This window comes from Halichoerus grypus, chromosome 9 (genome assembly GCF_964656455.1).
Source record: "Halichoerus grypus chromosome 9, mHalGry1.hap1.1, whole genome shotgun sequence".
Classification (NCBI taxonomy): Eukaryota; Metazoa; Chordata; class Mammalia; order Carnivora; family Phocidae; genus Halichoerus; species Halichoerus grypus.
This window is the reverse complement of record NC_135720.1, coordinates 113,617,757-113,761,935: the sequence shown is the minus strand read 5'-3', so window position 1 is coordinate 113,761,935 and position 144,179 is coordinate 113,617,757. Positions and strand designations below refer to the sequence as shown.

The window sequence follows — 144,179 nt, the reverse complement described above, 5'->3', positions numbered from 1 at the left end:
GTCACTTCTTCCTGGACTTTTCTCTGACCCACCGCGATGGCATATTCTCTCTTGCACTGGGGTTTCTGAGCCCCGGCCCCAGTGAGGTATGCTGTGACAGCCCGCAAGACCAGCCCCAGCAGGAGCCTTTGCTGAGCGAACATCTGGATGAACCAGTAACATCCTTTGTCTGTTGTTCAGATGGATATGAGCTGAGTTTCTTCTTCTTGGGATTACTCCCCATCCTTCAAGCCCCATCTCAAGAGCAATCATCTCCACAAAGCTTTCTCGTGTTCCCTCCAGCCCTCGCAGACCCCCCATTTCCCATTTCTTTGTGCTCTCATGTCTCCCAGTGGTTCTTTTCTCCCTAAGCTTCTAACTCGTCTAGGGCAGGGACCCTGGAGCTGTGGCAGGATGGGAACCTGCACACAGATTATGAGCCCTCTCCTGGGGTGCTCCTGCCCACCGCTCACCCATCACCCGTCCGAGAGGACAGTGCCCAATGGGGGCAGGGCCCATTTACTGGCGAGGTGCCAACGAGCCAGCTCAGGCCCCCTCTGGGCCTCCCTCACTTCCTCTGTGGAGTAGAGATAATACTCGCCCTGCTGACCTTGTGGACAGGGCACTGTGATGAGTGAATGTCAGCTGACAATGGGAGTTGGGAGTACTTTGGAAAGGGCAGTCGGTCTTGGTCGGTTGGTTGGTCACCTTCCTAGCTTTCTTCCTGTCCCCATCTCTCTGTTCCCCCATCGTCCCACTTGGGTCCTCCTAGGAGCTGCAGCCTTGGGGGTGATGGCAGGGTCAAGGCTGGGCTTCATGCCAGCCACAGAGAGATGGGGCGGCCCCTGCCCAGTTGACACAAGGCCCTGCTCTCTGTCCCAGGCTCCAGCTCTGAGAAGGTGGGGAGAACTCGGGGGAGGACTGCCCTGCTGAAGTGTGAAAAGCCTGGGGCTGGTCACCCAGATGGGACCACAGGGGCGGATGGGCAGGAAGCCTGGTCTGCGGGGCCCCACAGACCATGCAGTCCTCATGGCACAGAGGAAGACCCTGAGACCAGAGAGGCCAGGGAACAGACCCAAGGACACACAGCAGGGCTGGGATAGGAGTCCAGCCTCCAACCCATGCTCCTATGTGGTGTGTGCTAGCTCATCTAATCTTAGTAAGTCCAGCACCTGAGGGCCCTGTTGGCCTTCTCCTCCACAGTTGAGGAACAGAGGCTCCTTAGATCTCGCCAAAGTCAAGGCTAGAAAGTAGCAGAGGCAGGATTCAGGCCGGTCTGTTGGTGTCTTTCCAGGATACCATGCCGCAGCCAAATGGTGGACAAGGGGACCAGGACTAGCTTGGGGTGGCAGCTGTGTCCTCAGGGACCACATAACTAGGCATTTCTACCAACTGGCACATGGAGGGTGCCACTTGGGTCCAGGGGTGGCCGTTGGGCCCCCCTGAGCCATGACATGTTTTTCTGTTCAGACCAGCATGCATTTCTCGGGCACCTACTCTATGCCAGGCCCTGACTGGGGGCAGGATGGCCAGAAACAGTCTGTCCTCAAGGAGCTCATGGACTGGTGGCTGCAGCAACTTGGCGTCTCTGTCTCAGAGGGCCCCGATGCCCCCCAGCATCCCTCCGAAGGCTAGCCATCTGGGGGATTACTGGTTTCTCAAACACCTATTACCTGCAGTCAGCTGTGGTGCGTGACCCTCTCCGTTCCAGGAGCCAGAGGCCTTCCCTGCTTGGGGCGTGCTTCCCCAGGCCCTGGGCTTCCTCACCAATGCCATTTCCTGTTCTTCTTCAGACTGGCCCCTTGGAAAGAGACCCAGGCCCCTAGGGGGAAGCTGGGTAGACAGGCAAATCTTCCGTGTCTAAGGCTTGCTTGTATACTGCCCTCTTCCCTGTGGCTTCACACACCCACCCCCATTACCCACTCACACCCGGGATACCATCAGAGGAGGCCTCATCCCTGCCCAGGGCCCCAGCACAGCCCTCAGGGGCCCCAGAGTTTCCCTGTGAACTGAGCCAGAGTGGGCTCTCGCCAGAGATGGCCTCCAAGCCTGAGGAACCTGGCAGGCCTCTCTGGGGGCAGACACACATACACACAGCATCCTCCCTACTGGCTCATCCCTGTGATGGTAGAGCAGGGTGGTGTCCCAAGGGACACCCTCGATCTTGGCCTGGTCTCTGCCCCATTAATCCATTCACTCTACACACACGTGGCCTCCGGGCCTGCACTGGGCCAGGCACGGGTCACTGGAATACAGCAGCGGGTTTCACCGGGTTCACATTCTAGCGGGAAAGACAGAGTCACCAGTAAAAGTAATAAATGAGGGGGCGCCTGGGTGGCTCAGTTGGTTAAGCGACTGCCTTCGGCTCAGGTCATGATCTTGGAGTCCCAGGATCGAGTCCCACATCAGGCTCCCTGCTCAGCAGGGAGTCTGCTTCTCCCTCTGACCCTCCTCCCTCTCATGCTCTCTGTCTGTCATTCTCTCTCTCGCAAATAAATAAAATCTTAAAAAAAAAAAAAACTCATAAATGAGTACATTATATAGTACTCCAGAAGGTGACGAACGCCACGAAAAATAGGGCCAAGGATGTCAGGAGTGCTGGGTGGGGCATGGGGAGCAGCATTAAATTCAGTGGTTGGGGCGGATCCCCTTGAGAAGGTGGGATTTGAGCAAACACATGAAGAGAGAAAGGCATGAGCGCCGCGATTACCTGTAGGCATTCCAGGCCCCAAAGCTTGAGCAAAGGCCCTGAGGTGGGCTTGTGCTCAGTATGCTTGTGGAGCCGGCAGGGGGCCGGTATGGTTGGGGCAGAAAGAGAAAGCAGTGGAGGGAGATGAGGCCTGGGAGGCGGTGTGGATGGAGCCAGACTTCAGGGCTTCGAAGCCCCGGCCCCTTCATTTCCTGGGTCCTCCCTGCCAACCACCCCACTTACCTGAGCTCACCGTGACCTAGCTGCCATGCCCACGGCTGTACAGCGTTAATTTATTTAATCGCCTTAACGGCCCTCTCATGAGCATGCCTACTTTAACCTCAGGGAGGGAACTGAGGCACAGAGAGGGAAGCAGCCTACAGGGTGAGGCGTGGGGCCAGGATCTGGAGCATGCCCCGCTCTCAGCCACCGCCGGGCCCCTCCCTGCTCGGGTGCAGTGCGTCAGGCGTCCCTCGGGCCCGCGCCAGAGTGCCAGGTGCACCCCCGGCCCGCCGTCGTGGGGGGTGGAGATGGAGGGGCCGCGTCACTGCCCACACCTAGAGCCGCCTTTCCCCCCATTAGCGCAGAGCCAGCAGGGCCTTACAAAACCGCAGTCCCAGATAAGAGCACAATCGGAACCTGTTTTGCTCGGCTGCCGGCCGTGGGGCTGGGCGGCGGGCGGTGGGAGGCAGGGGGAGGCAGGGGGAGGCTGTTGGCAGCGCCGGGGCCCTGCTATCAGCAGCCCTGCCCACCCCCTTCCCCATTAGCCCCTTTGAAATTTACCCACCTTATCGGGTGCAGGCTTGCCGAGGGCCAGCTCAAATGCCTTTGTCAGGCTGCGGAAGGCTGCCTTCCGCCTGGCCCGGCCTCGGCCCGAGACCATGTGGGGGGACCCGGGTAGGAAGGAGGACCTGGCTATCAGACACCGAGGGGGGCTCCTCGCGCAGACCGCCTGGAGGGCGGTCCCCTCCCCTTCCCTCCCCTCCCCGCGCCGACTCCCCTGCCCTCACCACGCGCCCCTGCACCGAGCCCGCAGGACCCTGCGCCCGCATCCTTTCCTCCAGACTTCTCAGTGGTTCTCCTCCTCCTCCTGGCCCTCCTCAGCACCCCGTGCCTGACCCCCCAGGCACACCCTCAGCAAATGTTTATTGAGCACCTACTAGGCCAGGCGTTGGGGCGCAGCGGGGCAGACAGACCAATCTCACTCTCCTATGGAGCTGACGTTCGCAGGCTGGGAGAGATGATAAATAAACACAAATAAGTAGGACACAGAGTGTGTCAGAAGGTGGTAATTGCTGCTATGGGGCAAAAGTAAAGCAGAGACACGGGGATGTGTTGGGGCAATTTTAGGTGTGTGCGTGTGAGGGGGCTGTGGGGTCAGGGGAAAGCCTGTCTGGAACGGGGACGCTTGACTCAAGATCTGAAGGATTCTCCCTTGCTCCCTCTCTATGGGATTAGAACCACAAACAAGGAAGGGCAGCGCCAGGAGGATAGAGATCAACCAGTCCTACAGACTCCTTTTTTTACTGAGGCTCAGAGAGGGCAGTGAAGGGCTCAAGGTCACACAGCACAACAGCAGCAAAACCCAGCAAGAGTTGGAGCCCAGGCAGGACGCTTCCCCCTATTCTAGCCTCCCCTCGCTGGGGCACCGCCAGAACCCTGGGCAGGACAGTATGGCCATTGCTGGGCAGCTCTGGGGAGTGGGCTAAGCCTGCGAGGGCAGATGTTCACGGCGGTTGACTCTGCTTTTTGCAGCCTAGGACCTGCCAGGTCTTCTCGGAGGATGAGTCTTGCCCCCTGCCCAGAGTCATGGTCCTCCTGCCCCCTCACCCAGCCCGTGTACTCCCCGTCGGTCTGTGGATGCCTAAGTGCACCAGTTGTCTGACCTCAAGGGCGTGTTCTTCTAGGAGACGCTCCTTCCTACCACCCTACCCCCTCACTCCCAACACAGACCTGCTCTCCTGCCAAGGGGAAGGGGTGAGTGGCCTGGAAGGGGGGAGGGAGCAGTGGCTGCATCTGCGGGCAGGTAGCATGTGGGGTCCTGGGGCCCGAATGCGGATGCGCAGACTTGTGCCAGACGGGCTCTGAGGAGACAGGCGACAGAACAGATGCTGAAGGTGGCTCACGCTAGCAGGCTGCTGGGTGGGCCATCCCTGGTGGGTCCTGGGCTTGCGGGGCTTCAGAGGCCCTCAGGGCACAGTTTGGATTGGGCTGAAGAAGCCCAAGGCAGCTGGGTTGCTGGGGAAGAGCGCTGAGTCTGGAGACCAAGTTCAAATTCCAGCTCTGCTGTATTCTCACTGTGTGACCTTGGGCCAGTCACTTTCCCTCCGGGCCTTTTTCTTTTCTCAGTAAAAGGGGAATAAGGCTGGGGCGCCTGGGTGGCTCAGTCATTAAGCGTCCGCCTTCGGCTCAGGTCATGATCCCAGGGTCCTGGGATCGAGCCCCACATCGGGCTCCCTGCTCGGCGGGAAGCCTGCTTCTCCCTCTCCCACTCTCCCTGCTTGTGTTCCCTCTCTCGCTGTGTCTCTCTCTGTCAAATAAATAAATAAAATCTTTAAAAAGGGGGGGGGAACAAGGCTTTGTTTTCAAAGGGATGTCATAAGGAGCAAATGAGAAGACAGGAAGTAGGAGTGCCTGGCATGAGGGTGGCCTGTCCTCAGTGAGCTCTCTTCCCTGCAGGGACTTCGTTGTCACTCAGCTAGATAATGGCCAGGGTGTAGGGAGCACTCAGCATGTGCCAAGTACTGCAGAGGCTTTTTTTTTTTTTTTAAAGACCCACATTAATTGGATTTACCATAATCCTGGGTTTACAACACATACTCATCATGCATGCATGGCCCTCTCTTAATTTTTAATCGTACAATGAACACTGTGAACCCACCGCCAACCCAGGACCAAGGTTATTACGAACAGTGCTACATGTATTAACTCACTTATTTCTCACATCAGTCCTATTGTTTAGCTCTGAATTGTCCCCATTTTACAGATGAGGAAACTGAGGCACAATTGAGGGCTTAGGGCACCTGCTCCACTGGGCAATGCTGGAGATGCATTGGGGGTATTCTTCCAGTTGACTTCCTTTTCTGCGTTCCAGGAAGGCAGAGCTCTGGACAATGATGTCATCACAGGACCCCTGCCCTAGTCCTGCCAGGCTGGCTAGCTCAGCTGAGGGGATTACAGCCACAGGCCAGCTTCCTCCCCCTGCAGGGCCCCATCTGCCATGGGGCGGGGGGAGCTGTGAGGAGCAGCCTTCCTGGTCTGGGGGCTCCCTGCTTACCTGGGGCTCTCCTGGCCCCTTCTTGGCCCCCAGGCGTCCCCCTAGCCCAGCTCAATGACACAAAAGCCTGGTGCTCCTAACCCCTCTCCTATCCTCTGTCTCGGTGGTGCCCAAGAATGAATGAAAGAAATTAAGTGAATGAATGAATGGGGATGCTAGAAGAGGGAGAGGGGTATTACAAAGAAAAATGGAGGTGGGAGGGGTGGGAAGTGGGCAAGGTGGGACTCAGCATTGAAAGTTGCCCCTTTCTCAGCTGCCTCACTCGGGGAACCCCGGGGAACCCCTTCGGTAGTGTGGATTGGACCTTCCCATCCTACTGCCTCTGCCCTGACCTGAGTCCTGCTCCCTCCCCCATGGTGACTTCCCAGATGCCACGATAGTCCCAGAGTTCCCAGGAACCTCTCAAAGCTAACACAGCTGAAGTTGCTCCAGGGAGCTGGGGTGTGGGCGGGACACCTGGGCTGGGCCGTGGCAGCCCTGGGAAATGCTTGGGGCCCTCACCTGCTGCCAGGAATGGCCAGGCCCCGACAGAGGCTTGGGGAGGGTTTGGCAGAATCAGGGGTAGGCTGAGATTGGGAACTTTTTCAGCAGTGTCTAGATGCACTGCTGGGTGCAGGAGCTTCCATCCTCACATGCGTGGGTCCTGACCTATATGGGGAATGGGTCACTCTTGCGAATCTACTAAAAGCTATGGACTCCCCACCTCTGAAAACACACACACACACACACACACACACACACACACTTACACACACACCAATTCCAGGGGCTCACAGACCCTCTGAAGCCTCTCCATGAACCCCAGATTAAGAGTCCCCGTTGTGGATGGAGGGTAATATGCCGGCAGGACTGCCTGATTCATGGCCAGCTCACAGCAAAACATGTGGCATATAATAAGTGCTTGATATGTGTTTGTTTCCACAAATCAACGGACATCAACTTGTTGGATGAAGGAAAAGGGAGCTGCGGGGACACACACACTGGATCAGAGTCAGAGTTGGGGAAAGGGAAGGAAAGTGGGGGTGGTGGAGGCTGTTACTCCGCTGCTTACAATCCTCCCATGGCTTCCCATGGCCCTCAGAGAAAGTGGAAAGCTTATGGGGGGCCTGGGAAGCTCTGCTGGATCTGTCCCAGTTGCTCATCTCGCTTCTGCTTGCAACCACACGTGCAGACTCAGCCCTAGGCGCTGCCAGGAGCTCTCCCTAAACATCTGCTTATTCCAGCATTTACTGAACATCTGTTGCATGCCACCCTGTTTTAGACACTTGGGGTACAACAGTGAACAAAACAGGCCTTGCCCTTGTGAGGCTGACAGTGGCTCTCGCTTCCCGACTTGCTACACGCACTTGTACTTTCCAGAATCTATGAGCATCATCTCCTCTAAGAATCATTCCCTGATCCCACCATTCTGAGATGACAGCACATATCCCACCTTACCAAATAGTCCTTCTCCGGCTCTCTCCTGCGCTGGGAGAGCAGTCCTTCGAGACAGGGCTTTGTCTAATTTGCCCGGCACAGAGCTGTGCATGGAGTAAAGGGATGGATGCATGGATGCATGGATGGATGGATGGATGGATGGATGGATGCATGCATGGATGGATGGATGGATGCATGGATGGATGGATGGATGGATGCATGGATGCATGGATGGACGGATGGACGGATGGATGCATGGATGGATGCATGGATGCATGGATGCATGGATGGATGCATGGATGCATGGATGGATGCATGGATGGATGGATGGATGGATGCATGGATGCATGGATGCATGGATGGATGGATGGATGGATGCATGGATGCATGGATGCATGGATGGATGGATGGATGGATGGATGCATGGATGGATGGATGCATGGATGGATGGATGGATGGATGCATGGATGGATGGATGGATGCATGGATGGATGCATGGATGGATGCATGGATGCATGGATGGATGGATGGATGGATGGATGGATGCATGCATGGATGGATGGATGCATGGATGCATGGATGCATGGATGGATGGATGGATGGATGGATGGATGCACGGATGCATGGATGGATGGATGGATGGATGCATGGATGCATGGATGGATGGATGGATGGATGCATGGATGGATGCATGGATGCATGGATGGATGGATGGATGCATGGATGGATGGATGCATGGATGCATGGATGCATGGATGGATGGATGGACAGATGGATGCATGGATGGATGCATGGGTGCATGGATGGATGCATGGATGGATGCATGGATACATGGATGGATGGATGGTTCTGTTGGGACTGGAGCTATCAACCAGGAAGTGAGAGGGGAACGGGGGCAGGGCAGGGGTAGGCCTGGGAATGTCCCTGGGGAGGACAGAGGGTGTGGGGAGGCTGCAGGGCTGGGTTCCCTCCTCTTGGTTCCCGTGTGGACAACAATGGCCATAGCCGTGTGGTAAGGAAGGTCAGGGGAGGGGTGACAGAGAATAGGATTTGTTTCCTCATCTGGGGTTTCCAGCCACTTTCACCACTCTCACCGCACCCTGGGGCTCCAGTCACAGGCACCCTTCCTCTGAAGGGACTTAAGCCCTGCCTAGCAGGGAGGGTTGGAGGACGGGTGGGCAGTGCAAGACCACCTGTGTGGGGCCTCTGGGGGAGGGGGACATTGAGCTCTTACCTTCCTGGGTGGGGACCTTCGTGTCACCAGCTCCAGGAGGGGCTGAGACTCAGGGCTCTAAGTCAGAACTCAAGACAGCCCCAGAGAGAATATGGGGGCTGCCGAGTCACACAGTGGGCCAGGGCTTGACTCACGGCCTCTGCTGTCTTCATGCTCGGCCCGGGCCTACCCAAGCTCTGCCAAGCCAATGTGGGGCTTCTTTGAGGATCGCCCCCCAATGGAGGGGCAAGCCAGGCCTGCCTCTGAGGGTCCCAACCCAGTAAAGGGGCCAGGCCTATCCCCGGGACACCAGGGGCCAGCAGAAACAGGACAGAGGCCTTGGGGGGAGGGGATCTATCCCTCTCCTTCCCACCATCCCAGCACCGTGACTGCCTCCCCACTTCCTTCAACACGAAGGCTGCCCCTCTCCCTTGGCTGCCATCCTGGAGGAGGGGGAAGGAGAGAGGGAGAGAGCAGAGAGGCTGGGGAGGGGTCCAGTCCCCCCGTGTGCGAGGACTGTAAAATGGGAGGGGTGTGGTGTGAACGCAGCCTGCCTCTGCTTCGCAGAACCATGGATCTCAGAGCTAGAAGGAGCCTCCGGCTGACCTAGTCTAATGATTCGTTTTTTTAGGGAATGCAGCAGAGGCCCAGAGAGGAAAGGGACTCGCTGAAGGTCACACAGCACTGTAACTGCTCAGCTTATGGAGTGTTTGCTCTGGTACCAGGCATTCTCCCCTGCTCTTTACACATATTAACTCTTGCCTGAATCCTTCCAGCAACCTTATGAGGCAGGTGCACTATTACAATCCCCATTTTACAGACGGAGAAACTGAGGTACAGAGAGGTCAAGGAGGTTGCCTGGAGTCAACAGGTTGAGCAGCAGGGCTGATCTTTGAGCCCAGGCAGCCTGGCTCCAGTGCTTCGTGCAGAATCCCATGCTTTGTTGCCTCTTGCTATAGTTACCAAGTAGGAGTCTCGGTCTGTCCTTGGCTTTTGCCTGCTGTGTGGCTTCAATTCAGTCTCTCACAGTCTCTGTGCATGGACACTAATAAATATACTAATAACGTTACTATTTGCATTTATTGGACACTTTCTATGACCTAAGCCCTGTGAACAAATCCCTTTTCTACATAACGTCATTCATTGTCACAATAATCCTATGGGGTAGGTATCATAATCTCCATTTGCAGACGAGGAAGCTGAGGCCCAGAGAAGTGAATTAACTTGCCAGGACACACAGCCAGTAGGAAACAGCAGGATGCAAAGCCAGCCAAGCCCACGCTGATCATGACCCTGTCCTGCCTGTACTCGGGCTGGGCAGGACGAGGGGTCTCCGTCAGTCCCAGGAAGGTCGTTCAGTCCAGCCCCTCCGTCCACCTTTGGAGGCCTCTGGCCGTGTGTGCCCTTCGCTGGACGCAGCAGCCCTCCCGCCCCGCTGATGACCCTTGCCCCCTCCTGCCACCTGACGCCACGCCTGCGTCACTGCATCCCCGCGCCCAGGCTGGGACGCGGTTGGCAGCAGCTGCAGGAAGCAGGACTCCCCCAGCATCTCAGGTGTCACTCATAAGCCCTCTCCCTGCTCTGCTCGCTCCTTCTGTACTCAGCCCCAGCTGTGTGCCCGGGGGAGGGGGGGCACCTTGCCCTCGGGGAGCTGAGACTGGGGGCCCAGCGTGAACAGGAAGGACTCCCGGAGCAGGAAGGGGGTTCTGGGTTCTGAGAGGCTGGGCAGGGGCGGCAGCGGCGGGCGAGGCCTTGAGGGAGGAGCTTGGCCTTGGGGGGCGGGGAAGGGACACTCGCTGACCACCAGAGGTTCTGCCGCGCTGGGTGCCTCTCACACGGGAGGCACAGACAGGAGTGGGGGAGCGGCCGGACAACTGAGAGGCTCCCCGGGGTCTCAGCGTGGACTCGTGGGTGGCGGTGAGGAGGAATCTTGCTAACTCCAAGCGGAGAACGCCTGTGAGTGGGGCCTTGGGTCACCGCTGGGTCCTCACAACAGCAGGGCTGTCTCCCGATTCCCATTTCAGAGTTAGACAAGCTGAGGCAGGGCAGGGGTGAGGCGACCTGCCTGTAGCTGAGCAGGAGCCAGGGCCTGCCTAACCACGCGTCTCAGAGCCTGAGGCCGGAGTGGGTGGGACGTCTGGGGGCTGGAGGGGAGCTGAGGCTGGAGACTGTCTTCACAGCCCCAAAGCAGTTGGACCAAGGGCCTGGACCAGGGAGCTCCAAACCCAGCCCTACCTCTGACTTGCTGTGCAACCTCCACAAGTTCCTTTCCCTCTCTGGGCTTTGTCCTGGTCTTCTGAAAGCCAAGAGGCTGGATTAAACAGTTTGTCACTAGGTCCCTTGTGGGCTCTCCCTATCGTTGTGGGGAGGGACTCCCAATCTTCCCCTCACTGAAATTATTCTCTGTCACCATCCCCAGTACTGTCACATTGATTGGGAAGGCTTTTTACATACGTTGTTTCATTTCATCTCCACACACCCTTGTGAGGAAGCTTTCATTTCCGGTTTACGGATGAAGAAACTGACCCCCGGAGAAGGGAAGTGGGCAGAATGAGGAGCCGAAATCTCCATGCCCCTGCCTCTCCTCCCAGGTCAGGTGGTCACCTGGCCCAGTGGAGACCTGGACTGCCTTGTCCCCTTGTCCTCCAGCCCAACAGAGCTGGGGGAGGCCGGTTTCAGGAAGGGGTGCCTCTCACTCGGCCTGAGGCTGCTCAGGCCTCAGCTGGGACCCTGGGGGCCGCTCCAGCACCATCTCTCCATGGGCCGGTCTTTCCACGTGCAAGGGCTGGCTGTGGGCATCCTGGTGGGTTGCAATGGCTCTTCCTCTGCACTGCTCCATCTGGGAGCTTCCCTGGGTGCCCTCTGGGAGGAGGAGGCCCCGTTCTCACTAGGTGGACAAGAGTCACAATGAGACCATGCACAGACCCTCGAAATTCTCAGCACTTGACACATTTTAACTGTTGAAGCTGCACATCGACCCTAGGAGGTGGGCACAATCATCAAGCCCATTTTACAGATGAGGGAACTGAGGCAGAGGAGGGGCTCCATTACCTCCCGAGGAGCACAGCTGGCAAGTGCAGAGTGAGGATTTAAATAAACCCTGGCGGCTTGGCCGGAGAACCACCATGCTCTACCCCCTCCCAACGTACACGAAACAAAGGAAAACAATAGTGGACAGGCAATCTGTAATTACCAATTTAACTGTACAGGACAGACTCTCTGTGCCGGAGAGAAGCTGAGTGGGGAGGCAGATCAAAGTTTCCAAGAAGAAAGCCTGAGTCCTGGTGACTGAGGTGTTGGAACGGGTGGGTCAGGGTCCAGGCATGGGTCCTTCTGGTAAAGGTATTTGATCCATTCGAGACCTGGGTCTCCATCCCATAGGTGCCAGGCACTTTGCCCAGACCACCTCCCTGTCCCCACACCCCCTCCGACACTTCCATTGCACAGATGGGTGAACTAGGCCTGAGCTCTGTCCAGCAGGGCCCTCTGATTCGCAGAGGCTGGAGGGTGTCAGCTGAAGGGATGAGTTTCTGGGGGCTCAGGAGGAGGGGCTCTGGACCCTGAACCTCAGCTCTCCAGGCTTCTTCCCAGCCCACCTGGCGAAGGGTCCCCCCTCCTCCCCTTTCCTCCCCACTGTGCTCCGCTATGGTAGGTAGGGGCTAGGCAGATGGGAGGCCAGCGTCTTTCAGCCTTCACAGCCAGCCCAGGAAGGGGGTGCCCAGGAAGGGGGCCACTATCACAGAGGGAAACATTTAGAGCTCCTCGAGTTTCAGTCTTGCCCAAGGTCACAACCGCTGATTGGAAGTGGGTCAGTTTGCCTCTCTTGAGAAGGGGGAGGAAAGGCAGAGAACAGAGAGAAGAAAGGAGAGGGTAAGAGGGTGAGGAAGGGAAACGGGAGGGGCGGGCTCGGGTGTCCTGAGCCCAGTTCTCACAGCTCCCTGCCCCAGCCTCAGTCTCCCTGGTTGGCTTCCCTCCCCCTTCCCAGAATGGACAGACCCTGGCCTTGGCCGCAGGCATGAGGCATGGTGGGAGGGGACGAGCTGGTGAGGGTTTCAGTGGGGTGTGGCCTCTGGGGAGGGGCCGGGGAGGGGCTGTTTGTTCCCGGGTTCGGGGATGGCTTTATAGTGCCATCTGGAAGATGTGGCACGGGCGGGCCTAGCTGGCACAGGGCCAGGGCGGGGAAGGGGTCACTGGGGCACAGTGGGGAGCTGCCCCCCAGCTGTTGCCTGGCACCGAGAGGAGGGTGGAGGCCCCTGGTGAGCATGAGCCCAGCGTAGTCTGACAAAGATTCGGTCCCCATTTCATGAGTGGGGACACTGAGGCCGAGCAGATCCGTGAACTGCCCAAGGTCACACATAGCCAGTTATGAATGATATTGGAGCCCATGTGCTACCCACGTACCCGCCCCTCAGCACTGCCACACGGACGCTGGGCACCAATAGCAAGACTGGAATCGGAGGACTTGGTCCAGATGCTCTTAAACCTGGGGCAAGGGTCTCTACCTCCTTAGGGCTCAGTTTCCTGTAAAATGGGGGTAACATATACCTTCTTGGGTGGGTCAATGGGAGAAACAGCTGAGATAGTATTTGTGAACACTGTCTCTGAGCCTCAGTGTTCTCATGTGTCAGGTGGGGGGCAGATAGCATTCTCTACAGAGGGTCCATGGCAGGCTCCAGGAAGCCCCTGTATGAGAAAATGCATCACATGTACATAGAGTATAATGACTGAATAACAGCATGGACCCCGTAAGCAGTATCAGTCCTTAGCTCCTCTGTGAGGAGTTTCTTTGGTCCTCCTAAAGGGCCTCAGAGACATCACGGTGAGAGATAAGGTCTCCCGCAGCAGAACTTGCAGAAAGAGACAACTGGGGGTCATTAGCCCATTCTTACTCCTTCCCTAGCACCCCGAGGCTGCTTTCTCCATGGAGAAGTGTGCTCGGGGCTTAGGAGTTCTGCCCTTGGTGGTGAAAGTTACTTCCCTCATATGGCTAGTTTGGGGGTAGGGCTGGTTCCCTTCCAAGCCCAGTGAGAGGCCAGGAGGGTCTGCCTGGGGATGTGAGTATCTGAGGGGAGGGAAGCCCTGTCTCTTTTGTCAGGTGTCCACCATTCAACTACACACACGGGACCCAAGGCACTAGAGAGGACCACTTAGGAGACCCACTAGGACAAGTCTTGGACCCTCCGCATTTGCTAGGTGTCTAGACCCAGCCGCTCATCTGAACAGCCTCAACTATTGATGTAGGACCTCCTACCCCCCTGTGATTCTTTTTGTCCCTTCTCCAGGCTTGGGCCAGCCCCTGGACTGAGGGTCCTAGCACCTGACACCTGCCCTGGGCCCTTCCATCTGGAGCTGTGTTCTATCACCTGCCTCTCAAGGGTCTACAGCCTTTGGATTCTGGGCCACTCTCCTGAGGGCTACCCACATTTATCACACACACTTACTGAGTGCCAACCGTGTGCCTGGTGCTCCTTGATCACCTGGTTAATCACTATCTACTATCTTTCCCTGGTTTATCTTCTTGGTACTTAGAAGGGCCTGAAAAGACCTTCTTTAGGCTTTGGTCTGTGTGATGCTATCTCTCCCCATCAGAATGTCAGCTCTTGGAGGCAAGGACTAGATCTGGCTTGTCCACTACTGTCTCCAGTTCTGGTCCCTGTTGAGCAGCGGAGTGGGGAGGCCCTGAACTTCCTCTCTGATGGACAGCATAGGCTGGTGTTCTGTGTTCTTACAAGTAATTCCACTCTCCCCCCACCTTTCACTCAAGTAACCCTGGGGGTGTGGTTCTGTTACTGGCAACCCTAACAGGTTCAGAAAATGTGCTGTGGGCTCCTTACCAGAGAATAGAAGGGTTGGGGTGAGGAGATGGGGTCCCACAGGTGGAGGGCACACCATGGCTTTATTAAGGCAGAGATGGAAGAGTACAGGGCAACAGTGCTAGTTGCCTCCCTAATATCCACTCTCTCCTTCTTTCTTACTAATGGAATCCCAATTTTCCTGGCTAGAATACTGCCTGCATTCCTTGCAGACAGAAAGAATAGTCAACCAAGTTCTGGCTAATGGGATATACATGAAGTTGTTAGGTAGGGATTCCAGGACAGATCCTTAGAAAGGCGACTGATTCAGTCTTTCCTCCTTTCTGCCTGGAACTGGGATGTGATGGCTGGAGCTGGTGGCTACATTGTGACCATGAAGAGGCCTTGAGGATGGAAGCCAGCCCTGTAATTGCCTTTGGACTTTACATTTAATGAGAGAAAATAAATCCCTATCTTGTTGAAGCCACTGTCTTTCAGGACTATGTTACTTGCAGCAGAATGCAATTCCTAAATCACTTAAGAGGGTCTGTCAATATCTCCTTCTTTGCCATCTCCTTTGTCTAGATGGTCTTGGGTGACCATTTTCCTTAAGAGGGTCTTTGAGAAGCAAAAGGGGAAGTGAAGGGAAGGGGAAAAGGGCCTAGATGTGGAGCCAATCCTGGGAGGCGGTGATCAGGGGGTACCCAGGAGAGAGGTCCTCTAGAGATGAGCCATGCCTGGGAGTGTCCAGGGAGGCTGGAGTCTGAAGGCACCCTAATCTCAGTTCTCATCCACTGTTCCCCTCAAAAATAAATGTGCAGATAAGTGTATGACATCCAAGTCACAAACAAATCTCCAGTAATACCACCCCATTCTCGCAAATACACAGAGCCAATATATGAAAGTGCTTTAATATCCAGGAACTATACCAGGGTCTCCCTTATGGCAGCCCTGCCCACTGCATCTAGAAGGGTCAGGGCCATGGACTGAGGCTGTGGCCAGCTCAGGAGTGAGGGCGGCCAGGTCAGAGGCATTGCTGTGACCAGACCTGGGGGTGACCACAGACACTCCTCTGCTGTTTAGGGCAGGCCCTCGAGGACGGAGTGCTCAGGTGGACACGGCGGCTCATGATCTCGTATCATGTGGGTGAAGAGACAGAGCCCAGGGACAGGGGACTGGTTCCATCAGTCCCACAGACCTAAAGGTTGGGGCAAGGCAAAATGCCAGAATCTCGTTTCACAAAATCCACCACTGTCCTCTAAAATCCAACAGGCACCTGTGTCTTTTCCCCTTTCTCGGCTGTTCTCCTTTTCTGGAAGGCTCTTTTCCCAGACATCACAATGATCACTCCCTCGGCTGCTTCACGTCTTTCTTCAAACATCACCCTCTCGGTGGTGACCTCCCTGACCTCCTATTTAAAGCACTTCACCTTTCCCCCTTCACTACCCCCCTTCCGTGTCTCCATATCCTTTCTCATCATCCAACACACCACCTATTTCACACTGTTCAGCCGCACGATGCTGGGTACTTTCGGTCTGTCTCACTGCTGCATCCTCAGCACAGAGGACAGGGCTGGGCCCAAGGTAGGGAAGTGCTCGATAGTGCTGTATTAACAGAGTGAATACAAGGAGGAAAGTCCAGCCTCACCAGCAGTGCTTCCACAGATGGAGGGCACAGTGAAAACGCTTGGATGGCTCCTTCTAGTGCAGAAGTGTCCTCCCACGCGCCCCCACGGGCCCAGTGGGCCCCCCCAGGGGCTGCAGCCCCTGAGCGCACGGCACAGCACAGAGCTTGCCGGTCCTTCGTGAGCCAAGACGCGCCCTTTTAAGGGTCGATTGAAAACAAAGCTTAAATTGTCTCGGCTGCTTTCCTCATGGAAAAAACAAAATAGGCCCTTCCACCTCTTTTGAGATCAGGGCTCTCTGTGACTGTGAGGGTGTGCGCGTGCGTGTTATTGGGTACTGATGCAGTGTGGCCGTCTGGAGTCAGCCTCCAGTCTGGCTGCTTCTTAGTGTGTGACTGTGGGTCTGAGCCTCAGTCTCTCGCCTCCTAAATGGGAATAATAATGGTGCTGACCCTACCAGAATCCTGGCTCTTCCTGTGCGGACCGTCGATTGGGAAGGCACACGGGGGAGCCTGCTGGGGCCCTGGACGTGTTCCAGACCTTGACCTGGGTGATGGTGACGCAGGGTGTTGATAGGAAAGAGTTCACCAAGCTGCACCCATAAGTTTTGTGTTCTTTACGTCTGTAAAGTATAGAACAGTAACAGGATAGCAGTGAGGCTGGAATAGAAAAATTAAATAAAAACTAGTGAAAAACACCAGCTATTATTATGAAGTATGAACAAGTGCATAGGGTGCGAAGTTCCTGTGGGCACGTGGTGGTGTGATGGTACGTCTGGCTATGGGCTGAGGGAATGAGTGGGCTCCTGTGTCAGTATGTGGGTGCCCATGTGTGGTGTGAGCATGCGTTCCTGCATGAGGGGAGCACAGCCGCGCACTGGATTATGCGCTTGTGAGTCTGTTCCTGAGCACGCAGGTGTGGAGACCTCTGTTCCTTGGGCCCCAAAGCTGAGCCCATGGGACTGGGACGCAGCTGTGCTCCTCACCCCAGGTAAGGTGGGGCCTGGCTGGCACAGGGCCTGCTCCCCCATACCCACCTTGTGCGGGGGGAGGCAGGCGACTGAAGTCCTGGCCAAGGGCTCCCAGCCCCCCTTCCCTTCCCATAGCTGTAACTTCTCAAAGATGCAAATTCCTCCTCAGTTCATGCAAATGAGTCCTGAGAGCCAAGGCTGCCGTCCCTCGGGCCCAACCACTGCCACTCTGATTGGACCCCACCGGATGCCTGGCTGCCCGGCTCGAGGATCCGAGCCAGCTGCAGTTGGTTCCTGTTTCCCAGCCACTGATTCTTTCTCTCCCCTGGGGGACCTTGGCTCTCCCTGCTGGCTCAGGTGTCCTGGAGAGAGCCTGGGCTGGGAGTGGCCACACTGGCGGTGGGACTCTGGGGAAGGCAGTGCCCTCCCCGACTGGGCTCTCAGGCTCTTCCTGCTCTCGTATTTGGGGATGCTCTGGAATGGTCACTGTCCCCAACCCAAGGCTGCTGGAGAGAGGCCTGGCTGCCCCAGACCCTCCTGCATGGCATATTTACCGTGGGCCCCACTCACAGGCCTTACCCTCTCCAGTGGGCCCCTAGTGCTCACTTTTCCCATCTCCTGGGTCCGATCTCCCCACAGGGACGGGCGTCTTCATCAGCCCTGGATGACACACATTGGGGGGTGGGGGAGGGGGGCTGGGAGGGGCGTGACACATACACAGACTGCCCTTCTGACCTGTCTGGGTAACAGCTGCCCCCACCCCCAAGCCTTCGCCCCCATGGCTTCTGGTGAAAGGGTGCTCAACTATCAGGAAGCCAGGAGGTGTGGGAGGAGAGAGGCCATCAAAGGAGGTGGCAGACGAGCGGGAGCTGGAGATGTGCAGAGGATTTCTGCACTCTCTGGCACCAGCAAATGCCACGAGGAAGGGGTGCAAATGCCGCTGTGGCGCCCACCTGTGGCCTGGCCTCCGGCCCTGGCGCTGATATGGGCCCTGGAGGGCAGCTGGAAGCAAATGTGTCGGCCCCACTGCTCCACCCTCGGAAGTGGTTAAACCACCGTGGCCAAACCAGTTCCCAAGCAGAAGTTTCAGGCTGTCATTCTCAACCTCATGCACACCTGTGACACCTTGCCCTCCAGGAGCCCCGCCGCCGTCCAGGGGCTCGGCTGGGCTGGGCAGTGTGCGCCTCCAGAAAGCAGGCCAGTCCCCCGCAGGGCGGCCTCTCCTACACATTTGTTCGTTTCTCCACTCAACGTGTATTGGGGGCCTACTGCCTGCAGCTGCCCACACGGCTCTTCCCCTTCGAGCCTCTTCTTAGAGGGAATTAGGATCTCCTAAACTCCCTTCCAGAATGGTCCTTTCCTGCAACCCAGCTCCCACCCCAACCCAAGAAACAGCCACAAGGATTTACTTGAGATAAGGGATTTTTTTGGACTCTGCCTCCCAAATGCCCAGTGTCCCAGGCCCCTCTCCTCAGGTCATGAAAATATAACAATGGCTCACCTCATGTTGGACACTTACCATGTGCTAAACTTTTATGATGGGTTTCAATTCTCATGACGCCTTTGGAGCTGTCAGGACAGTGAGCTTCTCAGTGCATAACCTGACCAGTCACACATGGAAACGCAGCCGAGCCTCGATTCAGGAACGCAAGCTCACCTACCTGGAGTGGAGGGCAGGGGCAACACGCCCTGGAGGAGTCGGGATCTGGGCAACACATTTGCAGGGGGAGCCGGGCCAGGGCAGGGTCCATCCTTTCCCGACAAGGCCTGGGCCACAGGGCGCCCTCTGCCGGCTTTGGGCCCACCCTGCCCCAGCTCTGAGGTGGCCACACTCCCAGCACCCCCAGGGACGGGTCCTGCTCTCCACATGTCCCCCTGAGAAGGCATTCCTCACAGCCCAGCTGCAATCTCTCCCTGGACCTTGCTGTCCCACTGCCCTCGAACTGTCTGGGGGGCCTCGGCTGCTCAGAAGCCGAAAGCAGTGACAGCCCAGCTTGTCAGGGATCTCGGGGGTCTCGGTTGTTGACCAGGGCCAGGTGGGGTCCCCACTCAGACACAGCCCCCATCCTCTCTCAGACTTCCCTTTCCCACAGCCCAGCAGGAGGAACTCCTAGAACTTGGCTCCAGAGCCCTAGACTGTCCTTGAGAGGACGGGCCACAGGAATGAAGTTACAGACTACTGGGGTCCTGGCTTCACTCCCCCATGCCCCTGCCACCTGGCTCCTGGGTAAGGCCGCCCCTGGCCTGGACTGCAGGGAACCCCTCATGCCCTCTGTACCCAGCTGAGAGGGTTGGGACAGAAGTGACTGCCAGGACAGGAGAGGTCAACTGCAGCCCTCAGAGCTCGGAGTCTAAGAGGGTCTGTCTTCTTGGTCAGAGAAGTTCATCACAAGGGAGCTAGGGCAACGAGCAGGCTTTGAGGGAGTGTGCTGACAGATGAGGTCAAACCTGGGGGCACTCCTGGGATGGAGAGCTCCTCTAGTCCTGAAGCTCTAATTTCCACCTAATGGTGACAACCCCCACCGTCTCCCACCCCCCATCTCCCCAGCGCAGCAGACTTGCCTATCCACCTGGCTGCCCCGCGCCTCCCACAGATGCAAACGGGCATCTCACACTCACAGGTCTGGACCCGACCCCAGATTCTACCCCACGAGCTGCTCCTCAGGCAGCCCTCCCTGTCTCAGGGAACAGCGACTCCTCCATCTTGCACCCCGTCCCTCTCTTGGCACTCTGCATCTTACCCATGGGCAAATACTCTCACTCCCCAAGTGTTCTGAAGATCTAATCACTGCTCCCCAACCCACTGACAGCGCCCAGTCAACACTGGTTCTCCCTGCTTCTGCCCTTGTAACCTACAGTGTTGTCTCCTTTAAAGGATGTCAGATGTGTCCCTCCCCGTGATCACAGCCTCCGATGGCTTGTCTCGCCCAAAGTGAAAGCCAACGCCAGGTCAGTCACCTCAAGGCCCCATCTCACTTGACCCCCCCTCAACTCTCTGACCACATTTTTTAGATTTTGAGAGAGAGAGAGGTCTCAGGACCGTGAGATCATGATGAAACCAAGAGTCAGATGCTAAACTGACTGAGCCACCCAGACGCCCCTGACCTCATTTCCTCCTACTCTTCTTGCTCACTCTGCAACAGCCAAATTCCCACCTCAGGGCCTTTGCATTTGCTGTTCTCGCTGCCTGGAACCTTCTTACTCCACATATCCACAAGGTGTTCTTCGTGCATGTTAGTGAAGGCTTCTCTGGCCTTCTCTAGCAATCCTCTCTCCCTCACCGGCACTCCCTGTCCTTCTTTGCTTTCTCTCTCTCCACAGCACCCGCCACCTCCTGACATCTGTGTTACTTGTCTGTCCGCCCTGACTAGAGTGTCAGCTCTACGAGGATAGGGACTTCATCTCTTTTGGCCACGGCCCTACCTCCAGCACCTAGAATGGTGCCTGGCATAGAAGTAATGGTCAATAAAAGGGTGATCATGCGACCTGCAAAGGGGCAAGGGCAGCAGAGCTCTCCCAAACAGTCACCGGGAAGGCCATTCTCCTCCTTCCCCCTCCACATACAATCGGCCACAGGAAGCAACAGTCCTGGGAGAGGCGCTGACCTCCTTTCAGGGTCTCAGTACATCACGCTCTCTCCCACCTTCCCATCCCCCATCCCTCCATCCTTCAGGTTGAGCTCGTGCCCCTTCCCCCCAGAAACCCCTGGACTAAGTGGGGGCTGCTCACTGCATGCTCCTCAGTACCTGCACTTCTGTTCTCAGGAGTCCTGAGACTTAGGAGTAACTTGTTCACCAACTGAGCATCAGACTGGCCTGCCCTGGGCTGCCTCATGGTTGTGAGGAGTAAATGAAGTAATTCATGTAAGTAGTTTAATAGGAATTGGTCAATAGCAGTCAACCAATATAACCACAATTAGAGTGGACATGCCAACATTTGTTTGTGACACAAACGCAGTATGCTAGAAGTAATGTGTAAGCCAGAAATCACAGCCTTGGATAATCCCTCGGAAATGCTGGGGGACCATGGCCCACATTTTGAAGATCACTGTTCTAGATACTGAGTATGACTGTTGAACTCCCTCAAATTCCAGTGGGCCTGGCCAACGCAGCCCTGGCTAGACCTGGCTCGGTCTCACAGACCCAGGAGGTGGGGGTGCTGGCAACCCCTTCAGGCATCCTCTACTCTCCCCATGCAACATGCAGTCCCGGGACCAGCAGCATGTGCTCACCCGGGAGCTTGTCAGACATGCAGAATCTTGCCCTCTTCCCCAAGATTTACTAAATCAGAAGTTGCATCTTAACACGTTCAAGTTTGAGAAGCACTGCCCGAGATCACAGCATCTCGGACTAAGGGCCAAAAAGGATATTCACCACCCCACCCTCCAAACCCGAGAGCTCCATTGAAGTCCTGGCTTTTACACATGGCCACATCCATCTTCTAGAGAAGGGCATCTGAGACCCATCAGTCATGCTAACCTGTCAGAATCCATTCTCTGGACACTCTGACCCCCAAACTCAAACACACTCTCCCGGCTCACAGCAGTCTTGCCTGCTCCCTACTGCACTCCCAGGAGCGCCCTCTGGGCCCATTCTCTTGGCTGCCACAGGGCTGGACACCAGGTGGTGTCTGGGAAAGTGGCCGGGTCACAGCCAGCAGGTGAGGGAGGGGCCTTCTCGAGAACAGGGTGGGAGGCACCCAGGTACAACCTGAGCTGGGGCAGGGAAGTGGCTTGAGGACCTGTTTGTTCTGCCAGGAGGGCTGGGCCTGGACCACTGCAACCGGCTCCCCCTGCACCTCCACCCCTACCCCAGGCAAGAGAGCCCCCTCCCTGTCACCTAGCCCGCGTGGGAATGGCTTGAGCCAGGAGCTACCATCCAACCTGCTCCCCTCTCCCAGGGCCTAGTGACTTCTTGACAGGTTACAGCCCCAAAGACAAACAGATTCTGCCAAGCAAATAAGTGTCCAGCGGTAGGTAGGGGTGTTGAGGAAGGCCCGGGAGTGGGTCTGAGCTGCCAGAAGACCCAGGTGACAGGGTGGGGGCCCCCCTCCTGCAGAGAACAAACAGCCCAGGGCACCTGGAAGGAAGCAGGATGCTGGTGTGCTGTCACGGCAGGTGGGGGCTGGGTGAGGGCACTCCCCACAGGGGTCTCTGGGCCAGTCTCCCACACTGGGTGTGGGCTCTGCGACCAGGCTAACCAGAGGAACTGGAGTCCTGCATTTAGGCCCGTGGAGCGGAGGCCAGCTCTGTGGTGCCTCCATTTCTCTCGTCAATCTGTGGCCACCGGTTCCCTTACTAAGCTGCCTAAAGGGAGACGGCCTCCCCATCCTTTAGAACACACAGCTTTGCCAGCCGGGGTGAAGGCCCAATTGGGGGGGGGTCTGCAATTAAGTGAATTTAATGCCAGCATCTGGGAGCCGAGGCCATGGGTCTGAGCCTCTAGCAACTCCCTTCCTCTCTGATCTCACTTTCTCTCCAACAGAGGGGTGATTATGTGACTAAACAAACGAGTTCTGAGCTCTTAAACATGCTACAGACATGAAGAGATGGATCCAGCGAACCCATCATTTGCTGTCATGCCAATTAAGTGCATTCTCTCTTCCGTCTGCATCTAGGATGCCAGAGGCCCAGCTGGGACTAAGAAGGGGGACTCCCCAACTCAGTCTTGTCTTTCTTCCCAGGAGGGAAGATGCCCATGATGCTCTGCATTCCCCCTGTGCTATTCCTCTACCTGGGCTACATACCTGAAAGGCCTGCTGGCTGATGGACACTAACTTGGCTGCTACTGCTTACGTGCTGGGCATGGCGAAGTGCTAGAGAGATGCACAGTACCCGGGGGACCTAAGGCCCTTGGAAATAATTTCTTCCCCTTTTTGGTCACTGAAGCCAGGAAGGGCAGATCTAATTATAACCCCAGGGTGAATTTCCCAAACATAATCAAACTCAGGGTCTCAGTTTTCCCATTTGCAAAAGGAAGACCCAGGGACCAAAAAGTGCACATCACAGAGTCACTGTGGGGGCAAGCAGATACACAGGGTGCTTGATGGCACAATAAAACTCACTGACACACATGAAAATAGGTTTTTTTTTTGGTGTGTGTGTGTGTGTGTGTGTGTTAATTTAATCATACAAATATTCATTTATACAGTAAGGAAAAACCTCCCCATCTTCATCTCCTCCCAGGCACCATGAGGCCCCACCACAAACACCCACCCAGCTTGCTTGCTACACACCACTGTCCAGGTGGAGGGGGCAGCCACAGCTGCTCCAGCATTCACCCAAGGAAATGAAGGAAAGGCAAGGCAGGGTGGGGTGGGGGAATCAGCTTGAATTTCTGAGCCCTAGCAACCCCACCATCCTCTCCTGCTGGGGCTCCAACTGAATTTGGGGGTCCCATCTTGGCCACCCTCAAGCCACACGAGCTGTCTTGGTGAGGTTCTATGATGAGCTTAAGGTTACAGCCAATCCTTACTGGGGGAGAGAAGGCAGTTTCTTGTAGAAAAATACCCCGAATTCAACTGCCTCCATGGCAAAAAGGAAAAAAAAAAAAAAAGGGCATGCACGCGTACACACATCCACACACACCTCACTCCATGCACACGCTAGGTTCTTCCCAGGCCTGAGCCCCTCTGCCTCCCTCGCTGAGCTCAGGCCCCTAAGGGTGCCATCTGCCTCCTCTCATGGGTGCCAGATACTGGTGGTCCTGCCTAGAGGCAGCCTGCCTTCTGGGGCTGAAAGGGCCACTTCTACCACCACACTAGGCAGGGGAGGAGAGGGGCTCTAGGCACTGCTCAGAACTCAAACCAGTAAGAGGAGACAGAATGAATGGGACTGGTACCCCCCTGGTCCTGGGGGAGCCGTGGAATCCCGACTCCTACCGCACGGCTTGGGCTTGCTCTGGCTCTCTGCAAGGAGCTCGCCTCTCCAACGATGCGCACAGAAATGGTTTGCTCTTGGGAGGGGAGTCAACGTGCTTGGGATGGTCACCTTGCCTACAAGCAAGAGGAGGAGCAGGATGCCTCTGGCAGGACCAGACCCACTAATGGTGACCTATGAAAGCCCCTGCTGAATAAAGGCAGGCAGCCCCTCCTGGGAAATGGGGAAGGGGCACCAGATGTGGGGCAGATGAGGAGGCCAGGAAACCAGGCCATGTAAAGCCTCCCACGATCCTGCCAGCGGCAGCCAGAGATGTGCTGTTTGGAGGGCTGGGCATGTGTGGGCTCCAGGGTGGCAGTGTCCCAGGAGGTTGGCACCAACAGTAGTGGCAAGCTGGGCCCAACAGGGCCCTCAGACAAAAAGTCATGGTGAGCCCCTGGCTTGGGCCAGTGATGGACTGGGCACCCACCAGGATGCCCCTCTGCTCTGCTCAGGAATGGGGCACTCGAAAGCACTGCAAACGGCCACTCCTGTGTGAGCCTTAGGCTAGCCCCAGACCCAGCTGCCAGACCTTCTCAGCAGGTTGGCTCCATCCTCCCCCAGCGCTTCTCCAGTAGACCAAAGGGTTTCCCGCCTTTTATTTTTGGGGAGGTGGGGATGTGAAGGAGGAATTTCATACAAGCTTTTCTCCCACAATCAAGCTTTAGAAAACAACAGTCTCAAAAGAGGACAAGGAGAAACAAAGAGCACACATTTCTGGAGCTCAGACACCCACACAGAGACAGACGGGCAGGCAGACCCTCACCCACACCCAGGCTCTATGACCCCTTGCAGCCGCTCATCACCTGGTCTCCTAGCTTGTCTCACACCCCCGAGGTGGGTGGGGATGCGGTTAATAGGCAGGTAACGCTGCAACCACACCCTAGATCCACATCCCTGGCTATCAAACCAGCCAAGACTCAAGGGAAGGAGGGGGTGAGAAGAAAAGAGAAGAGGGACTTTGCATATTCTTGTATCTTTGGCAGACAGCTGTTCTAGCCTGGTTCAAGCTTCCCATGGAGAGGTCCACAGCTCAACCTGCTTGGAATCCACAGGACTCCAGTGGGGCCACATGCCCAAGTGGGCAGCCAGCCAAGTAGCCTCTGCTCTGGCTGGGTTGCCCCTCGCCCACCACCTCCCACTACTGCCCAAGCATCGTGCTCAGGGTGGGGGTGCTCTTGTTTCATCAAACTGTGGTCTCCAAAATCACACAGTCAGTAACTGTGGCCCTTCCCCATGGCCAACTCCCTGCTTGGGGCTGTATCTCCATACCTTAACAGCTCAGCCTCCACGAACAGGCTGTGAAAATACCACAAAGGACAATGGGAGGGAAACACAAGGAAGGGAGTTCTGTCACAACAGAGAAGCCTGGACACCTTTCCACCTGCCTGCTGCACACTTTGCTGGTGAGCTGCACCAACACCCGTGTGTGTGCGTGCACGTGGCACACACATGTACGCAGCACAGAGGCACTGTTCCCAGAGTGAATGGGGAGCCGCTGTGTATGAAGAATCCAAAAGAGCAGTAAGCGTGATGGCATTTCTCTCTGCCAAGAGAAACATGGAAGAAAAGCAATTTGAGCTGTTATAAGTGTGTGCAGAAGGACACCTCTCGGCCTTAGAAACTCCCATGTCGCCCGAGATCTGTCTTCAAGGCTTCCTCTGCTGGCCACACAGGGAAGTTTGGTCTTCAGAGAGGTTCTGATGGTAACAAGCCACAGGGGTTGACGGATACAAATGTCAAAGGCGTAAATCAACAGAAGATTAAAGAAAAAAGAAGAGGAAAAGGATGATAACTCATTGGCTGATGCCATTAAAAACAAATGGGGTCAGAGACTGCTGGAGTCGGGTGGCACAGGAGAGGTCTTCCTGTGGCACGGACCCACAGAGTCCCCAAACATGCCACGCCAGCTTGTAACCTGAATCGCTTCCAGAGCAAGCAGCTATTCTAGAAAGGGTACGTTATCCCTTACCTAAAGAAAAAAAAAAAGTGGGGAAAGGGGGAAAAAATTAACATGTGCTCAAAACTACAACCTGTCTGTAGGCAAAATAATTTTTGTTTAAAAAGATGGCTTTTTTTCCCCCATTTGAAACTTTTTTTCCTTCCCGAGTGACCTAATGACTTGTTAGACTGACGCCTAATAAAACCCAAGGCGGCTGCATGGGTTTCTTCTTAGTAGCCTCAACACCATTCCGCGATTCAGCATTCACACATGCATACTGAGTTTACTCAAAACTAGTCTGTTCTGCTTCTTCCTCTTCTTCCAGGATGGGGGGGGGGGCGTCAGAGCCAGGGGTCCATGCGGTGTGGTCTGCAATCCAGAGGAACCCCCTGCCCTCCCCCCCACCCCAAAGTCAGGCCTTCTGTCTTTTGTTAATTTTTCTTCTTGCCGATGCCCGTTTAAGACTGGCCGAAGGGGTAAGGCCCGTGGAGCCCCTGGAAGAGAGTGAACACAGTCAGTGATGGTAAACAAAGCAGGTACAACTTGACAATCAAACCAAGTCAAAGAATCTATGGTCCCCAGTGAGCCAGAAGGAAGCCCCACGGCACAGACAAAGCCGAGGGTTGTCCTTGCCCTGCAAAACCTCAAGAGGCCAACTCTCAGCACTGCCAGTTGCTAAGTGTTCCCACTGCATCACGCCATCCGGAGAGAGGGGAGGCAGTGGAGGGCGGTAGTCTTCATCTTTCAACTGCTGCCTCAATCAGCGCCAACCTTCCTCCACCCAGGTCACAAAGCCTGCCTTCCTGCTGGACAACAAGGTCTCAATCTCTCTGCTGAAGATCCCTGTCCACCATTTTCTGCACCTTAACCTCAGATGTAGGCTACTTCTGGCTAATGACCCTTCTACCAACAAGACTGCAGCAGCAATGGCAACTGTCTACTGAGCACCTAGGTAACAGGCATGGTACTAAGAGCTTTGTATATATTGTCTTTAAACCTCAGCCTGTAGCCAGGTGAGGATTCCCACACTCAGTTAACTCATGCCCATTTGACCGCAGAGACTAAAAGACCTGCTCCAAGTGACATGGGTAGGAAAAGGCAGAGCCAAGGTTCAAACCCAAGTCTGATTTTTTTTTCCTCCCACATTGCCTCTCCCCTGCCATGTGATAAGGTTTATTCTCAATTCCCAAGGTATTTTTGATGCTGCCTGTCTGGGTGGAAAAGGCTTCATAGTCTCACTTTTCCCTTATGTTCAGAATGATACACCAAGATGTGCCAACACCAAAATCAGTGGCATGAACTTGCTGGAGAATGACCTGTGCCTCCCTCCACCTTCCCACCCTCCTCCCAGACAGAGTATGCTCCTTGGAAAGATCCAGTCAATGCCAAGACCTAGGAGGGCAAAAGTTAACTGGTGACCAGCCTCCCTGGAGTCCTACACCCTAAAGTGGCCTACAAGCAGCGGGGCTCTTGGACCAAAGGGACCAAATGGGTACCAAGAGCAGGTGACTCAGCCATAACCACGACAAATGACCCGGAGGGCATTTCCTAATGCTTGACAACTACGTTAAGAATCCTGAATCCAGGCACAATTAGGAGTGAAAAGGCACAAGAATGAGTGAGATGAAATTTTCCATTAGCTTGATGGGATGTGGGCAGTCAGAATTTGTCTTAAGAAAAAAAAAAAAAAAAGACATTTCTTTGTGGAGGGAAAAACAGTGCTTGTTGCAGGGTCGCCAGTGATTAGATTCCTTTTCAGTATGACTTTGTTTTGTTTGCTTTCATCTCTCCAGCATCTAGCATGATGCCTGGCCCAACAGGTACCCAATAAACATTTGTTGAATTAATAACTAAAAGAGGAAAGGTGTTTCCCAGACTACTACCTGGAGTGTCAGACACCTCTGAGTCACAGGAATATTGGCCCTTCCAAAACCAAGTTTTACAACAGTGCTTAGGGGCGCCTGGGTGGCTCAGTCGTTAAGCGTCTGCCTTCGGCTCAGGTCATGATCCCAGGGTCCTGGGATCGAGCCTCACATCGGGCTCCCTGCTCTGCGGGAGGCCTGCTTCTCCCTCTCCCACTCCCCCTGCTTGTGTTCCCTCTCTCACTGTGTCTCTCTCTGTCAAATAAATAAACAAAATCTTTAAAAAAAAAATAAAAAAATAAAATAAAATAGCTGCTTAGGCCTGGGGGACACAAGTGTCTGGGGGTCATGCCATCCAACTGGTCACAGCCTCCTAGGTCCCAGGTCCCAGGAGAGGTGGAGCTCTCTGGAGGTGGTCAGGCTAGAGATGCAAGACCCTTCCTGTTTCCACTGCAGTGGGATGTAGATGGAGAACTGGGAGGGGATCTGGGTTCTACTCCCAGCTTCGCACCAGCTCACCAAGTGACCTTGAGTAAGGTCCCTTCCCCTCAGAGGAGCTCAGGTTCCTCTCTAAATCTCAGGATTTAAAGTTCTAGAAGTCAATACAGTGCCTGGCTCAGAAGGCTGAAAAACAGGACTCCAAGAAAGAATGCCCTTTGGTCATGCTTAGGCCAGAAGTCAAAGCTGCCAAGAAAAGGAAACATGAGATTAAAGTTCCTATAGTGTTTTCAGGGGAAGGCACTGAAATCGCTTTTGCTTTTTTTCCTCCCCCACATAAAGCCTCAAAAGACCAGAAGTATGTCTCTAGCTGCTTGGTGGTTATCACTGAACACAAAATCCCGACTGGGTGAATCTGGGGGAGGGGCAGGTCAACGTGGACGCAGCATCAACTACACGCCAGGTGCTGCTGCTGGGGCACTTTACCGTGTTCTCTGTAATTCTCACAAAGATCCACTGAGACAAGCCAAGATCTCCAAACTCAGAGAGGGAACCCACACAAGGGCACAGAAGTGGTAAGAACAGTGGTATTTAAAATGGCCACGTATCTGCCAGCCCCCAAGCGAACTACGCCTCCAGCACACAAGCTGAGGCTGGGACCATCTCAGCAGCCATGTACCACCTGATTAACAAGGGTGGGCTGGGGGACCGAAGGGCTCTCAGTCTCCATCCTGCAGGGCCTGGTCGGAGGTCACACACACCACAAGTAGAAAGTATGGAAGCTTAAAACAAGCTGCGCTTGGTACTTCCCAGCATTTGTTCATCTGGAACAATCCAAGGAAACAATAAAGGCCTAGAATTCCCACAAGAGTTGGAACCAATACAATGCTCAAAGGTCTCTGTGCAGGAAAAAAAATGCACAGACAGAAGAAAACCCGAAAAACAAACAGCATTTGTTTTCTATGAAATATTTTCCCCTAAATTTAACTGTTTTCCAGACCAAAGCTCCATACATTTCACATGGGCCTTTATAATGCAAGTAATAGCCTTTTGACTTATCTAGAATGCTTGGAGAAGGGAGTTTGCCAAGGAGCTATTGCACATTTCCATTTTACAGATAAATAAAATGGGTCCTATGCAACTGGCAGAGAGAGGAACAAAGGCATGATGAGCATTTTCAGATTTCCACGTGAGTGCCCTGGCCCTCGGACATTCAGTGAGGTACGTAACTAGCTTAGATTATGGATTTGTTGACCCTCTAACTTAGTGGCTGAGGTTCTGTACCTTTGGGGGAAAAAACGCTACCTAAGTCCCTTTCACCCAGAGAATGGCATGTTGGAAGTTGTTGGTGTTTTATTGGTGCAGAAAGGTGGCTTGGGAATAAACTCTCTTCCCACCCACCCCATCCCACCCCACCCAATTAACTACCATCACTTCGAGGAAGGGAGAGGGAGCCAATTCTATTTCAAAACCACTTTATCATCTAGACTCCCCACATGCAGGATTATAGGTGTCACAAATGGATCACAGAACACAGGCAATGCAATACCAGTGGTGGAGGAAAAGCCTGGCAGAGATTCCAAGAACAGCTTGTCCAGGGCGTCCTATGGCAGGAGGCCAAGCAGGAAGTGTCTTTCCTAACAGTAGGATGGAGGTATATTGGAAATGGGAGGCCCATCCACACTTCAGGTTCCACTGGAGTTCCAAGACCCAGTGTAACAGGTTCTGGTGGCTAATGTCTCTAACCCCAGACTAAAAGCAGGGTTTGGCAATAGAGATAGTGTCCATTCTCTTCTGGGGCCTAGGAACTCTTCAACCTCCATCCATAGGAAAAGCAAATGCCAAGTATTTTAACTAATTTGGCATCACTTGACACCTCTCCTATAACAGTTGTACCTCTTCTAATAAGGAAAACAGGGATAGAGGCATCAGATGGTAGTTACCACAGAGCCCTGAATTAAACTGACTCAAGTGAAAATTGAGGCCATCGGATGATTGCAAAGCTCAGGAGTCTGATGCAGAAGGCTACGCTTCTCTCTGTGAGGAATCACTTCTCACCACCTAGGGACTGGCAGCAAGGCTGGATTTAACCATGCTAATAGAGGGTATGAATAATCAAACCCTGAAAAGAAGTCCTATATCTGACTCTAGGTCTAAAGGCCAGTTCCACAGGGCCTACCTGAGTTGCATAGTTTTCAAGGCTTTCAAACGCTACATCTGGGACACCTGGGTGGCTTAGTCAGTTAAGCATCTGCCTTCAGCTTGGGTCATGATCCCAGCTCGAACCTCGGATGGAGTCCCACATCAGGCTCCTTGCTCAGCGGGGAGCCTGCTTCTCCCTCTGCCTGTGCTTATGCTCTCTTTCTCTCTGACAAATAAATAAACAAAATCTTAAAAAAAAAAAAGGGGGGGGGGGCTACATCTGCTAGGGAACAAGAAAGTGTTCCTGGCAAAGGAGAGATAGCTTTTAGGTCCACGGGGATTGAGGTGTCGCCTGTATGCTCAGCCTTCCCTGTTTTTCACTCAACAGCTGTAGTAGTGGTGAGCCCTGGGACCTAAGTTCTACTTGGCTACAGGGCAGGTAAGCCCTCCTAGAGCACAGAAGTGCCATATCGAACAGCTAAGACAGAGGTGCCTCTCTGTTCTTTGGTGTCTGGGAAAAAGACCCCGGCCTCGAGCCAGCCGAATCATCACAGTAGTTGGGCCAGGTCCTGAACTGCACTTCCATGATGGAAAAATGACTGAGAGCCATAATTTGGCTAATATTCTCAAATATTTTAAAATATTTTTAAAGACATTTATAAACATAAACATAAGCTCAGTCCCATTCACCACAATCTCTTTAAAAAAGACAATTTAAGATCCAGTACTTGTGATTCTGTTCTCAAGCAAACCTAAAAATAATCTTTGATTTTTCACAAAATCACTGGGGACCAGCCAGTGATCTGGTTATCACTGATCTCATGTGAGTGTGCACCTGTAAAAGTTCTCCTAAAATTATAGAGAAATCAAAGTAATTTTTCCAAAAGAGTACTAAAAATTGTCACTCAGAGAAAACACTAACTGCAAGCTAAAGTACTAAAAAGACTGGACACTAGTTTGGTTTCAGCTAGCATATTTTTTAAAAGTTTCTTCATCAATTTCAACAGCAGGAAGTGCGGGGCTATCAGGAGAGCAAACTGCCCTTGGAGAGGGTGGAACCTGCTTCTGCCAATTCTTTATGCCTTGCATACAGTAAGCCTCAAGTATTAGTAACACAAATGAGGGAATGACAGTGAGCCCTGCCCTGGTGAGCCATCTGTTTTTTCACATTTAACATTCCAGGAGGAAAAAAGAAGGCTGAAAAGCCTATTGAAACAAGAGTGTCTTACAAGGGCTTTTTTGGGGTATGTGTTTTCTATCTGAAAGCTAGTTGTTTAGATAAAGCACCACAACATGGAGACTTTCACATACCTGTCTTTATTTTGCTTTTATTTGTGATTCAAAGAAAGAAAAAGGTTCACACACGTTAACACAAAGGAGCGTGCATGGCAGGGCTCTCCGGGTGCACACTGATGGCAGCATCAGGTAACACCGCCGGGCCCTCCTCCTCCTCGCTTCCTGGGCCAGTCCTGGTCAGCGCTGCGTCTGTCTAGTGCTCCTTTCGCAGCACTAAGTTCACTGAATGCGGACAGAAGAATACAGGCTTTAGTACTAAGTTCTGTCCTGATCCTGTACTGCGAACACGGGCTGGTGGGGCCCTGCTCACATGGCTGGCTCGACTGCCCGAGCCCTCAACAGTCCTGTTAGTCTCTCATTAATCAGAAATAAAATCAAGTCTCTACTGGAGTCCTGGGGGCAGGGCAAGGAGGGACGGTCTCAAGAAGATGCAAAAGGGACCCTTCCCTCCATGGCTGCTGCAGGCTCAAGGCGGCTTCCTACTGGAAGAGCAGGGCCACGTTAGCGGGACAGGAACTGCGGCAGACGCTTTCATACTGGTGTTCAAGCCACTTTCGTGGGACAGTCCTCCAAATTTCAAAGATACATTTGATGCACTGGCTGAGGATGAGTATGAGAACCAGCCAAAGGAAAGAAAAGAAGTCTTATTTTTATTTTATTTATTTTTTAAAAAGATTTTATTTATTTATTTGACAGAGAGAGACACAGCGAGAGAGGGAACACAAGCAGGGGGAATGGGAGAGGCAGAAGCAGGCTTCCCGCAGAGCAGGGAGCCCGATGCGGGGCTCGATCCCAGGACCCTGGGACCATGACCTGAGCCGAAGGCAGACGCTTAACAACTGAGCCACCCAGGCGCCCCAAGAAGTCTTATTTTTATGCACGAGGGCCGATCATGGGGCAGGGTCCGTTCACAGTCTTCTTTCTGCCTGTGCCAAAACTGCTCAAAAGCTTGACTCAGTCATAAAGTGTGATGAATTTATTTTTTAAAAAGCCCTGCAAAACCATTTTTTTATACGTGCCTCTGTAATACAGTTTTTCTTCTGCTCCTAACTGACTTCTACAGTCCTGCTGGGGACCTTGTCATTTATCCATCCAGCCTCCCTCTACCCATCCATCCAATCCTTTATCATGCCTCCCTTCATCATCCATCTTTCCATCCTCCCTCCAGTCTTCCATCCACCCAGAGCTCCCCATGGCCAAAGGCAACTCCCAGAGCATTCACCTACGCCGTGGCAAATCAAGAAAATCACCATAAAGAATAAAACTCAAACATCATTGTGAATGAAAACACATTATTTAAAGTTCTACAACAAAGAGATGAAGGATACTGCCTGGGTTGGACTTCCCCTTTCAGTAAAGACTTCAGAAAAAGTTATTTGCAATTTGGAATTCTAGCTCCCAAATCTCATGTAATAGGAAGTATGCTAGAATCCAGGTATGAGGCTGGCACACAGAGCTCTCTCATGGTCATCGCCCGGGGTAGAGGAACTTCCTAAAAAGGAAGAAAGACCTGATAAGAGTCTCACTGGGGAGGTGACCCAAATACCCAAAAGGAGAGCAGCTTATCCAAGTTCCTAGCCCTGCCACCACTGGTGCCAGCTGTACTGTGGGGGTTCTGCTGAAGCACTCTGGGTGAGGCTGTTGCTCCCACTTCCTCTTAGAATTTCCATCCAAACTCCTGTAACCTTCCATCAATTACCCCTTATTTACAAGCTATTGTGTTCTCTCTCCTCTCTTACAATTAATTCACAGAATCCCCCGCCCCCCAAACGTCTGGCTGATTGAGGTAGGAGAATAAATGGACTCTCCTTGGTCTTATGCAGCCATATTTGCTATCATCTCGCCACTACCCTGGCTCAAGAGTATTGTCACTCTGCTTCCTTGCACATTAAACATTGGCTCTCCTTTGCTTGGCTTTCAAAGGTCTTCCTTCAAAATTCGCTCCACCCTCTTTAAGTACACTGTAGGTAGGCTGGCCAGTGTCCCGTGAACACACCCTGCCTGTGGATGCCTCTGGGCCTTCCTACGTGGGGTTCCTCTTCCCTCCAATTTAGTTTGAGCCTATCATCTACCAAGGTACCACTGCCTTTTCCGTCCTCCAAATTCATATGAACACTTACTTAAAAGTCAACTGGAACTCAATATACTCCTTCTTTACTGGCTGTTAGTCTTTCCTATGAGCTAGTCACATGTATGTAATCAGACAGTAAATTCTTTGAAGATAAGGATTAGGATGGGTCAAGCACCTAGGAGGCCTCTCTTATTAACCCAGTAATATCAAAGCTATCTCTGTATAAAGCAAACAGTTTAAATTGGCCCTTGGGCAATGAAATCACAGCAAAAAGCCCAAGATCCTCAAGCCTTGCAAGTGGATGTGTCCACAGCTTTGGAAAAAGTCTCCCTTGCAGCTGAGCTCTAAGGAAGCCCATGTTTTCCCCCTGAGATCCAATAGCTCCCAGCTCGTAACCTCGCATTTCACACCTGTTCTGCTAGAACACAGTTACAGAGGACTTAGCTGAGACCAAGTTATTTGAAACCTGAGCATCTATACAAATTCTCACACTTCTGAATTTCATTTATCTGTTTGAACCTGTAATTTCACTAGTCCGACTTTCAGAACTTCCACCAGAAATTAAAACGCGAAATTCAGAGCCTAGGAAAGAAAACGCACCCTTACAACCAAAATAAAATATTCTGGCAATCCTGGGAACACTGGTTGTGTTTCAGCTACAGAACTGCCCAGCGTCAGACCAGTCTAAAACAATGCTCAGAGCCCCAAAGCAAATAAAATGGAGCTGAACAGCTTTGAAGCTGTTGAGGTACAAAAGGGAGAGTTCCTGGAGATACTTCTTATTCTCAGTCAGACAGTAATGTTACAAACAACAAAAGACATTTTCTAAAGCTCATAGTGTTTGCTTAATTTATTTTTAAAATGCACACACGACCCATGCCAATGCAAACACCAGCAAGGCTGGGAGGACTTTCCTGGCTCCTCTGGGTTTTCAAAAGAGAGTCATGGTAATATCATTAAGCCACAGTTTCCTGACAATCCCCTTCTGGTACAGAACGTACTAATCGGCCAGCGAATGGGGCAGGTTCCTCCGTTCTGCACTGCTTCCTCCCTGGTCACAAATTCTTCTGGAGCTCTTAAAGATGAATGAGGACGTCTCTACAACCTGACACTAGGTGTATAAACTACCTTCAGGGAACAACCAACAGACTTTGCTTCTGCCAGCAAACCTCATCAGAGTGTGGTCTAGAAGAATACTGGACTCACACTGGGTCCCTGGGTTCCAGCCCATGCTCCACCTCCAATTTGCTATGTGAATGTGAGCAAGTCACTTACGACTGCCGTATTATTTTGTCCAATGAAGACTGTAACTAAAGAAGTCATGAGACTGTTATGAATTGAGAATAAGTACAGCAAATGTGCTTTGAATAACATGAAGCGGTTTGTTCACATGTTAGACAGACAGTATTAAGCCCATTCCGGTCTTTGGACCTCTTCTCTGCCTACACCAATGGTTCACAAGTAGGGCAATTTTGTCATCTCCCCGCCCAGGGGACAGTGGACAATGTCTGGAGATATTTTTGGTTGTTACCCTTGGGGTTCGGGAGGTACTATGCCGTGTACTGGGTAAAGGCCAGGAATGCTGCTAAACATCTTATGATGCATTTAGATACCCCCCACTCCTTGCCTCCAGACATACCTGGCCTAAAGTGTCAATAGTCTTAGCACTTTGGCTGAGAAACCCTGCTCTACACTCAGTGGACTACAGCCAGTCTCACAGCATTAAATATAATCCATACGTCAATTCCCAAATTTATATCTCCACCCAGACCTCTCTCCTAAACTCTATATGCAACTTGGATAGACAACAGCCCACCTGACATCTCCATTTGGATATTTAAAGAAATCCCCAGTGTGCCCCAAGTGGAACTCTGGACCTCTCCCCACTTTTTTTTTTTTTTTTAAGAATTTATTTGAGAGAGAGAGAGAGCACAGAAAGAGTGTGAGAGGGAGAAGCAGACTCCCCGCTGAGCAGAGAGCCTGACGTGGGGCTTGATCCCAGGACCCTGAGACCGTGACCCGAGCCGAAGGCAGACGTTTAACTGACTGAGCCACCCAGGCGCCACCCTCTCCCCACTTCTACCATAGCCTTTTCCCTCTCCATTGATGGCAATTCCGTCCTTTTAGTGCTCAGGCCAAAAACCTTGGTGTCATCTTTATTCCGTTCTCTCTTACATCCCACTTCCAAAGGCAGGGGGTTTATTTATCATCTCTCTGCTCAAAACCCTTCAATGGCTTCCTCTGCCCCTCAGAGCAAAAGCCCAAAGCTTTAGAAGGGCCCACAAGGCCCTCCATGATCTGGTTTCCATCCTCTGACTTCATCTTTCTCTACTCTCCTCTTCCTTCACTCTGTTCCTTAAACAAACCAGGTAAACCTCAACCTCAGGGTTTGTATTGGCTGTCCCTTTGCCTAAAATTCGCTTTCTCTAGATAGCTTTTGCAGAAATAAAATGACTTTTTTTTTTTTAAAGATTTTATTTATTTAACAGAGAGACAGAGAGAGAGCACAAGTAGGCAGAGAGGCAGGCAGAGGGAGAGGGAGAAGCAGGCTCCCCACAGAGCAGGGAGCCCGACGCGGGGCTCGATCCCAGGACCCTGGGATCATGACCTGAGCCGAAGGCAGCCGCTTAACCGACTGAGCCACCCAGGTGCCCCGAAATAAAATGACTTTAAAGGGGATAAGGTAGCCCCTAAGTATGTTCTAGTTCTAAAATATTAAGCATGTTCAAAGGGAGATTTTAAGTTCATTCCAGAAAAGTAAAACTTCAGAGAATACAGACAGGCTTTGTGACTTCAAGAGACATAGGTGTTGCTGTCACAAGAGTGACTTAATGGAAATTTCAATGTCAACAAAAATCTAAACCCAAGTAACTATGGAGGTTCTAGGGATTTCTTTTCCCTTGGGAGGCTGGAGAGAAAGACTGGTTTCTATAGTTGCCATAATAGCTTGTGAGGGGAGGGGGCTTAGTAGTAGAGAAGTCACATAATATTTAGTCAATAACTCGCTTGATCTTCATGTGAAATATTACACTATATTATAGAAAGCATTCTCTCCCTAGCCCACAGCTGTTAGCTCAGCTGGTAAGAATATGAACTTGAACACTATTTATGACCGGGAAGCAATGTAGTACACTGTTGAGAGAGCAGGCTAGGAGTCAAAAACAATTGCTTTTGTTCATACCCTAGTTTTACCATTGCTAGCTGCATGACCTTGAGCAAATCACGGAACTTGTGTACTTCACGCCGCAGCAACTGTAAAGGAGGGAAAAGAGCAGCCCCCGCACCACGTGCTGTCGTGTGCACTAAATGAAGTAATGCCTATCGAACACTGAGCCTGCTGCCTCTGAGGAGCAAATGCTGGGGGTGGGGGGAGGAAGGGAGTGACTGGCATTTGTGTAATAAACTTTGTAGAACTACTTGGCTCCTTACATTGATAATTTTAATAAAAATTAAATTTAAAAAGTTCCTGGCACAGTGCATGGACATAGTAAGTGCTCAATAAATGGTAGTTTGATAGCTCTGATTACTGCATTCGGATTGGCCTCTGCCTGGGTGTCCTGTGCTTTTGCTACCCGTCCCTTGCCAGAAGAAAACAAAGTTGGATAAAATATCAAGTAACGCAAGTTTTTCTTCTAGCTTCTCCTTCAACCACCTTTAATTTTTTTTTTTTTTTTAAGATTTTATTTATTTATTTGACAGAGACACAGCGAGAGAGGGAACACAAGCAGGGGGAGTGGGAGAGGGAGAAGCAGGCCTCCCGCTGAGCGGAGAGCCCGATGCGGGGCTCGATCCCAGGACCCTGGGATCATGACCTGAGCCGAAGGCAGACGCTCAACGACTGAGCCACCCAGGCGCCCCTGTAAGCCTTTTACGAAAGGGTCAGCATCTGAGAGCAAAAACTCAAGTCTCATGGTAGTGGGAAGGTCACACTGCCCTCTAGCCCCTCACATAACCAATGAGCCCAGCTACAGACACCAACCACCCGCCTTCTGGTCAAATTCAGGGCCCTCTGAACTGGGCAAATGTTGAACCCAATTCCATTATGTCACCCCAAACTCACGCCTTATTATGATGTTAAACTGACTGGCTACTTTAAAGTAGGTAATAAGATCCACCAGCCATTATATCCTCAGGCCCACACAGCAAAAGATTTGCCTTGTGCAAACCTCCCCCGGTAACCTCTACCATGATTTCTAAACTCTCACCTAAATAGAGGGAAAGTAACTCCTCTATGCCTTAGTCAACAGAGAGAGCAGCAGGTTAGGAGAGAGCTGACTTCCGATGCAATAAAAGCAGACTGACTCCTGCTCTAGCTGCAGATCCAAAACATACTCAAGGGTGGCTGTCAGAGACAGGAAGAGAAGCAGGTGGGAATGTGGGCAGGCAGGGCAGACGGCACTCGGCAGTGGCTGACGCTGGAGGAGCACGATGAACCTCCCCACAAAGATAATAACAAGTTTCTCCTTCTGAACCAGCATTTGGCGGAAGTAATAACAGTGGCTCAGACTGTAATCCAGTTTAAAGGAGGAGTACATGACATATACCAGCTCCAAACATTTTCTTAAAGTAAGGACAAACACAAAATAGGAGCCAAAGGCTAAGTAACAAAATAAATGAGTTTGGGATTCTTTTCAGCTCCCCCAGGGTAAATTATTACTCTTTTTTTTTGGAGAAAGGAAGCGAAGCATTTGGCCTTCCTCAAGTACAGCCCCTTGGTTTTTGACAGCCATACTCTTATTATCATCTGTCCTGAATCAGACTGTTTGGTGTCTTTTTTCTCTGTAAGGTCTTCTCAGAAAACATTTAGAGATTAAAAAAAATACTGCCAAATAAGGAAAAAAAAGCATCTAATTTTAACAGGACTTATTTTCTCCTTCCACACTTTTATAAATTGTTTTTTTACTATTCTCACACCGTCCAAACAGAAGCTATCCTGGCCTCCAGGGATGAGTCAGAGAGCTAGAATTCATGGCAAGACTAGCTTGAGTCAACAGAGTGAGCACCTATCCTACTGTGACTGTTTGTCCTCAGAGGCTCTCGAGCTAATCACATAAAAAGGGCTCAGTAAAACAGCACCTACCGTTCATCAATACTTGATCTGACTGTTCACATGGGACAGGTCAGCCACAACTGAGCCGACAAGGAGGTCAGCCAATTTCTAACAAAGGCGAGGAGTCAGATTTATGAATATTTGGAGCAGGTCAGCATATACTTACTTTTCTGACTCCCTCTGACAGCTCTCACACAGGGAGGGGCCAGGCCCTCTGGGTTGTGGGATGGAGCTAGAGCTGGCATTCCCACCCAGGGCTTCCCCCCCGACACGGAGCACAGAGTCCGGAGAGCTTATGGTTATTCAAGTACAGCTGGGGAAGGACTCCCGGGGTGTCCGGTTCCTGGCACTGACATATGTGCCATTATGTTGACATACCATGCAGCCCTCATAGAGCAGGTGCATGAAGCAATCTTTTCATTTCATCCTACCAACCTTAGCAAGTTAAACTGTAACTATGGAGGCAGCAGGAAGCCATATGTGCCTATTATAGCCATGGTCACGGGCTTCCAAGAGCATCATGTTCTTTCCCAGCCTTAATGGCAGACAGGGAATTTCTTTAGAGTAAGTCAAATCTATTGTCTACTCTGATCCCTGACACCAGGGCATCAGGTTCCCCTCCCCATAAAGATGGCATCTGGGGTGAACTGAAAACACATGCTCCAACTCTAGAGCCCAGGGGTTTCTTTCATTCTTTCCACTCACTTATAAATAAAAGGGTGCTAATTATTATAAACACCACAAAGTTTCTGCACCTAAGTTCTTATTTTTACTAACCAGGAAAAGAAGTCACTACTTTAAAGACTCAATGGACAAGGTACCTCCCCACAAAGATAATAACAAGTTTCTCCTACTGAACCAGCATTTGGCGGAACACAGTCAAAATGTGCAGTTTGTGTATGGCTCAAGTCTTCAAAAAGAAGATGCCATGAGCAATCTTCAGTTTACATTAGAGCCACTTATTTCAACCCTGCTGTTTTTCACTCCTTGATGATACTGATCATCAACTCAGTAAATGCTTTCACTCAACACAGCCTTGAGCCCAACAGGAGGATCTAGGGAGAGCCCAGGTTCACCTACTAATAAGACACATTTTAGTAATGTGGCACCTTGGACTGGAATCCCAGGTCTGCCTCTCAAACAGCTATGTAATATTGAGCAAGTTCCTAAGTCCCTTGGAGCTTTTGTTTTCCTGTCAAAAAAATGAGATGATCCATGTGAAGTCCATGGAAACACACCTGGCACATAGGAAGAGTTAAAATCTAACTTTGGTATACCTGATCTCATCACTGTATCAATTATACCCTTCAAGTATACCCTTGAGCAGACTCAAGCACGCCTGTCTTTAAAAATAAACAAATCTATATTCTCAAGTCAAACACAAATGTCTAGAATTATGAATAAGCTCTGCTTTAAGATACCCATTTAAGTACAGTCCCAATTCTTGTCAAAGCCATCTGTGATGATTCCATCCACTGCTCCTCCAAGGAAAGCCCTGCAAATGACTGAACCCACCTTTCACTGTCTATCACCCATATCTCCAGACCACACGTCTCTTACGCATTCTGCCCTCAGCACTTAAACTGTTCACTGTCCTTCCTGTCTTTCCAAATCTATCCTTTGAAAAGCCCTTTCCATCAACTCAATCTCTTCTTCCTCTCTGCCCTAACTCTAATTCACAGCCATACACAAACTGCACATTTTGACTGTGTTCTTGTCTCTCCAGACTTTTTGACTGAATTGTTCTCTAATTGCTGCGTCCATGTTTCATCTCCCCTACCGTACTGTAAGCTGCTCGCTGATAGGGGCAAATTCTTTTATTTTTCAAGTCTCCCACTGATCAATGTACACTGACCTAAACAGTGCACAGAGTGTTAATAAATACTTAGTGATGTTTGTCTACACCCTAACCCTATTCCTAAGGAGCTTTAAGAGGTGGAGCTGACTCAACTTTAACAAGAAATGCTTTCAGAGAAATTGCCAGATGCTCACATAAGTGCCTTCTGAATACGAGTCTGCTTAAATTAAGAAACAAGAAGGGGTGCCTGGGTGGTGCAGTTGGTTAAGCAAGCATCTCACTCTTGATTTCGGCTCAGGTCATGATCTCACGGTCGTGATCTCAGGGTCATGAGATGGAGTGCTGCACTGGGCTCCTCACTCAGCGAGGAGTCTACTTGTTCTTCTCCCTCCTCCTCTGCTCCTCCCCCCACCTCTAAAAATAAATAAATAAAATATTAAAAAAAAAAAAAGCAAGCAAAGGAAGAAACAAGGGAGGCTCCAGTTTCTCTTTGGGACCTAAGTGCCACATTTTCAATGCATTATAGCCAATAGTCTCCTTGAATATCATCTATCTCCAATAAGAACCTTTTCTCTGTGTGTGTGTTTTTTTTTTTAAGATTTTATTTATTTGACAGAGAGAGACACAGAGAGAGAGGGAACACAAGCAGAGGGAGTGGGAGAGGGAGAAGCAGGCTTCCCGCCGAGCAGGGAGCCCGATGCGGGGCTCAATCCCAGGACCCTGGGATCATGACCTGAGCCGAAGGCAGATACTTAATGACTGAGCCACCCAGGCGCCCCTTCTCTGTGGTTCTTGCAAATACTACTTCTAAATGATTCTACAGAGTTCATAAAAAAAAAAAAAAACCAACTAGGTAACATACCATGAATTCACCAACCTCAAGAAATCTCAATAGCCTCTAGCCTCACCATAGCACAGTCCTTAAAAAAAAAAAAATGGTAGGACCTCAACTAAGGCTGGTACGTAATCCTTTCTGACTCTCTGCCAACCCCACCCCAGCTCTCACTCCCAAGGCCAGGGCAATCATCACAGAATTGGCGAGAAGGCATCAGTCCCTAAAGAAACTGCAAACAACTAAGAGGTTCACAACTTAGGAAGATGAGTGCAGTGCCCTGGCCAAGAACACCAGCCATCTCCTAAGACCACAATGACTACTGAGCCAGGCACCTCACAGTTGGGAGAGGGGGCTTCCATTATACAAAGCACTGGAGCAACTGGTTTTGCCTCCTGCAACTCGCATCTTCCCATTAAACTCAACTGCAAATTCCAGTTCTAACAGGACATGCTTATCCTAGGGCTTGGCTCACTTACCACCTAGAACAGTCATACTCTGGATGGTTAAATTTAAGGAGGAGAAATCTGGAGAAACAGGAGCTTAGAGGAAAAGCCTTTTATTGTAGTGTGAAGTCTTAACTCAAATACAGGCAATTTACTGTCTTGCCAATTAACTTCTCTTATATCCTGTACAACTAACGTGACTCCACAGAATCCTTTATAACAACCATCCAAACAACCAAAAAAAAATCAATCCTTTGTTACACCACTAGTGAATGAAGTCTCTCTTACTAGACTGTGTGCAGAAATAGGATTCACATCATCAGGTTTCTTTTCTTAATTTGCCTCTTGATCTGGACCATATATAAAGCACTAGTCAGAAAAAATACCATTCTTACAACAGACAAGCAATTTGTCCCTCAAATAAACATCAGTTTTATTTTTCAAAATTTGAGGGTAAATGCCAACATGACGCAACGGCAGACTTAATGGTTTTAGGATTGTACAGGGGGGATGCTGGGCCTAATACACAGCATTATTAATCAGAGGAGAATGCACAGGAATGCTCACAGGCCCACACCACATGAAACACCTAGAACAGTGAGCTCTCAGCATCAGGGCTTTACTCAACCAACCCAAACCAACAACCAAGAACCATCATCACCTTAGCAGACTGTGGAAGACACTGTTTAATCAGCTAGCAAGGAGAGAAGCAGGTCAAGAAATCAAACACCCAGAAGAATGTCTCAGAACAATCAGAATATTTAAAATCATGGTGAACTCAACAAACAATTCTCTCACTTACTGCCCCACACATAAAAAGTCAAAATATCACTTTGGCCACTCTGGGTTGTGGGTGAGGAGGCAGATGGGCCATAAGAGACTGAAAATACATCTACAAGAAGACATGCAAACAAGCTAAGTAAAGCAAAAGCCCAACAACAATATTTAGGATAAATAATAGACTTTGTCTTTTTTCCTTGGAAAAAAAAAAGCCCCACCCAAAGCCAAAACAAGAACAAAAACAACAAAGAAGGAAGAGATTCCAAAAGCATGTTGTTGTTCTAGGTTTAGTATACATTTACACTGGAAGGAGAGCTGGTGATATTTTGACTTTCTTTTTTTTTTTTTAAATGCTAAAGGTAAATAACTTTGTTCTTTCAACACCCAAACCAGAGCAGAGAGACAGTAGTAAATTATAAATGTGGATAAAGTAACATCCACAGGACATGAAGATTGGGGGGGGAGGGGAGAAGGGGTAGGTTTTTGTATTGTTGCTGTTGGCAGGAGAGCTAAGCAGTCTTAAAGAACATTCTAGGCTTCTAGGTTTGCCATGAAAGGGTATCACAAGTCCCAAGGCCCACCACCTACCCCTTCTCCTCTTCTCCGAGGGCACCTACCTTACTGTAAGTCACTACTGATAAGTTGTTTGCGTGACTGCTGGGGGACAGATTTACAGAGTTCTGTGAGAGTCTATTCTCATCTTGCTCGGTTTGGTCAGGAGCAGGAGCCCATGTGTTTTTGCTGATCGAGTCGAACCCGGAACCCCCAGGGTCTTTTAAGTTGTTTTCATCTGATTGTCGGTTCTTTTGGGGAGAGGCAAACGGGTTGAAGTTTCCTTCTACCTTGCGATGTGGCTGTGTGTTGAACTCCGTTTCAAAAGATGACAGCTGCTGCGTTACTCCTAAAAGTCCACCCACCTCCACACTGAGAATCACCCAGATGACATCTGAAACAAAAAGGCAACTCATGTCAATGACAGGTCCAAAGCAGCCACCACCAGAAACCCCAAATGTCACCCAAACCATAGGAAGCAATGTCCTTTTATATGCTAATTTTAAAAGCAAGCTGACAAAGTAGCCCAGTACATTTGCACTGTATGCATTTCTACATTGTTGGTAATGTCACATTCAAACTCCAGTGTACATTCAGTACAGGTCTATGGTAAGACTCAGGAAAGTATTTGTTAAAAGGTTACTAGTTGATTCTGATGCACAGCCATATTTGGAAATCACTGCTCCAGAGAACAATGATCTATAGATAGAAACCTAAAAACTGTTTTCCCAGAATTATAAGCTTTTTGTGGTTTTTGCTTTAGCTTGAATGTATGTAACTTAGAAAACTCAGGGCAGGCATAATTCTTGAGCCAAAAAATACTTATAATTCCTAGAATTGCAACTTATCAAGGACCCCCTTCCCCCCATCTCTTTGAGCAATTTAGAGTAACAACATATTGTCCAAACTAGGATAAGAGTAAAGGGGGAAACAATTAATAATGACACCAGGACACATGTGAAAACCAGCACTAACCCTGACTATTAAGGCAAATATCACCTGGATTTTCTTTTCTAATGATCTATGTGATCAAAGGATACCAAAAATTTAGTATGTCCCAGGCTTTCTGAAATAATCCAATTTAACACCACTTTGCCTTTGTCATACAGGGAAACCCCACCATCTACACTGAAACCATAATAGATTTGTTTTAAAAAGGTACACCACAGGCCTTTTGGTCATAATTCAGTTATTTCCTCAACTGCCGAAGCTAAGGGTTCAAACAAAAGAATAAAGAGACAGTTTCCTTTGATGTTCTGCACCTCAATTTAGAGAACAGTGACATCAACTTTCCTGCTGGAAATCTTTTAAAAAGCACCACTACAGAAAGGCCAAGAAGCTTTTAAGTGTAACCCAGCTGAAACAAATGTGAAAAGTTGTCCAAGGCTCCTAAATAACTGCTGAATGGTTGATAAGAAAAGGCTAATAAATTTCATCAGTTACCTACACAGAAATACAGATAATATTAAGACTAGGAAAAAAACCCAAAAAACCACCAACACTAAAAAGAATAGTGAAAGAAACTGAGGAAAACCCTCTTGGGCCGTGCTTATTCTCAGTTTTCAATCTGGGTTCGGTATCTGATGAAGGCCATAAATACTCTATTTGTGTTTAGTGGTTTGGAAACTCCATTAACAACTTGGTTGCCTGTGAACAGCTAGGAGCCAGAACCCTAGTAAAGTGGAAATGCAGTGACATCTGCTGTTCACTTCTGGAATTAGCAACTCTGCAGCCTCTAGCTGCGCAAGCGTGACTCCTAGGAATGGTAATCCATTCCAGACACAACTTTTCATGATGGCAAATGTGAATCCTCATGTGAACTAGTGCCACAGGAGCTCAACCTGTTAACACTGTAAGCCAGGATACGCAGCACACCACTTCACTCGGAAATGTGGGACGGTGCCAGGAATACTGGGTCAGAGGACTTTCATTCAAAGCTCTAAGTCAATCTCATAAACCAACATGACTGTAGGCCTTAAAGAACAATTGCAGGCAGCTGAGGGAGATTCATTCCATGCTCTCCTAGCCTAGCTTTCTAACCAAAGGCAACATCTCTTCACTCTATTGTTCATTTTCCCCCAATAGATACGCCCTATCTTACAGGATATTAGTTCTTACTTCTCTTTCACCCATCTATTTTCCAAAGTCCTTTTGTAATTCCTGATATGTTTCACATACTCAGTTACAGGTCATATGCTTCCTTCACTTTGTTCAGGAAACTAAATGCTTACGAGAAGAGAAAGGACAGTCTTCAGAAGACTGTTACCAGTATATGAGACTAAAGACATTTTTTGCCCTGGCTTTAAGAACTAAAGCTTCTTTCATACAATTCATTGGGCCTTATCATACGTAAGCAACTGCATTCTCTCACCTTGGCTGTTCTTCTGTACTGCTCACAGATTTTACATAGTAGCTCTAAAGAGGTCATTTAAGAAACCACTGATTTATAAACACCAACAGTGAACACTCCAGTTCTGATCCTCCCAAGTTATTACCATGATGGGTCATTATGGATAGCAAAATATACCCTCTACGGGGTACAATCTAACCCATCTAGGTACTACTGCTAGCCCTCATGTTTCAGAATGTGTTCATCCCATGCATAGTGTGCATGAATGAGTGTGTTATTTAAGTAAAAAGGGTGATAAAAATGGACCAAATAAGCTTGTTTCAGAGAGGCTGACCATTTCCAATTCTTCCCAGAATGCCTTAATTACTGAGATAGGAACTGCCAGCCACATATTTTACTATTTGTGATGATGAAATCATAGCTGTAAGGAATCTTAGGGGTCATCTAATGGAATGGCTGCACTTTCTAGATAAAGGATCTGAGGTCTGGAGGTAGAAGTGACAGGCCCAAGATCAGACTTCGAGGTAAAGCCAACTTACATGATGACTGAGAATGCTCAACTCTCAGAATAGCTTTTACAAGGCTGCCTGGGTGGCTCAGTTGGTTAAGCATCTGCCTTCGGCTCAGGTCATGATCCTATGACCCTGAGATCGAGCCCTGCATCAGGCTCCCTGCTCAGTGGGAAGCCTGCTTCTCCCTCTCCCACTCCCCCTGCTTGTGTTCCCTCTCTTGCTGTGTCCCTCTGTCAAGTAAATAAATAAGATCTTAAAAAAAAAAAAAAAAAGAATAGCTTTTACAACTCATACTTATTTTTCCTCAACAGGAACTTGGGAACCAAGAACCTAGGGAACTACAGCTATAGTTAAGTCAGTCCCATTTCCCAGGCCATAGTATCTTTACCCACAAACATATAAGATCTTCGGTGCCAATAATAAGAATGGGCCAACAGGATGTCCTAGAAAAGTAGCCAATAAAGTAGAATCAAGTGCCAAGCCTACACATTCAGGGCTTAGTAAGCAAATTGAGAAACTGATTTTAGAATGTCTTGCCTTAAGATGGTTTTTAAAAAGCACCTGAGCCAGGACTTTGGAACTAAATGGTACTGTAAATAGTTTCATTCAACTCGTCCGTTTTACATATAAAACCTTTAATAAGTACATAACTTTAATAATAAATATAAACTTCCTTTTGTATAATAAGTTACTAAAGAGAGAACATGAACTTTTTATTTCTTAAGTTTAGATTATCAGAAATGCAGAGTAAAAGGAAAATATTTTGGGGCTCTTGGGTGGCTCAGTCAGTTGGGCATCCAACTTTGATCTCAGCTCAGGTCCTGATCTCGGGGTCATGAGTTCAAGCTCCCCATTTAAAAAAAAAAGAAAAGAAAAGAAAATATTTTACTTGAAGCCCAACTCCATAATCTTAATGAACTATGCTGATGTACAAAGACATCTCAGATTATGGTAGGAATGTTAAAAAACACTGCATATATCCAAAGGCTAGAATCACAGATCAAATGACATGATAATAAACATAAACAAACATCCATGATTTGTCCACTACAACAGAATTGCTAAAAATCAGTACAATATTCAAACTGGTAAATTTGTTTCTTGAGGGGTTATGGGTTATAACCCATGCACAACATGGGTACATGTATACTGGGGTTGAATAAGTAAATGAACAGTGAAATGCTGAGAGCAAGGTTTCTCATTGTTAAAGAAGGATATCACAGATGAGCAAGAAAGGAAGGCATTCTAAAATGAACTCTGTGGTACTGGATTAAAGTCAGAGACATCAGTATCAACTCATGTTTATCTTAATATATATACAGATGAAGAAACACAGAAACAATGATAGATACGTCTGTTTACAGAGGTTAGTATGCATACACACGTTACCCAGCTCTGTCTGCTGAGAAGGCCTAAAGTAATGACAGCCCAGTAGCACCGAACATATCCAGTGCCCAGTGGTTTCTGAATAGCATTCTCTAAAAAAAAAAAAAAAAGTTCCTCAGAGAAATGGCTGATTCTGGGGCTAAGACATGGAAAATATAAGATGAGCCTGGAATATCTTTGTAGTATCAGAAAGTAAGAAAGTGTTTTAAAAAAAAAAAAAAAAGGACAGAGTATGTCATAGGGATAGGAGATACCTGAAAGAGCTCCTTCTGGCCAAAGCCGGAATAATTTGGGCAATAAAATAAATAACATAGTATTAGATTATAACTCAAAAGTATAAAATAGAATACATGAGTCCATAGTGACATAAATAAATGACTAAATAAATGGACAAGTAGAGGGGCGCCTGGGTGGCTCAGCTGGTTAAGTGACTGCCTTCGGCTCAGGTCATGATCCCAGAGTCCTGGGATTGAGCCCCGCATTGGGCTCTCGGCTCAGCGGGGAGCCTGCTTCTCCCTCTGACCCTCTCCCCTCTCATGCTGTTTCTCTCTCACTTGCTCTCTAATAAATAAATAAATAAAATCTTAAAAAAATAAATGGGCGAGTAGAGACAAATTTCTTTACATAAGAACTGCAAATATATGTACATATTCCCCCCTTCTAAGAGATGGAGCTTAATTCTATATATCCCCCAACCTATCCTGAGTGTGAGACAGACTTAGGGATTTGCTTCCAAAGAATAGAGCAGGGAAAGAGAATAATAGTAACTTTACAACAGAGAAACTGGCAACCAAAAATTTAATCAAGTGACCAATGTTAGTATCATCAGTGATGTTATGTAAATATCAGGTACCCCCTGGTAAGGTACTTCACCTCTGCAGTATTCTTCCCCAAATCTATAAACATCAGTCTAAATTGAGGAAAACATCGGAAAAGCTCAAACTGGGGTACATTATAAAGGATACCCGCCAGTATTCCTCCAAATGGTCATGGGTCATGAGAAACAGAAAAGATTGAGAAACTGTCACAGATCAGAGGAGACTGAAAGACAAGACAACTACATGTAATGTGGTGTCAGAGACTGGATTCCGGAAACAGAAAGAGGTCATGAATGGAACAACTGATAAAATCTAAATAAAGTCTGTGCTCACCTCGGCAGCACATACACTAAAATTGGAACGATGCAGAGATTAGCAGGCCCCTGCGCAAGGATGACACGCAAATTCATGAAGTGTTCCATATTTAAAAACCAAAAAAAAATCTAAATAAAGTCTGGAGTTAATAGTAATGTGTCAACAGTAATGTGCCAATGTTGAGGTCTTCATTCTAACAAGTTGTCCATTCAAACTAGACACATGAGTTCACTCCTATGTGCAACCCCTTCTCAGTACTGCCAGTAAGGGCCAGTTACTAGTCTTCAGAGGGAACAGCAACAACTACACCAATGAGCCATCATCTTGCTGTGCATGTTAGACTGAAGCTGCCCAATGTCTTCCAGAGCACGTATCTGGCCTGCACAAACTGCAGACAGAAGTCACTTAAAGAAAGCAATAATCTGCCACATCAGTATGTTCCACTTGGGTCTGGGCTTCCCAAGGGAAAAGGCCAGGGGACTTGAGAAAGCACAACTTTTACAAATTCAGTTTACAAAGACACCTCAAAGTGGTTCAAACTGTGGCTAGGACTGAAATCTTGTAGGCTTCTGATCCCTAAAGCAAACGCCCTGGGCTTGTCCCAAGGAGTCGTGAGACAAGAATGCCACAACACCAGGAGACACAGCCTGGCTTTAGTCAGCATGCACATGGAAGACTACCATGGAGGTCACATCTAGGTTTGGAGGTGGTGGATTCGAATCCTTCCTAAAGCTCAACGCATCTTCAAACAGGAACCTCATATTTGCCCTGAGGATTAAGAAACAACTTGGATCTGGAGAGGTACGCAGGCTCTAGTCAACTGCTGAGCTACAAGCTGTAGGTTCACATTTCAGTTCCATACGAGGGCTGAGTACATATTGCCTACGTTCTGTGACAGAAGCTTGAAAGGAGAGTCTGAGCACTGCCAGTCTATGGACTGAAACATTCCTAGACAGGAAGCAGTGCAAAGGTCAGTATTATGAGCAAGTCTCAGCATATTTGTGTCTGTCTCTTGGAACTACCAAGGCAGCAGTGTGTGTGTACTACTGGGAAAAGGAGGCACTTCCAACTGTCAGCACTAATCTGCCTAGTCTCAACTTCCAGTCTACATTTCCACATTATTTACTCAACATAGAGCTGCCATGACAATGCCCAAGCACTCAGATACTTTAACTTTGTCTATCAACACACCACCTACCTCAGCATCTAAAGGGGGAAAAGGGTAGAGCCAGGCTCCAGTTCATCAGCTGCTCTGAGTGATGGCTGAAGGACTGCCTCTGCTCAAACTCTGTTCCCTACCCATCCTCACTCCCCACCCCACCTTGCCACAAATGCATTAGAACCTTGTTCCTTGGTTTTAGTATTATTCTCAGGAATTTCCTTTTAAAATGCAAATGCCCCCAAAGGAATATATTAAGCTACCCTAAACTCATCAAATCAACCACTAGGCAAAACTCACAAAGGGGAGAAGAAAAGGGCCTAAGAAAGAGCAGTGAAAGCCTGGATGAGACGAGATGGTGAAGGCCCGGGTGAGGGGCTCAGAACGAAAAGTTGAAATGGCAACAACAAAGAAACTATTCCTACTTCTCAATTTTCCTGAATCATGCCCTATTTAAAAAGTATGAGCTTTTAACCTTAATTTGGGGGTAGGTTGGGGGACTACAGTGATCATTTACCCACTTAATTACTTGCTTCAGTCTTAGGAAACAAGAATCTCTACTTCCCAAATCCAGAAAATCTGTGCCCTTGAACTGTAAGAGTAAAAACATCTAGATCAAAGATGAAAATCAGCTCAGAATGAAAAAGAAAAAAAAACCCTACCCTTAACTGGGCTGAAAGGACAGACACTTATAAAGGCAGGTGCAAAAATAAAACATTTCTCCCAAGGTCATGCAGCAGCTACAAAATGCTGTAACAACCCTCTGAGTGACTACTGCTTTCTTACCAATGATGCCCCCAGACCCATTTCGTTGTAGCATCGATTACTGAGGATTGTTAATTGTTAAACTGCCCCTGCCTCAAGATAGCACCCAAACCCTAAATAATCCTCCCTTCTAATCCTGCCTCAGAAATAGCAACCAATCCAAAATTGACCCCCCATCTCCCTTAGAGCGTTCTCAGAATCCTTCAACAGGAACCCAAACCTTACGGAGGCTGCCTCCCTCCTCCCTCTTGTTGTGTGGCATTCCACAGTTCCCCTGGACAGCCTGCCCTCACCGTATTACACCAATAAATTCTGGTTGTGTCAGCCTTCAGGCTTGTTTCAGGCGACCTTTGAAACAAGAAGCCTTCCTCTCTTCCCCCTCCCAGCTTCAACTTCTAGATGCAGAGACTCCACCCCTTCCTACTTCCCGGCTGCACACACCGCCCTGCCCTCTCAGGAAGCGGGCCAGCTGGCCCAGCCATCAGCTGATACCACAGGAAAGAGGAAAAAAGAGAGAAGCAATAGCCTCAAGAATAAAGAAAACCCAGGAGCATATGGTGTTCTAGGAGCCTAGTCACAAGTGTTTCAAGGAGGACAGAGTCATCAATTGGGTCCAGTGCAGCTAATAATTCAAGTAAAGTTGAGAAGTGAGAAAAAAAGCTTTGGAGGTAGCATCATGTAGGTCACTGGTGTTTTGAAAAGAGCAGTTCAGTGGAGTGGTGGGGAAAGAAGCCCGATGGGAAGAATTTAGGAATCCAGAAATCAAGAGGTGGAGACAGCCATTACTGATTCAAAATTTTCCAAGGAGTTTTGCTATGAAGGAGAGCAGTGAAATGGGGAAGAAGCTGGAGGAAATAACAGCATTATATGTTAGAGCAAGAGATTTTTGGAAACTTGAATGTCCATCAGTAGTGACTGGCTAGAAAAATGATAACACATCTACCTAAGGGGATACTGCACAGCCATAAAATGGAATGAAGATTTCTAGAGCGATCTCTAGAATATATTAAGTGGGGGGGTGGGGGAGTAAGATGCAGATCAGTATCTATATAGTTATGATACTTTTGTGTAAGAAAAGGATCAAATACTGGCTAGTATTTGCAAGACAAAGCAAAACAAACAACACTGTACAGATAAACCATAAATGAATAAATAAAAACGGGTATCTGGCTGAAGGAGGCAGTAATGGGGAGACTCCTCTAAATATATCATTCCTAAATTGTGACTTAGGAATAGTAGAAATGCCTTAGATACTGAAAAAAATTAACAACAAAAAGAAAACAAAAACAGACAAAAAAACCTAGGTCAAAGGAAGACAGTAAGAACTGGAGATAAATTTTGTAGGATGGTGATTGGCATAGGATAGGTGCACAATAAACAGCAAATTATTTATGCACAACTACTTAGCACCATTTAAGTAGTGTTAAAAAACAAACAAAAAGGGACGCCTGGGTGGCTCAGTCGATTAAGTGTCTGCCTTCAGCTCAAGTCATGATCCCACGGTCCTGGGATCGAGTCCCACATGGGGCTCCTTGCTCAGGGAGCCTGGTTCTCCCTTTGCCTGCTGCTCCCCCTGCTTGTGCTCCCTCTGTCTCTCTCTGACAAATAAATAAAATCTTTAAAAAGAAAATGTTTATTGTGTTGCCCTGTTGGAAGTCAGTTAATGTTAAGAGTAAAGTCTGATGATTGGCTGTGTCTAACTATAGCTGAAGGACTGTAACAATAACAGTAAACAAAAAGCAGAAAAGACCTCCTTACCTAGGCAAGTTAACATTCAATGCTGTAATTTAAAAATCAATTACTTTGATAAGATTGGGCATTAACTTGTCAGTAAACACCACCTGTGGTATGGAAGACAACACAACAAAACAGTAACCAGTTTTCAACCATATTACTTTACAGCAGTCTGCTCTGTAGATTACCTACATCAAGATCATGTGGCTTGCATGTGAAAAATACAGATTCCTGGGTCCCTAACTACAATGAACTAAAATAAGTTTCATATATGAAATGTAAAAGTTTAGGATACCTATAAGAAAGGTATATAACCATTAACTTTCCCTTCTCATTCATTAGTTTCACTGAAAGCAACTAGAGCACCAACTCCTTCCTCTAAAAATTGGCAACTGAAGGTAAAGAATTAAGCATTTAATCTAGCCTTATTATAAAACTGAATTTCAGAATGTCATTGTTGATGATGAAAACTTCTTTTTTTATCCCAGAACTATTCCAGCTAATGTATATGGAAGAAATAATCACTTTGTAACCCCTGATGAAATGATTCAGGCAATAATCATCAATGAATGAAACCATTAGGCAAAAGGTTGGTTGACAGGGAGGACCTCTGCAATGGAGGGGTCCAGCTATCACTACTTGATCCTTTGATTGCTCTTAGCATCACTAAAGCTCTAACAATTTTCAATAGCCAAAACAATTTTGAAAAAGAAGGAAGCTGCAAGTCTCACAATTCCTAATTTCAAAATTTATTATAGCACTACAGTAAACAAAACAGTGTAGTATTGTTAAAAAGATGTACAGACCAAGAGAAGAGAAGAGAGAGTTCAGAAGTAAACCCTCACATATATGGTCAAATGATTTCTGACAAAATAGGCAAGGCCATTCAAAGGGGAAAGGACAGTCTTTCCAACAAATGGTGTTGGGAAAACTGAATTTCATATGCAAAATAATGAAGTTGGACACTTACCTCATACCATATACAAAAATTAACTCAAAATGGGATCAAAGACCTAAACATCACAGCCTAAAAACTATAAAACTCTTAGAAGAAAACAGAGAGGAAACTTCATGACATTGGATTTGGAAATCACTTCCTGGATTATGACAAAAAAAGCACAGGCAACCAAAGAAAAAATAAATTGGACTACATCAAAATTAAAACTTTTGTGTATCAAAGGACACAATTAACAGTGAAAAGGCAACCCACAGAACAGAGAAAGTATGTGCAAACTGTATATTTCATAAGGGGGTTAATACCCAGAATACATAAAGAACTCCTACCGAAAAAAACCCAAAAACCTGGGGCACCCGGGGGGCTCAGTCAGTTAAGCGTCTGCCTTTGGCTCAGGTCATGATCCCAGGGTCCTGGGATGGAGCCCCACATCAAGCTCTCTGCTCAGTGGGGAATTTGTTTCTCCCTCTTCCTCTGCTCCAACACCCACTTGTGCTCTCAATTTCTCTCACAAATAAATAAAATCTTAAAAAAAAAAAACCTGATTGAAAAATGACTTGAATAGACAAGCTGAATGGCCAACAAGCACATGAAAAGATGCTCAACATCACTAATCATTAGGGATACCACGAGATACCACCTCACACCCATTAGGACGGCTACTATCAAAAAACAGAAAATAACAAGTGTTGGCAAGGATGTGGAGAAATTGGAACTCTTGTGCACTGTTGGTGGGAGGGTAAAATGATACAGTGGCTATGGAAAACAGTATGGCGGTTCCTCAAAAAATTAAAAATACAACTGTCATATGGTCCAGCAATTCTACTTCTAGGTGGATCCCCAAGAGAACAAAGTAGGCTCTCAAAGAAATATTTCTATACTCATGTTCATAGCAGCATTATTCATAATACCAAAAGGTGGAAGCAATCCAAGTGTCCAATGATGTACGAATGCATTCTAAAAGTGTGGTAAATACATATAATTGAATATTATTCAACCTTAAAAAGGAAGGAAATTCTGATCCATGCTACAACTTGGATGAACCTTCAGGACATTATGCTAAGTGAAATAAGCCAGTCACACAAGGACAAATACTGTAATACTATATGATATCACTTATATGAGATACCTAGAAGAGTCAAATTCATAGAGACAGAAAGTAGGATGGTGATGTCAAGAGCTGGAGAGAGAAACGAGAAGTTATTATTTCATGGGTACAGAGTTTCAGTTTTGCAAGATAAAAAGAATACTAAGAGGTAGACGGTGATGATGGTTGCGTAACAGTGTGAATGTACTTAATGCCATTAAATTGTATACTTAATGGTTAGGATGGTAAATTTTGTATATTTTGTAAACTTTGTATACTTAATGGTTAGGATGGTAAATTTTGTTATGCGTATTTCACCAGAATTAAAACAAATAAACAAGCAAAAAATACCCTGAGGCCCAGTAAGTTTAAGTTAGTCCTTCAAGGCCAATCAGTGGCAGAATAAAAAACAAGAACAGAAGTCAGCTCTTTTTAATCCTAATCTAGTGCTTATCTATAACACCATGCAGCACTCCTACCCCTGGTCAGTTGTGAGCGTTCCATCAACCAGGAAATAGAAAATAGTTAACGGAGACAACTATTCCTGGCAGAAAAGATGGAAATATTAACATCCTCATTATTTAAACTTCTATAGCCTACTAATAAAGCATAATCTGAGTGGGTAATAGCACAAGTGCAGAAAATTAAGATAGACTGCAAGTACATTAAAGCAACTTGAAGTACTAATTTAAATTTAAGTGCAACTGGGTTTAAGAATAACGCAGGGAATCAAAACTATAGCTACAGCACATTAATAGCCAAACTTACGCAACTGGCATAAAAATACACAGATTAAACTAACATTTTAACAACCATTTTGGCAGTTATGTTGAAAAGAATTTAAATATAACACTGGATAAAAGGACTTAATATTTAAATATTATCCATTTTATATGCAAATAGGTAGAAAGATGGCTGATGTTCTTATTCTTTCACTACTACTGCTGAATTTCTCAACTAGTCTGACTGGGACACACTTAGAATTTCTTGATATTTATAGTATTTTTATCAAAGGATAATTTAAAATAGAATATTTGAGCAGAAGTACTTCCAAGTAAGAATTTGGTTCATCAGAAAGTCAAATTTTAGACTACCTGATTCAAACTTAAGTATCTTAAAAAAAAAAAAAAAGGCCATTCCTCTTTGTACACATGCTTCGAAGATGAAGTTTAATTTAGGACTCTGATTACTTTCTATGGAGTTACTATGTATATTTTGAATACTTAAAGGCGTAACAAGACATAGGCCCCATTTGTCTTTTTTAGAAATTCAAACCTTATCTTTGACATAAGTATGGGCAAAATGTATAAAACAGCATTACTGATGGTAATTAGTTATTCCTGGTGAAAGCTTTTCTGCCCTAGAGATCTGGTAATACACTACATTAACTCTGTTCTCCCTTCCCCCTCCTCCTAAAAGAGGACAGGCTTTGTTTCTGGCTTCAGAGAAACTGCTGCCAGTCAACACCACCACCCAAGCAGGACCAATGCAAGAACTAGCAAAACAAAACCCCTCCCCCTCATCGTTCTCTCCAAAGAGAATTACATTACAGACATCACATTCACTGACAAGTCAAAGACAGTGACAAAGCAGAACTTCCTAAATGTTTCTTCATTCTCCTCCTCCGTGCATTTTTCACTTTCTCCTTCATTTCTTTGGTCTGACACAACTTGCACAAGCACCCTGTCCTCTTCATTTCCATCGAAGCTTACTAGGCCAAATTATCTTCCTGGCTCAAATCTGGGCACAGAGCTTTGGAGAAATGAACGAGTACTCATCCCTAAACTGAAGTAGGTCTAGCAACATCCACACATGCGAGATCTTAGGGCTCACTCATGACCATCTGGACTTCTCAATCCTACAAAAGAAAAGTCAATCTCACCACTCACTGACGTCTGAGGTACACAGCATATACAGATGCCCCTCCTCGGCCCCTTAGTCTGGGCCAGGATAGCCTGCTACTCATCTCTCTTCCACATGACTGCTGGTGTAAATATTCCTCAGAGTACTATCACCTCCAATCCATTTCCCACTCTTTCCCACACAGAACCCTCACTCATGCCAAACTGCCCAAGTCACACTCAACCTAAGTTTATGCTTAATTATCGCAGGCTGGAAATGTGGTGCCTTTTCCCTGCCACCAATCTGAATCTATTTAGTTAAAATACTGCATATTAGGGAAAGCCCTTCCAGACCATTTAACCTAGAAAGTTATTTTTTAATGTTTTTATTGAGAAGTATTTTTTAATAATTTTATTTTTCAAGACTTTATTTTTAGAGCAGGTTTTAGGTTCACAGCAAAACCGAGAAGATGCATGTATACTCTCTGCCACATACGTACAACCTCCTCCTCTATCAACATCCCACACCAAAGTGATACTTGTTATAATCAATGAACCCACACAGGCACATCATTATGACCCAAGTCCATAGTTTATATTAGGGGTCACTCTTGGTGTTGTACATTCCATGGGTTTTGATATATGCATAATGACATGTATCCACCACTATGGTATCATACAGAATAATTTCACCACCTTAAAAATCCTGTGTTCCACCTATTCATCCTTCCCTTCCCCAACCCCGGGCCATCACTGATCTTTTTATTGTCTCCAGTTTTGCCTTTTCCAGAATGTCATATAGGAATCATACAGGATGTAGTCTTTTCAAATCAGCTTCTTTCACTTAGAGATATACATTTGAAGTTTCTCCATGCCTTTTCATGGACTGAAAGCTCATTTCTTTTTAGTGCTGGAAGTATTCCATTGTCTGGATGTACCTCAGTTTATTTACCCATTTACCTACTGATAGACATCTTGGTTGCTTCCAAGTTTTTGCAATTACGAATAAAAGAGTTATAACACAGCAGGAGTATTTTAGTTTTATAAGAAACTCCAAACTGTCTTCCAAAGTGACTGTACCATCTTGCATTCATGCCCACAATAAATGAGAGTTCCTGTGGCTCCACATCCTTGCCAGAACCTTGGTGTTGTCAATGTTCTGGATTTGGGGCATTCTAATAGGTGGATAGTAGTAACTTGCTTTAATTTAATTTGCAATTCTCTAATGACATGATAATGAACATCTTTTCATATGCTTATTTACTATCTGTGTATCTTCTTTGGTGCCATGTCTATTTTACATTTAGGTTTATGGTCCATTTTGAGTTAATTTTTATGAAGAATATAAGGTCTGTGTCTACATTCATTTCTTTGCATGTAGATATCTAGTTGATTCAGCACCATTTGTTGAAAAGACCATCTTTTCTCCATTGTCTTTGCTTCTTTAGCAAAGATCAGCTGACTATATTTGTATCCATTTCTGGACTTTCTATTCTTTTCTATTGATCCATTTCTTTATTCTTTCACCAATACCAAATGGTTTTTTTTTTTTTTTAAGATTTTATTTATTTGACAGAGAAAGAGAGAGCACAAGCAGCAGAAAGGCAGGCAGAGGGACAGGGAGAAGCAGGCTCTCCAATGAGCAAGGAGCCCGACGTGGGGCTCGATCCCAGGACTCTGGGATCATGACCTGAGCTGAAGGCAGCCGCTTAACTGACTGAGCCACCCAGGGCCCCCCAAATGGTCTTGATCACTATAGCTTTATATAAGTCTTGAAGTCAGGGAGTGTCATTTCTCCACCTTTCTCTTTCTCAAATATGAGTTGGCTACTCTGGGTCTTTTGCATCTTCATATAAAATTTAGAATCAGTTGATACCCACACAAAAACGTGCTGGAGTTTTGACTGGGAATGTGTTGAATCTATAGATCAAGCTGGAAAGAAACAGCATCTTGACAATATTGTCTTCCTACTCGTGAACATAGAAAACCTCTCTACTTACTTAATTCTTTGATTTCTTTCATCAGAGTTGTGTTGTTTTCCCCATATAAATCTTGTTCACATTGTGATAAGATTTATACTTAGGTATTTCATTTTGGGGGGATGCTAACATAAATAGTAATGTGCTTTTAATTTCAAATTCAAGTTGTTCATTGCTAGTATGCAGGAAAGTGGTTGACTTCCACATATTAACTTTGTATCTTGCAACCTTGCTTATTAATTAGTTCCAGTAGTATTTGTCATTTTTTTCAGATTATCTACATAATCACGTCATCTACAAAAAAGTAGTTTTAGCTCTTCCTTCCCAACCTATATACCTTATTTCTTTTAATTGTCTTATTCTATTAGCTAGAACTTCCAGTATGACACTGAAAAGCAGTGGCCTTTTCCTTGCCTTATTTCTGATCTTAGAGGGAAAGTTTCTAATTTCTCACCATCATGAGGTTAGCTGAAGGTTTTTTATAGATATTCTTTATCAAGTAGAGGAAATTCCCCTCTACTCAGTTTTCCCATAGTTTAACCATGAATGGGTGCTGGATTTTGACAAATGGTTTTCCTGGATCTATTGACGAGAACATGTTATTTTTCTTCTTAGCCTACTGAGGTGATGGATTACATTCATTTATTTTTGAATGGTGAACCAGTCTTGTATATCTGGTATAAATTCCTCTTATCATAGTATGTGTAATTATTTTTATACATTGTTGGATTGGGTTTGTTATTATTTTGTTAAAAATATTAGCATCTAGGGGCACTGGGTGACTCAGTCAGTTAAGCATCTGCCTTCCACTTAGGTCACGATCTCAGGGTCCTGATATCAAGTCCCACATCGGGCTCCCTGCTCAGCATGGAGTCTGCTTCTCTCTCTGCCCCTGCCCCTCCGCTCCTGCTCTCTCTCTAATAAATAAAATCTTAAAAAAAAAAAAAAAAAAAAGAATATTAGCATCTTTGTTCATGAAATATAACAGTCTGTGGTTTTCTTTTCTTGTAATACCTCTGTCTGGTTTTGGTATTAGAATAATGCTGGTCTCATAGAATGAGTTAGGAAGTATTCCCTCTGCTTTTGTCTTCTGCAAGAGATTCTAGAAAAGTAGTATAATTTCTTTAAGTGTTTGGTAGAATTCCCAGTAAACCCATTTGAGCCTGGCGCTTTCTGTTTTGTAAGGTTATTGTTGATTCAATTTCTTTAACAGATAAAAGCATATTCATATTTTCTATTTCTTCCTGTGTAAGCTTTGGCAGATTGTATCTTTCGAGGAACTGGCCCATTACATCTAAGCACAGAGTTGCTCATAATATGTCTTTATTATCCTTTTAACATCCATGGGATCTGTAGTAATATTCCTTCTTTCATTTCTTATTTTATTTATTTATTTTTAATTTATTTATTTGACAGAGAGAGAGAGATAGCGAGAACAGAACACAAGCAGGAGGAGTGGGAGAGGGAGAAGCAGGCTTCCTGCCAAGTAGGGAGCCCAACGCGGGGCTCGATCCCAGGACCCTGGGATCATGACCTGAGCCGAAGATAGACGCTTAACGACTGAGCCACCCAGGCGCCCCTCATTTCTTATTTTAGTAATTTGTGTCTTCTCCTTTTTTTTCTTAGCCTGTCTAGAGGCTTATTGATTTTTTAAAAAAGATTTTATTTATTTGACAGAGAGAGAACACAAGCAGGAAGAGCAGGAGAGGGAGAAGCAGGCTCCCCAATGAGCAGGGAGCCCAACTGCAGGCTTGATCCCAGGACTCTGGGATCATGACCTGAGCTGAAGGGCAGACATTTAACCGACTGAGCCACCCAGGCGCCCCTAGAGGCTTATTGATTTAATTGATCTTTCAAAGAACCAGTTTTTGGTTTTGCCAATTTTCTCTATTGATTTTCTCTTTGCAATTTCATTGATTTCTGCTCTAATTTTTTTTTTTTTTATTAAAGATTTTATTTATTTATTTGAGAGAGAGAGAATGAGAGAGAGAGCACATGAGAGGGGGGAGGGTCAGAGGGAGGAGCAGACTCCCTGCAGAGCAGGGAGCCCGATGCGGGACTCGATCCCGGGACTCCAGGATCATGACCTGAGCCGAAGGCAGTCGCTTAACCAACTGAGCCACCCAGGCGCCCGATTTCTGCTCTAATTTTTATTATTTTTCTTCTTCTGTTTACTTTGGATTTAATTTGCTCTTCTTTTTCTAGTTTCTTAAGGTAGAAGCTTAGATTATAGATTTTAGGCCTTTCTTCACATTAAGCTGAATATTCTTCTGCCTTGGGTACTCCACACAAATGTTCAACACCTTCCTGATTTTAGGACCTAGAATCTTTGACTCCACCATCAAGATCCCACTAGAACTCCAAAAAAAAAACCAGATCACTAGGATATCTGAGGTGACAAAAGCCTTAAGGAACCTTTACTAAGAAGTTAATACAAAACAAGTTAACAGTTGAAGAGTAATTACTGCACAAGATTTCACAATATAGTCAGATCTTTTAATAATAACAAAAATGCTAAAATAATAATAGCATCTAACACTTAATCAGCGCTTATCATGCCAGTTGCTGTCCTATAAACTTTTACATGCATTAATTCCTCTAATTCCCTCAAAATTCTATGAAGTAGGTACTGTTTTCCTTATTTTATAGATAAAAAAAACCTGGAGTCACTGAAAGATAAAATAATTTCCTAAAGATCACATTGCTAATTACTATTAACTAAAAGTCAAACCCAAATGATATGATTTCAGAGCTCATGCTACTACTCTATTGCCCTATTTTACTAAAAAAATAAAAAATAAAAAAAAAATAAAATAATGAATTTAACTATAAGTGAGCCAAATAAGTATGGTTTATTCATTTTTAGCAAGCAGCCCAGATTCTATTTTTCAGATGGCTAATACATTTATTATTTGATCACTATTTATATACTTTGCCCCACCTCAGCAGAAAGAATTAACAACCCACAGAGATAGAAAGCACATAGTGGCTGCCAAAGGCTACGACAATAGAGAGTGACTGTTTAATGGGTATGGAGTTTCCTTTTGGGGTGATAAAAATGTGTGGGAACTAGATAGTTGACGAATGCACAATACTGTGAATGTACTAAATGCCGTGAAGTTGTACACTTTACCATTTTATTGTAATTTTTTTAAAAAAGAATTATCTAGGGGAGCCTGGGTGGCTCAGCTGGTTAAGTGTCTGACTCTTGATTTTGGCTCAGGTCATGTCTCACTCTGGGTTGTGAAATCGGGCTCCGCCCTGGGCATGCACCCTACTTAAGATTCTCTCTCTCTACCTCTCCCTCTGCCCCTCCCTGCCCCGTCTCTGTCTCTCTCTCCCGCTCTTAAAAAAAAGAAAAAAGAAAAAAGAATTATCTACAGTATTTTGATTAATAGTAATCCAATGAAATGGTATTCAACTACTAAAAATTGTATTTTTGAAAATAATTAATAACAGGGGAAAGATCCTAAAATATTAGTGAGTAGGAAGAAAAGTAGTATACACAACTATATGTACGTAACATCAAATTTGAAAAATAAAAATTTCTTTGTTTTTAATATTGGATACATACATTAACATTGTTTATATCAGTATAGAAGAGTAAACGTTTTGTTTTGTTTATATTTTTTATGTTCTCTAAGTTCTATATTTCTTTTATTGTCATAAAAAATACTATTTTTTAGATTTTATTTATTTGACAGAGAGACAGAGAGAGAGAGAAAGAGAAAGTACAAGCTGAGAGAACAGCAGAGGGAGAGGGAGAGGGAGAGGGAGAAGCAGACTCTTCACTGAGCAGGGAACCCGATGCGGAACTTGATCCCAGGACCATGAGATCATGACCTGAGCTGAAGGCAGACGCTTAACTGACTGAGCCACCCAGGTGCCCCAGAAAAAATACACTTTTAAAAGAATTTAATTGCAAGTAACTAATAAGTTTAGCGATATAATGGACTTAAAAGTCCCTCAAATAAGAGAACAAACAGAAACCAAATAAAATGGTTGAATTAAATTCAAATATATCAATAATTACATTAAATGTGAGTAGTCTAAACATACCAATTAGAAGACAGAGATTATCAGACTGGGGAAAAAAATGGCCCAACCATATGCTGTCTCCAAGAAACTCCAAATATAAGACACAGGTAGGTTGAAAGTAAAAGGCTGGAAAAGGATATATCATGTGAACAATAATCAAAGAAAGCTAGAATGGCTATATTAATATCAGATGAAATAGACTTCAGAGTGAAGAAAATTACTAGGGAAAAGGGGGATATTACACAATAATAAATGGGTCATTCACTTAGAAGACATAATTTTAAATGTGTATGCACCTAACAACTGAGCTTCAAAATATATGGACCAAACACTGACAGAACTGAAAGAAGAAATACGCAAATCCAAAGCTGTAGCTGGAGACTTCAACACTTCTTTTTTAATAACAGATAGAACTATTAGGCCAAACAAACAAGCAATAAAGACACAGAGAAACTGAACATCCTCAACCAACTGGATCTAAATGACATTTATACAACACTCCACTCACAATAGCAAAATAAACATTCTTTTAAAGTACATATGAAATATTCACCAACAAGACAGACTATATTTCCTGGGTCAAAAACATCTTTTAAACAAATTTAGAAGAACTGAAATCATATAAACTGTGTTCCCTGACCATAATGGAATGAAACTAGAAATGATTAAACAAGATAACAGAAAAACCACCAAACATTTGGAAATTTAACAACATACTTCTATATAACCCATGACTCAAACAGGGAATCTCAAGGGAAGTTAGAAATTATTTTCAACTAAGTGAAAATAAAAATACAATGTTTCAAAATGTGTGCTATGTAGCTAAAAGTAGTGCTTAGAGGGAAATTTACAGTTGCTATAAGTGTTTGTGCCCGCCCCCCCCCACCCCCCCATCCCCAAATTCTTATGTTGAGACCTAATCTCCAATGTGATTGTACTTGGAGGTGGGGCCCTAGGGAGATGATTAGGTTGTGAGGGTAGATCCCTCAAAAATGGGATTATTGCCCTTATAAAAACAAAAAACAAAACCACCCAGAGAGCTCCCTTACCCCTTCTGCCATGTGAGAACATAGAAGACAGCCTTCTGTGAACTAGGAAGCAGTCCCTCACCAAACACCAAATCTGCTGGAGTTTTGATCTTAAGACTTCCCAGACTCTAGAACTGTGGGAAATAAACTGCTGTTGTTTACAACCCACCTAATCTATAACAGCTTGTTACAGCAGCCCAAACAGGCTAAGAAAATAGTATTAAGCACCCTCATTATAAAAGGTCTCAGGTCAACATTAGCTTCCATCTTAAGAAACTGGAAAAAGAATAAAATAAACCCAGGGCGCCTGGGTGGCTCAGTCGGTTAAGCCTCTGCCTTCGGCTCAGGTCATGATCCCAGGGTCCTAGGATTGAGCCCCATATCAGGCTCCCTGCTCAGCAGGGAGTCTGCTTCTCCCTCTCCCTCTGCTGCTCCCCCTGCTTGTGCTCTCTCACTCTGTCAAATAAAATCTTAAAAAAAAAAAAAAAGAATAAAACTCATATCAAGCAGAAGGGATGAATAAAATTAAAAGTAGAAATCCATAAAATTGAAAACAGAAAATGAAAGAAAAGTCAATGAAACTAAAGGCTGTTTTTCTGAAAAGACCAATAAACTTAAGAAACCTATCAAGAAAAAAGTAGAAGGAAACACAAAACATCAAGAATGAGAGAAGAGGGGTGCCTGGGTGGCTCAGCTGGTAAGCATCTGACCCTTGATTTTGGCTCCTGTCTCGATCTCAGGGTTGTGGGATCAAGCCCCACGTTGGGCTCTACGCTCAGTGTGGAGTCTGCTTGTCCTTCTCCCTCTGCTCCTCCCCCGAGGCGTGTGCGCTCATGTGCTCTTTCTCTCAAATAAATAAATAAAATCTCAAAAAAAAAAAAAAAAAGAATGAGAGAAGAGATTAGCACAGAGAAAGCATTAAAACAACAAAGGGTAGGGGCACCTGGGTGGCTCTGTCGGTTAAGCGGCTGCCTTCAGCTCAGGTCATGATCCCAGGGTCCTGGGATTGAGCCCCGCATCGGGCTCCCTGCTCAGCGGAGAGCCTGCTTCTCCCTTTCCCTCTGCCTGCCGCTCTGCCTACTTGTGCTCTCTCTCAGTCAAATAAATAAATAAAAAATATCTTAAAAAAAAAAAATAAATAAAACAACAAAGGGTACTACAAACAACTCTACCTGGAAAAAATTTGACAGTTTAGTGAAAACGATCAATTCCTTGAAATTACCCAAAGTCACCCAAGATGAAATAGATAACCTGAACAGATCCATAACTTATGAAAATAAACTGAATTAGTAATTTTAAATTTTCCAAAAAAGAACCCTCCCAGTTTCACTGACAAATTCCTTAAAAGAATACCACCAATTCTATACAATTACTTAAAGGAAAAAAAAAAGTACAACATATTAGTGTTTACAGAGCCACCCTGTCCAATGAGGTAGGCTACTGGCCACATGTAGCTACTGATTACCCAAATATTACCCAATCATGTTGAAATGATCCTATTTTGGCTATACTGACTAACATAAAATGTATTATTAAACATTTTTTTAAAAAGATTTTATTTATTTATTTGAGTGGGGGAGAGAGAGAGAAGGAGGGAGAAGCAGACTCCCCGCTGAGCAGGGAGCCCAACACAGGACTTGATCCCAGGACGCTGGGATCATGACCCAAGCTGAAGGCAGACGCTCAACTGACTGAGCCACTCAGATGCCCCTATTATTAAACATTTTTAAAAGTCCTCATATAAGACTTAGGTCAGAAATAGGATCTGCTTTCTTAATCACTTCTGATTTCTAAACATAAAAGAGAAACTAAAACTAAAAAGGAAAAATGACTTTGAAGTGGCTACTAAGCCACAGCCTAACTCACTTTAGAATTCAATTGCTCTCAAAACCATCTCAAAACAAAATACAAGCAAAACTCTTAGAAATCAAGAAGAGGGGCGCCTGGGTGGCACAGGCGGTTGAGTGTCAACTCTTGGTTTCAGCTCGGGTCCTGATCTCGGGGTTGTGGGATTGAGCCCTGTATTGGGCTCCGTGCTCAATGCAGAGTCGGCTTGGGATTCTCTCTCCCTCTCCTTCTGCCCCTCCCACTTGTGTTCTCTTTCTCTCACAAATAAATAAATCTTAAAAAAAAAAAAAAAGGTAATCAAGAGGTAACTGGAAGGACACTGATCACTACAAAGCAAAATCCAGAGGTTAACAGGTGCACACAGCATTCCTTTCTAGAGCCCAAATGTCCAATATGGACATCCTCTTTGTAGAGAAAGGGAAGCATAAGCTCTTTAAAGATAAAAGGAGAAAAATAAAGAGGGCTTTAAAAAAAACTATATTTTTCAAGATAAAGATTATAGAATGAACTAATTTCTAAGTGATAAATATCTCTGCCATTTCAAGGAAAAACCCCTTAGAGTTATTATGGGGCTAGTGTCAAAGCATCATTACAGGAACGGAATGCATTTGCTTTTCAGTAAGGAGACATCCTCTTCAAAGATTTCCACCTTAACTACAAAACTAATGGGAGGTTTCTAAAAATAAAGTAATGGCTACATTCTGAGCAGTAATTAAGGAATTATCAAAGCTTAAGAGACCAATACATTGATCATTTTAGACAGTAATCATCAGTCTGTTACAAAATAACCACACAATTTTCAGCAGGTTTATAGCACATACTGATAAATTAGGTATTCACCATCATTTGAATGGAAAGCAATTATGCTTGCTTCCTTACTTTTCTAAGAGATATGATCTGGCCTGATTCAGTAGAAACTGTACACCATACTGCACTTACTAAAACTTCCTGTTACACAATAATTCAGTAAAACCTTAAGAATGTCTCAGGTAAAGCAATTTCGGCATATATGTACACATTTCTTTTTTAAAGATTTATTTATTTATGTATTTGACAGAGAGATAGACAGAAGAGCACAAGCAGAGGGAATGGCAGAGGGAGAGGGAGAAGCAGGCTCTGCACTGAGCAGGGAACCCGATGCGGGACTTGATCCCAGGACCCTGAGATCATGACCTGAGCCGAAGGCAGATGCTTAACCATCTGAGCCACCCAGGCGCCCTTTTTTTTTTTGCAAAGGGGAAATGTACATATCCCTCCATTGCTCTTTTTCCCTCATTTTTATTATTTCTGAAATTAAAAGAAACATATAACCAAATGTGTTCATTTGCCATAATGGCTCTACCTCTCTCCCTGCAAGAAAGGTAATCATTAAACCAATGATGCATATTAAAATTACTATCACCTAAGACTCAAAGAAATGCAGTTTTTATGTGTTTTACTATGATACGGTTATACTAAGTTACTAAACACTTTTTAGGGGTGCCTGGGTGGCTCAGTCGTTAAGCATCTGCCTTCGGCTCAGGTCATGATCCCAGGGTCCTGGGATCGAGCCCCGCATCGGGCTCCCTGCTCTGCAGGAAGCCTGCTCTCCCACTCCCCCTGCTTGTGTTCCCTCTCTCGCTATGTCTCTGTCAAATAAATAAATAAAATCTTAAAAACAAAACAAAACAAAACACTTTTTAACTAGATCCAGCCCTAGCTATAGCCCCTACCAATGCATACGCACAAAAAGTTAAGGATTCCATATACTTATTTTTTAAAAGCAAATTATGCTTGAGTATTTAACCTTTAAAATTGTCAGGGATTTTAGACTATTTTTTTTCTTTTTAACAAGAAGTATATTCATATTTTAAGAAAGATATTTGGTTAAAAACATTTTTAAGGAACTGTCAATCTCCAAATTTTGAATCCTTGAATCCTAACATTCCAGATCAGAGAAGTTTATTAACAAAAGAGCTTTAGCTACCATAAGAAAAAAAGATGCTGCTTTCAAATTATATTTTCCCTTCTGTCAAATAATAAAACTAATTATGAAGCAAACTGCTAGCTAGCACTAACACCACATATTAGAACTACTCACAGTTGAATTTCAAAGAAATTACAACATTTGATGCTTCATACTCAGACATGCAAATATTTTATTTACTACCCTTTATAGACTGATCACTGTTTTGTCTGATTTCTTGATTTTCTATGCTCCAAACAGGTTCATGACACACATATGTGCATTTTAGAGGTTAATCTGAACAGTACAGCCATTTCACATTGCCTTTGACTCATGTGGAACTACCTAGACACAACCACCAAATAATTACCACCATCTGGTGGCACTACTACCAACAGCAGGTTTCCTTCTCTGAAGCTGAAATAGCACATCACCTTATACACTTAATATAAACCTTACAACATAAAGATATTTAAGGATTTCAGATTCATTTACATTTGAAATATCCCTTCTAAATATAAAAACATTTTCCACACAAGTCACAATCAGCTTAGGTTAGCATTTCTTCATCAAAAAAGAAATCTGTTGTTCTCAAGGGCTACTCATATTTCTGATATTACAGAATTCTAGAGACCAGAATTGAAACACAGAGTGCCTTACTGAGGATCTTCCAGAAGGAAATGAGGCAACCTTTTGAGTCCAACATATAAAAGAGAGAAGTTCTAATGTAAGGTCAACTAAATAGACATTTTTCCAAAGAAGATATCCAGGCGGCCAACAGACACATGAAAAGATGCGCAGTATCACCAATCATCAGGAAAATGCAAATCAAAACCACAATGTAATACCATCACACACCTGTCAGAATGGCTATTGTCAAAAAGACAAGAAATATCAAGGTGTTTTTTTTTTTTTTAAAGTAGGCTCCATGCCCAATATGGGGCTCAAACTCATGACCCCAAGATGAAGGGTCGCATGCTCTACCAACTGAGCCAACCAGGTACCCCAAGAAATATCAAGTTTTGATGAGGATGTGGAGAAAAGGAAACCCTTATACACTGCTGGGAATGTAAACTGGTGCAGCCACTAAGGAAAAGAGTATGGAGGTGCTTCACAAAATTAAAAATAGAACTACCATACTATCCAGCAGATATTCAACAAAAAAAAAAAACTAACTTGAAAAGACATACATACTCCTATGTTCCTTGCAGCATTATTTATAATAGCCAAGTTGATCAAAAGATGAATGGGTAAAGAAGATATGGCATGTGTGTGTGTGTATATATATATATACACACACATATATACACACATATACATACACACACACACACATATATATGTATACACACACACACACATACACACACTATTACCCAGCCATTAAAAAAAAAAATGAAATCTTGCTATCTGCAACAACATGGATGGACCTACAGGGTACTATGCTAAGTGAAATAAGTCAGACAAAGACAAGCACCATATGATTTCATTTATATGTGGAATTACATTAATAAAACAAAACAGACAGACTCACAGATACAAAGAACTCATGGGTGCCAAAGGGGAGGGTTTCTTTTTAACAAGATGGATAAGATAGGCAAAGGGGATTAAGAGGCAGAATCTTCCAGTAATAAAATAAATAACACACAGGGATGTAATGTACAACATAGGGAATATAATCGATGATGCTGTAGCAACTTTGCATGGTGACAGATGGTAACCAGACTTACTGTGGTAACCACTTCATACTATATATAAATATCAAATCACTATGTTGTACACCTGAAACTAAAACAACAGTATGTTAATTATTCTTCAATTAAAAAAAGAAAGGAAAAAAAAAGGTGGGTTCAAAAGGCAAGAGGGAAAGAGAACTGGCAGAAGTGCCAAGTAAAATAGTGTGTAAATGGAAGACACAAGTATGGAATCTAGAGGAAGTCTATATGAAACCAGGGCTTCTTTTACAACACCGATCAGTAAAAATACAGGAGAAGAATGAGGAGGGACAGTCCTGCATCACCTGGCTAGGAAGGACACTCCATAATTGGAGGAGGTAGAAGAAGAACTTAAAAAAAGTTTTAGGAAATAGTGTGGTTTATATAGAGCACCCAATACATTTTCTAACATGTGGGACATATTATGGTTTAGGAGCTTAATAAGGAAAGTTCCAGGGATGCCTGGGTGGCACAGTCGGTTAAGTGTCAGACTCTTGGTTTCGGCTCAGGTTGTGATCCTAGGGTTGTGAGATCGAGCCCCCACATCGGGCTCCCTGCTTGGCAGGGAGTCTGCTTGAGATTCTCTCTCTTCCTCTTCCCCTTTGCCTGCCAGCCACCCCCCCCCACGCACCCGTCCTCTCTCTCTAAAATAAATAAATCTTAAATATATAAGGAGGGCGCCTGGGTGGCTCAGTCGTTAAGCGTCTGCCTTCAGCTCAGGTCATGATCCCAGGGTCCTGGGACTGAGCCCCACCTCGGGCTCCCTGCTCCACAGGAAGCCTGCTTCTCCCTCTCCCACTCCCCTGCTTGTGTTCCCTCTCTTGCTATGTCTCTCTCTGTCAAATAAATAAAATCTTTAAAATATATATATATAAGGAAAGTTCCATTTCTAACCTCTGAGAAACTAAACGAACAATGTGTATTTAATGTACATATACAATGTTCCTAGGAACCCATGTGAACTATTAACAAGAAGAGCTACTTCAAGTGGGAGAAACCTTCATCAGCACGTGATGACCACACTATCATTTCATCTTAGCTTACTTCACAACCAGAATGCCTCTGACTTAGAAGGAACCATCACAGTGCAGGGGTAAATCTTTCCTATGGAATTCTGGAAGGGTGTACTCTATTATAGGAACAGAGGAGGCATGTTACTGTTGGTATCAAGACTAAAATGGTGATACGCATGCTGCTTACTGCTTCCCAAGAGTCAAGTGTCCTAAGTGTTCTTACGAAGTGTGCATCTCCGAGCAGGCAGGAACTCCTTGTGGAACACTGATATTTACCCAACTACCTAAGAGTCGCCTCACCAATATTAACCCCACTTCATTCCTAACTTACTATGGAAATGTAGAGAAGACCTGGGGACTATATACCCTACCCTCCCTAAGCCCTGACAAGTATCCACACCCTGGAGCCAAAGTTTCCTTGTAAGCCCCATGTAGTAGTGAGGGCCAAATTAATCACAAAGGTCATAAAACTACTTTTCTTAATTTATAATAATTTATAATGAATTTTTAACTTTTACTGAACCCTAGACAAATTATTAATTATCTCTGGTCTTCAGGTTCCTCATCCATAAAATGTAGCCAGTACTTCCTTTATAAAAGGTAATTTATATGTACAAAGACCAATACAGTGCCTGACATACAGCAGATATTAGATAACAGGTAGCTTTTACCTAAGAAGCAAAAGTCTATAAAAAGAAGATAAAAGAAAATGTTTGGGCTTGAAAATAAATCTGCCAGGAATCAGATACTTAGTGGTATTTAACCAAGATGGTTAGAAACGTGTGGTGGAAGAAGAGGGTTGCCAGTAAAGATGAATATAGAAGCTAGAGTATTTAGTGAGAGAGGGCCAAGGGTCATATACACATGCCCCACATAATGGAGAACTGTCCACACAAGACGCCAAGAGCACTTCTCCTGAGATACTCTGAGAGGGCACAACCAATTTAAAATGGGGGAAGGGGACCCACTTTATAAATTATTAAATACAGCAAAAATTCCTTTTGAGGAACAGAAATGAACTGAAACATAAGTGTAAAAATAAAGAAAATGATTCTTTCTACAGAAGACCATCTAAAGACTGTAGAGGAGACCACCCACCAAAAACAAAAGAAACAAGCTTTGTTGTTAAGACAGAAAGGTGAGACACAGAGTAGTTACCTAACTTGTCCAAATTTGTGCCCAGGCAACCTAAGCCTACTTTCCAAACTCTTCCCACTACACCACACTTTATGAGCTTGCAAGGTGAGACTTCATAGAAAAACTGAGAAGAGCCAATCACAGTTAACAAGGCAGCTTATTTTCTTTTACATGTTCATAGTTGTGGTTTTATGTATACTATATTCGGATTCTGCCAGCAATTTACCATCTCTGCTATCAGGATGTGTTATAATCAAGAGTAATCTGGATTCAATGAAATTAGTAGTTTGTACAATGGAATTAAATTCTTTACTAGAGAAGATGAACTGTTTGCAAACTGCACCACACAGCACTAGAGGTCATCAGAGCAGGCAACACAGGTTAAGGAGGCTCCCAATTCAACAAAACCAGTTGCATTTTTAGGTTTTCCCTTTTTTTGAGGGGGCATTCATATATGCTCTTATAAAGGAAAGGTTTCTACTGATTTAAAAAAAAATGCTTTGAAAATCATGGAACCAGATCAATTATTAAGATCTCTTGAAGGTGTTAGATTTCACAAAATCCTGAGAAACAACTCACAGATTATATAACCAAGGCTTTAAATTCTTTATTGCCTCCAAAGCTAGTATATTTTATACTCCACGTAGTTCTAGACTTGGAGGGGGATGTTACAAGTATAAATTTTAATGGCCCATATAGTGATAATTATATTGATCTTAACACTGAAACACACACACACATGTGCGCGCACGTGACCAGAGCTCTCAAACTCTAGAAAACAGTAAGAAGCAATATCTTTGCATCAAAGGGATTTTTTTTTTTTTAAGTCACGTATGTGGTCATGCCCCTCCCTTAAAAACACTGACATTCATTTAAAAAAATCTCCACTTCGCACTGGGCTCAGCTTTTTGAAGTTACAAAGATAAACAAGACATGTATCACCTTAAGTTTTAAAGGTATATCAGACATTCGTCAAATAACTGGGTAGAAAGAGGTAAGGTGCCAAAGAGAGGCAAGGGAGTGAGAGGTGCAGAGAAAATGCAATGGGGGAAAGAAAAAGAAGAAAATGCAATGGGAGCTCAGCAGTGGAAGTAACTAGTTGACCTTTGAACAACGCGGGTTTGAACTTCACAGGTCCACTTATATGTGGATTTTTTTTTTTAATAAATACAAGACAGTACTGTAAATGTATTTTCTCTCTCAATTTTCTGAATAACATTTTTTCTCTAGCTTACTTTACTGTAAGAACACAGTATATAATACATATAACTACAAAATATGCGTTAATTAACTGTTAATGTTATTGGTAAGGTTTCTGGTCAACAAGGCTATTAGTAAAGTTTTTGGGGAGTCAAAAGTTATACATGGATTTTCAACTGTGCAGCACCCCTAACCCCCCATGTTGTTCAAGGGTCAACTGTACTTCCAACTGTGCAGATACAAAAGTTATTAGAAGGAGTGGCCTGTTCTGGAAAACAGTATGGGGGTTCCTCAAAAAGTTGAAAATAGAGCTACCCTACGACCCAGCAATTGCACTACTGGGTATATACACCAAAGATACAAATGCAGTGATCCAAAGGGTTTCTGCACCCCAATGTTTATAGCAGCAATGTCCACAATAGCCAAACTATGGAAAGAGCCCAGATGTCCATCGACAGATGAATGGATAAAGAAGATGTGGTATATGTAGACAATGGACTATTCCTCAGCCATCAGAAAGGAGGAAATCTTACCATTTGCAACGAGACTGTGGATGGAACTAGAGGGTATTATGCTAAGTGAAATAAGTCAATCAAGAGAAAGACAATTATCATATGATCTCACTAATATGTGGAATTTAAGAAACAAGGCAGAGGATCATAGGGAAAGAGAAAAAAAATGAAACAAGACAAAATCAGAGAGGGAGACAAACAATAAGAGACTCAATCTCAGGAAACAAACTGAGGGTTGCTGGAGGGGAGAGGGATGGGGGGATAAGGTAACTGGGTGATGGACACTGGGGAGGGTATGTGCTGTAATGAGCACTGGGTATTATATAAGACTGATGAATCAGACCTATGCTCCTGAAACAAATAATACATTATATGTTAATTTAAAAAAAAAAAAAAAAGTGGCCTGAAAAAGAGAGTCCAGAAGGGAAGGGACAAATCATTTCTGCATTCTGATACATGACTGCACATTCGTTTGTCATTCAACAAATAGTTCACAGTCTAGCAGGAGAGAAGGGTAAGTAAACAAACACCTAAAATACAATGTGTGAAGTATAATACGTATGCCCGTGCGTAATATTAATGAAAAAAGGAGGGATAAATTTCCATGGGGTCGTGAGGAGAGTAAACAAAGGAGGGAAAGGGGAAGGAGGAATGGTGACTTCATCATGGCCCTGAAGATGAGCAGGAGTTTACTGGAAAGAAAAGATATTTCTGGCAATCGGAACAACACAAGCAAAGGCATGGTGAAGTGAAAGCATGTGGTGTCTTTGGGGACCGGCTGTGGGGGAGTAAAGAGGAGACTGATGATAAAAGTGAAAACGAGGCCAGATCGTGAGGAGCTTTAAGCGCCATGCCAAGGAATTGGGCTTCAGTACAGTAGGCATGAAGGTTTTAGGCAAAGAATGATGTCATATAAGCACTATGAGACACCCTTTCTAACATTAAAATTTTTCAAGGCTATAAAAATACACAAAGTTTCCATTGGCTGCAAAAACATATAGAAGAACATTAATTCCAGGACCCCTTGAAATCACTCCAAAGGCCCCACTGGCCTTGAGTCCAGTTAAGGGTTCCCACAAGGCTGGAACTATTTACTATTTACTTTTCTTTGGATTACCAGGACACGGGATAGAGTGGAACCAACAGGAACTGGTTTGTGATGAAGAACAGTTTTAAAACTGAACAAAATATGACTCCAAGGCTCCTGCCTGATCACCTCAGTGGGGTGCTGATGAGAAGAATGTTAAGTTTTGCCTGGGAGACATTAAGATTCAGACATCTACAGGATGTCCAAGTGTTCTGTCCATAAGCAGTTAAAACACAGGTTTGGAGCTCCGAAGAGAGTTTGCAGCCACAGATACGAATTTGAACATTACCACGCACTGTACTGGTGACAGCCGAACCTATGTGGATGGATGAGGTCACGGAGCATGGACAGGACCCAGCTCAGAATCTAGCAATCCTGGGGCAAAGAGGAGACTAGACAGAGACAGACAAAGATCACTCAGAGGAGGAGAAACAAGACAGCTATCATGTGAGTCTAGGAAGGTACACAGTTCAGAACACATTTGGAGTATGGTGCCCAATGACAGAGGGTCAGTTAGTACGAAGACTAAGTGGCTGCTGGATTTGGAAACTGGGTAGTCTCTGATTTTCATTTCTCTGGAGTGGGTAAAGAATAAACTGGGTTGAAGAACAAATGAAAAAAGGGAAGAAGAGGCAGTGTAGCTCACTCTGCTCAAGAAGTATGGCAACAAAGAGGAGAGAGAGGTGTTGATGGGTTGTCCGGCTGGGAGAAGTACGCACATTTTGTGCGTTTTCTTTTTTTATAGGACTTACATCTAGAGACTCTGAGAACAAGGATTGCCTTCAGTATTCTTACAGCACCTACTAGATTATATAATAAAAAGAACAGCACTACCAAATCACTGTTTAGAATGCAAGATATAGATCTCTCACACACTTCACTAAACTTTAACTAAACTGCCAGTGGAAAAGGGAGAGCACTAGACTGAACCAATTAGATGGTCATTAAATTCAAGTCATTTACCTGCTCGGGGTGACTGTTTAAAAGAGGCCACGCCTTGTTACGTAATTTGACAGGCTCTGTGAGCAACACTGGGAATGCTGTAAGATGTTACCTTAATTCCTTCACCCTGGGCTGCACAAGGACATACTCACCTCCATAGTAGAGTCCTGTAGCAGTGCACATCCGCCACTGTCCCTGATACATTCCTGCTCTGCTGGGGCTGCACATCTGGACGCTGACATCTGCAATCTCTTGGGGCTCTAGCGATCTCACCATCACCATGTTCACATGTCCAAATTGGTCTCCCCCGACATATTTAAGACAAACCCCTGGAGGCCAGGCCTCTGCCCCTGAGTTCAAGCAAAAGAAAAAAATGTTAGGCAATTAGTGGTCCTAGGCTGGGTGCAGTTCATTACAAAACTGTAGAAGAGGCCGCTTTCTCTGTCTTTGGCACATACGTGAACCTAGCCACATATCCTTGAGCTATATAATGTCACAAGACTGACCAGAAGGAATTATCAGAGTTAACAACCTCTGACCAACAGTCTATCCCTAAGATAAGGCACATATGACCAAAGCAAGGCAGTTCTTCAAGAAGATGTGTTTCAGGGGACCCCACACATCACATTGAATCTGTGGAATCTAAGAATGATGTCCACGAAGAGGCGTGGAAATGAAGCACAGACCCACATCTTTGGAAGGCTGCTTTCTTCACTAAGAGGTAACACATGTCCATTTTCACTGGAACTTTTTAAGCTGACATTCTAAGTAAAAATACATGCGATTGCCCCTGGTTTTTCTATCAAGGCAAGCAGATGAAACACGTGAGGATTACTTTCATTTTAAAACTTTTTCCCTGATACACAACTTTTCCTTCTGGAATCCTTAACTATGAAAAGACCAAAGTGCAAGAGATCCTGCAAATACGAGACAGAGGAGTCAAGTGAAAGTTTCATTTTCAGGTTCAAACAGTAGTGGGGAAAATAGGAAGAGTGGCATGAACTCCCCTGCTAACAGCACACCGAACTGTGGTCTCAGAGGTAATGACATCAGCCAGAGGTACGTGTATAAAGGAAAGGAATGGCAATACAGGGACAAGGCATTGGCAGGAATGTCTTTCCTCCTTTGGAGGTGATAAAGATCTTATTTGGGTACCTCCTCCTGTGTACCTATTTTTATGTAAACTAATTCAAAATGAGCAATCCATATATTGACTTGTTCTGACAAGTCATAGGGCCACTCAGTGCCTCGAGGTCATCTTTCCAGTGAAGTCTCTCCAGTATACTCCTTTTTACTGTAGACAGAAAACTCTGTATCTTTGGGGGGGATATATACATTATACATTATAAAAATTAATCACCGTGAAAAGGTGGACATGGCAGGACTCCCAGGACAAAGCACGCTTGAAACTGATCTCCTGAGAGTACTCTAGGACGTGTTAGTATCTTGTTCTCGAAGTGCCAGACTGGTTTTGATATACCTGAGGACGTACTATTGCCAAGGGAACCAGAGAGAAAGGCAGCCACAGCTCTACTGCTGAGACTGCAGTCCCATCCTGGACGGCACACTCTGGGGCTCCTAGGATTTAAGGGGTGGCAGATGAAGCAGTGGGCACAATGTTTCGTCAGACCCTCTTAAAAACACACCTGCCAGCAAAGTGCCGTCCTAAGTTAACACCATAAAGGGCAACTGCTGCGGGTGGAAAGCTTGTGGGGGATACCCTGACAATACCTGTATATTGTCTGGCATTTCTGGGGCCCACGGGCTTGGCAAAAGCCTATCAGTCTGAGGTCAAGAACAGCAGCAACTGGCACGGAGCACCTTGGAAAATGTCAGTCTCTTTAGAGACCAAGATCCAAGAGGAAAATTCAACTGCTGTGTTGGGGCTGAATTCACAATTGTTCTTTCAAACACATATACACACAACACCTGTAACAAGACAACATCTGTTGGTATGAAACATCTGTTGGTGTCTGTTTTTGAACTTCTAAGAAACTAAGGAAAACGAAGACTGCCTGGGTGTGAGAAATGTGTGGCTGGCTGTCCCGAGCACACAACCACAAGTAGCCGAGACGGTCAGAGCTCCCCGCTCTGCAGAAGAAGGGGTGCTGCTGTGCTCCAGGGACACTGAATTAGTTGGTAAACATTAAGTGATTAAAAATTAGGCAGCTAAGGTCCTGATCTTTTTTACTACAGACACTCTATTCATGTGGTGCCTGGGGAGCTTGTTGGGAGAAAAAATTGGATGAGTTATCCACCATCAACTCTAAAGTGTTAATTTGCTATAAAGTGAAGAACCAATCATTCACTTTCTGAGAGTTACCAAGAGTTCACTACGACATTTAGTTCTTACAGCCTAGTAAGTCCGGCAACTCTAAGAAGGTCCAAGATAACCAGTTCTTAATACAGAAGGAAGGTAATACTGCTGAGCTGTACGGACCACCAGCATACCTAAAATCTGGATTTGAGAAGTATTAGTACAACAGGGCTTCAAATTAAGTCTCAGTTACAAACTGGCTTACTGGGGGACAGATACATTTAGAAGAAAAGAAAGACTAATCTGTGTTTTATGACTTTCCAAGTATCACAAGCACACATATGATCAAGGTTGTGATTCTCCAATTATCATGGAATATAATTTTATTAAAAAAAAACGTAAAAACAGAACAAAACAAAAAAACCCTGACACATGGCAATTTTGAGATGATAGAGAACATGACAAAAATGAAATAAAAGTCCATCAGTTCCAGAAAACCTGGACTTACTAGGTGTAAGTCATTACAGAAATAGTTGGGAGGTAGTAAGGAACATCCAAAGATTGATGAGGAAGAAGACAAACCTCGATGAAGATCCCCTGTTCTTTTTAATCCCTAGAAGTTTGGAGACTGCATTTCAATTAAGCTGCAGACAAAAAAGGGACCTTCATTGATCTCGTCACTATTTTCTTCCCATACCTGCTGTAAAGTGACTGGAATATAACAAAATTTGCTGAATGGATGAAGCAGAATTACCTTCTCTATAGTCGTGCTGAAGAGAAAGGCAGAAATTAACTATTTTAAGGAGCCAAAAGAAAAATGGAGGAAACAGTTGTTCTTTTTCAAGTTTTCTCAACTCTTGCTTTATGTTCACAAAAAATAAAGTTGACTGTGAAGCCACTTTCTCACATGACAATCACAACTACTTCACCAAAGTCTAAGAAATACCAGCATTATCATAACCTGCTTGGCTTTACATTCACTATGGTTGGACAACAGAGCATGGTTGTAACAACTGAGAAGCTGAGGGAAATTGTCCGTTTTCACCTTGGAGGGGTAGTTTCAAATTTTTACTTTCAATTTTAATTGTAAGGTTTCCTGTTCAAGTTTCCCAAGTTTCTAAAATTTATATAGTGCCAAAAGTTTGGATCCTGGGATTCCGCATCTATGTCATTAAATGTCTGACTTCCGTTTTTCCATGGTCTTAAAAGCTGAATTTTAAACAATGTGTGACACATTTATCTTCTTTGGGAAACTGCTGGGACAGCTATATGCAGTTCCTACCAATCTCATCTGTTGTATATTCAAATGCCTGGCATGCCTAAAACATGACAGCAGAGAAATACCACGAAAATTATTTATGAAACTATTTCAGTGAGCACTTATCTCTTAAGAGAAGGTTATGAATGAGAGTAAAAGAGCCAGAGGAGAAACAGCTAAGGCCTGCCATATTTCGGTGTTACACTATTTCCAGAAAGAACTCAGGCCAGATTAGAATGATGCCAAAGAACCAGTACACATGCATGCTTTCCCTCTTTCTCTTTAATAACATAACTATTACTTCGTTATGGAAGGCCAGGTTCTCCTTAATCAAATTGAGAGCATGTAGCTTACAGATACAAAACTATTTAAAAATGGATGAACAATTTCCAAAAGGATAAAAAATCCATGTGTTCAAAGTAACCTGAAGGGTAAAATCTCCAGCCAATTGTTGCCCAACTCTTTTCAAGAAGTGTTCAGGCACAAGAATGGCCTTTCACAGGAAGAGAGACTGCAGATCCAGAGGCTGTCTTAAACTGGAGTTACCACGCAAAAGCAAGTGGAAAAAGCAGCCAGCCCCACCAATACAGATTTTCTCCAAGGTGAAAGAAAGGTAGGCTCTTTGGGGTTCTGATCTGACATTTAGCCATTTTATACCAATCCCTCGCAATCCTCCATTAACTCAAGAGCTGTCTGGTGAGTGAACGGATGTATCAAGAAGATTTCTGACATACAAAATGGTTTCTGCTATCTCAAATATTTCAGCGGTACTCTAAGAACTTTTAATATTTAAAATATAAAGAATTCACAGAAAGCCAGACATTTTCAGTGTTTTTGGTATAAATAAACAGGGTCTTAATTTTTTTTAACTAAATAAAATTGAATTCATGTGTAAGTTTCAAAAGCAGTTTTTTTTTTTTTTTAAGATTTTTTATTTATTTATTTGACAGAGAGAGAATGAGAGAGACAGAGCACATGAGAGGGGTTAGGGTCAGAGGGAGAAGCAGACCCCCTGCCGAGCAGGGAGCCCGATGCGGGACTCGATCCAGGGACTCCAGGATCATGACCTGAGCCGAAGGCAGTCGCTTAACCAACTGAGCCACCCAGGCGCCCTCAAAAGCAGTTTTGATCAGCAACTTAGCAGGTTTTAGTAATTGAGAGAACACATGGTGAACAGAAGCTGAACTAAAGAGACTGTTTTAGGGGCGGCTGGGTGGCTCAGTCAGTTAAGCATCTGACTCTTGATTTCGACTCAGGTCATGATCTTGGATCATGGGATTGAGTCCCACATCCATCTGAGACTGGGGCTCTGCGGAGTGCAGAGTCTGCTTGGGATTCTCTCCCTCTCCCTCTGTCCCTCCCCATGTGCGCTCACTCTTGCACACTCTCTCAAATAAATAAATTCTAAAATCTTAAAAAGAAAGAGATTGTTTTAATATTTTTAAAAGCCCACAACATTAAGAAAAGTGAGAAAGAAATCAGGCCCCCCAAAAAGGAAAGAAATATAATTAAGCTTTGAAAAAAAAAGAATTTCAAGAAAAACAGAAAACATGGCTATTTTCCCATATTACCAAGTGTCTCTCAAACTAACAATGCCCCACACCGTTACAATCAAAAGGGAAAAGAAGCTAATGAAAATTTTATAAAGCCATGAATGTCTCCAGTCATCTACTACCATGGGTCAATCCAGATTATAGGCATTTCCTCAGTGACACACTGAACTTTCATCCAAGGGAGAGTTACTTTTAAATAAGTCAGAAAAACTAAGAATAACAATTTGGTACATTCATTACTATATAAACAGCAAGCTTAGCCAGTCTTTCCCCATCATAAAAAAACTAAAGTACAAAGAATTGAAAAGTACACAGTCAATAAAAGGTCATTTTTACAGGTTTATTTGAGCCCTGAGAGTTTTACATCACCTCACATCAGATCACCTTGCTAGACAGGGTTCCCCCACACGCATAGATTTTTAGCTAAATACGCCTTCTGCCTAGTTTCTCATCTCTCAGAATTTCTCTGTTAAGTCCTTGGTAACAAGGAAGTTAAAGCATCCTGATCTAGTCAGAAGCATGAATAATTACTGCATGAAACAAGCAATACTAAACCCACTCAAATTAAAAAAGTCATTAGAAAAGAATTTAACAAGCAAAAGGTAATAATGAACTGTTACCAGACACATACTCAGATCCTTTTTTCAAAGAACTATCGCTAACTTATTTTTAATTTTTCTTAAAGTCAGCAGTACATTACAACAATGCCTCAAAAAAATTTCTCAATCTTTCCATCTTTTCCATTTTGAGCAAATGCCCGCATTTCTTACCCTATTTTTCAAAGTGGTATTAACATTTCAGAGAGATATCTCAATGAAATTTCATAAAGAATCATCCTTGTAGCTACAAAGAAAAGAGCTTTCAAAAGAGCAGATGCTCACAGCTCTTTCTAACCACCTTGTTCTATTCAAGGATGTACCTCCTCTAGCCTGCTGGAAAGAACTGGAAGATTAATTAGAGCAGAATTAAAATGATGGAGTAGAACTGTACAGGTGGAGATAATACCACCACCACCACACACAGGCCTAGTTCCTGGTATCAAATGAATACTGAATTGTTTAGAGGCCATCAAGACCTAAATTAAAAAAAAAAAAATCTAAATTATTTTTCCTGATCTAGGGCAGGGGACATTTCACTGATGTTTGGTCATCACACCAGTACAAAAAAGTACTACATCAGGGAGCCTGGGTGGCTCAGTCAGTTAAGCATCTGCCTTCGGCTCAGGTCATGATCCCAGGGTCCTGGGATCAAGCCCCGTGTGGGGCTCCCTGCTCAGTGGGGAGCCTGCTTCTCCCTCTGCCCCTCCCCCCAACCTCATGCTTTCTCTCTCTCAAATAAATCTTAAAAAAAAAAATAGTACTACATCATGTATAAGAAAAAGCTCAGAGTTACAAAAGCATATAACTTAAGCTAAAACATTTCCTTGTTTCTTTTAACTACTAAACAAAGAAAACTGGGCAATGAAGAATTGCCCATTATCATTTACCAGAATTCTGGATCCGCCATGTCTTTATAAACTGAGTATCAGGAGGTATCGACTCCCCTTCTCCTATGGTGACATCTTCAACAAACGACATAGAGGGTACACTGATGTTTGGGCTCTCAAAGTCGTAATAGGCGCCAATTGCTGCTTGTAGGTTCCTACAAACAAAAAGAAAAGGCAAAAGATTTTACTTTAGTCCTGTCCTGAGTCTATTACCTTGATTCTCAAAACAAATGGAAAAAGCCTGTTTCTTAGGGGTTTGGTATAGAACCTTAGGTTCGTGATATATAAATTTTTAGAGCCACTGGTTCTGCCTGAGGAACAACAAGAAAAACACCGAGACCAACAAACTTGTGCATCACTTTCCTCCCAAGTGCCCACATAAAAAGTAAGAAACATGAGCACCATCAGCAACAATATGAGGAAATCCCCATCTTACCCACAGGGATAGCAAGTTTGGGTAAGGAAGTCAATTAAAAGAGTGCTCTTCTACAACCATGATTGGAATTCAAAAAAACTCTATTTTAAAAGACATTCTAATTATTTAATTTTTTGAAAAGGCAACACATGCAGATGGTTCAAAAGTTTTGTACAGTGAAAAACAGCGATCTTATCTCTTCTTTCCTATACACACACATACACACACACGTAACTGCTCATATTACTTTCTTCAATATCTTTCCAGAACTTCCTTATGCACATACAAGCAAATAATATACTTATTTCTCCCCCTTTTACACAATTATTGGCATATTATACACTGCCCTTTGCTTTATTCTCATGAAGACATTCCTATGTCAGTACATAATGAATATCTTGTTTTTTATAGCTGTATCCATTGTACAGATACATCATTATTTATGTAACCAGTCCACTTCTGAGCTTGTTTCCAACCTTTAATTCTTCCATAAATAAGCTTAAGCAAACATTGTTTTTATATACATGCAAGTCTATCTGTAGGATAAATTCCTTTAACTGCTGGGCCAAAGGGTATAGATTTGTGGTTTCAATAGATATATTCTAAACTTCCCTCAATAAAGTTGTACACTGGGTGGCTCAGTTGTTGAGCGTCTGCCCTCCACCCAGGTCTTGGTCCCAGGGTCCTGGGATCGAGCCCCGCATCGGGCTCCCTGCTTGGCAAGCCTGCTTCTCCCTCCCCCACTCCCCCTGCTTGTGCTCCTGCTCTTGCTATTTCTTTCTCTGTCAAATAAATAAATAAAATCTTTTAAAAAAAAGTAAAAATAAAAATAAAGTTGTACACTTACTGCTCCCACCAAGAATGTATGAGAGTGTCTATTTCCCCATTTGCTCATCAACAGTGTTCCTCCAAAGTTTTGGATTTGTGTCAATCTGATAGGTTAAAAATAAGATCTCAGTGAGGCCTTAAAATGGTTTTCTCTTGTTACACAAAAGGTTAAGTATCTTTTACATGTTTAGGAGCCATTTGTAGTTTCTGTTTTGGAAGCACCATTTTGTAAATGATGGTGTTCTTTTTAATTACTCATAAACCCCCTTATGTCAGAAGGAACTACCAAGCACACAAACAAGAGTCCCTAATTGAACTGAAACACATGATTGACAGCGCGTTCATCCATGCCAGAAACCAAAGGCCACTAAGGGGTTTAAGCAAGCTGTGTTCATTAGAGAGATCAAAGAAATTGCTAGGAATTACAGTAACTGCTCCTCTTAAGGTCTTACTTAAACTAGTGACATCAGCTCTAGTCCCCACAGTGGACAACAACACAAGCTGCATTTTTCTAAACATAACCCAACCATAAGCCAATGGATCCAGTGGGTTGTTTTTAATTATGCATAAACATAGCAGGAAACAAGCTGTGACGGTATACAACTGTGCCACAGACATACTATTAACAGCAAATACTTTCCGGCTGGGGGCCTGCCTGCAGCCCAGGTGTTGCAGCTGCCACAAAGGAGGGCTATATTCAGAGCAGCTGCCTCAGGTCAAGCCTCACGCAACAGTGGCCTGTCCTATTAGTCAGTAGTGGCTGGAATTACACCACCACCAACTGCCTGCCTGGTGTATGTGTGCTGGATAAAACTGACGTGGAGCAGAGCTGGGCCAGGGGCCAAACTGCCTGTTTGCTTGACCATTCAATAGGAAGGCTTGGACTTCAGTCTTCCCAGCAACTTCCTTCTCCAGCTGACTGTGATCCAAAATGAATAATATGTGGCTGGTCAAACTTGGGGACGCCCAGCCTCTAACCACCCACAAACAGGCCCTAGGAGTGTATCTGGAATCAGCCTTACACTTAGGAATTAGGGACAAAATGAGGAAAAGAAAAGTAAGGCTAGTTTGTATTTTCTTCTTCTGAAAACTTTTTGTAAAAGCTATGTGTCCACCCTTTTATAAAGATAATTTTTCTGCTGCAGGAACTCCAGCAAGTAGCCTGCTAAATTGTTTTCTGTTCACTTGGCTGTAAAATATGCTTGGGAGGGAAGAAACTATTTGTGCACTCAGGACAATTGCCAATTCTCATCCCCAGCATGTGTCATATTTCACCACTTGGCTCTGCCTGATATCAGAAAGGACTCAAGACCACTGCAGTAGAAACATGAACACGTTCAGCTATCCTACTTAGACAGATCTGGCCGCCTCAAATCTTGTTTCACACAGTCCAACTCATCCCAAAGCCAAGCCAACAAAACTATTTATTTGTACCTGTATTATATAGGTAATCCAGCCACAGAAAGATTAAGAAACACTTTTAAAGCCCAAAGTGAAACCGAAAGTAGTGAACTGGACTCCTGGCAGGAAGCAGGAGTGGAGGATGACAAAGCAAATTAATTTCCCAAGTACAAGGCCAAGAGTGGACTTAGCCCAGTGGTGCTCTAACCCATTCGGGAGGTACACAGCTTAAAATGTGGGTACACAGCTTCTTGGCGCTTGGGACCACTTAGATCACTGCCTTACTGGGCCAGCAACGGCAGAAATAGACCAAACAGCTCCAATTCAGTGTGAGAACAAGGAGATATGAGAGCATGTATTCCCGTTCAAATCAACATACTCAGCTATTATTAGCCAACAAGAAATTCTACATGACAAGGAACTGGCTGAGGAAATGGGAAAAGGAAGAACATGGACTCTGTATTCAGCCCAGTCTGAAAGTTTAAACTTCCAGGTTCCTCCAATGTTTTTGCTCAAAAAAAGTTTTTAATCTGATTTCAGATTAAACCAAAAGCACCCTGAAGAACAAAGGCAGGCAGTGTAACTGAGGAAAAAAGCAGGGGCCAAGACGATGGTGATGGCTATGAATATGCTTAAAGCCACAGAACTGTACACTGCAAAGTGGTTAAAATGGTAAAATTTAGAATGGCTTTGTTTGGAGGCAGCGCCTATGCCTGGCTGAGGGGCTTTGAACAAGTGGCTATGCATCTACGTCAGCTTACTCATCTACAAAACTGAGTTTTTTGTTATCAGAAGGCTGGCTTATATTTTATATTACAAAGTTGGCAATGATAAGGTTGGCTGTGAAGATTGTATCAGACAATGTGTGTGAATGCCTTAGGGTTGGCATTCAACCAATATTTAACTAATAATGAGCACTTATCCATGTGCTAGGCACTCAACCTGAGACTAGGGATAGAACAGATGGCAAGACGGGCAAGGCCCCTACCTTTACACAGCTTATAGTCCAGCAGACTTCAGCAAGCTAAGGACATTCAAAAAGGGTAACTCCAACTGTCTCTCACACTGAGGTTATCAGTCCAAGGCAGCTTTTCCTACTTGAGTGAAAAAATGGGCTTGGTGCACAACAGTTTCAAATGCACTGATAATCAGGTGAACCTGATTGAGAGTAGAAGAATTTGGTGATGTTGATATGTGTTCCCTAATGAAATGCAATTTTGTAACTCAGAAGCAATACTGTCAAACATTAATTTTATAGAGGAGGCCACAAATGCACTGACAGGTAAATAACTTGCCGCATGCTAGACCATCAATTAGGAGGATTTATTCAAAGGCATAAAACTTTCAGCTTACCCAGAACTTTCCAATTATCTAATAACATTCTGAACACCTGATTTTCTTAAGACCATAATAATTACCAGCATGAATTCTTTTTTTAAGATTTTATTTATTTGAGGGCGCCTGGGTGGCTCAGTCGTTAAGCGTCTGCCTTCGGCTCAGGTCATGATCCCAGGGTCCTGGGATCGAGTCCCACATCGGGCTCCCTGCTCTGCGGGAAGCCTGCTTCTCCCTCTCCCACTCCCCCTGCTTGTGTTCCTGCTCTCACTATGTCTCTCTCTGTCAAAAAAATAAATAAAATCTTTAAAAAAAAAAAAAAGATTTTATTTATTTGAGAGAGAGTGAGAGCAAGAGAGCGTGTGAGGACGCATGCATCTGAGGGGGAGGGGGGCAGAGGGAGAAGGAGAGAATCTCAAGCAGACTGCTCCCTGAGCACAGGGCCTGGCTCGGGGCTCGATCTCACAACCCTGAAATCATAACCTGACTCAAAATCAAGAGTTGGATACTTAACCAACTGAGCCACCCAGGTGCCCCCACCATCACAAATTCTTTAAACAAATTAGTTGTAATCCTCCCCCCTTCAGTTGAACTACTGAAAATGGCCAAGTATCTAATCTTGCAAAAATTCACAAACACAGAACATTTATTTCTGCACTATGTATACATATACAGGTCAGATTACTGATCTTATAAAGAAAAACCTTCTATCTGCTGAATATACAGTCAGGAACATCACCCAAAAATATGGGGGTAGAACAGAGTTAAGAAAATCAGGAAATCAGAATTAAAGAGGGATTGTCAGAAGACCAAGAATTAGCTCAGATTCTCAGGAAGATTAGATACCTTCTCTTTCCATTCTCTGAACAAGAAACTCAAAAAGATCCAAATTATTTATGAGAAAAAGAAAACTACCCAAATTTTGGACACAAATTAAAATGGGAAGTCAGAATAATGAACTGATTCAGTTAAGCACAAACAACAGAATCTTTGGGCTGTGAGCAATACTTATTCCGAACCACAAGAAGCTTCTCTCACCTCTGGAGTGACGATGATACTGCTGCTAAGGCCACAAGCCCACCGGGAATCTCTAATGTGACTGAAATCATCTCTGAGTGACTCAAAAACCAGACTAGAAAAAGGATCAGCAAAACAGAAAAGGTTCTTATTAGGGCTTTCCAACATCAACTTGACAGGAATCAAATGTCAAATTGACAGGAATCAAATGTCAAATGTCAAATTTTTGACAAGAGTGGTCAAAAAATAAGTACTTGCGACTACCGTGAAGAAACTGCGAATTTCATAAAACCAGAAACATGACAGCAGGTAGGCAATAGGAATTGGGCTGAAGAAGGCTCAGTATTTTCAAACCTAAAAATTAACTCATGGAGGATACTATTTAATATGAGAGGACTGTGAGAAAAAAGAATGCATGGAAAATTTCATTAAGAGTAAGTTTACACTAGCATTTACCCACTTCTTAGAGCCCTAGCAAGTCCAAGATCATTTCTTGTCTCTTCTTTTCCTGTCTATTTACTGATCCATTAATTTTATTACTTTTTAGAACCGATCATTCTAACTACCATCAGCAGTTACACCTTTTCCAAATAGAAAGTAAAGAACAAGCATTCTGCCATGAAAAGGCAAGGTGGTGGCACTGTTCTAGATTTAAAGAGACGTAACCACCAAGCACAATACATGGTCCTTGAAGTCCTTGATTGGATCCCAATTCCTTAAAAACATGAAAGAGGATTATAAAAGATACATCTGGGGAGAACTGAGGAAATTTAAACATAGGCTAGATATCTTTTACTAATAATAAGTTTTTGTAAATTATCTTCCTATCTTAGTATATGGTTATTTAAGAGAATGCCTATTTTTAGGAGAAGCATGCTGAAATATTTAAGGATGAAGGGTTGTGATGCCTACAATTTTCAAATGATTAAAAAAATATTTATACAGAGAAAACAAATTATGACAAAAATGTTTACCACTGGGGCGCCTGGGTGGCTCAGTCGTTAAGCGTCTGCCTTCGGCTCAGGTCATGGTCCCAGGGTCCTGGGATCGAGCCCCGCATCAGGCTCCCTGCTTTGCAGGAAGCCTGCTTCTCCCTCTCCCACCCCCCCGCTTGTGTTCCCTCTCTCGCTGTCTCTCTGTCAAATAAATAAATAAAATCTTAAAAAAAAAAAAAAAATGTTTACCACTGTTGAATCTAGGTGGTAAGTATAAGGGTAAACACTACAATTCTTCATAATTTTCTGTAGGTTTGAAAAGTTTATAATAAAAAGGCAAATGGAAAAAAAAGAGGGAGAGAGAGAGAGGGTATCCTTTTTTCCTGCCCCTGGAAGTCAAGAAAATTCAGTGAGAATTACTGCAACCATCTTGGGAACAGAGAGACCTACCAGGAACCTCAGGGGACCTAATGAGGATATGCCTGATATGCTAAGGATGATCAATCAGAAAGAGGGAAAAACTGTTGTGTCCTTGATGATATAAACCACTAAACTAAATCTGGCAACCCCAGAGCCATCTTACACTGGGCATTCTTGTCATTTGAGATAATAAAATTGGCTTATTGTTCGTTTCTTTAAAAAAAAAAAAAAAAGAAAAAGAAAAAGCAGATTCTAAGTACAGAGCAAATTCAACACTGGCATTGCAGAAGTTTAGTTTCCAAGTGCCTTTGGCTAATAAGTCATGATCAAATTATTTTTCCTTTTTTTAAAAAAAAACTGAGGTGAGATTCACATAACATACAATTAACTACTTTAAAGTATCTAATTCAGTGGCATTTAGTATTTTCACAATGTTGTGCAACCACCACCTCTCTCAAGCTCCAAAACTTTTTCATCACCTCATACCCATTAAGAATACCCCATACCCATTAAGTAATCATTACTAATTCCTCCTTCTCCCTATTCTTCACCCCCCCAATTCCCTGGCAACTACTAATCTTCTGTCTCTTTGAATCTGCCTATTATGGGTAACTTATATAAAGGGAATCATACAATACATGACCTTCTGTGTCTGGCTTCTTTCACTTAGCATAGTATTTTCCAGATTCATCCCAAATTGTAGCATGTTAATCAGTATTTCATTCCTTTTTACGGCTGAATAATATCCCATGCTATGTACACACCACATTTTGTTTAGCCATTATCTGTTGACAGGCATTTGGGTTGTTTCTACTTTTTGATTATTATGAGCAATGCTGCCACAAACATTTGTATACAACTGTCTAAGTATATGGCTTCATTTCTTTAGATATATACCTTTGAGTAAACCTGCTAGGTCATATGGTAATTCTGTGCTTAACTTTTTGAAGAATCACCTGTTTTCTATAGTAGCAGAACCATTTTACATTTCCACCAAAAATGTACAAGTGTTCCTATTTCTCCACATCCTTACCAACACTTTTTTTTCCAATGATAACTATCCTACTAGGCGTGAAGTGATATCTGATGGTTTTGATTTGTATTGCCTTAATGACCAATGACCTTAAACATTTTTTCATGTACTTGTTGGCCATTTGTATATCCTCCTCAGAGAAATGTCTACTCAAATCCTTTGTTCATTTTTTGACTAAGCTGTTTATCTTCCTGTTGTTGACCTGTAAGAGTTCTTTATATATTCTGGACAGTTGACCCTTATAATATAAATGATTTACAAATAGGCTGGTCTTTCTTTTTCTTAATAACGTCCTTTGAGGAGCACCTGGGTGGCTCAGTCGGTTAAGTGTCCGACTCTTGATTTAGGCTCAGATCATGATCTCAGGGTCGTAAGATCAAGCCCCGAGTCTGGCTCCACACCTCCACACTCAGCACGGAGTCAGCTTGTCCCTCTCCCTCTGCTCTTCCCTCCCTCCCCCCGGCCCCGACTTGTGTGCACTCTCTCAAATAAAATGTCTAAAAATAATAATAATGTCCTTTGATACACAAAAGCTTTAATTTTTATGAAATCCAATTTATCTAGTTTTTCTTTCACTACTCATGCTTTTGATGTCAAATATTAGAAACGATCACCAAATCCAAGGTCATGCGGATTTATCCCTTTGTTTCTTCTATTAGCTTGACTGTTTTAGCTTTTATATAGACCAATGATCCATTTTAGTTAGGTTTTTTTTTTATAAGGAGTTAGGTAGTTGTCTAACTTCATTCTTTTGCCTGTGGTTATCCAGTTGTCCCAGCACCACATGCTGAAGAAGAGCAAACATTTTTAAGAGAAAACAAAGCTGGACAAACTCTTGGGTATGCATGGGATCCTGCCCTATTTAAGACCCTAGCTCTTGGTGACACTTACATGGCAACTGCAATCAATGGTGAAGCTGAGATTTGGGAAATCAAGTGGGAGAACAAGCTGAGACATGCAGAGCACCTCACCTTAACTCAAGTATGGTAATTCTTAGGCTCAAGATCACCCTAAATGATATTTCCTATTCCCACCAGTTTCTAGGACTAAAGGAAGCAACAACATTTATCTAACGATCAAACTACATTATAAGCACAAAGTTTTGCCCTCTCTATCAGTAAGTATGCAGTATTTACTCATTTATTTTATTTAAGTTTTAACTCATTCATGACTGTAGGTACTGGGAACATAAAGATAAATAAGACAAAGTCTCTGCTACAAAGAAATGCAAAGTCTATCAAGAAATATTTGGGAACAATTAATCACAACTCAATGTGGTAAGTGTCAGAGGAGAAACATAACCAAGGACTGTGAAAGTACAGAGGAGGAAAGACCTAATTCAAACTTAGACTTCGAGGGAAAGCTTCATCGATCAGGTAATATCAAACTGATGGCCTTGTTAACCACCTAGAGGAGGAGTGAAGGAGCAGTTAGAGGGAGAGAATGTGCAAAGGCACACAGAGGAAGAAGAGCTGTATGCCTCTTTTCTCTGGGAACCGCCTTCCTTGTCCCCAGGAAAGCAGATATAAAATAAGACAAGAACATAACGTGTTAGTAAATGACTCTGCTCCAAACCACAAAGGGTTAGTCCAGGAATGAATACCTGACCCAAAGCTGAATCAATCTCAACCCTTCCCTGAGAATTTTGGGCCTGGAGCTGAAAGAGAGACCAATCTCTCCCTGAGTACCTGGAGCTTTTAGTGCCATATTCTGCCCACTGGAAAAGGCACAGAAAAGCACTCTTCAGAGAAAAAAGACCACAAACTCACAAACAGCCAGAAAGAGAGAGGCCTGACAACGTTCAAATCCCTGGTTCTGATTGTTTCTGAAACCCAAATGAATTTCTAACTTAGGTTCTAAGATATCCTCCCAGGATCTCCTTACTAATTCTCATTTTTATTTGGGCTAGTTTGACAGGGTTCTGTTCACCTCCAATAAAGTCCTGATAAAAGACTGAGAAGTATTGCAGAAGTGACAAACCCAAAATGTGTAACAAAGTTCAAGTGAAATGAGGCCTCCCCCCATCTCAGGCTGGGAAGCCCAGCAGTCCTTGTGTGTAGCAAACCAGTTGGTTACACTCCATATGCACTCCAAAGCTACGTGGAGCCTTATGAGCTTTGGACAAGAAAAAGAAATTGCTCACAGAAGACTGCTAACTTCAGTAAGGTTTTGCAAAACAATCCAATCTGCAAAACACAATCCAGCCCAGTCCAGCCTCCTAGAGAGGAGATGTGACACATAAGAATATAATGACTAAGCAAAGCCCTTTCTGCCTATACAGCCAAAGATCCAAAACCTCTAATGGTCAGATAATTACTTTGCTGAATTTCAGCAACTGAATTCTTTGTGCCACTAGGAAACTGTGAGACCCTGAATGACTGACTACAATGTAGACAGCCCCTTTCAAAACACTTCTCACAGGGTTCCCCCAAACTGCCATCCCCTCCCCTCATTATAAAGTATTGTCTGACAGAAATGCAGCTGGGGAGGGGGGCAATATCCAGGGGTGACATTCCATAGAAGATTTGAGAAAGCTCTAAATCCAGAATTTTCCACTCATGCCCTTGAGGTAGGAAGATAAGCAAAACCAAGGAGAATTAAACCTGGTCCCAGCTATTCTCTTCAGCAATCACAGAGACTAAAAAGCCTAAATATTACTGGAGTTGGTTATCAACAGGAATGAACCTGTATGAAATGGATGATGAGAAGTGAACTGCAGTTTTAAAGGAGTTCTATCAGCAGGAGGCTGTAATTATACTCCTAGTCAAACCCTAGGTCCAAAAAGTAGCATCTTCCTGGGAGCGGAAAGCTACAGCAGCATGGCCCTCATAAAAGGAACTATCTCGGGCACCTGGGTGGCTCAGTTGGTTAAGCGACTGCCTTCGGCTCAGGTCATGATCCTGGAGTCCCTGGATCGAGTCCCGCATCGGGCTCCCTGCTCGGCGGGGAGCCTGCTTCTCCCTCTGACCCTCCCCCCTCTCACGTGCTCTCTCTCTCTCTCATTGTCTCTGTCTCAAATAAATAAATAAAATCTTTAAAAAAAAAAAGGAACTATCTCCCACCCTGCCCCTATAGCCCCTGTGCTGCTCTTAAGGATGGTCCTGAAAAGTATCAGACATAGGGAATCTTTTTGGGGCAAGCCAGGCTAAAGCCTTCAATCCTCTGCCAGTGAAATGAGTTAACGGGGGACCATGAGCTTTGCTCATTATATCATACTGCTCCTGCCTATAGTAGACAGTATATGCTCTGTGTTCTTCTGCTTATATCCCCCAGGCTGAGAATAGTGCCTGGCATATAGAAGGTGCTTAATAAATGGAATAAACTAGTAACCAAAATACAGTATTTTTCCTTTCTCCTTTTTATCTGGTTTTCTTCTCAAGCTCATATACTGGGACTATAAGAAGGAGGGCAGAGGAGTAACAACAACAAAAAAATCTATCAGTTAGCCCACAGGCTGTAGGATCATGCAAATATTTATCTGGACCAATCAAGACCAAACTTGGGAAAGCACAGCTATCATCCTGAGATCTTCAGCTGGTGGGGTGGGGCACCTCTGACAGTAAGTCACAGTATGATAGCCGGACCTGACTGCTTGGGGTCATCTCCCACTGGGGAGGGAGATGAGAGCATCTAGTTGTTACTTGTCTAGGCAATGCCCTCACTTCCACATATGACTCCTTAGGACAGAGTGATGTCATTCCACAGTTAACATGAGGGTGGGGGCACCCCGGAATTTGGAACTGAGAGTTTTCCCCACAGTATCTGGGCTATAAACTCCACATCTGGGAGCTTTTGACAGTCATTTTCTTCACCAGAGATAGGCCACTGCAAACACCTACACAGAACATACATAAAAAGAAACCTAACGGGGTACCTGGCTGGCTCAGTCATTACAGCATGCGATCCTTGATCTCAGGGATGTGCGTTCAAGCCCCACGTTGGACATGGAGCCTAATTTAAAAAAAAGAAAGAAACCTGAGCTATTTTAAAGTCCAGTTTTTCCTAAAGCCCAAACATATTCGGGTCTTTGGGTTCTGTGTAACATACCAACATCCTTAAAATGCCTCCTCCTACTCCAACACACACATCTTTAGCATTATCTAGTTTGAAGTGAGTTTGTTACGTGCAACATAATAGGCTCCGATTAATTCAAAATTACATACTGTGTCCAGGGATAGAGTCTGTATGTGTGATACAAAGTCGGTTACAAAAGGCAGAAGAGGAACTGGAAAGATAAATTAAAACTTAACTCAGATCCAGTAATCTCACATTTGGGTATATATCCAAAAGAACTGAAAGCAGAGTCTCAAAGAGATATGTGCACATCAATGTTCAGAGCATTATTCATAATAGCCAAAAGGCAGAAGCAACCCAAGTGTCCATCAACAGGTGAAGGGGTGAATAAAAATGGTATATGCATACAATGGAATATTAGTCTTAAAAAGGAAAATCTGTTACATGCTAAAACTTGGATGAACTTTGAAGACATCATGCTAAGTGAAATAAGCCATCACACACACACAAAAAAACAACACACAAGTACTGTATCATTCCACTTATATGAGGTATCTAGAGTAGTCAGATTCATAGAAACAGAAAGTAGAAGGATGACTAACTGCAGGGGCTGAGGGAAGGGGGAAATAACAAAAACTCGTTATTGTTTAACAAGTAGAGTTTCAATTCTGCAAGATGAAAAAGTTCTGAAGGCTGGCTATACAACATGCTTAACACTACTGAACTGTATACTTAAAAATGATCACTATGGTATGTTGTATGTGTACTTTACCACAATTAAAAAAAAATTAATTTGGATGGGACCAATATTTTTCATTAAGAAATTTGGACTTCTAAAAGCAAAGAGAGCATCTAGGAGGGCCTAGGTGGCTCAGTCAGTTAAGCGTCTGCCTTCGGCTCAGGTCATGATCCCAGGGTCCTGGGACTGAGCCCGGCATTGGGCTCCCTGCTCCACAGGAAGCCTGCTTCTCCCTCTCCCTCTGCCTGCCGCTCCCCCTGCTTGTGCGCGCTCTTCTCTCTCTCTGTCAAATAAATAAATAAAATCTTAAAAAAGAGAGAGAGCATCTAAAGTTAAAAAAAAAAAAAACTTTACTGAAATATAATTTACATAGCATAAAATTCACGCATTTCAACTGTACAATGTAATGATTTTTTAGTAAAGTTACTGAATTGTAAAAACATCACCATGTTTTAGAACACTTTCATCAGCCCCATAATGCCCTACTCTCCATAACATGTAAATGTTAGGGTACATAAATTAAGACTGCTAATCAATCAGCTGACCTGAAAATGGGGAAATTATCCTGGATTATCCAGGGGAACTCAATGTAATCACTTCTCTAAGAGTGGTCTGAGGGAACTGGAAGAGAGAACCAGGGAGATCGCCACATAAGGACTCATACAGCATGCTGGCTTTGAAGATGGAAAAAACGAGGCCATAAGCCGAGGAACGCACGTGGCCGCTGGAAGTGGGAAAAGGCAACAAAATGGATTCTCCAGCAAGAACACAGCCCTGTTTTTAGCCCAGTAAGACCCATTTTGGACTTCTGAACTTCATAACTGTAAAATAATAAGTTGATATTTTTTAAAACCACTAAGTTTGTGGTAATTTATTACGAAAGCAAAAAACTATGGATGGCTGGCTAGTCGTTGTATTATTCTTTCTCCCTTACTATTTGAAAATATTCATCATAAAAGGAAAAAACTATGAATATGAAAGCAGACTAAAGAAAGATCATAATTAAAAAGGTACTGAGTCATTTCCTTCATCATAACTCTGCTTTCAAGAACTCAATTACCCGTTAGAGATGCACATTTAGAAATAACTCCCATTTTTCTGGTCCCCAATTTAAGTCATACCTGACTTACCTGAAAAGGTAAACAATAACTAGGTTCAGTGCTAACTGAAACTTTTGAAGATACTAACTAGAACGGCCCAGAGGAGACATGAAAATGTATGATACCCAAAAAGTCCCAGAATACCAAACAGAAAACGTGATTCAGACAAAGCTATCTTCATAAACAAAACATCTGTGGTTTATTGTTATTCATGAAACTTTCTTTGGGACATAATTTTAAGTAGCAGTTACGAAATGATCAGGTAAATCTATAATTAAGTATGGTTTTCAAAAGTATGTTTACCTAACAGGAAACTTACAATAAGCCAGCAGTGGTCAAATGTGTCTTATCCTGCAGCCTAGTCAGAGAACTAATACTAGAAACTTTGGGGGTTTTTTATTCTACAAAAAGGACAAAGTGCCTAAAGGCTAAATTGTAAATAAATACTCCATTCTCCATTCTCAAATCTAGCTGTTTTTCCACATACAGAGGAAAATGCATGGACTTTGAAAAGAAATACCACACACCTTTTATATACACCATTGATTAAAATGCTCTTGCCTTTGAAATTTCTTGAAGGCACACTACCGGGGCCAGCTTCAAAGCCTCTTCAGTTTCATCTTCCCTAAAGAACAATGCTGACCATACCATCTTTGGAGATAATACAAAACTCGACCTCAGTATACCTCATCTCCAAAAATACATACTAGGGTACACATCTAAGAGAGAATCTAAAGCCCTTATGTTATCAATCTTATTTTCTCCTGTAAGAACAAAAAGGTAAACAAACCTTGACTAAGTTCTATGTAATATGATAAACAAAGCCAGTGCAATGTTATCACCACCAAATAATGCTACATGGCATCAATGCCAACTCTACTCATTCTTCAGCCAACCCATCTCCAAATACTCTATGGCTATATTTGGCTACTCTCTGGTACATATGAGATAGATACCTTTAAAAAGCTTACTTAATACATACTTACAGCTAGGAGACTAAATTAAATTAGATGGAACTCAGAGAAATGTGATAAAGGCAGATTTTATGATAGCTCACAAACCTGAGAAGACCAAGCCCCTTTTTCTTTTACACAATAATAAATGACAGTATAAATATGTCCGAGATTGTTGCCATTTTTCAGTAACTAATCACTGAGAACAAACAAGGAAGACAACATTTAAAGACAATTTCCTTTAAAAGTCCTATGACACTTGAAAACAATCTCACATACTCTGTTAATGTTTTCATGTTCTGGGCAACTAGCTACAGATGACAAGTAGTCAGGCCTAGACAGCTCATCCAACTATGGCACTTCTGGTACATTACGAAAGAAAAGGATCTTTTGAAATAGCTACTTCGGGCACCTGGGTGGCTCAGTCGGTTAAGCGTCTGCCTCTGGCTCAGGTCAGGATCCCAGGACCCTGAGATAGAGTCCCACATGGGGCTCCCTGCTCAGTGGGGAGTCTGCTTCTCCCTCTACCCCTACCCCCTGCTTGTGATCTCTGTCTCTCTCTCTCTCTCTCTCTGTCTCTTGGATAAATAAATTAAATCTTACAAAAAAAAAAAAATAGCTACTTACATGACACTGCATACTTGCCACCAGTTAGATTACTACCAAAAAAAAAAAAAAAAAAAAAAATCCCAAAACCATAAAAAAATAAAATAACCAGGAAAAAAAATCTACCCAATTTGGTTTACAAAGAAAAACTAATAAAAACCCAGGGAAAAATTTTTCTGATTCTTTCTAATAAAGCGTGGTCTCTCAAAGACAGAAAAGCAAGCAAACACACCAAAATAATGGAAACACAATGAAGGAATTTCATATATTTCTGGCTTTACAAAAGTCAAGGAGATCTCTCTCTCCAGCACCTTTTCTTTGGATCTTCTGTGATTGAGGGCAAAGCAAGTACACTTCATTCCACACTATTAAGATATACTAAAAAATAACCAAAAATTTTCTTCATTCAGCATAAAGTCCTTCATGACTCCAATTTGTTAAGTTCCACTTAAAAATCACAGCAACATCTTTACAAAAGACTTCCCAACTAATAAATGAAGGAACAAAAGAATTAGAAAATTACCTTTTTGCAACCCACTGAGGCAATAAACAACTCAGGGCAAGGATCATCAATGGATACTAATACAGTTGGCAGAAAGATCGCTGAGGGAAAGGATATTCTCAGTCTCTCACAGATTATGTATTAATTACAAAGGAAAAAAAAGAGGTAGACACTATCATAAACAAATACTCAAATATAGCATAATAATAGGACAAACTAACAGCATATGCCTCTGGATGTGATACAACAGAAGACACACAATCATCCACGTATTATTTCTAACAACAACAAAAATGTTTGACCTGAATCTAATTGTGAGGAAGCAATCAGACTAATCAACAAGACAGGACACTCTAGAGGACAAATGGGCTGGACTCTTAAAAAATGTCAATGTCATAAAACATCCAAATGACAACAGTGAGGGAAACTTGTTCTAGATAGAAAGCAAGTAAAGAGACATGACAACCAAATATAATGAGATGTCTGAGAAGATCCTGGATTAAAAAAAAAAACACACACACACACACACACACAACAAAAAAACCCCACATTATAAAGAGCATTTGGGGAACAAATAGGAAAATCTAGATATGGAATATATATTGGATAATACTATTGTTTCCGTGCTAAATTCCTAGAGAGTGACAATAATATTGCAGTAATGTAGGATGATGCCATTATTCTTAGGAGATACTTGCTGAAGGGCCAAGGGGTAAAATGTCATGCTGTCTGCATTTTATCTCAAATGGTTCAAGAAAAAAAAAAAATTATAAATCCATACAGAGAATTCTCCTATTTTGCTGGTGGGAATGTAAATGGTAGTTACTTTAGAAAAGAGTATGGCAGTTTCATAAAAAGTTAAATACAAAATAGCAATCCATTCCTAAGTATCTACTCAAAAGAAATTTGAAAATGTGCGTGAACACACATTCACACAAAGTCTTCCTAGAGAATGTTCACACAATTTTATTCATAGTAGCCAAAAAGTAGAAACAATCCAAATGTTCATCAACTGATAAATGGATAAACAAAATGCTACATATCTATACAATGGAATAACCCTCAGCAACAAAAATGAAGGAAATACTGATACATAAACAGATGCCTCACAAACATGCTAAGTAAAAAAAGCCAGATACAAAAGACCACATATTATATGATTCTGTTGATATAAAAAGTGGAGAAAAACAACTACTTAGAGACAGAAAAAAGATCAGTGGCTGCCTGAGATTGGGGGATAGTAATGGGGATTAACATAAACAAGCAGGGGCACCTGGCTGGCTCAGTTGGTGGAGCTCATGACTCTTAATCTCGGGGTTGTGGGTTCGAGTCCCATGTTGGGTGTAGAGATTACTTTAAAATAAAATCTTAAAAAAAAAAAAACCACCAGTAAACAGAAGAAATCTTACTGGAGTGATGAAAATATTATACAACTGGATTATAGTGATGGTTGCTTAATTCTTACTGAAAATCAATTATCCATTTTAAATGGGTTAATTTATAACATGTAAATTATGCTTCAGTAAAAGTGGTTAAAAATAAAGCAAATGTGGTAAAATAGCAATTACATAGGTATTCATTGTGCTAGTCTTTCAACTCTTCTATAGTTTTACAATTCTTCAAAATAAAAAGTTGGGGGATACAGATCAGAATGAACTCTACAAAATACACACACCCCCCAAATTTAGTGTATGTAACTGCAGATTACCTAAAGGAGGTAAAGGACATGTGTAACACAACTGTGAAATATTTAGCATTAAATAAAAGAAGAGCACAGCACGCTGGAATCTAGGGCCAATTTTTATCCAAGGATTTGATTAACAATTTTTCTCAACTTGGGTGTTATTTTTTCCTAATTACTCTAGCAATACATGTTTACTGTAGAAAATTTAGGAATTACAGTGAAAAGGAAAGATTAAAAATTAAAGTATAAAAAAGAAAATAAAAAACAACTATAATCTCATAGCCAAAAATAACCATTAATAATTTGTTCATCCTTCAGGTAAAACAGTTCCATTTCAGCAAAGGAAAGCTATCCATATATAACATCACAACTTGATCAACTGGCGTGCTGAAATTTTATAACATATCCAAACAATCCCATAAATCATAGTAAGAATGAAAAGGCAAAATAAAAAATTTTAGATGCAAATCCAATGCTTCCTTTCAGCTTCCAATTAAAAAATGCATGCACTAACCTCAGGTCTCCCCCCAAACCCTCCTAAAATACAGGTATGATGCTCCAGATTGAAAGAATGTTTGTGCCTCCCAAAATTCACAAGTTGAAATCTATCCCCCAATGTGATGGTATTAGGAGGTGGAGACTCTGGAGGTGATTAGGTCATAAGAGTAGAACCCTCGCCAATGGGATTAGAGAGATCCCTCTCCCCTTCCACCATGTGGGGTTTCAATGAGAAGTCAGCCATCTATGAACCAGGATCAGGCCCTCACTAGACATCAAATCTGCTGGCACCCTGATCTGGGACTTCTCAGCCTCTAGATCTTGTGAGAAATAAATTTCTGGTGTTTATAAACCACACAGTGTATGGTGTTGTTATAACAGCCTGAACAAACTAAGACAAATGGGGGGAAGAAGTCATAAACTCACAAGGACAAAGTGAGCAAGTGAGGAAGCAACATTTGGGGCCCTGGAAGGTAAACAGACAAGTGGTAAATGACTGAGCCAACCTGAGAAAGATGAATCCTCCTCAGCCGGCAGTGGGGAAAAGCAGAGAAGCAACTTGACTGAAAATGAGGATTCCCAAAAGGTTCAGGGATTAACAGCACTGGGTACCCTACAAGTGAAGGTGAAGAACGGATAAAAACAGGACAGATTATGCATTCGCCTAAACCCAACTAGTTAGAACTGTCTAAACTGCATATGAAGCCTGGTGGATGCCTCACCCTGGAGGAAACGGGTGGGGCTTTTTTAAGCTCTCACTTAACAAAAACTACAGTCAGGTCCACAGCTTCCAATCCACTTTCTGTGTCCTACTTTTAAAAAGGAGTAGACAGCCAAGAACAACCAAATACTTAAGGTAAAGTGTCGAATATGAAAGAAAAAGACTATAGGCAAGCAGACAGAAATGGAAACTTGAAGAAAACAACACTGAGATCTCCCAGAAAGCAGAGCAAAAAAAATTGTCAAAAGCTGAAAAAAGAAAAGAGGACCAGACCAGAAGGTCCAATACCTAAAAAAACAGGAGATCTAAGAAAAGAGAACACAGACAATGAAGGGGAGGCAATCAAAGGATTAACTCCAAGAAATCTCCCAAGAACAAGAGGGCAGTTTCCAGACAGAAAGAGCTCCCCAAAGCTGAGCACAAGGTAAGAAAATACATGCTGAAATGTGTCACCATCAAAATTCAGCACACCAAGGACACAGCAAAGTTACCAAAAGCTTCCAAAGAGGGAAAAGACGGGATTCATACAAAGAACAAACAATCAGAACAACGTTTCTACTGAGAAACAGAAGACTAAGGAGCAGTGCCTTCAAAATTCCGAGAAAAATATTTCCAACCTTAAAATTGCTACCTAACCAAAACCAGGGTATCAATGAAGCATCAGAGTAAAATATAGTTTCAGAATACAAAAAGTCTCAAGTTTTATCTCCTCTGCACTCTCAGGAAGTTTAAAAAAATGGGGTCCAGGAAACAAGGTTTCCAACAAAGGCTGGGGAGTAGGAGGAGTGTGAAAGAAATCCCCAGGGTCCCCGGGGTGGTAAGAGCTGTGCAGCAAACCCAGAGCCCAACCAGTCCAGATCAGAGGAAGTCAAATGCTCTGCAAGAAACTTCTTCAAAAAGGTAAAACGGATACAACACTGTCTGAACTTACCAAGAAGGGAGTCATAGTTGGTAAGGACTTTGAGGGTAACTTAGGGAAAAAATATCTAAGAGACTGAGCAAACCAAAAGTTAACACAATTATTGCCCTTGGGGCAACAAAAGATTGCACAGAAAAGGAAAATGAATCTAAATATACTAATAACTCAAGTGTCAATAAGCATTTAAACAGTTAAAACAATATAAACACTTAAAACTGACTTAACCAAATTACAAATGATTAAAGTGGGAGAACAGGAGATAGGGTGAGTGAAACTACCATGTGCCAGGCACAGCTCTAAATCTTTACACATATTAATTTATCTACTCGTCAGATAAAAAGATATTGCCCTTATATATGAGAAAACCAAGGCACAGAAAGGTTAATAATTTGCCAAAGGTCATACAAATAGTAAGCAGCAGAAGAGCTTTGAACTTTTTTGCTCTTCACCACCATACTGGAAGGATTTAAATCTGCATGTAGAATGGAGGAAAGTATAGCAATAACTCCTCATTAGCACACATATGGACTCTGTGACCACTCTGATCAAATACAGGCCTACAGAGGTACACAGTGTCTCTGAAAAAACAGAGTAACGGCCACTTCTGGAGAATGAGTTGAGAGAGGGAAAACACAGGGACTTATGTACTCTCTAAACTTTTCACAAGAAACACGTATTAGTTTTATAATTATGTATCTAAATAAAATTTTAAGAAGTTAAAAAACAGGAAACTGAAAAAACATGTGCAAGATATAACTTACATATACCAATTTTTAAAATGACAAAGATACCAAAAAGCAAGGGCATTCACAGGTATTTAAAACCATGCAGAACAACATCTGGGAAGGTACACAGGAGACTGATAGTAGGTACCATCTCAGACAAAGAGACACAAAACCTAGAATCAAAAAAAGACTTACCTTTCATTGAAAAATCTTTGGTAGTGTTTGAATAATTATGTTTTTCATAATAATGATTACTTTTTAATGTATGTAGAAGATTCAGCAATAAAACAGAACAGAATGAATTTCCATAAATGATCCCTGCTACAACGCAGCTAAACCTTGAAAACATTATGCTCAAGAAAAGAAGCCAGCCGCAAAGGCCACATGCTGAATGTTTACAGTTACATGCAATATCCAGAAAATGCAAATTTGGGAGAGACAGAAAGCAGAATGGTGGTTGCCTAGTGCTGGGGAGGTGAGAGGACTGACCACAAATTGGCATAAACCTTACTGGAGGGGCGCCTGGGTGGCTCAGTTGGTTAAGGGAATGACTCTTGACTTCTGCTCAGGTCAGGATCTCAAGGTTGTGAGACCAAGCCCCACCTCCGCCTCCACGCTGGGAGTGGAGCCTGCTGAAGATTCTCTCTCTCCCTCCACAATCCTCCCCTCCCTCCCCGCCTCAGTGCTCTCTCTCTCAAAAAAAAAAAAAGTACAATACTGTTCTTCTGGTGAAAAAAAGACAAAAAATTAATGACTATGAAATCAGAATGATGGGTACACAGGATTCATTATACTTTTTCTTTTCAATATAAAAATGTCTATTAAAAAAATAGCCAATGCACACACGTAAAACTTAAAATTTCACCAAGTAATCAAAGAAATGCAAACTAAAACATGTAATGCCTTTTATCTATCAGAATAAATCTACCCAGCAAAAATTAAAAATTATCATTCCCAGAAAGCAAGCTTTCTAATGCCTAACTGTTCAGATTATTAATTGTTACATCCTTCATGAAGGCAGTCTGTCAATGTTCAAGAACCTTCAAAAGGGCATAACTTTGACCTGGCAATTCCACTTCTAAGAATTTCTCCAAAATAAATATATAGGCTATACATATCACAATTTCCTTTTTTATCACCACACATTACATCATTAGTTTTTGATGTCATATCACAATTTCTTAAAACATTAAGAAAGAGAGGAGAAAATAATTAGGAAAGCAAGCAGATATTTATAATAGTAAAAAACAACAACATAAACAATAAATGACTTCTTAACTAAGTTTCAAAGTAAGTAATGGAATACTAGCAGCCATGAAAAACAGACAATGGCAAGATATCTATGCTTAGTGAAAAAGCAGGCTGTAAAGTTACGTGTTATATATTTTTTAAAAAGATTTTATTTATTCGTTTGAGAGAGAGAAAGAGAGAGCGAGCACAAGCAGGGGGAGGGGCAGGGGCAGAGGGAGAAGCCGGCTCCCCACTGAGCACAGAGCCTGATGTGCGGGCTCGATGGAGACCTGGAGATCATGACCTGAGCTGAAGGCAGACCAAGGCAGACACTTAACCGACTGAGCCACCCAGGCTTAACTTAAAATATACATCATATATATATCTATAAATGCATATATGTGAACACAAACTGACAGCTGAGTAGTATTACAAGTGGCTTTATTTTTTTTTTTAAGATTTTATTTATTTATTTGACAGAGAGAGACAGATGAGGTTTAATTCTTATTAAATCACCTTGTGCAGATGAAACTAATACACTTTTCACTTGTAAGGGTAATTGATTTTGTGAGTGGCTTTCTAATGATTTGTCAAAGCGAGAGAAGGAACACAAGAAGGGGAATGGGTGAGGGAGAAGCAGGCTTCCAGCAGAGCTGGGAGCCCGATGCGGGACTTGATCCCAGGATCCTGGGATCATGACCTGAGCTGAAGGCAGACGCTTAATGACTGAGCCATCCAGGCACCCCAGTGGCTTTGTTTCTTTATTGTTCAACATTTCTGAATTTGCTGGTTTTCTGTATTCAGTATTACTGCTTTAACAGTCAGGAAGAAAAATTTCCTTTCCAAAAAAGCACACTTCCTTACCAAAAAAAATGGACAAAGGGCATGTTCAGCCAATTCATAAAAGAAATACAAATGGACATTTTGGACATAAAAGTACTCATTAGAGGGACGCCTGGGTGGCTCAGTGGGTTAAGCCTCTGCCTTTGGCTCAGGTCATGATCCCAGGGTCCTGGGATCGAGTCCTGCATCGGGCTCCCTGCTCAGCGGGGAGCCTGCTTCTCCCTCTCCCACTCCTCCTGCTTGCTCTCTCTCTCTCTCTCTGACAAATAAAAAAAAGAAAGAAAGAAAGAAAAAAGTACTCATTAAAAATGACAAAATATTAATTAAAACAAGTCACATTTTTTAATCTACAAAACTGAAAAAAAATGTTTTTGATTGTAATATGCTGCATTGATGAGGTATTAAAAGAACAGTTATTCACACAGTAGTGGTGGAAATACAAATTAGTCTGACCTTTATGAGAGAGACAATTTGGCAATTAAATATTAAGAGTATTAAAAGCCATGTTTATCTTTAGCCCAGCAATCTAATTCTAGGGAAAAAATTCTAAGGAAATAATTAAGGATGCAAGCAAAGATTTACCTACAAGGATATTCAATACTGAGTTTATAGTGATAAAAAATTAAAAACAATCCTGATATCCAACAAAAAAAGGATTATTAAATTATTCTACATCCATGTAACAGAATACTATGAAGCCTTAAAAGTAAAAATGTAGAATCGTATTAAAAATACCATAGTCATAAGAGATTTTAAGTGAAAGCAGATTACAAATAGTGTATGTAGTGGTTGAAGAGTATCTGCCAAAATTCACATCTACCCAGAACCTCAGAAAGTGATCTTATTTGGAAATAGTCTTTGCAGATGCAACTAGTTTAGAAGCGGTCAGATTAGGCTGGGTCTGAAATCCAACTGACTGGTGTCCTTCTGCGGAGGGGGAAATCTGGAGACACACAGACAAGGAAGAAGGCCATGTGACTACCGAGGCAGAGGTTGGAATGAAACAACTACAAGCCTAGGAACCCCAAGAAATGCCATCAGAAGCTAAGAAGAGGTAAGGTAAGGGAGGGTTCTTCTCTAGAAACCATCAGAGGGAGCACAGCCCCGCTGATGTCTTGACTTCAACGTCTAGCCTCCAGAACTGTACAAGAATAATTTTTTGTTTTAAGCCACCCAGTTTGTGGTAATTTGTTACGGCAGCCCTAGCAATCCACAAAGTGTATAAAACACAGCAATCAGGAGCACAGCCTCTGATCCCAAACTGCTTACATCTGAATCCTATTTCTAGCACTTATTACCCATGTAACTTTAGGCAAGTTACTTAACCTTACCGAGCCTCTTTTCCTTTTCTGTAAAATGAGGATAACAGTATTTATTTCCTAAAATTACTGTGAACATTAAATTATAAAGTAAACAATCATCTGAAACAATACCTGGAATACAGTAAATATTCCACTTTCATAAAGCAAACAGGTACCCACACACACACACTACAGTATGTATTAGAAAAATACATTACAAGGTTAAAATTATTTATTTCTGGCTCCTCTGAGTATGGCTTATTTTTGTTTCCTTTTTGCTGACTGGCACTTTCTAGCTTATCTGCAATGATTTATGTCACAATAAAATTTTATATTCTAATAAAATAGTTTTTATTTTTAAATTTAAAAAAATTTAAAGGCAGTTGGTTCCCAGTTGTAGTTGTATGCAAACCCCATCCCTCAGCCAGTGATTTCTATTCTCCCAAAGCCTATTATCAAAGTATTTAAAAAGAAAAATTAAAAAGCAAAATTTACTTTAGAAACCAAATGCTGGGGCGCATGGGTGGCTCAGTTGTTAATTTTATTTTATTTATTTATTTATTTTTAAGATTTTATTATTTATTTGAGAGAGAGAGAATGAGAGACAGAGAGCATGAGAGGGAAGAGGATCAGAGGGAGAAGCAGACCCCCCACTGAGCAGGGAGCCCGATGCGGGACTCGATCCCGGGACTCCAGGGGTGGCTCAGTTGTTAAGCGTCTGCCTTCAGCTCAGGTCATGATCCCAGGATCCTGAGATCGAGGCCCACATCGGGCTCCCTGCTCAGCGGGAAGCCTGCTTCTCCCTCTCTCTGCCTGCTGCTCCCCTCCCCCCGCAACTGTCAAATAAATAAAATCTTAAAAAAAAGAAAAAAAGAAAAGAAATGCTGACCAGAAAGCACTTTAGAAGCACACTGTGTATCATTCAATCAATCGAGTAGTAGGCTGTTGCTCCATAGTAAGCTGTGAATCACTGACCTCAAGCACAATAATTCAAGTGTGAACCCTTGGAAACACTTCACAGAGTCAAGGCTCAAACATAAGAAAACACAACTGTTCATTTTTAGACTTTTAAAATCCAGTACATAGTAATTTCAGTGGGGCTAAGTTCCATATTTGGAATAAACTGCTCCCCTCCCAAGATATACATTAACTTTGACAAATCATTAGAAAGCCACTCACAAAATCAATTACCCTTACAAGTGAAAAGTGTATTAGTTTCATCTGCACAAGGTGATTTAATAAGAATTAAACCTCTTCCATGTGTTTGGGGTCCCTAAAAAGTTTAACTTATAAAATGTGTTCCCTGACAATATCTCATAAGCAAATTCAGATGAACTCACTAGTTAACACATTTTGCTCTTAACACAGCAAAACAAAGTTTTAATAATTACATGTAATTAATGGATGAGAGTCTGTTGCTCAATACAGTGAAGGAATCCTACTGTATTTGAAGAGATCAAATCTACCACTGCACTTTTAGAAAACTATATACCTATTTGATCATCCCATCCAAATATCTTGACAGCTAACTCAGTACAAGGGCTGTGGTATCCACTTTACTGGATAGGAAGAACAATTATTCAAATTACAATACCACTGTTGTTAAAAAATACACACACACACACACACACATATATACACACATGCGCACACAGAAAATTCTCTAAGTATATGTGCATATATATGCACATGCAAAATTCTATAGGCATGGGAATTTTCTAAAAGGTACAGAAGAAATAGGGTCCCTGCTCAGCCTGGAGTCTGCTTCTCCGGCTCCCTCTGTCCCTCCCCGCACTGTGCACGCGCATTCTCGCTCTCTCTCAAATAAATAAATAAAATCTTAAAAAAAAAAAAAAGATAAGCCAGAAAGGTAGAGGCAGATAAACCAAGACCAATCTTTGGAGGGCCCTGAATGTCAAGCTAAAGCTCTGTTCTTTATCTGGTATGCAACAAGGGCACTGTTTAAAGGTTTTTAAGAAAAAAAAAACGGCCCAGATCAAAGCTGTGATTTAGATTAATCTGGTAGTGGTATGTCCACAAAATGGATTGGAAGGAAGAGAGCAGGGTGTGGAAGGCCAATTTGGAGAATAATTCCTGTTAAGGTGGTGGCAAGGGGAATGGAAAAAAGAGCTGGGAAGTGCACTGTAGAGTGGAAACAAATGGGGTTTGGCAAATGATTTGAAGTGTCCAGGAACAAGAGGGCATTGGATAGAATTCAGTTCAAGCCTAACGTCTGGGAGACCAATGGAGCTATTAACAGAAAAGGGAAAGATCAGAAAGAAGAGCTGGCTGGTAGGATGGGGAAAAGGATGAACTGACCCTTTAAAAACACATTTAGTTTTTTAGTTTTGGGCACCAACAGAACATCCATAATATTTTCCCCCATCAGAAAACCTTGCACACTTTTCTGGCCCAATTTTTAGGTTTAGCCAAAGAGAGTATTTAATATAAGTAAAGGATATATTTAATACAGAGTCAATGAGAAGCCAGTCCCAGAGCATATGACATAATCAAAATTAAGCTACACAGGATTAAGTTGGACATCTACCTCACACCCTATACAAAAATTAACTCAAAATGGGTCAGTGACCTAAATATAAGGAGTGAAACTGTAAAACTCTTAGAAGAAAACATAGAAAAATCTTCACGACCTTGGATTAGCAATGGATTATTAGATATAACGCTGAAAGTACAAGCAACAACAAAAAATTAGATAAACTGGACCGCATCAAAATAAAAACGTGCACTGAAGGACATTATCAAGAAAAATGAAAAAATAATCTACGAGAATAGGAGACAATGTTTGCAAATCACGTATCTGATAAGGGTCTAGTATCCAGCATATATAAAGAACTCTTACAACTGAACAAAAAAAGAAAAAATCCAACTAAAAAAAGCAAAGGACTTGAATAAACACTGCTCCACGGAAGTATACAAATGGCTAAAAAGCATATTAAAAGACATTCAATATCATTAGTAATTAGAGAAATACAAATCAAAATCACAATGAGGTACCACTTCATACCCGTAAGAATGGCTATAATTTAAAAAAAAGGAAAATAACAGTGGTTGGCAAGGGAAAGAGAAATTGGGACAGACCTTTGTTCATTGCTAGGGGGGATATAAAATAATTCAACTGCTGTGGAAAATAGTTTGGTGTTTCCTCAAAAAGTTAAACATAGAATACCATAAGATCCAGCAATTCAACTCCTAGGTTTATAACCAAAAGAAGTAAAAACAGGCACTCAAACAAACACATGTACATGCATTTTCATAGCAGCACTATTCACAATAGCCAGATGTTGGAAATGGCTTGGATGTCCATCAACGGATGAATGGATAAATTGTGGCATCAACATATGCTGAAATATTACTTAGCCATAAAAAGGAATGAAATACTGATACATGCTATACAACATGGATGAACCTTGAAAAACACTAGACACAAAAGGAGTAATACTGTATGACTCCCTTCATATGAAATACCCAGAATAGGTACATGCATAGGGAAGAATTCAGATTGGTGGTTGTCAAGGCAAGGAGGAGAAAATGGACCTGGGTCGTTGCCAGGGCTTGGGTTTCCAAAGAATGATGAGCAACTGCTTTAACAGGTGTAGGGTTTCCTTTTGGGGTGATGAAAATGTTTCCACTAGACATAGGTGGTAGCTATCACATTGTGAATACACTAAATGCCACTGAAGTGTTCACTTTGTCATGGTTTAATTCTATGTTATGTTGATTTCATCTCAATTTTTTTAAAAATCAACAATATTCCAAACAAAAAATAAAAATAAGCTTCCTGATTCCATTTGTCACATTCTAGCCAAGCCAAGATCCTAGATGGCTCTGCTCCACTTGCTCCTTCCTGGTTTCACTCAGGAAACATCCTTTACCTACAATACACTGCTTTTCCATCAATTCAAATCCCCTAATTATTTCAAAACTTCTAAGAACACAACTTGCCCATAGCAGTCATTCAATCTTTGTGAATCACTGGTTCTATTTGATTCAGTCCATTCCTACCTGTTCTGAAATTTTATTCAGTTAATTTAGTATTGATATATGAATGTTTCCTCATTATCCCAAAACTTTTGTCTGATCATTTCAGACATGTTCTTTTCCTATTAGAGCACAAATTATAATAGTGGCTGTCTTCTACTTTTTGTATTACACTGCTAAGGATCTATCCAAAATACATTTATTTAAATACTGTCTGGTTGATAGTTTTTGCTGTTACGTGCTACACAAATTTTGTGTGGAAGGAGTGGGAAGATAAGAGATGGTGAAGAAACCACCTCCACCCACCCTAGCTATAACAGAGATTAGTTTTGACCTCATCTATGATCAGAAATACAAGTCCCACAGCAATACTGTTTGTAAAGACTTCCCGTAGGACAACAATGTGCTTTTTACTGTGTTCCTTTTAAAACTAAAATGAATCTAGATGCTCTATTTGTAAACTTTTTTATATTATACCCAGGAGTCCCAACTTGTATGTGCCACTCAAAAAACATAAGAACAAAGTGGAAAAGAACTCTAAAGCAAGAACTCTCAACCTTCTTAAAAATGTCATAGAGTGTGGGGGCACTGGGGTGGCTCAGTTGGTTGAGCATCTGTGTGCTCAGCAAGGAGCTTGAGACACATCTGTGTGCTTGAGATTCTCACTCTCCCTCTTCCTCTGCTCCTTCCCCCATGCTCTCCCTCTCCTTCTCCATCTCCCCCCACCTTGCCCTCTGAATCAATCAATCAATCAAATATTTTTTAAAAAGTCATAGAGTGCACAACACTCTGTCACTGAGTGTTATGCAATCCTTCCCTACCCTCTCCCTAAAACTGCTGCTTGACACACATTATTTTCCAGAAACCCAGTATTAGTATCATGGTTTATCTGATATAAAGGGACTTTTCTTAGACTCATGCATATAAACCAGAGAGTGGATGAGAAACTCATTTACCATGCAGGCGACTGAGAAATGGATTAAGATAAGGCAGGAGAGGTACTGTAAAATAAGAGATACAACTGATTTTCACATCTAGATTCTGATTTTGCTTCATTGTGTCAATTATACCTTTATTTTATCCAGTCGGGTGCCTCTGACAATGTTGACAAAGTCAAAAGGACATGATTGTATAAAAATGTTTTTCCCTAGTTACTTTTCTAGAAAACATCTGTTCCACCCATCATGGGCACACGTAATGTTCCAAAAAATACACACTGCTTCCTGAAGACACCTGCAGGTAACCTAGTATGTTGCAACACCACAACTGCAAAGCACCATCCAAATGAAGTCAACACTGGCTATATGCTAGTCAAAATTATTGTATTTATACCTGTACCAAGAAATAAGGCCAGTACTAATTCCTAAGTTAATGTCCTCTAAAAATCTAGAAGTATTAAAAAATAAAATAAAATCTAGGGGCAGCTGGTTGGCTCAGTTGGTACAGCATGAACTCTCTTGAGTTCAAGCCCCATGTTGGGCATGGAGCCTACTTTAACAAAATAAATAAATAAAATAAAATAAAATCTAAAAGTGTTATTTGCCTCTTGTCACAAATGCTAAAGAACTCACTTTAAAAACATGAGACAAATGATTTTGAGGGCCAGAAGTGAACTTAAAATCTTATGTTAACACTAAACTATAGACTTAAAATTGGTTAAAATGGTTTTATGTTAAATTTTTTAAAAATCATATGTAAGTTCTCCTCTGAATCATGCTGGTTTCCCCTTAAAACAAATAAATCTATTAAGCTACATTAAAGGATGAGAAATCATTAAATGGTATGTGCTTAAATTATAAATGGTTAAAAAGCTTCAGTGATTTGAATTAACAGAAACTTTCTGACCTCTTAAGGAAGGTGTTTATTAGATATTCTCAATCTCAAAGGAGGGTATAAGCAATGAAAAAGTTTTAAATTGCAGTAAGAGAGATTTGGTTTTGACAAAATTCTAACTAGAAAAGTAATTAAACACAAAATAAGGTATCATGCAAATTTCTGCCCTCAGGGATGCAAGAATAAGCTGTCTTGGAAGGATTATATGCAATTCTTCAGGAAAAACTGGAATGAACTAGAGAATCTCTTAAGCCTGCTTCCAGTTTTAGAATTCCAGGTTCTATACTCACAGCCCAGTAGTGTCTCTGCAAGACATTCCACCTACAGAAAGTTATAGTAATCTACAAGTCATTTCAGTTGGCTTCAGATACTGGGTCTTTTCACCACACCATTTATTCACTTTATGTACTCACTTAGGAACTGAAAATTGACTACTTTTGTTAAGAGGCAGTTCCATCAATCTCCAGCAGCATGGCTGCCAGCTCAGGTATAAACACTACAAAAACACTTAAACTGAAACATACTTCGTCCCAAATTAAACAAATAGAAATATCTACATAATGCACAATGAACTAAAGACTAGGGAAAAAAAATCCTTTATAGGGTAGGTAATTTACAAAGCCAAAACATCCAATTTAGTCAGTTCTTCGAAGGCTTAAGAAGTTATCTGTTACTGGGGCGCCTGGGTGGCTCAGTCATTAAGCGTCTGCCTTCAGCTCAGGTCATGATCCCAGGGTGCTGGGATCGAGCCTCGCATTGGGCTCCCTGCTCGGCGTGAGGCCTGCTTCTCCCTCTCCCACTCCCCCTGCTTCTGTTCCCTCTCTCACTGTCTCTGTGTCAAATAAATAAAATCTTTAAAAAAAAAAAAAGTTATTTGTTACTGACAACAAAAAATACTTACTTTTGAAAACAAAAGCATAGTCTTTCCAACTCAAGTTTCATTTTAGAAAACTTATGGCTTTCATTTTAAAATGATGATTTTTAACTTACCATATTATTTTCTAACAGTTATCAAACAACTGAATGGTGGTTATTTATTAAAACCCACAGCAGGCACTTCTGAAGTTACAGTAAAGTTAATCATCTCAAATTCAACAGGTTAATCACAGCCATTTGAGATTTTGCCAACCTGTCTTAGGATCTATCTCAACAGTTTGCAAAATTGGACATTAAATGACACTTGAAAACAATACATTTCTAGACTATATATCTCTTAACACACAAATGTTTTGACCAAGTACGTATGCATAACTGTATTTATTTCAACTAGTTTTTTTTTTCTTAGATGCAGAATTTATTTATAAAACATGTTATAGGAAATTCAATTCATAAAACAACCTTTTCAGGCAGAGGTTATCAGAATTTTAAGATTCTTGACAATTATCAAATACCCTTTCAAGTTACTAAAGTGCTAAACTTGCTTTTAGGTAGAATGAAATTCTCAGTACCAAGATATCAGTTACTCCACTTTTATGTTAGGTGGACAAAGGGAAATTAACACTAATTACTGTGTTTGTGTGAGTGGTACGATTTGTTGAAGGTTTGTGAACAAATAACGTTCAACTGATAATTCAGAGAAAAAAGTCTTTATCAAAAGGATATATTTCTTTGGGGTGGGTTAGCAAATATGTGATTGTTTTACACAAAACTTTTGGCTAAGCCACAGAAAGAGCTATATTACAGTCTAAAAATATACTTCTATGGCTATTAATTATGATGATTTATTTAAAATAAAAATCTAATATGACAAATTTAGCCAGGTCAAAATAGGAATCAAAATATAATACTGGAGCTAACTGCTTTCATTAGAAAGAAAAGAATACCAAGCCTCACTCCCTTCAGTTCACAAGTAATTCTTCATTTTATAATCAAAGACAAAGAATATGACTTCTACAGCCAAAAAATAAGGTAATATGGCTCAAAGCTGAGTTATCACTTAATTGCCTGGATTCCTAAGAAGCTACTAACTTCTAACTGCTTTAAAACCTGAACCCATCTTTTAATGGCTTACTGCTTTGCTTAGAAATGTATCATACTTTGTTTCATACAGAGATGCTATCTCATTAGAATACATGCTCCGTGCCTTTGAGCTTAATAATTTTTTATTAAGAAATTCAAATAAAATTTTTCTAATGCAACTATAATTTTTAAGTTATTTTTTTTCTTATCCACACTGGGCCTCACCTTTCACAACACCTAAAAACAAACAATCTCAGATGTTAAACACACACACCTCAAACATATAAAATTCATTACACTGGTTTTGTAGCCATAATAATTATACTAATAAATACTGACTCTAAAGAACTAAAAACTTATAGGGGCAGGGTTTAAATGGTACGACTCACAAGGGGGTGGGGAGAAATAATGATCCTCCCCTACCAAACTGGCAGCAACAATATGCCAAGTTTCCTATGCTGAACTAGTGTAAACAAGGAAGAAAAAGAGCTGGAGGTAGGAAGTAGGCAGGCAAGAGAACCCTTGTCAAGATACAGCTTTACTTCTAAATTTCACTAGCGTAATACCTGTTCTCAGTATTTTCAGTAACCCCTACCAAGGACTATTTAAACACCATAGGTTGGTGTTCAGAAAACTACTGTAGGCTGTAGTCCCTCTCTTAGATAATCCCAGGCATAAAAGATAGAAGTGGGGATCACAAATGCTTCTTCAACTATAAAGACTATCTCCTGCATTGAATGCCTCAAAAAGTTTTCTAAACATCTAGAAATTCAATCCCACTCTTGCTATAACAATCAAGTTTAAAGATAAAATAATGGACCTACCAATGATGCTACAAAAAAAAATTTCACATCTCACCTTTGGTGTGACCACAGCTACAAGTAAGATGAGCATCATTCCAGACAGGACTAGAAGAGGAATGGGATAAAGACTAGGCTTACAGCCTCTTTTTTCTGGCATTGCCTGAGGCATTCAGTGGACGTGGAATAAAGGGGAAGCTGGTTGTATAAGCGATGCCAAGAGAAACAAGATTCCACATGTCAGGGGACTGAATGCCCAAACACAGAGAGCAAAGGGCACTCATCCCCTGGCTTTCCGACCAAAGAAAAATGAGTTGTTTCACCTGAAATCCTTTCAAAGGAAGTCTAATGGTCTCTAGTTTATCACTCACCCTAAGTGAACTCAACAGCCCCTCCTCAGAGAACAAGCCCTGCTTATCAAAAATAGCAAGTGCTACATCCAAAGCCAAGAAACACTCCTTTAGTCCAAGTGCCATGGTCTTCTGCCCCAATTCTACAAGGAGACTCCAAGCCAAAAAACTTGGTTCCCAGACTAAGCCAAGTTCTCCATTTTCCCAAACATCCCAAACAACAGAGCTTTATTTCAGATAAGCTCCTCTCCACTCTGGCATTCTGGAGTCCAGGGCTCCAAGCCCCTCCAAAAGTTCCGTCCTCCAAGATAATCTCCTTCCCTTCACTTTTCCTAAGGATTTTCCAGACCCTGCCCCAGGTCTAGCACTCTCGGTCCTCCGTTAGGAGATCTACTAGTAGATCCCACTCCTCCCTGGCACAACTCTCAGGAAAGTCACCTCTCTTACGGTACTCACTTGTCCTCCCCCATCGTATTTTTTTCCTTTTTCCCTATCTGTCCTCGAAACAAACAAACACACACACACACACACACACACACACACACACACACACACACACACACACACACACACAATCTGTTCTCAGCTCCTAACTCCCAAGTCTCTCCCGTGCCCCAGGTTCTTCCACAACACCTAATTCTCTCCCGGAGTTCCCCCTCATCCCTGTCTTCCTCAACCCCAACTCCATACCCCAAGCTTTTTTCCCCACTCCCCAAATTCAGATTTCCTGTGCTGTTTACTCTTAACCAACACCACAGCCCTCTTGCTCCCAGGTCTACCCCTATGCCTCGATACTCAAGTCTTTCCCCTCTTCCCACGTTTCTCGGCCCCTAATTCTCTGCAGAACCTCAGGAGCCCCTCCCCAATCTCCCTTCCTCCCCTCCTGCACTCCGTAGCCCCCCACTCCCCTCGTACGTCCTCTCTAGCCTTGGTCAGCCCCCAAATTTCTCCCATATCCCTGAGGCTCCCCCACGCGCCCTCCACGCCCCGGGAAGGGGGTGCCCCTCAGTGCCCGCCCGGCCCGCCCTGCCGCCGGGCTCGGGTGTCCCTTCCCTTCCCCGTGGGCCCCAGTGCTGGCGCGGCGGGGCCGGCTCACCAGTTGGTCATGTCCAGGAAGAAGGCGCAGCCGGCCGGGTTGAGCTGGAAGCCGAGCAGCCGCTGGAACTCGGAGATGAGCACGTCCTTGTCGGTGGTGCCCAAGCAGCTGAACTTCTGCATCAGCTCGGGGTCCAGGTCCACGTCCATGCCCTCCATGGCTTGGGCCGGACGCCCGCTTCCCCGCCTCCTCAAAACCGAGCCGCCGCCGCCGCGCCGCCGGGCCCGGGGACCGGGAGGGGGCCCGCTGCTAGCTGGCGCCGCGACCCCGCTCCTTTGAGGTAGGCCCCGGGCCTCTCACCGCCTCATAGGGATAAACTCACTCAGCCACTCACTCACTCTCTCGCTCCCCCCCCTCCCACCCCCCCCAGCGCCGCCGCCTCCGCCTCCGCCGCCGCCGCCTCTCGCTTCTCCGCCGCCTCCGCCTCCTCCCGCGCCGCGCCCACTGCGCAAGCGCCGCCCGCCTGTGCCCCGCCCCTTCCTCTCCGGGAGCCCCGCCCCTCAGTGGCGTCACAACCCCGTGACGTCCCCCGCGTGACCTCACCGCGGTGGAGCGAGGGGGCGGGTAGTGGGAAGGAGGAAAGGGACGGCCGGGTGGTTGGGGTGACTCTTGCCTGACCTTCTCCTCGACCCGCCCCCACTCTCAAGGGGAGGAGTTAAAGCCCGGGGTCTTGGGAGAAGCTCCGGGATCTCGGTCTACGGCACCTTCATTTTGCAGGTGAGAAATCAAGTCTGAGAGAAGAGACTGGGGCAAGGTCAAGTACCAAAGTGCACGCAGAACAGTCTTCTTAGCCAGGGGTTTGCCCCTCGCCCTGGAAGGGCTTTTTGCATAAGTTTTAAGAGCAGCTTTCCTGGATCGATAGTGCCGTGAATCCTTGGTTCCCTGCCGCCCTTCATAATGGTTACTACAATTTATCAGTGCTGTTTCTGTTATGCAACAGTAGTATCAAGTCTCTGGAAAGTAAAGGAGGCCTGGATACGAACGTCAATCACAGATCCAGACAGCAACACACGTAATCTCCCACCCATTTGGTCAGGACCAACCCTCTCAAAGGTTAAGTCACGAGAATTTGGCATGCCTTGTGTTTTTAAAATAGAAAACAAAATATTGCTGTACATATGGTACACCTGCCTGGTCAAGGCCCCATTTCAAGATCAAAGAATGAGAAACGCAGCATAGGGACCATCTTGTCTACCCCCTTGCATTCCTATTTGCCCAACACCGCTACATCCAACAGGGGAAATGATGAGTAAGAAATGGCCTTCTGCCTTCAAGTAGCTCTGTTTTACAAATAAGGAAAGTGAGATTCAGAAAGCTTTTATGTCTTGTCCAAAAATATAGAGCAGTAAAACTAGAACCCACCTTTCAGATTCTTAATGGGGTGTGTTTTCCATAACAGTTTCAACAGCAGACAGCACTAGAATACGTGACCAATAGTGTCTGGGTTGCTAGAAGTTTTTAGAAAGGGAAAGCATTTTACCTCCTCCTGTCCCAGTACCAAATAAGACTTAATAAAATATAATGGCTTTAAAAGCCTGGGTTCTGGGTCATACACATTTAGGATTCAAATTCTCATTCTGCCAATTCTTGGTAATCACAGTGCCTGCTTGGATAGGATTGCTGTGAGAATTAAATGAGATAAAATATGTAAGCTCAATACAGTGCCTATTCCATAAAAAACCCTTCAAGAAATGATAACTATTGTGGCCACAAACATAAGATGATTATGGGAATAGACAATGGTACTAGTAGCCCAGATCATTTCTTCACTTGGCTACCCTTCTACTTTATTTCCCTTCCTTGTCCTCTCTTAAAATATGGAATGTATGCCCTTTCTCTTCTCCAGTGATTTTTTTTCCCCTCCAACGTGACTATCTTATGGGAGACAACTGTAAGAGCATACAGCTATAATACTTACAAACTCTACAGTAGTTATAAACATTTTATAAGAAACTGGTCTTACGCCTCTAACACCTGTGTGGAAGCTTAGATCATTGCCAGGGCCTAATTTTTGGGTGGCCACAATGTTGCAATATTTTACTAATATTAAGGAAAATTCTGTCTCAGAGGTGAACACATGTTGTCCCAATCTTATGGATGATGGAATGGGGACACAGATTATAAAAAATCCCAATATTAGACCTGAAAGAAACTGAGACTGTCGAGCCCAACCTCCCCATTTTACAGATGAAGAAATTGAAACCAAGAGAGGGTAACTGATCGCCCAAGATTACATGCTAGTAAGGATCTCTAAACTCCTGGTCTAGCACTCTATCCACTATATTCTGCTACAATTCCCCTTGCTTTGAGTTCAATTTGGCCTTACCTACATAATAATCAGAAATTGATTTTAGGGACACCTCGGTGGCTCAGTCGGTTAAGCGTCTGCCTTGGCTCAGGTCATGATCCCAGGGTCCTGGGATCGAGCCCCGCATCGGGCACCTTGCTCAGCCTGCTTCTTCTTCTGCTTGCTGCTCCCCTTGCTTGTGCTCTCTCTCTCTCTGGCAAATAAAGAAATAAAATCTTAAAAAAAAGAAACTGATTTTAGTCTATTAAGTAAAACTAAGTTAACTTGCAATACCCATGGATTAAAGTTGTGTTGACCAAGAATCCAAGAGAAGAAAATGTTATTGGAACCTGACAACTCTATTAGAATGCTGACCCAAGAGAAACAACTTTTGGCCAACCCCATGCAGTACTAGGGGTATACTAGCTCACACATAAACAGCCCACATAATGCAAAGAGATCCTTGCAAATAAGAGACCCAAGTGGCTGAGAACTTCGGTTCATGGCAGAAGTTATCTCAAAGGAGTGCAACTACTCCTCAAGTGAATTCTGTAACATTGTGGGGATATTTTGGTTCTCATGAGATTGGAAGTGGTATGCTAGCCATTAATTCCTTGTGGACCAAGGATGCTTAACATCTGCAATTCTTGGCATGGTCACCCACAATAAAGAGCTCACCATTCTGATCCACTATGCAAAAACACTGACCAAGGTGGCTGGCACATTAGGTATGAAGGAACTAGCAACCGCTCCATCCTCCATTGAATGATTCTCTCATGGGATGGGGTATGAAATGGAGAAAATGAGGTGTTACCCAATCAAGACACTCCCAGAAATGAGTTTCCACTTGAATCTGAGGGGTTATTAACACATATGGTTCTGCTGTAATGGCTCTGCAGTTTTGTTTTGTTTTGTTTTGTCGGGAAGAAGGCATGGAGAAGGACTGGTTGAGAGACAAAGGGACAAATTGCTGAGCACCACCCTAAGGAAGAAAAGCTGATGGCAATATTCCAAAAGGGCTTCTAGGTATTATCTCAGAACAATGTTAGGAGCTATGCCTGGAGATGCCACTGCCTGGAATATGCCCAAGACCAGCCAGTTTCTTTCTGAATTTCTTGGGCTGGTGATCTCGTATAAGAAATTTAAATGAATCCCAAATCTCCAGACCAGGTTAGTTTCAAAGTTTCTTAAAGGGTTTAAGCCATTCTACCACTGGAAGTTGAAAGTCTAGGAGAAAAGTGATTCATTCATCTTACCAGGGCAGCTGAGATTGCCTCCAGATCTCTAAGTCCTTAAGATTCAGAATTGCCAAGACCAGCTAGTACTAAGATTATACTACAGCATAACTGATTAAGAGAACAGAGTCCGAATAGACATTAGGGTACATTATATGATAATAGCAACTTGTAGTAGAAAGCTTTTGGGTATATATCCAAACTGTGATGACCTCCTTTTCTGCAAACCATTAATGACCCTCTATGTGGCCTCCAGCAGCCATGTCTGCCCTACATGGCCCTGTCCCTTAGCCCCCACTGATTGGACAAGAGGGAGATGCTTGAGTTAGGATCAGCCAATCAGATTCTCTCTCTCTCTCAGGAATTTGGAACTGAACTCAATAAGTTTGTGGAACAGGCCAGGGCTGTTTACTTGAAAGTGATAGAAATACAGAAAAGGGACCATCTTTGTGGGGCACCCATGAAAACGAGATAATGCCCATCTGCAGAAAGAGAGAAACAGAGAAAAACAGAAACAAAGATAAGAAACCTGAAGGCTTGGGAGAGAGAAGTTCCTGTCATCCTGAGTTCTGGTTATTCAGCTTCCTTTAGATTCCATGAAAATCTCCAGGTTCCATTCAAAATAATTCATCTCTTAGATAAAGTAAAAAAAGAATCAAGTTCTTTTTTAAAAAATTAAAAAATAAAGTAAATACAGTATTTGATTTCTAGTTAGGGATGGACATCCTTCTCTTAAAAATAATGAAAACTTGGGGCTCAGTCGGTAGAGCATGCAACTCTTGATCTCAGGATTATGAGTTCAAGCCCACATTGGGTATAGAGATTGCTAGAAAAATAAATAAATGAACTTAAAAAATATAATGGGGGCACCTGGGCGACTCAATCAGTTAAGCATCCAACTCTTGATTTCAGCTCAGGTCAGGTCATGATGTCAGGGTGGTGAGATCCCAATGGGTTCCATGCTCAGCAGTGAGTCTGCTTAAGATTCTCTCTCTGCCTCTCCCTCTCCCTCTGCCCACACTCCCCCCGCCCCTACTCCCCCACCCCGCGCCCACCCATCATTCGCACATTCTCTCTCTCTCTCAAATAAATAAATAAATCTTTAAAAGACATAATGAAAACTCCTGTAGGAAAAAAAAATGGGGACACAGAGGCAATTCACAGAAGAAGAAATACAAATGGCCAATAAACATATTAAAAGATGTATTATGCTACTCATAGTTAAAGAAATGGATTAAAACAACAATAAGGCATCACTTTTTCCTAATCAGATTGTCAACACTTTATAACATAACAGCTTTTGTTGGCAAGAGTATGGAGAAACAGGTCCTCTCAAACACCACTGCTTCTAGGAATGTAAATTGATATAATTTTTCTAAAGGTGAGTAGATGTGAATTTAGATGAATTGATATGAGTTACCTTAATTATATATATATATATATATATAGCTCCCAAGTCCCCCAAATAAGTTTTTCATTAGAAGTATAATACATATAATAGTAAAAAGTTGGAAATAGCCCAAATGTCCACCAATAGGGAAACTGTTGAAAAAAAAACGTGGGAGGGGTTGGCTTCATTCTTTTCACCAATATAATTTTGTATGAATCTATGACCAAAAAAGTAAGGAATTAGAAAGAAACTTGAATGAATATTTTAATAATCTTAGAAGAAATCTCCAATTATGAAATCAAGAAAAGGCCGATAGTTTTGCCTGTATAAAAAATTTAAAACCTCTTTGCTGCAAAAGTTAAAAAATAAAATTAAAAAACACCATAAGCATGGTCAAAAGACAAACAGATAATTCAAGGACAGTATTTGTAACACACAGGACAGAATATTAATATCACTTAATAAATAAAAAGATATTAAGATAAACAAGGAAAAAACAATCTAAAGGAAAAATTGGGAGAGGACATGAATGAGCAATTGACAAGAAAAATTATAAATGGCCTATAAATGTATGAAGATATTTTGAATATGAGAAATGCAAATTAAAATAAAAGTGCAATATCATTTGTATCTGTCAGTCTGGCAAAGATTGATCATAGGCAGTATTCTACAAGGTGTGAAGAAAAACGTAATTTCATACAATATTGATAGGATTAGAGATTGGTAGAAACATTTTTGGAAGGCATTTTGGCAGTGGCTATTAAAATTTTAAATGTGCATCTTGTATCTTAGATTTCATACAGATAACTAAAAGAGATGGCCAAAGATATGTAGAAGGATGATCACTACAGATTTGTAATGCTGGAAAATTGGAAACAATATAAATGACCAACCATAGAGCTTTGATACTATTATACTATATTTATGCTATAGAATACTACACCACCATTGAAAAAATGAAATAGGGGGTGCCCACGTGGCTCAGTCGGTTAAGCGTCTGCCTTTGGCTCAGGTCATGATTGTGGGGTCCTGGGATCAGGCCCCACATGGGGCTCCCTGCAGGGAGCCTGCTTCTCCCTCTCCTTCTCCCTCTGCCCCCCCAGCTCATGCTATCTCTCCCACTCTCTCTAACTCAGACAAATAAATAAAATCTTAAAAAAAAAAAAAGAGGTCTATATGAACTAACATGACAAGATGTAGAAGACTGAGTTTTTTAAAAAGCAAGCTGTGAAACAGTATATATACTATGATCTCTTTTGTATTTACTTAAAAAGCATAGTAAGTATATATGTTTATGTATATGTGTGGAATATATGCATAAAAAAATATCTGGTGAATATATACCAACGGTTAAGGAAGGTGGGTTTATGGTAGGGTTGCCACATAAAAACTGGATATCCAGTTAGATTTGAATTTCAGGTAAGCAATTTTTTTAATATTAGTATGTCACAAACATTAACTGGGTATCCTGTATTTTTATTTGCTAACTCTAGCAACCCAATTTATGGGGACTGTTCACTTTTAATGTTAAATTTCTGTATTGCTTGAATTTTTACACTGAGCATGTATCATTTTAAAAAAATAAAATCTTTAAATAACATTTTAAAATTTTATGTTGGTAAGGTAGAACTTTATATAGCTCTTTGAAAACACATTTTTGAGGAACGTTTAATGATATTTTAAAAAATCCTTACATTAGGGGCAGCTGGTTGGCTCAGTTGGTTAAGTGTCTGTTTTTAGCTCAGGTCATGATCCCAGGGTTCTGGGATAGAGTTCCACATCAGGCTCCTTGCTCAGGGGAGCCTGCTTCTCCTTCTCCTTCTGCCTCTTCCCCCTCCCCCCATCCCCCCACTCCGCCCTCCGCTCATGCGCACTCTCTCTCTCAAATAAATAAATAAAATCTTAAAAAAAATAAATAAAAGCTGCATCAAAACTGAAAATACAATATAATCCTGTCTTTTTAAAATGTAGATATAACTCATTATAGTAAGCACAGTAAAACAACTAAAAGAAATGCATCGAAATATTACAACTGATTCTATCACACAGAAAAATTGCAGGAGATTTCTGTTTTTCTTCCTACACTTTTCTGTATTTTCCAGAGTTTTGACAATAAGCTTGAAGAAATTTTACCATGAAACTTGCCTATACTATATTAAGTGAAAAAAACAGCTTGTAAAATTAGTATACTGTATAAACCCAATTATATAGCAAAAGATTGGAAATATTAATAGGGAATTATTAATAATTTTAATTCTTTTTATACTTTCTTATATTTAAAGAAATAAAACTTTGGTTTTTAATTGATGGATCCATTATCTCTGCTAACATAAAAAGATGTTTACAATATATTCTTGAATGATAAAAGCTGTAAGAAAACTGTAGTATTATCTGTGCTCCAATTTCTAACAGATGCATGAATGAGTGCAAGAGATGTCTGGAAGGATATACTTCAAGGTATTAATGATGACAATCTCTGAGTGTGGGGAATGATGGATATTTTTACATTTTTTATCTGTATTTTCAGATTTTTAATAAAATAATCATGTCATAAAACATCAAGAGACACTTCATTTTGGAGAAAAGAAAGTTGGGTGACCTGGGGGCTTGTCAAACATGAGTTCATTTCTGGGCACCTGGGTGACTCAGTCAGTTAAGTGACTGCCTTTTGCTCAGGTCATGATCCCAGTGTCCTGGGATCGAGCCCTGCATCGGGCTCCTTGCTCAAATAAAAAACACACATGAGTTCATTTCAGTTATTGACATTCTCTTCTCCATGTCAGCTGCCTTAAACTTTGCAAGCTGCAAAACCTAGGAAGCAGCTAACAGTCCAATGAACTATCCAGTTGAGTAAGCAAATACCTGCTGACTTACTATCAGCAAGTCTGAGTTAGGGACAGTGGTCCAGAAAGACCGCCTTCATCCTTGTGCTATGTGACCATGGACAAATTACTGAGCTTCTCTGTAGAGCTTGGTTTACTCATTTCTATATAGGGAATGCTGCAAAAAATCACTGAAGTGGAGGAGTACCTGGGTGGCTCGGATGGTTAGGCATCTGTCTTCGGCTCAGGTCATGATCCCAGGGTCCTGGGATTGAGTCCCGCATCCAGCCCTGCATCGGGCTCCCTGCTCAGTGGGGAGTCGCTTCTCCCTCTCCCTCTGCCTCTCCCCCATCTGCTCATGCTCTCTCTCTCCCTCAAATGAATAAATAAAATCTTAAAAAAAAAAAAAAAGATCACTGAAGTGGAGCAAAATAGTAAGTCAAGCAAAAAAGAAAATTTTTTGGAATTTAACCTATGGCTACAGTTAGTATTTGCATAAACATAACCATGAACCCAAACTTATATTCTGTGCTTATTCCCCGGGACTGGAAGTTCCAACGAGGTAAGCATAGATGCTTGTTAAATATTAAGGTATTACATGGCAATGGTAGAGGACATACATACAAGGACATACATTTCTATAAATAACTATATAAAGGTAGCTAACCAGCAGCATGTGCTCAAGTGCCGAATGAGCAGTAGACAAAGACTGAGTAGGACTTGGGAGGAGGGAGGAGTCAAGAGTGGGCTGGGATGCCCAGAGAGGCCTTCGAGGAGTCCTTACCCAGGCCCTGGATGATTTTTCACAGGATTTGAGGAACAGGTTAGAGAGGGGACACATTACAACAAAGTCATTTAGACATTTATTTATTCTTTCAAGTGTGATTAAAAAAACACATAACAAAATTTACCATCTTAACTATTCTTAAGTGTGCAGTTCAGTAGTATTAAGCATATTCACACTATTGTGCAGCCAATCTCTAGAACTTTTTCATCTTGTAAAACTGAAACACTGTACCCACTAAACAACAACTCCCCTTTCCCCCTCTTCCCAGCCCCTGGCAACCATATTCTACTTTCTGTGTCTGTGACTTTTTAGATACTTCATATAGGTGGAATCATACAAATCTTTTTGTGATGCACAAAAGTTTTAAGTTTGATGTTATCCCATTTGTCTATTTTTGCTTTCGTTGCCTGTGCTTTCGGTGTCTTATCCAAGAAAGCATTGCCAAGTCCAACATCATAAAGTTTTTTTCCCCATGCTTTCTTCCAGGAGTTGTATAGTTTGGGTTTTACATTCAGGTCTTTAATCCATTTCGAGTTAATTTTCATATATGTTTTAAGATAACGATCCAATTTCATTCTTTTGTGTGCATTTGGGAGTCTTTAACAGCTACGAGACCCAAGCTCCTCTTTATTGCCTCCTGTTTTCTGTTCTGATCACAGAAATATACCTAGAAGTGAATCCAGGTAAAGGAAATAAAATCTAAGGGATACTTGAGGGGGCATTTTCTCTGGGAAGTGAATGGGTGAGGTTGAAGAGCAGCCTACTACAGTGAGCAGCACCTCTGCTTTCAACATCCACCCAGAGCATGATGGGAAAGAACCAGATCCCCCACATTTGGGGTTTTTCCAGTTCCTCTACCCTATTTCCCTACTCAAGAGATACAAAAATGGGAGGCACCAACCTATTGTACCATCTGTTCTTCCAGAGAGAGCATCTGATGCCCTGGGTCTCTTTTTTACTGTGGTGAATGGGACAATATGAAAGAAAACCTGATTGTCTTTATCTTGTGTCCCCCAGTCCCTCGACCTAGATACATTCAGAAGTAGTCCATTCTTTTCTTCTTCCTCCTCCCCTTCTTCTTCTTCTTCTTCTTCTTCTTCTTCTTCTTCTTCTTCTTCTTCTTTCTTCTTCTCCTTCTCCTTCTCCTCCTCCTCCTCCTTCTTCTTCTTCTCCTCCTCCTCCTCCCCCTCCTTCTCCTTCTTCTCCTTCTTCTTTCTCCTTCCTTCCTTCATCTTTCTTCTTTCATCTTTTCTTGGCTCCTTTAATCTACCAGAGCCAAGATTCATCTCAGTAAACACCAGCTCTTCACCTCTCCCTCATGTAAAAAACAAACAAACACACCTCACAACCGTTCTCATTTTACTATGATCACTCTTTTCACTCTCTCCAACTGGGTCACAAGGTGTAAAGCATCTTCCTATCTGCATCCACGTTAGCAGTAAGAAAGAAAAGGAAGAAAAGGGAAACAAATATTTAATGAACCCCTACAATATGCCCAATGTCTGGCACTTCAGGTACTTTGACTCATTTAATCCTCATAGCCAAATGAGATCAATATTATTATTATTCCCATTTTGCAGATAAGGAAATAGAGAGTGAGAGTTTAAATAATGCACCCAAGGGGACAGCCAGGATTTAAGCCCAAGGCTCAGAAAGAAGCCTGTGCCCTCTTCTTTACTCTAGATTTCTTTCATTTCTAGGGAGTTTGCCTTTTCACCATGTTCAACCTGATTATGTTTCTATGGAACTGTCATTACTGCTTCGAATTGTGTTTCTTTGATAATTTCTAGGATACTGCCAGAAAAGATTGGGTAACAAATACTAATACTAACACTAATGTTTTCAATTTATGTAATAACACCTTACAATTTCTTTTTTTTTTTTTAAAGATTTTATTTATTTATTTGAGAGAGAGAGAGAATGAGAGACAGAGAGCATGAGAGGGGGGAGGGTCAGAGGGAGAAGCAGACTCCCTGCCAAGCAGGGAGCCCCATGCGGGACTCGATCCCGGGACTCCAGGATCATGACCTGAGCCGAAGGCAGTCGCTTAATCAACTGAGCCACCCAGGCGCCCACACCTTACAATTTCTTAACATAGCCATCCATTCTCTCATCTCATTCTCAAGAAAAACAGGTTGCAAGGACTCATCCATGCTTATTGCAAACAAAATTAAGATATTTATATTAAGAAAATAATAAAGGAGAAAGTAAAAAAAAAAAAACAACAACCTAAATCCAACTATTCAGAAATAACCATTATTAATATTTTAGTAAATGGGATGCCTGGGTGGCTCAGTCGGTTAAGCATCTGCCTTCAGCTCAAGTCATGATCCCAGGGTCTTAGAATCAAGCCCCACGTCAGGCTCCTTGCTCGGTGGGGAGTCTGCTTCTCCCTCTCCCTTTGCCCCTCCCCCTGCTCATGCTCTCTTTCTGTCTCTCTGTCTCTCTCTCATGAATAAAATCTTTAAAAAATATTTTAGTAAATATACCTTTCATGAAACTCTCCTTTTGTATAATTTGCCTCAATATCATACTGTACCTGCCTCTCTAGCCTGCTTCTTTCATTCACAGTATGTTAAAAACAGCTTTCCACATCAATAAATATACATTTACATAATCCTTCTTAATGGCTACATAGTATTCCACCTTAGGAGTGTATTTTACTGACCAATCTCCCACTGATGGACTGAGACTACTTCCAATTTTTTATTGTTGGAAGAAATTGTTAGCTCCCATATAAAGATTAGAGAACTGAAGCTCTGAGAAGCTATATGACCCCTTTTTAAAAATCTAGGTCAGGGAGTAAATGCTTTGGCTAAACCCCTGACTTCTGACTCTTAAAGTAGTGCTCTTTTCAACTAAAACCAAGATCAGGAAACTGGAATTCTCAACATATATATGGACTTGACAACTAGAAATGAGATTTTTTTAAATAACTGGTCCATTTCTTAAGAGGTTAAGTATATACTTACCATAAAAGCCAGTCATTCCATTCCTATGTATTAACCCCAAATAAATGAAAGCATATGTCCACACAAATACTTGTACATAATTGTTCATAGCAGCTATTTCTAGTATTCAAATAATGTAAACAATCTAAATATGTTTATCAACAGGAAAATGGCTAAACAAATTCTGATATATCTATACAATGGAATAATACTCAGCAATCAAAAGGTATGAGCTATTGATACAACATGGATGAATCTTGAAAATATGATCTTGAGCAAAAGAAGCCAGACACAAAGGACTACATTCTGCATATCTCACTTATATGAAGTTCAACAGGCATAAGTAAGCTATAGCATTGCAAAGTGACCAGTGAGGCCTAGGGTTGCAAGGAAACTTGAATGGATGGTGAGGGATTGACTGGGAAGGGGCATAAATGGACTTTATGGGTTGGATTGATGGAATTGTTCTCTATCTTAATTATGGTGATGGTTAGTTGGGTGTATCCATTTGTCAAAAGTCATCAAATGGTACACTTTTTTTTTTTTTTTTAGATAGAGAGAGAGGAGGAGTGGGGAGAGGCAAAGGGAGAGGGAGAGAGAGAATCTCAAGCAGACCCCCCGCTGAGCATGAAGCCTGATGCGGGACTCAATCTCACAACCCTGAGATCATGACCTGAGCTGAAATCAAGAGTCGGATGTTTAACCAACTGAGTCACCCAAGTGCCCCTCAAATGGTACACTTTAAATGGTTAATTTTATTGTATGTAAATTATAACTCAGTAAAGTTTTCTTCTTTAAAACTGACCCTTTGGTTTTGTTTCCATGCCAGTGTACAGCATGAGGTAGAGATAAACATTTGGCATAAATAATAAATGGCTGTCACTGAAGGAATGACTATATTTGCCGCTTAAGAGGATGAAAGACACTTATTTGGTCCTTTCACACTAGCAGGGATTTACTACCTATCAGAGGAATAAATTGTCTTCATGGACTTGACCCTGAAGAGGTGAGATACCGCTCAGCATAGGGGCCTATAGATGGTGCTGCTTTGGGCGGTCAGACAGTAGCTGGGCCCTAGACAGTAGGGTCCTCAACAGTGGGCCTCAGGCAGGCATCTGGGTAGGAGCCAGGCCTCAGGGACACAGCCCTCCCCTCAGCATACACTTCCCAGGGGCAGACCTGCCCAGAAGGGCCACATGTGTGAAGCCCCAGCCATGCCACCATGCATGCAAAAGCTGAAGGGTTCCATGAGAAAGAAGCCTTGGTGTTAAAAATAAAACTTCAAGGGGAAAAACAAGAGCCATTTTCTGAAGCTGGGCAAAGGTGAGCATTTCCTGGAAAGTTAAATGCCTCAAAAGTTAATTTGAATTTCAGAGGGCCATGATAATGACTCAAGTGTGAGAGCACCTTAAGGGACCTGCCTCAGAGGCAATAGAATTTGCTGGCCTCCCTCAGTCTCTCTCCTGCTTACCCCCAGAACTTCAGAAACCACTTTTAAGATGATCTCAATTTCTACAGAAAAGGGGAAATTAAAGTGAATTTCGGGTGCTCAATTGAATAGGAATGTCAGAGGGGCTTGCTTAGAAAAGAAAGCAAAACAAAACAAAACTGAAAGCCCAAAGAAGAATCTCTATAAATAAATGTGTCTCTGTAACTGATCATGGCAGCCAAAGCAAAATGTTTGTTTTCTCTGCAAAAGTATGGTGTGTGTGTGTGTGTGTGTGAGAGAGAGAGAGAGAGAGAGAGAATGATATGAATGAGTCTGAGAGAGAGAAAGTGAATTTTTCATTTCTTACCAGACCTCACATGACCAAAAGGTACTAAGGTCCATAACCAACAAACTCCCAATCTTCCCCTGTGTATATTCTTAAGCCAGTGTTTCTCTGAGTGTAATTTCCTGTACTACTTACATCAGAGTCACTTGGGGGAAGGGGAACTCTTTCAAAAATGTCCATTCCTGGGTCCCATGTCCCTAGAACCTGAGTCAGTGTGTCTGGGATGGAGCCCAGGAATCACCAGGTGATTCTTATGTACACTAAAACTTGAACATCATTACTTTAGACAAACAGTTAATTGTTTATTGATGGTTTGCTCAATAGTACACCTTGATTGTAGGTTCACAAATTGAACTGTATTTTCACTGGTATATTTGAATTACATCTGTCTCAAGAAAAGCAACTATGAATCGGTGAAGAAACAAATCAAAACAAACCACGGGATGGTTGGGAATGTAATCTATGCAACCTTTCTTAGATTGGTTGCAATATGTATCAAAATCCTTCCAAATACTTTGACCCAGATTTTCCACTCCTAGTCATGTATCTTAAAAATGTAATGAGTGACGTGAGATATGTGCAAGAATGTTGATTTTGCCATTGTTCATAATAGTGAAATACTAGAAACCATCTAAATGTCTAACAACAGGAAGTTAGTTAAATAAGTTATGATAGCATCATATAATAAATCCAGATTGATATTTGTTGACATGGAAATATGTTTACAATACTGTATTGTTCAAGAGAAAAAGATTACAAAAAAATTTTATGTTTCATTTCTTTACCAAATTAAAAACAAAAAAATTGGAAGATAAGAAATAAAATGTTAACAGTAATTATCTCTGAGTGGTAGGGTTACAAGGAATATACATTTTTCTTCTTTATAACCTTTCTAAATTGTTTTTAAAATAATATATATTATTTTTAATCAGGAAAAAGTGACAAGGCTATATTCGTTTCAAATCAAAGGTAACAGGCCACTGAGTTCCATGTCGGAAGATTGGGTTAGGGGCGCCTGGGTGGCTCAGTCCATTGGGTGTCTGATGTCTGCTCAGGTCATGATTTCAGGGTCTTGGGATAGAGCCCCGCATCTGGCTCTGTCCTCAGTGGGGAGCCTGCTTCTCCTTCTCCCTCTGCCCTTCCCCTACCTGTGTTTGCACTCTCTGTCTCTCTCTCTCTCAAATAAATAAATAAAATCTTAAAAAAAAAAAAAAAAGATTGGGTTAAAGTCCCAGATCTGCTGCTTTGAACCTCACTTTTCCTTTCTCTGAAATGGAGATTGTAACACCTGCATTGCACACCTCAGAGGGTACTTATGAAATAAAATATGGAAATATTCTGTAAACTATAAGATGTTTTATAAAGTTAGTGTATTGTATTGACTTTTCACATCAGAGACCTGAATTCATTCAATACCTAAATACAACACACAAAGATCTGTCATTAAAGCATAATGCTAGACCTTTAAAATTTTTTTTTGCTTCTTATTATGGAAACATTTTAAACATATATAAAAAGTAGGCACAATAATATAATAAACTGCCACATATACATCACCTGGCTTCAATATTTTCAACTTAGGGTCAATTTTGTTTTAGCTATATCTACCCCCTACTCCCCCTTCTCCCGTTAACAAAGTGCCGGATTTTCAACTGACACTGAACCTCTGTAACTTTCATGTACACAGGAGAATGTTTCAGTCCTTAGTTCCTCATCTAAAAAGATAGACTTGAACATTTTAAAAGGGTGAATTTTCTGGTATTTGAATTACATTTCAATTTTTAAAAAAGGACAAGGGTACCTAGGTGGCTCAGTCTGTTGAGCGCCCGACTCTTGGCTCAGGTCATGATCTCAGGGTGGTGAGATTGAGCCCCATGTCAGGGTTCTGCATTCAGCGGGGAGTCTGCTTGAGATTCTCTCTCTCCCTCCCCCTCTGCCCCTTCCCCCCACTCTCTGTCTCCCTCCTTCTCTCTCACTCTCTAAAAATAAATAATTTTTTTTAAAAAGACAGGAATTAACATATGTGCAAAACTTAGCATAAATGTCTGGCATTTAGAAATGACTCATTATGGGTAACTTCTCATCCATGGTGTTGTCATCACTTCAAGCTCTAAAGTGGCTACGAACCCTTCTTTAAAAAATACTCACTAAAAAACAACTAGAGTGTGAACAGTGGCAATATTGTGTCAAGTGTGGTCATGAGATTGTGGGTGACATTTTCCCCTCAATATATATGGAAACTTTCTATGATTTATATTAAAATCTTGTATGATTCATAATATATACCACTTAAAATTGGAAAAAAAATACCCCAAAACGGTAACCAGCCATACTATCTCTCCAGATTGTTCATTCTTGGAAGGCATTCTACCAGAAATTTAACACCACCACAAAGAGTTGACTTAATGCCATTCCTAAAGATTATGCATGCAAATCAGCATTGGGGTAATCACAGGGGCCTTGAAGCCTGACACACTTGAGTTCAAATTCCAGCCCTGTTGCCTATCAGCCATGTGATGTTGGGAAAATGAATTATTCCTTCTAAATCTTATATTCTATCTCTTAGAATCAGTAAGAGACCCAAATAGGAGAATGCAATATAAAGCACTTAGCATGATGCCCAACACATAGTGGATTGGCAATGACCCCCTACGAGATATTCCCTTCATTTCTAGAATACCTTTAAGAAGCATACCATAATATTGTTTTCCCTTTGATGAATGAAGAAAATGACAAACTTAAAAAAAAAAAAAAAGAAAGAAAATGACAAACTTAATTAGTATTGCTGAGGGTGTGGAGCCAGATGACTGCTCATTTGCTACTGGGAAAGTTAAAATAGGGACAACCACTCAACACAGCCACTGTTTGGCAATGTCTAGGAAAGTTGAAGAGGCGGTTTTCCTGACATCCCAGCAAGTCCATTTCTAGGTATATGCCCTAGAAAATGTATGCCAAGGAGACAGACACAAAAACGTTCATTGCAACAATACTTATGAGAGCTAAAAATTGGAAGCAATCTAAATGTCCATCAACAGGGAAATGGATAAATCAATTGTGATATAATCATGAAATGAAACACCTACAGCAATTCAAATGACTGAACGAGTTACATGTGCAACATGGGTAAATGTCAAAACCATGAAGTTGAAGGAAAAAATAGTGGTGGAAGAATTTGTACAATATGATGTGATTTTTATAAGGTCTAAAAACAGGTGAAACAATAGGATACAATCTTTATGGAATAATATATATCAGCTTTTACAAATAAGTAGGAACACCTGGCTGGCTCAATTGGAAGAACATGTGACTCTTGATCTCAGGGTCGTGAGTTTGAGTCTCACATTTCGTGTAGAGATCACTTAAAAATGAAGGAATGAATAAATAAGTAAACAAACTTAAAAAATATATAATAAGCAATGAATTCAGAAGGATGGTTATTTCAAGAAAGAAAAAGAAGGGAACGTAATAGGGGAGATATACATATGCATGTGTGTAATTGTTTCTGTAATATTTTATATCTTTAAAAGTATCTAGGGGCACCTGGCTGGCTCAGTTGATGGAGTGTGAGACTCTTGATCTCGGAGTTCTGGATTCCACCCCCATGTTGGGTGTAGAGCTTACTTAAAAATAAAATGTTTAGGGGCGCCTGGGTGGCTCAGTCGGTTAAGCCTCTGCCTTCTGCTCAGGTCATGATCCCAGGGCCCTGGGATAGAGCCCCGTGTGGGGCTCCCAGTTCAGCGGGGAGTCTGCTTCTCCCTCATCCTCTGCCACTCCCCCTACTTGTGTGCGCTGTCTATCTCCTCTCTGTCTCTTTCAAATAAATAAATAAAAACTTTAAAAAATATAAATAAAAGTAAAATAAAATCTTTAAAAAGAAAATTAAGGGGTACCTGGGTGGCTCAGTCGGTTAAGCGTCTGCCTTCAGCTCAGGTCATGATCCCAGGTCCTGGGATCAAGCCCCATGTCCGGCTCCCTGCTCGGCGGAGAGCCTGCTTCTCCCTCTCCCTCTGCCTACTTGTGCTCTCTCTCTGTCAAATAAATAAATAAAATCTTTGAAAAAAAATTAAAAAACAAAAGTATCTAACGTAAATATATCATAATGTTAGGATTCGTGTGTAAGGGTTTGGATGTTTGTTATATTATTCTTTATACATATATGTATATGTTTATAAGCAAGAAACATATATAGTGCTGACTATGTCATAGGCACTGCTAGGGTCTTTACTTGTATTAAAATAATGTAATCATTTCTACCTATAAGGTAGTTACTGTGATTACCCCCATTATACAGATGAGAAAACTTGCCCAATGTCATGTTTTTGGTAAGTGGTGATCCTGGAATTTGAAGGCAGTCTGGCTTCAAAGTCTGATCTCTTAACAACCATACCCTACTGCCTCTTGAAACACTTCAAAGATTTTTAAATTTAAAAAATTTTTAATTTTTAATTTAATTTTTTTTTTAAGATTTTATTTATTTATTTGACAGAGAGAGACACAGCGAGAGAGGGAACACAAGCAGGGGGAGTGGGAGAGGGGAGAAGCAGATTCCTGCGGAGCAGGGAGCCCGATGCGGGGCTTGATCCCAGGACCCTGGATCATGACCTGAGCCAAAGGCAGACGCTTAACGACTGAGCCACCCAGGCGCCCTTATTTTATTGTTTTAAGTAAACTCTACCCCCAACGTGGGGCTTGAACTCACAAATCCAAGATCGAGATGACATCACAAGCTCTACTGACTGAGCCAGTCAGGAGCCCCTCAAATTTTTTTTTTTTCAAATAAGAGGGACGTGGGACAAACAGGGAGGTAAAACCCTCTAGCATCACACAGGTCAGTGAAAAGGCATTTCAACAATCTTTCCTAACCTTCTTCTGCTCTTGGAAGGAAATGCTTACATGTCTCACCAGACCACATGACAAACGCCAAAGAACCCTGCCTGAACCGACAGACCATACAACAACCTATAGAACATACCAAGACTGTGGTGACACTACAGTAAAAGCCAAGTCACCTGTGGCTTGGCATGAGGGAGAGAAGTCAAACAACAAATTCCGAGAAGACTCTGGAGATCTTAAACCTTCAAGAAATTCTATGGAAGGCAAAGCAAAGCAGAATAATTAGTTCTACAAACGAAGAAATTTTTTATTTAGAGTCTGAGCTAATAATCCCGAGAGTTTTGAATGTTGCTAAATTGCTATCTGCATTTGGGCAGGACCATTTGAGTGGGCAAATTCCCAAATGAGTCACAATCCACACAAATAAAATAAAAATGGACTCCAAGCTTCTGCTGTATTACACCAGAGCACAACTAAGGCGAGATTAGAAATCAAATGTAGTATCTGCTTCCAGATCTGTTGGTGGCCTCCCCCAACCCTTTGGGGTGGGTCAGAGGCCATTATGGGCAGCTGGCCTGTGAAGATGGCTGACAGCCTCCTCCTAAGATCTTCCACAGCCCTGCCTCCAAGTCCCACATCCGGGCATAGTGTGGTGCACAGATTTGGGGAGGCTGATGACTCGGACTGGTGGTGGCAAATCTCAGCAAAGAGAACTGAACTGAGCAAGCAAAAAGCTTTAGGGAGAAAGTTCACTGACCGTTCTTCAAATGGGTAATTTATTTTTGGATAATAGAGGATATTTTCAGTTCTGTCATACCTCTGAATTTTATGATTTTATTTTCCCTCTAGGAAGTCCCTGTGATCATCTCTCTGTTCCCACAAAAAAGTGAATACCTCAATGGACAAGTCAATCCTTAGATTTTCAGAGCAATTTCTTCTTTACAAAGAGGTTCCATATCCATTATGCTATTTGGTTCTCAAGCTATATGAGTCATAGAAAATAGGAATAACAACAATAATAACAATAATATTGAATGTTTTATGCTAATGAAAGCCAATCACAAAAGATCGCAGATTATAGATTCCATTTATATGAAATGTCCAGAATAGGTAAATCCATAGAGATTACTGGTTGCCAGGTGTTGTGGGGAAGGGGTCATGGAGAGTGACTGTTAATGGGGACAAGGTTTCTTTTTGAGGTGATGGAAAAGTTCTGGAATTAGATAGTGGTGGTGGTTGCACAACCTTGGGAATATATGAAAAACCACTGAATCATACACTTTAAAATGGTGAATTTTATGAAAGGTGAATTTTACCTTGATTTTTAACAATTGCAAAACAAAAAATAAATTGTACTCACCACGTGCTAAGACTAGCTAAAGGGCTTTACTTGCTTCAAGCCACTTCTGTCACCTAATCATCTTGACAAGCTTACGAGATACTATCATTTCCTCATTTTATAGATGGGGACACAGGCTCAGAGAGATGATCGGTCCACAGTGATGTGGCGAAAAAGTAAGCACCAACCAAAATTCCATTTTCTGACCTTCACTGTCCAAATCGGACTCCTAATTGACATTCCAGTAATTCAAGGAGATATTTCCAAGTATAATTAATCTGATAGTATTTCCTCTGCTCAACTCTCTTAGTAAAAGGTCTTTATGCTTTTATCTTCTTTGATGTCTTTTTAAATTTGGGGTTCTTTCTCCCCAATTTTGGAGAGTTAAAACAACAGTGATTTCCCCCCTGAAAGTCCTTAACTCTCTAAACTACCTGTCTTCTGATAAAAAGCAAAGTTTCATTTCTTAGCTCCTCTCCAGGGAAGTCCCTTAGGGTCACAAAACCACAGCTGATTTTAGGTAAAGCTGCGATGTATATCCCCTACACTCCTTCTGCACCAAGGACATGATTACCTCGTCACACAGTTCCCAAAGGTTTTTGTTTACTCTGATGTAATAGATTGGATTACAAGTGAGTCACTCAAAATACTGGAGAAGGAAAAGACACATAGCAACAGCCTCTGTGATGGGTAAATCCTCAGACACTCAGAGCTAGAACTAGCCTTATAGAATATGTGTTCTGACCTCTCTAACATGGAGAATTCCAAGGTGGAGAGATGTTGAGTGACTTTCCCATGGCCATGGAGTTAGCAGCAGAACTGAGACTGAATTTCTGACACTATATATCATTGCCTTGGTAGATGTCTCAAATGATTCTCAATCCTTGAGACAGTTCCATTTAATGTTACTGATATTGCTTGTCCACATATCACTACGTGAACTTTACAATACTCCTGGCATATCCATATGATGGGTTATTATATAATCATTATAAATTATAAGGATGAGTATTTATTGATATTTATATAAAATATGTCTTAAAAGGTTAACCAAAAAATAAATACAGTATAATCCCACTTTTTTGAAAAAGAAAACACCAAAAAACTACATGTATAAACATTTATAAGTACTAGAACATGTACCAAAATGTTAACAGAGGTTGTATCTCTGGATGGTATCATTCCGGGTGATTATTTTTCTTCTTTGTGATAATCTATCTGTTCTAATATTTTTACAACTTAATTTTGAAAAGAATAATTTTCTATTTTTAAAAAAGTGAGAGTAGGCAAAAGATTCTTAAATAGGACACAAAAAGTACCAGGCATAAAATAAATAATTGATAAAATGAACTGTTAAAATTATGAAAGACACCATTAAGAGAGTGAAAAGGTGAGTCACAGACTGGAAAAATATATTCACAATACATGTATCCAATAATGGACTCAAATCCAAAATACATATTCTAAAAAATTTTATAAATTTTTTATTTTATTTTATTTTATTTTATTTTATAAATAACTAAGGAAAAGATAGGCAACCCAATAGTTAAATGGGTAAGAGACTGAAAGAAGCATTCACAAAAGGGAATATCCAAAATTTCCAATAAGTCTATGTACCTCTATGTATCTTAAAAGGTACATAGACTTATTGTGGTTTGTAAAACCCACAAATGAGATACATACTCATTAGAATGGCACAAATTTTTTCTGATTTTTTAAAAAATAAATTCTAGGCCCAACATGGGGCTTGAACTCAAAACCCTGAGGCCAAGAGGTGCACACTCTACCAGGCACCCCTAGGCTTTCTGAATTTTTTTTGAAATAAGTTGAATGGCACAAGTTTTTTTAAAATGGCAATACTGAGGGGCGCCTGGGTGGCTCAGTCGTTAAGCGTCTGCCTTCAGCTCAGGTCATGATTCCAGGTCCTGGGATCGAGCCCCGCATCGGGCTCCCTGCTCGGCGGGAAGCCTGCTTCTCCCTCTCCCACTCCCCCTGCTTGTGTTCCCTCTCTCGCTGTGTCTCTCTCTGTCAAATAAATAAATAAAATCTTTAAAAAAAAAAAAAATAAATAAAATAAAATAAAATGGCAATACTGAATACTGGCAAGGTTGTGGAACAATTAGAAGTCTCATATATTGGGGCGCCTGGGTGGCTCAGTTGTTGAGCGTCTGCCTTTGGTTCAGGTCATGATCCCAGCGTCGTCCTGGGATCGAGCCCCACGTTGGGCTCCCTGCTCAGCGGGAAGCCTGCTTCTCCCTCTCCCACTCCCCCTGCTTGTGTTCCCTCTCTCGCTGTGTCTCTCTCTCTGTAAAATAAATAAATAAAATCTTAAAAAAAAAAAAACTGTCATATATTTGTGGTGGGAATACATTGGTACAACCACTTGGAAAAACTGTCTTTACCTATTGAAATTAAACCCATACTTACACTCTGATCCAACAATTTCTCTCCTAGGTATATACCGAAGGGAAGAGAGGGCTTATGTCCACTAACAGAAACATAAGGATGTTCATAGCAGCACAACTCATAATCACTAAAAATGGGAAACATCCAATGCCAATAAATAGGAGGGAAGACAAAGTGTGAGCTATCCACACAGTGGGATACTACATACAGATATGAACTTCTGCTACGTGCAAAAACATGGATGAATTGCACAGACATAATGTTGAAAGAGCATATGCAGCATAGTCTCTCTGGTCACATTGATAAGATTGGCAAAACAAATTTATGCTGATAGAGGCTGGACTGTTGATTATCTGGGAAGATGGGGAGGAAGGACAAGGCTGGGTGAAACCATGAGAGAGCCTTCTCAAGTGCTGGAAACATTCAAGGGAACCTGATCTGGAGTTACGCAGGTATATATATGGGTAAAAATTCATCAAATGGGCCCCAGGTGCCCATTTCCAGTTCGTCAAAAGCTTAAGATTTTCACATTTTACTGGATATAATTATACCTTAATTTTTTTAAAGTTTTATTAAAAAGCATTAGAGCAGCAAGAGAAAAGCTATTTCTTCAGGGTTTGGATGATAAATATTAAGACTGAAAATTAAGAGCTTGGAAAACACAGCTCACAAAAAATGGCCAGGCTTCCTCCACAAAAAAGACAGTCTGAGCTTTTCTCCTGAGAAGGTTCAATATTTTCCTAGTCTCTTCATATTTTACTTCTCATGGATAAACAGAAGGCTGATAAAACACTGAAACCTCAGATTCCAGGCGAACCTCAGATTCCAACTCTAATCCATCCATTTGTGGCTTGTCAGTTAAGGGACTGGATTAAATATAATTTATACATACACACTTACAAAGATATACAGCTATCACAGAGAGGAAAACAAATGATTCCAACCCTTTGGATAGGAATTGGGACACATAACCAAATTGTTGAGAGATGGTCATGCCTGGTTTTTCCCCTCAGCAAAATTGGGAGGCAAACTAAATTTGTTTTCCACCATCTTGCTATCAGGTCCCTGAGTTTCTTTACAGAGCTCTGGCCTCCAAGTGGTCTTTCCTTCCTTCCCAAAGGCCCAGCCCATATCTCATTCCTGTGGAGAGCTGAAGCATTTATGGACAAAGAAGATGTTTCCTGAAAAAGGGTCAGCTCTGCCTTCCCCCCCAGGGGCACTGGCATTATAAAAGGGGACTTTACAGACACTCTAGACAGATATATGTGAGAGGAAGAAGGGGAGTTTACAAAAACAAGTTGCATTTGAAATGATTGTCAGGTTCCCTAAAATTTTTCGAGGAAATTCCGAGAAGCCCAGAAACTTTTAGATAGACTGAAACTTAAAATCTGTAACAAACCAAATGCCTAACTACACTCTCACACCATTATCTTAGCTGAGCCTCACAAGAACCTGGGAGGTGGTCTGGGTCACTGACCCTATTTGACAGACCAGGAGACTGACTGACTGGGAAAGAGAAGCAGTTTTCACAGGATTAAGTACCTGGAGCTACAGGATTTAGAATGTGAATTTGGGTGGCTCAGTCCGTTAAGCGTCTGCCTTCGGCTCAGGTCATGATCCCAGGGTCCCGGGATTGAGCCCTTCGTTGTCCGGCTCCCTGCTCAATAGGGAGTCTGCTTCTCCCTCTCCTTGTACCCCTCCCCCAGCTCATGCTCTATCTCTCTCAAATAAATAAATAAAATCTAAAAAAAAAAAGAGAGAATGTGAACTTGAGTCACCTGAATCATGACCCCACACTGCTTTCCTCTTCCAGAAAAGCCTTTTAACCAACATGGGTTCATGAGCCATCCTTTCTGGAACCAGTAGAGAGGAATTAAGAGCCTGTACATGCAGAATTGCCTCTGGAAAATTCTTTCTCTTTTTTCTTTCCTTCTCTAGTTTTCATTTTATTAGTCTCATTTCCATTGTGTCACCTCTTGAACCTCCGGAAGGTGTTGATGGTAGCTGCAAACTGCCACAACCTTTGATTTCAAATTTTCTCCACACTTTATTTTCACCTCTGGTCATGGGTGGATAGTGGTGGCACCAAGAGGTGGTTGAGGAGAGCTTTAGCCTCCTACTCATTAAGCCACTCCAAGTAAACATGCAGTTTAAGGAGAAAAAGTACTAGGGAAATTCAGCTTCATAACAATTTCCTGAAATTCAGCATCCCTAAGTTCCATAGCTCCAAGAAGTATCATTTATGTGAAATACCAAGTAAGGGATGCCCCTAGAATTGCACAAGAAGGGAGACACGCCTAACCACCCTCCAAAGAGGCTGCCCCATTTAAGAATCCCCATGACAGAAATTCTGGAGCCACCTTTGATAAGTGGTAGGAAAACAGGACTTCCCAGGAACTGGCAGATACCAGCAGAAAGGAGTCAAGTTCACAGAGATCACTAAAGTGAGGGAGAAATGGAATAGAAGCACAGGTTGAGACAGGTAAGGTCCAGAGTCCCAGAGGTCAGGGAGTTTAGTCAGCAAACACAGCACAATTAAGCAGGGCCTAACATTGACCCTGGGGGAAGGCTGTCTGGACTCTGGTCTTGCATGGAGATGAGAGGAGTTATGAACCCGCTCATGTTGATTTGAGCCACAAAGAAGTCCAGGGCTTGCAGTTAACCACTGGAATATTGGGAGGGCTTCTTGAAAGAATGACCAAAAGTTGCATGCTTAAGACTTCAGTAAAAGTCAGAATCTTCTGGCATGAGCTATTTGTTTCAAGTGGATTCATATTTTGATCTGGAGTCTTGAGTTTTTACTTTACTGTGTCTCAAATCTGGGATGTCTACTAATCCAAGAGAGGATTAATTTGGCTATACCATTATGAATTACGTTGTTTACCAAATTTGCCAATCTTCTCAATTCTGGAAGATTGTTGGAAGGTTAAACCACCCTCTGTGCTCGTGGGTCAAATTCTGGTTTGGTTGTGTGTAGGAAATGGAATAAGATCTGTGTAAGCTGTAGTTCTCAAATTCTGGCCCCAGATGCCCATTTCCAGACTGAAAGGGACGTTTCCACCTGGGAGAAAAGAAATGGTCATGCAGGACTCTTTGGAGTCCATCCTACTCCTGCTCATGAATCCCAGTGTTCTGCTTTTCAGGTCACCAGGATGCCCAGAATGTCCCTAGTTGGGTCCCTTTGGACAGGCTTTAGTTGGACCACCTGAGTGTGGGGAAAGTTATGAACTCTGGACAGATGTTACATCTGACCTTTCCTGGATACCACGTCTTCCTTTCCCTCTAAATTCCAGAGTAGAGAACAGACTCCTTAGCCAACTTGGTTGGAAGTTTGTCAACATCTGTTGTTTAGGACAATCAGAGGGGCCATCTCAGCCACCCCAGGGGGTTCAGTGGTGCCTGGACTGCCCCCATGTATCTGCATTAAGGTATATTTTGCCAAACGACACCCTGTGACCTGTTGCTCTTCACATTACAGCCTACCATGTGGGCCCTGCTCCAAGGCCTTGATCTTTCTTTTTGAGGAGACTAATGTCCATTACATTGTGGTCATAGAGCAAGGTACAAATGGGCAGCACGTGGAAAGGTTTGGCATGAATAACTCCACCACCAGCCAGGGAATTGATATAACTAAGACTATAAGAAACTGATACAACTAAGACTACTAACATGAATTTATGGTTTACTATGTGTGAAGCCCTGTGCTACACATGCCATGGGCATTCGGGGCTTCATTTAATACAACAACCCTGTGTAGTCTTGCTCTCTCAATTCAATGAATGAGAAAACCTAGAAAGAGTTTAAATAAATTGCTCATGTTTACATAGCTCATGTTTACTAGTATGGCGGAGCCAAAGCTGGATGTTCACACAACTGTTTTTATTTTCCTTTGGACCACACAGAAAGATTACATTTTCCAGATCTCCATGCATTTAGATGGGACCATGTGATGGAATTCCTGTCAATCAGATATAGATGTGATATACCCCATTTCCAGGTTTAAAACATTCCACCTGCCAAGAACCACCTTGCCTCCTTCTCCCTCCCAAGGACAGAGCCCAGATCCCCTAAAAAACCGCCTGGAGGAGAGCCTCTCAAGGGAGCTGAGTGGCCGTACACTGTAATGGGAACAATAAATAAACCTTAGCTTTGTTGTGTTAAGCCGCTGACATTTCAGGGTTGATTTGTCATTATTGTGTAACCTACCTACCTTGAGTAGTAGCCAGGATTTGAGCTCAGGTCTGTCTGATTTCAGCTACTCTTAACCACTTCCTTACAATTAGCACAACAGGATCAGGAGAGAGTCTCTAATCGCCAATTCTGCCACTAACCTCATGTGGGATCTTAGGTGTGTGACTTGGTTTTTCATTTGTCCTTTGGGGAATAAAAGTATCTGCCCTTCTAATCCCATAAGCTTATTGCAAAGATCATATAAAACAATCGCTGTGAAATAATTTAAAAAATGAGCACCGTACAAAGGCAAGAAAGTGTTATTATCTGGCCCATTTTCCTACCTCTGATTAGAAAACTGTCCCACTGATCTTAGACTTGGCGTGGAATTTTAGTCTTATAGCCCTGCCTCTATTATCCCTAATAGAGTTATTCTTCTGGTACCTTTCAATTTTAGCAAAAATAGTATAAGGAGCTTCTGTACAACCCTTTACCCAGATTTCCCAGTTGTTTACATCTTGCCCCATTTCTGATTTATTCAAAAGTAAATTGGAGACATTGTGTGCCTTACCACTATGAGGGAACATGACCTTGCCAACACCTTGATTTCAGCCCAGCAAAACTGATTTCAGACTTCTGGTCTTCAGAACTGTAAGAGAATAAATGTGTGTTATTTTAATGTATCAAATTTGTGGTAATTTGTGACAGCAGTCATGGGAAACTAATATAGTCCATATTCAAAATGTTTGTCCAGAGTGTATCCATTACACCTGTTTTGGTTCTCGATCTAATGTCCAGTTCAGAATCATACTTTGCATTTATTTGGTGTGTTTAGTTTCCTCTAATGTGGAACAATTCCTCAGCCTTACTTTTCCTTTCTTGACCTTTTGAAAAGTGCAGCTTTTTATTTGTAGAATAAAATAATTTTTTGTTTGGCTGATGTTCCTTCAACCTTACCTTCAGATTATGCATTTTGACAGGAATATAATATGATTTCAGGAGGTACATGAAGCTGCCCTGTCCCAAGATTAATAATGTTTATTTTAATCACTTGGTTAAGGTGGAAGCTGCCAGATCTCTCCACTGTAAACTTATTAGTTTCCCCTTTATAGCTAAAAAGTAATTTGTGAGGAGATACTTTGAGAATTTTCCTCATCACACTTTAACTCTCAAGTTTCCATTTCCATGATGATTTTCCAACTCCACCATTCCTTCTGTATTAGCAGATATGATTCTATTGAAGGAAGATCTCCTTCTTCTCCATTATTTACTTATTCATTTGTTTATTTATTTCAGGGCCACCTGGTGGGCTAGCGGTAGAGCGCACGACTCAATCTCAGGGTCATGAGTTTAAGCCCCATGTTGGGCATGGAGTGTACTTAAAAAAATTAGTAAATATTTATTTATTTCAGAATGGACTCATGAATCCTTATTTGATTCAATGGGTTATAATCCACTAACATCATTATTTATTTTTGATGCACAGATTATCCCAGATTTGGCTGGTGGGAGCCCCTTCAGGCTGGTTCCTGTGTTTTTTTTTTTTTTAAGATTTATTTATTTAAGAGAGAGAGAGAAAGAGTGAGCAGCAGGGGAGGGGCAGAGAGAGAGGGAGAGAGAGAATCTCAAGCAAACTCCATGCTGAACACAGAGCCTGACACGGGGCTTGATCCGAGGACCCTGAGATCATGACCTGAGTGAAATCAAGAGTCACCCACTTAACTGAGCCACCCAGGTGCCCCTCCTGTGTTCTTTTGATATATCCCCAGAATTTGTTGAGCACCTTCCTACTTTCTGGCATGAGAAAATATTTCAGGTTCATCTTATTCTTTTTTTGCAGAAGTCTGTTCTCCAAGACACCCTGGTTCCCCTTGTTGGAGAATGGTATTTAGAAACCCAGATCTGGCTGCTATGTATGCTCATTGCAAGCTGGTATGTAATTGCTTCTCTAGGCTCTTTCAGTGGACAAAGCCAGAAAATTTGTATAAAACCACAAGTTCATACTGATACCTCCAATTCTAATCCAACATTACATGGCATATTCCCCCTTTTTGTAACTCCCTTTATCCAACTGTGAGAAAACTGGCTCCCATTACCCTCAGCATATTTTCTCATTTATTCAAGCCTAATCTACCAAGTATAGGTCAATAGTTACAGATTTTTTGCGGGGTGGGGGACAGTGAGATGCACACATTTTAAGTGCATAATTTGATGAGTTTTGACAAATGCCTACATTTATGAGACCCACATCCCTACCAAAATATAGAATACTTTCATCATCTTCCTTGCCTCAGCAATTTGACTCCCTCAGACGCAACTAATTTTTTCATTTTATTCCACCGTAAATTAGATTTTCCTGTTCTAGATCTTCATATAATTAAAAACAAACTGTGTGTACTCTTTTGTGTCTGGCTTGTTTGGTTCAGCATAATGTTTTTATCTATGAAGTTCATTCACATTGTTGCATGTATCGGTAGTTTGTTCCTTTTTGTGGTTGACTAACTTTCTATTGTATGAATTTGTTTAACCATTCTACTGGGATGCACATTTGGGTTGTTTCCAGCTTGAGGTTATTATGAAAAAAACCTTCTTTGAACAGTTTTGTATAACTCTTTGAAAGGACATATGTTTCATTTCCCTTGGGTAATTGCTTAAGAGTGAAATTCTTGAGTCATAGGGTAGGTGTGTATTTACTTTGTAAGAAACTGCCAAACATTTCCCCAAAACAGTTGTACCATTTTTCACTACTGCCAGCAACAAATGAGTATTCTAGTTGCTCCACCCTTGCCAAGGTTTGGTATTTTCTATCTTTTTAATTTTAGCCATTATAGTGAGTTTGGTATGGTATCTCATTGCAATCTTAATTTACATTTCCCTAATGCATGACATTTTTCAGCAGTTTTTTTATGGGTTTATTGACCTTTTGTACATTTTATTTTGTGAGTGCCCAAGTCTTTCGCTCATTAAATATTGTGGGGTCCTTTTCTTATTGATTTTTAAAAAGATTTTATTTATTTATTTGACAGAGAGAGAGAGAGCACAAGCGGGGGGGAGCGGCAGGCAGAGGGGGGGAGCGGCAGGCAGAGAGAGAAGCAGCTCTCCCCGCCCCCCCAAGCAAGGAGCCTGATGCGGGGCTTGATCCCAGGACCCTGGGATCATGACCTGAGCTAAAGGCAGTTGCTTAACTGACTGAGCCACCCAGGCGCCCCTCTTACTGATTTTTAAAAATACATTTCAGGGCACCTGGGTGGCTTAGTCTGTTAAATGTCTGACTTTTGGTTTCAGCTCAGGTCAGGATCTCAGGGTCCTGAGATCGAGACACAAATCGCGCTCCTCTGTTCCTTTCCCTGCTCTCGCTTTCTTTCCTCTCTCTCTCAAATAAATAAACAAAATCTTAAAAAATTAAAAAATATATATTTCAGATGCAAGTCATTTGTGAAATAAATGTTTTATGAATATATAGAGTCTCAGTCCACAGCTTTCCTATTCATTTTCTTAATTGTGTCTTGTCATCAGCAGAAGTTTTAAATTATGATGAAGTCTAACTTATCAAATTTTTAAATGGCTATTTGCTTTTTATGTCCAAAGAAATGTCTGCCTACCTCCAGGTTGTGAGTCCCAAGTACTTTACATGAGCGCTGGAATCAAATGAACAAATTTTTCTTCTTTAAACTCAGAAAGCCAGAAGCCAAACAGACTTTTCTGTTTGAGCAAATGAAGGGTTTTAAAGGACATCCAAGAGATAAGGAACAAGATTGTTGGGGTTCTTAGGAATAAAATCTCAGGACTAAAAGCTGCTTTTTCAAGTATCGCTGATGGTGCTTGGATTAGAGTCATCAACCAGGCTGAATCACTTGCAATCTGAGAACACCTAACAAAGCAGCTACACTCCTTCCCAGGATTGCAAGGATTTTGGGGGGAGT

The 144,179-nt window shown here is 43.0% G+C and overlaps 1 protein-coding gene and 1 non-coding gene across 10 annotated transcripts; one reads left to right on the top strand and one right to left on the bottom strand.

Moving 5' to 3' along the window:
• Positions 1-23,028: 23,028 nt before the first annotated feature.
• ILRUN (inflammation and lipid regulator with UBA-like and NBR1-like domains) lies at positions 23,029-114,610 on the bottom strand. Of its 9 annotated transcripts, none has more exons than XM_036072163.2 (6): positions 114,262-114,399; positions 82,268-82,352; positions 81,006-81,160; positions 74,604-74,801; positions 43,151-43,479; positions 32,832-33,048 (listed from the first exon to the last, which is right to left on the bottom strand). In XM_036072163.2, exons 3-6 carry the CDS (start codon positions 81,094-81,096, stop codon positions 32,962-32,964), a joined length of 705 nt encoding a protein of 234 aa, XP_035928056.2. In that variant the 5' UTR covers positions 81,097-81,160; positions 82,268-82,352; positions 114,262-114,399; the 3' UTR covers positions 32,832-32,961. The 9 variants fall into 9 exon arrangements, with proteins under 9 accessions (XP_035928053.1, XP_077911595.1, XP_035928054.1 ...); XM_036072164.2 differs by lacking the exon at positions 82,268-82,352 and adding an exon at positions 98,992-99,098 and having other exon boundaries at positions 114,262-114,390; XM_036072160.2 differs by lacking the exons at positions 32,832-33,048; positions 82,268-82,352 and adding an exon at positions 23,029-26,312 and having other exon boundaries at positions 114,262-114,610.
• Positions 48,477-48,579, top strand: LOC118522865 (U6 spliceosomal RNA). The gene has a single exon (XR_004910825.1). It is a non-coding gene; the product is annotated as a U6 spliceosomal RNA (small nuclear RNA).
• Positions 114,611-144,179: the final 29,569 nt, after the last annotated feature.

Bases quoted from the DNA above. Each gene is read 5' to 3' on its own strand.
- ILRUN (XM_036072159.2), bottom strand. From the start codon at position 114,419: ATGGAGGGCATGGACGTGGACCTGGACCCCGAGCTGATGCAGAAGTTC. The intron at 81,161-114,261 runs GTGAGCCGGCCC...TTTTGTTTGTAG, and splicing joins TTCCTGGACATGACCAACTG to GAACCTACAAGCAGCAATTG. The intron at 33,049-43,150 runs GTAGGTGCCCTC...CTTCCTTTTTAG, and splicing joins CAGTAGTGACTTACAGTAAG to GAAGTTCCTCTACCCCGGGC.